Consider the following 144,179-nt stretch of genomic DNA (forward strand, 5'->3'; position numbering starts at 1 on the left):
AACAGAAGACAGGACACGGCACTTACGCCAAAATAAATAGACACACAAAATGGACTAACACTCAAACAAACGGTGCACTAAGAGACAAACAAACACGATGAGTACAAATACTTATTATTTTCGTCTATTTTCCTTTCTCCTCTCCACACCCGTTCTCCACTCACCAAACACACATCCCGAGTGAATAAAACGTGCATCTATATATACTGTTCAATTCAATTACTAATTAATTATTCACTTGAATCCCAGCACGTGAATTAATTATGTGCAACCTCATGCTCACATATTAAATACTTTAAATGCACGTGAAGAGCAATCCTGTGCCTAAATACATTTATACATTTTAAATACTCATGCTCATTACCCACATTATATCCCATGTACCAACTACAATACACCAATATTAACACACGTAACATACAACATATAACACAAATGCACACAGGGGCGGGGCACATTGCCACATATACCCCCCCTTGTGCGCAGCACACATGGCCTCAACAGCCACCTCCCCCCTTAAAATCCCAAAAGTCTCGCTCAAAGTCCTGGGCCAAGAACAGGGACTTCAAGGGGTTCATGGGCGGCAATGTTGCCAGTAGCCAGGCTGCTACTGGCCATGCTGTCAGCAGATGTGCTGACAGCTCCCAGACTGACTCCTTCAGCCAGGGCAGTCCTGGCAGCGGAAAGGCTGCTTGGGGGGTGGTCTTCTGACCTCCCCTCTTCTTCGTAGCCGACAGCTCCCTTTTGTGGGGCTCCAGTCACAGTACTTCCTGCAGCGCACGTGCTGCAGTGGAAGTAGGTCTCCTGACCTCCCCCACGATCTCCTGCAGCGAAACTGCTGCTGGGGTTGGTGGTCTCCAGACATCCTCCCCCTTCTTCATGGCCGGCAGCTTCCCTTGGTGGGGTTCTGGCCACAGTACTTCCTGCTGCGATGCAGAGCAACAGGCAGCCCCAGGCGATGCGGAGCAACAGGCCGCCCCAGGCAATGCAGAGCAACAGGCAGCCTCAGGTGATGCGGAGCAACAGGCAACCCCAGGCGATGCGGAGCAACAGGCAGCCCCAGGCGATGCGAGACTGGCATCCTTGGGTGGTGCGAGGCAGGCATCCTTGGGCGGTGCGAAACTCAGCTGCAGCTCCTGTGGTGGTGGAAGTGGGAGCGGCAAGCAATCTTCCCACAGCGGTGAAGGTGGAACCAGCAGGTTTTCACCTGCTGCTGGTGGAGGTGGGAGGGGCAGGCAGTCCTCCCACAACAGTGAAGGCGGAACCAGCAGGTATTCACCCTCTGCTGGTGGAGGAGGCAGAGGCAGCTCCTGCTGCTCTGCTCCTTGTGTTGGAGGTGGGAGCAGCGTGTACTCTCCTGGCGACAGAGGTGGGAGCAGCGTGTAGTCTCCTGGCGATGGAGGTGGGAGCAGCGTGTAGTCTCCTGCTCTTGCAGGGGACTGGTGCGACTCTCCATCTCTTGCAAGGGACTGGTGCGGCTCTATCTCACTTGCAGGGGACTGGTGCGGCTCTCCCTCTCTTGCAGGGGACTGGTGCAGCTCTACATCACTTGCAGGGGACTGGTGCGGTTCTCCCTCTGTCTCGGAAGGGGAAACCAACAGGCATTCTTCCTCTGCTGGTTGTGATGGGGAAACCAGCAGGCATTCTTCCTCTGCTGGTTGTGATGGGGACAGCAGGCATACTCCCTCTGCTGGTGGTGATGGTGGAGGCAGAGGCAGCTCCGGCTCCTCTCCTCGTGATGGTGATGGTGGGGGAAATGGTACCAGCAGGCATTCACCCTCTGCTGGTGGAAGTGGAGACAGCAGGCATTTTCCCTCTGCTGGTGGAGATGGGGACAGCAAGTATTTTAACTCTGCTGGTGGAGATGGCAACAGCTGCCTCTCGGGCGCTGGACGTTCGCGGTCCCCCCAGTCCGGGCGCCTGACGCTCGCGGCCCCCCCGTCCGGGCGCTGGACGCTCGCGGCCCCCCCGTCCGGGCACTGGACGCTCGCGGCCCCCCCGTCCGGGCGCTGGACGCTCGCGGTCCCCCTATCCCCTATCCATGATTTTATCAGAAGGATACTGCATCTCCCCCTCCCCCATCATTTGTACCCCTGTTTAATCTCATCACTCAGAGCCCTTGCTTGCTTCCTTCAATATTCTTCATGTTCCATGAATGCAGAACTAGGGGTGGGGCAGTGGTGACTGGACTGACAACCAAGACTGATTATTATTATTATTTGTTTATTTAGCAGATGCCTTTATCCAAGGCAACTTACAGAGACTAGGGTGTGTGAACTATGCATCAGCTGCAGAGTCACTTACAATTACGTCTCACCCAAAAGACGGAGCACAAGGAGGTTAAGTGACTTGCTCAGGGTCACACAATGAGTCAGTGGCTGAGGTGGGATTTGAACCGGGGACCTCCTGGTTACAAGCCCTTTTCTTTAACTACTGGACCACACAGCCTCCTCTCTAATTATCCAGGAGCTGTCGTGCTAGGCCAGCATCAAACCCAGACTACACTGCACTACTGTCACCGATTCTTGTATTAAATCACCACTTGCACTAACAGCACTCACTATTGGACTTGTGATCGTGTGTGTATAAAGTGTGTGTCATTATTAGTATTATTATTTCGGGACTGAACCCCGTGGTTTAACTGTGTGTGGCAAAGTGGTTTGCAGTGCGCAGGTGTAGAGGTGATGCAGTGCTCAATACAATGACAAACAACACAGTACTGGTGAAATGGAGGTGTATTTATAATCCAAAGTCTGATGACAACAGTAAAGAAATGGAGGGCTGGCAATACACAGCGATGTGTATTGCACAGTTCAATAAACAACAGGCTGCAGTCCCGAAATAATAGACACAGTTAAACACACACACAAAACACAGACACAGTCAAAAGATATCAGTCCTGGTCCTAGGACCCCCTGTGTCTGCTGTTACTTTTTTCCCAACTCAATTTCTTTATTGAACACTCAATTAAATCTAACAATTGGCCTAATCAAAGCTGTTGAATGATTTGAAAGAGATGGAGATTTCAAGTTCTGTATGAAATTGAATAGAACTTGAAATCTCCAACGTCTTATAAGCTGAAGAATAGTTTAAAAATGTGATTAACCAAATTGTTAGTTCAATTAAGTCTTCATTTAAGTAACTGAGAGCTCAGTTGGAAGAAAGCCCAGCAGCCACAAGGGGTCCCCATGAGCAGGGTTGTGAACCACTGCTTTAGAAGTTAAGAAAGATCACTGCTGTTTGACTAAAACCATTGACCTGTGAATTGTAAAAGATCATCAGAACAATTCGAATATGAACACATGTGAAGTGAAACAATGTACTTCTTCTGTACTTTTCTTTTTCAAGCATACAAACATTAACCTTTGTTTTAAACCCTTTGAGCTATTATTTATTTATTTTGTTGACAAAAGCCATACTTGTGTTTAATATGCTGGAAAATAAACGTGATGCATGTGTGGCATAGTAATTAGATCATTGAAATCACGTAACATAGTGTCAGTCATGGGGTTTGTTTTGTTGATTTTTAGCAGAAGAGATTCATGTTTACAGCAGTTTTTTTGTTGGTTTAGCAGAAATGGACACGCCTTGAACATGTATGTAGGTTGCCACAGGTTTTATCTAACAATTTCCAGTGTTTTTCAGCTTTGTCAGCTCTTACTGTCACTAAAAACATAGTTTTTTGTTTTTAGTTTCCATTGTTATTTTCCTGGAATGCTGAGTTAAAATATCTGTATACATATGCAATGGAAAGTACATCATTTTTTCCATTGTCGGTTTCTTTGTGTAAGTTTTAGGTTTGCAAACCATCTTAGTATTTGCAACATGCTCTATTATTAAAGCAAACATTTCCAAGTATGATCACATTTTAAATATATTTTACACTTATACATAGACTTCTCATTAATAGACAGTGTATTTGAATTTTCTGTTTACTTATGTGGAGTCTGTGCAACGATGTGGAGTAATAATAATAAAACAAAGTTTGTGAAGTTGAAGGGAACAATACTTTACAAAAGCATCAAAGAACTGCTGTAAAAACTGATTTGCAATATTAGTATAAAAACATATAATTGACTGGTATATTCCAATGGTCATGTTAAGCTTTGTATGTAAACCACACATACCAGGAAGTAAAGTTAACATGCAAAGCAGAGCACAGTGTAAATAATGGTAGAAGACAAGCTTACCATGAACGTTTTCTTTTCACATTTAATAATGCACTTACTTTACAGCCGCGTGTACTCAGCAGGCTTTTTGCATACTACTGTATAATTGCAATAAGTTGCATTCGCATGTGGCTCTGTGCTGTCAGTTTAAGTCTCAACAGTTGTACTGCTACCTGGCACTACATTATTTGCATCGTCAGCATCTGACTACATCAAGTTTGATTAAACATTTTTTTTTTAATTTGCTCATGATTGCTGTTTAACTGTAAACAGCAGTTAATGCGCTTGTGACCTTAACGTGACCAGCGCAGTGCCATATGGGATATGGAGTTTTCTTGAACGAATTTGGGTAGCTGGTGATAAAAAGGGGGTCGCTAGTCTTGTACATCTGAGTTTTAGAAACACACTGAAGCTATTTTTTTTTTTTTTTTTTTTTTTTTTAATAATCTCCAAATGCAGAATTCTGTGTAATGGTGATTTATGTAAAAGCTTTTCACTGGGATTACTGCAGACACACCCACACATAATATTATTACTGGAGAGTGCACACCTGCATAGCAAATAACTCTATTTGTAACAGAAACAGGAACATTTAAAAATGTTGTTACTTATTATCAAGCTGCACGACAAGGTCCCCCGAGGTGAAGTGGTAAGTCACAGCCTATAAGATGAAGATGATGATGACGAATGGGATGTCTCGTATATTTCCTCCCTATAGAGCTAAGACACTAAATTGTTCCTGTTTTTCCAAATCTCATTAAAATCAGAATGTCAGTGTTCTATCAGTTTGCTGTTTATTTTTGTTGCCGTTTGCTTTTTTTATTAATCTGTGCAGTACTTGATCTGTAAAGGTTTCTCATATCTCTTTTGTAAGGTTACTCACTATTTATTTATTTATTTATTTAATTTTTTTTTTTAAAATACAGCTCTTAGAATATTTAGCCCAATCATTTCCAATGTAAAGTTACACAAATGTTGAGGCTGTGATATCCCAGGTGGGGGAAACTGCTGCTGTACCCTGAGCAAGGTACTTTACCCAGGGTACACCAGTAAAAACACAATTGTATAAATGGGTACCAGCATTTGTATGTAAAAATAATTAATTGTACCCTGTCAGTCACTTTGGAGAAAAGCATCAGCTAAATAAATACATTATTATTATTATTATTATTATTATTATTATTATTATTATTATTATAAGGTAATATAACTTATGACTTTTTGTAAAAATGCTATGTTAGTAGTTATCATAGATATAGAACCTTTTCATAGCTATGGTAGTTATACTTCATTACAAATCATTATTGATATTCATGCCTATAAAAAAAGGCGTTGAGATAATCGGGTGTATTTATGTATGTATGTAACGTAGGTATTTATTTATTTTATTGGTATGACAAAATCAAAAAGCCTGCAGGGAAAGAAAGTCAGTCTCCTAAGCTGTTCATTAGCTGTGTGACCTTCTCTATCATAATATATAAAGAAGAAAGTTTGTCTGTCTGTCTGTTCCTTTCTGCATCCGGACCCCGCAGGAGCCAGTGTAACCAAACTTTGCACGGCCTCCTCTTTCATCCAGGGGAAGGTCCAGGGCTATGTTTGGATCCAAAATTTTGACTTTATTTAGTAACCCCATTGCTGGATCACTACAGTAGCCATGTACATTGGTAACTTATAGGAAACCATAAGGCTACCATTCCCCCATTTGTCATGCATGAAATATTGAAAATCAGAAGCCCTATTTACTTCAGCTAGTATATATATACACACCTCCCTTCATTCTGCCTCCTAGCTGTTCATTAGCTGTCTGACCTTCTCTATTACCACCCTTCATTCTGTCTCTCTTTATTTTTCATCTGACCTTCATTTTTTTTGTATCAGGGGTGTTTTATTGGGTTTTATCGGTTAAAACCGAAAATCAGAAGCCCTATTTATAATGCACACTTTGAATGACCTTTGCTGCTGCAACAGTGTTTGCCACTCCTCCTATTTTTGTGTCGTCTGCAAATTTAACAAGTTTGCTTACTATACCAGAATCTAAATCATTAATGTAGATTAGGAAAAGCAGAGGACCTAATACTGATCTCTGTGGTACACCACTGGTTACCTCTCTCCATTTTGAGGTTTCTCCTCTAATCAATACTTTCTGTTAACCACTACCTAATCCATGTGCATGCATTTCCTCGAATCCCTACTGTGTTCAGTTTGAGGATTAATCTTTTATGCGGGACTTTGTCAAAAGCTTTCTGGAAATCTAAATAAACCATGTCGTATGCTTTGCAGTTGTCCATTTTCAATGTTGCATCCTCAAAAAAGTCAAGTAGGTTAGTTAGACATGATCTCCCTTTCCTAAAACCATGCTGGCTGTCTCCCAGGATATTGTTACCATATAGGTAATTTTCCATTTTGGATCTTATTATAGTTTCCATAAGTTTACATATAATAGAAGTCAGGCTTACTGGTCTGTAGTTACGTGGTTCCGTTTTGTCTCCCTTTATGTGGATCGGTATTACGTTTGCTATTTTCCAGTCTGTCGGTACAACCCCTGTGTCAAGAGACTGTTGCATGATCTTGGTTAGCGGCTTGTAAATAACTTCTTTCATTTCTTTGAGTACTATTGGGAGGATCTCATCCGGCCCAGGGGATTTGTTTATTTTAAGAGCTCCTAGTCCCTTTAACACTTCTGCCTCTGTTATGCTAAAGTTATTTAAAACTGGATAGGAACAGGTCGACATGTGGGGCATGTTGTCCGTGTCCTCCTTTGTAAAAACCTGTGAAAAGTAATCATTTAATATATATGCTATTTTTTTTTCTTGATCTATGATTTTGCCATTTGTGTCTCTTAGACATTTAACCTCCTCTTTGAATGTTCTCTTGCTGTTATAATATTGGAAAAACATTTTGGAATTGGTTTTAGCCCCCTTAGCAATATTGATTTCTATCTCTCTCTTGGCCTTTCTAACTTCCTTTTTGACTTGTGTTTGCAGTTCCAAGTACTCTTTCTGTGTGCTTTGTTTTTGGTCCCTTTTAAACGCTCTGTAAAGTGCCTTTTTTCGCTGAATATTTTTTTTAATTGATCTATTAAACCATTTTGGCCATTTTGTTTTAGATTTAGATTTGTCTACTTTTGGGATGTAATTGTTTTGTGCCTCTAGTACTACATTTTTAAAAGACAGCCACCCTTTTTCTGTGGATGTTTTCTCTATTTTACTCCAATCTACTTCTATTAGTCTCTGTTTCATACCTTCATAGTTTGCTTTTCTAAAATTGTAAACCTTAGCTTTAGTCATTACTTTTGGGGTTTTAAAAAATATTTCAAATGAGACCATGTTGTGGTCTGAGTTTGCCAATGGCTTTCTGACCTCTGTTTTAGTTATTCTGTCTTCATTATTTGAAAAGACTAAATCAAGGCATGCCTCCCCTCTAGTCGGTGCCTTGACAAATTGCGTTAGGAAGCAGTCATTTGTCATTTCCACCATTTCAATTTCGTCCGTCGTGCCCCCCATTGGGTTTTCCCATTTTATATGGGGGAAGTTGAAATCCCCCATTAGTATGGCTTCTCCTTTTCTACACGCATTTCTAATGTCATTGTACAACAGATTATTTTGCTCAGCATCTGAATTTGGCGGTCTATAGCATGCTCCTATTATTATGCCCTTTGAATTTGTGTCCATTATTCTGACCCATATTGATTCTGCATTGTTTTCTTTGTCCTGATTTAACACCTGGGCTTCAAGGCTATTTCTTATGTATAGCGCTACCCCTCCGCCTCTTCTGTCCTGCCTGTCTTTCCTATACAGTGTGTACCCACTAATATTATATTCGTCTCCATCACTCTCAGACAACCAAGTTTCTGTAACACCTATCACATCGTAGTTGCTTGTTAGTGCAGTAGCTTCAAGTTCTAACATTTTGTTTCTGAGACTTCTAGCATTAAGATAAATACATTTAATAGTGGTCTTACCTGAGTTGTTGCCCTTGTTTTGATGTAGTCTCCCTTCTGTTTTTTTGTTTTCTCCCCCCTTCCTTTCTAGTTTAAATGCTTCTGTACCGCCTGAAGGATCCTTTCTCCGAGTAGATTGGTTCCCTTTCTGTTTAAGTGCAGTCCGTCCCACCTGTATAGATAGTCCTTGTTGTAGAAAGTGCTCCAATGTTCAAGAAAGGTGAAGCCTTCCTGTGTGCACCATGATTTCAGCCATGCATTTTGATTTTGTATTTCCAGCTGTCCATATGGTCCTTTGCAAGGCGCCGGCAGTATCCCAGAAAATACCACAGTTTTGGTCTTGTCTTTTAATTTCCTTCCTAGCTCTCTGAATTTGTTTTGCAGGGATCTTGGCCTGTCTCTTCCAATGTTGTTTGTACCAATGTGGACGACTACTACCGGGTCATCTCCTGTTCGTTCTAGGAGCCTGTCCACGTTCTCAGTGATGTGCTTGACAGAGGCTCCTGGAAGGCAGCACACTGTTGTAGTAAGGGGGTCCAAACTGCGAACTGAACTTGCTGTGTTTCTCAGTATGGAGTCCCCAACAATCATGACCTCCCTTCTTTTTGCTGGCTGGTCAGCACTGTTTATAGGGTCCTGGGTGTTGTTTCTTTCATTCTCTTGATGTTGGTTTTGGTCATCTAAATGTTGAAGTGGCTCAAATGTGTTGGCTGTCTGGATTTCTGGTGGTTGTGTTTGACGAAGTTTCTTATTTTCCCTGCTTCTGCCTATCTGAACCCAGCTGTTCAACTTGTATTCATGGGGATATGAAACACTACCCAACTGCTGTAGTCTCCATTGATGTTGGTTCCCAGGTTGTAGACTTAAGGGTTGGAGTAGTTCCCCACCTTCCCCACCAAGTAATCCTTGGCAGAAACATACCAGGGTTTGACACCCTGGTGAAATTCAATAGGCAATTGGCTAAGCCGAAGGTAACTATTGAGGACGGAAGTATGCCTCCTGAGAGCCCCCATGACATTTTCCCGTTTACGGACCCAGATTTATTTTTTGAGAATTATTGTGTGAAAGAAAGAAAATCCCGCAGACAGCGGCGACAAGAACGAGATTCGAGAGCACAAAGCCTAATGGGGTTATCGACAAAACGTAATAGCAAGGGGGTATACACTCAGTGCAGCGAGACAGACATTTTAGCAGAGACAGGGGAAGTGATAATGGGAAATTCCAGGGAGGGGCCCTGGGAAGAGTGTCTTCAACTTCCCAGTGAAGACTTTGCTAGAGAACAGGAGCAGGACCCCACACTGGTGAATCTGCGGGAGAAGGTGGTATCCGTAAACGGTACTAGGGTAGAAAACGCTGTGATTAACCCACTTGAGCACTTTATCATAAAAAATGATCTACTGTATCGCTGCACCCAATTTAATCAAGAACCCATAGAACAGTTGCTGGTTCCACCTGCTTTTCAACCTCAGGTGTTGTATTTGGCACATTCACACTTGTTCGGGGGACATCTGGGGTCCGAAAAGACATTGCAACGGATATTAAGGAGGTTCTATTGGTTGGGTATTAGAAAGGCAGTGGACCGATATTGTAGGTCATGTCCAGAGTGTCAGTTGGCCAGCCCTAATCCAGGTTTACGAGCACCTTTGCAGCCTCTACCTATTATCGAGGTGCCGTTTGAAAGGATAGCAATGGATTTAGTGGGGCCTTTAAATAAGTCAGCTCGAGGGCATGAATACATCTTGGTCGTTTTAGACTATGCAACTAGGTATCCTGAAGCCATTCCTTTACGGAATACGGCGTCTAAAACAATTAGAAAGGAATTAATACACTTGTTCTCTCGAGTAGGTATCCCGAAGGAAGTTTTGACGGACCAAGGCACCCCTTTTGTGAGTCAGTTGATGAAGGATTTCTGTACTACCTTGAAGGTTACCCCCATTAGAACGTCTGTGTACCATCCTCAAACGGATGGGCTGGTGGAGAGGTTTAATAAGACCCTGAAATCAATGCTAAAGAAAGTAGCTTCCAAGGACGGGAGGGACTGGGACCTCCTGTTACCTTATTTAATGTTTGCGATTAGAGAAGTACCACAGTCCTCAACAGGGTTTTCACCCTTTGAATTACTGTATGGGAGACAGCCAAGGGGAATATTGGATATGGCAAAGGAAACATGGGAAGCCCAAAGGTCCACAGGACGTAATGTGGTCGATTATATTTTACAGGTCCGTGATCGAATTGCAAAAATAACTCCCATAGTAAAAGCCCATATGGAGGAAGCACAGGCACGCCAAGTGGGACAGTATAACAGGAGGGAGGTGCACCGTAAGTTTAGCCCAGGGGATAGGGTTATGGTGTTGGTGCCAACCCCCGAAAGTAAATTGTTTACTAAATGGCAGGGCCCATATGAGATAATAGCTCCAGTAGGAGAAGTTAATTATAAAGTAAGACAACCGCATAAGCGAAAGAAAGAACAAGTGTACCATATTAATCTCCTCAAACCGTGGATAGAACGGGAGGAGCTGGTAGCACTAGTGGCTTTGGGGAAAGACAGCGGGAATAGACTGGAAGGGAGGTCAGTTAACATAGGACCCTTACTTACACCCCAACAAATCCAGGAAGTGCAGCAATGCGTAGAGGCTAACCAAGATGTGTTCTCCCTGGTACCAGGAAGGACGACAGTTCTCCAACATGAGGTCCACACACCTCCTGGGGTGTGTGTCCGGGTTAGGTCCTATAGGATCCCGGAGGCCCAACGAGACGAAGTCGTCCGAGAGGTCGAAGCGATGAGACGGATGGACGTGATCGAGGAGTCCTCGAGTCCGTGGAACAGCCCAATTGTGATGGTCGCCAAACCCAACGGAACTTGGCGTTTCTGTAATGATTTTCGTCAGCTCAACCAGGTATCGAAATTTGATTCTTATCCTATGCCTAGGGTGGATGAGCTAATTGAAAGACTGGGTACGGCGAAATACTTAACCACTTTAGACCTCACAAAGGGGTATTGGCAAATCCCCCTGAGCCCTAAGTCGAGGGAAAAGACAGCTTTTGCCACACCCCTGGGCTTGTTCCAATACAAAGTAATGCCGTTTGGATTGCATGGCGCACCCGCCACCTTCCAACGGCTTATGGATATTATATTAAGACCTCATGCGCAGTATGCCTCGGCTTACATTGATGACATAGTGATATTCACAGAGTCATGGGAGACACATCTAGAGAAAGTTAATGCAGTGTTACAATCCCTAAGAGAAGCATCGCTGACTGCAAACCCAGAGAAATGTTTTGTGGGTTTGCAGGAAGCTCAATACTTAGGGTTTGTAGTAGGGGGCGGTAAAGTCAAGCCCCAGTTGAGTAAAGTAGAGGCCATCACTAAGTGGCCTATACCAAAGGATAAGAAACAAGTGAGGGCCTTCTTAGGTTTAGCCGGCTACTATCGGCGATTTGTGCCGGAATTCTCGTCTATTGCTTCACCCCTTACTGATCTAATAAAAAAATCGGCCCCGATTCGTGTTAAGTGGAACCCCGAGACAGATAAAGCCTTTAGGGCTATTAAGGAAATACTGTGTAACAGTCCAGTGTTAAAAGTACCCGATTTTTCCCAGCCCTTTGTATTACAAACGGATGCATCCGAGGTAGGCTTAGGGGCAGTGTTGTCACAGGTCGTTGGTGGGGAGGAACATCCCATAGGATACCTTAGCCGAAAGCTTCTACCCCGAGAAAGAAAGTATGCCGTGGTGGAGAAAGAATGTTTGGCAGTGAAGTGGGCAGTAGAGGCTTTAAAATATTATCTATTAGGCAGGGAGTTCACTCTAGTTACAGATCACGCACCCCTAAAGTTTATGAAAGAAAACAAAGAGAAGAATGCTCGGGTAACTCGCTGGTTTTTAGCTCTACAGCCGTACAAGTTCAAAATTGAACACAGACGGGGGTCTCAGAACGTGAATGCAGACGGGCTATCAAGAGTACATGGGGTTAGTTAGGTCGCTCAACCTTATAGGTTAGAGCTGGGGAAGAGGATATGTAGAAAGAGCGGCGTCGCTTTTAAGAAATGGCGACGCCAGTTGAAAAACTATACAATCCAGGAACCCTAGCATTAATAGGGAAGGCGGGGTTTCTGGGTATAAAGGGAAGTGGAGCGGGACAACGGGGGGGATCGTGGGGAGCACCACCGGTGTGTACTGCTGAACAGGGCTCAGAGAACTGAAAGTGCATTACATGTTATTGGAAGGTAAAGTGAACGTTTGATTTCGTTTTGAGCAAAAGCTGTATTTTGTTTTACCGTGGGCGTTTATCCTCTTGGTGAGGTAGTCTTTTGTTTTGTTAAGGTTTAAGTTATTTTTATGAAATACTGGACAAGAGACGCTGTCAATCGGTAACGACTTTAAAACAATCCCGCAGTTTCCGTGACGATTGGGAACCGTCACAACTGCCGTTTGTGTGTGGATGTATATTTATTTCGGGACTCAGAGGGAAGCGCGCATGCAGGCGCAGCAAAACTAGCGAGCTGTAACAGCAGGAACTGAGGCAACAGTCTGGGGTTTTGGACGTGGTTTTCTGGTACAGACAGGAACAACAGTTTCCACAGGTGGCGTGGACAAATAAAGATATTGTGCTTGAACTCTGAGACACCCCGTGTTTCTGTGAAGCACTGGGACATTGGTTGCAGGGGTTCACCCCACAACCAGGATACAATTCCATTCCATACTTGTGGATCCTTCCCAGTGTTGCAGCGATACTCCAGCAGAGGGTGTCCACGTTGTCCTTACAAATCACCTGTGTTCAGGGATACTCCAACAGTGGGGGGAGGTCTCTCTGTTCTTATCTGTGTTACAGCCAGTTCCAGCAGAGGGAGTCTGCGTTATCCTGACCTGTGTTGCAGAGAGATTCCAGCAGGGGGAGTCTTCCGTACACTCATCTGTGTTACAGAGACATTCCAGCAGAGGGCGTTCCTTTCTTCTTACCTGTGTTGCAGCCAGACTCCAGCAGAGGGAGGCTGCGTGATTCTTACCTGTGTGGCCGAGAGACTCCAGCAGAGGGCGTTGGTTCCATACTTACCTGTGTGGTAGGAATACTCCACAGGGAAAGGACTTGCAAAGGCCTCGGCCTGCTGGACTCGGCATTTCTGAAACAGTTAGTGAGGGACGAAGAAGTGAGCCAGTTAGTGACCCGTACAGGGCTTTACGCAACATAAAGGAAGTGATAATTTGTGTGTAAATATTGTAAATAAAAATTACTTACCTGAACGTTCCTTGTGTCTGTGCCAGTCGGTGGAAGCAAGAGTAGAGGCTTACACGGGAGTACTCTACTGGTTTGTTACAATATATATATATCAAAATGACATTTGAATCAACAAACTCTTTCTAAAAGCTATGGTTTAATTTTTTTATGTGTATTTTTTATATATTTTATACAAATACTTGGATACCATAGTTTATAAAGTGAAATGTAAGTAACTTGTGGCATTCATTTTGTAGCCTGTTTGCTTTCTAAATAAAAAGAAAAAGTGAAACAGACCCACATTGGTTTTATATATTGATTATCACTGCCATGGTTTCACAAATCCTTCTCATTTTTAGCTGTGTGCACGATTGATCAGACCAGACTTCGAGGGTATCTGACATGTACATAAGGTCTGCACAATCCTGCCCGGACGAGTCCACACCTTCCTTCCAGTCATCAGGCTCCTTACCGTACCAGTACCTGAAAGAGATGAGGAGCAGTACCAGTCAGTATCACAGCACTAAACTGGACATGCTCACTGTTTCACTGCAACACTTAATCAGCACTTAGTGAAAGAGATGAGCAGCAATGCCAGTCAGTATCACACAATGTCAGTAGAAAATGACTAGGTTGTTTGCTGCTGTATCCTTTTAATCCTCAGCAGTGATTTCAGAATGAGATTGAAGCTCTTACTTTGCCTTGTCATTGAGAGGAGTGTCGTCCACCCAGAGCCAGGCTCCTTCAGTAACAGCATCAGTCAGGCCGATCCAGTAGCGATTCCCTGCATGGGCTTTAGCTTCATTCAATAAGAATCTCTAAACAGAAAATACTCCTATCAGTTGTAGTGGAGATCTACCAGTCAGCTGCCCCCTAGTGGAAATATAAGAGCACTCCCCCTTTTTGAAGAAAGAGCAAACCTTCCTTTAAATGACAGCAAGAGGGGTGAGTAGCTTTCAGCTGATTATACGAGAGCCTGTCTGTGGCAGTGGGGGTTTCATAAAGTTCACATTGTCTTGTGTTCATGATGTCAGTGTGTGAACTCAGTGTTCTCTGCAGGAGTGAAGGAGGGCAGGGTTTGGGTGGGGCACTATTGTGTACCAGAGGGGCAACACCCTGGGGTTATTTATTACACTCAAAACACAAACAACTGTATGAACAGGGATTTCATTTACACACATCAAAATGTTCTGCAGTAAATTGCTGTCAAATGGTTTCCTGCAAGTCAGGTGTGATCTGATTCAGTTGAAATGTTTGCTGATACACCAGTGACAATCACAGACTCTAAATGCACACCCCGGGATTGAAGGGGCAGGGCGCCAGTGCTTCTCAAACTGGGGTACGGGGACCCCGGGAGGTCTGCAGAGGTGACCCAGGGGCTCCCCAGAAAATTCACTTTCACTGTTGAGGTGACAGACAGGCCTTGTGACACTGATATACAGAACAATATCATGTAACAGGGTTATTTTTTTTTTTTTTTTTTTTTTCACTAGTTTGTTTTTCTGATTAGGCCACATATCATGGTTTATTTCTATTTTATTAGATGTTTGTGTTTCACTTTGTTTGATTTGTAATATTTTATAATTGAGCCCTGTTTTGTTTCTTTATTGTACACGTGTGGAGTGAATATGAATGCCTAAGACATTAGTGACAAACAGTCCGATTGGGAGAGGATTGTCAAGTGAGAGCAATCAGGAAACTCCCAATCAAAATGCCCCCTCGAAACTGAAATGATCTCCGGGAGATTTAAAAACTGCAGAATAGGGTTAGAGAATAGGCTGCTGTGACCTGCGCTTCGTCTCCCTGTGTATTTCAAGATCAAGCCTCTATGATCCCCTGAAGTGAGCAGAACACTTGAGCTGTCTGGGGTTGTGGAGATGAAAGGCTGAGGTGCTGTGTCTGGACAAATTGTAGAGTGCAAACTGAGATTATTTCTGCCTACAGTGCTGCTTCATGGGGTGGATCAGGTTAGGGCGAGGCTGGCTTAAAGAAAGTAGTGTTGGTTGAAATTAAATAGCTATTAATTTAATAGCAGGGAGTTTGCACAGGTTAATGATATATGTTTTAATTATTTTTTTAATCATCATGTTTGGTGCTTATTTTAATAGTTTTAATATATTTATAGTTGGCCTGTTAATAGTGTTAATGTATTTATGGAGTTTTATTAATTAGCCATAACTTTGTAAGTTAGATACCTTGGGGTCGTGCTGGTGCTGACACTAATGGGGGGGGGGGGGGGTCAGGTTGCTGGCCTGTCTTGTAGCCATAGTCAGGTAAAATTGGTTAATTCAATACAGACCAGGTAAAAGCATAGTGATCTTAAGGGGCCCCGAGTGGGAGTTAGTGGTGCTTCAGCGGCTCACTAGGATTCGTTGTATTATTAGTCCCAGATTTCCCCCTGAACTACCTCATGTGTAAATCACAAATCATTGTATTAATAAACAGCCATTGGACAAACATTATCTGACTTGTCTTGATGTATTTGTAAGCGTTGCTGGAGATTGCTGTACTGCCAATTAAAAAGTACTTGTGTGCAGGAACCTCTAATATTTCTATTATTATTTTTCTGGGAATAAGGAAACAAAAATGAATTCTATTTTCAAGTTGTGCCACTATGCGCTGCCTTGTTACAATCCATTCAGTATTTACTATACTGCTGTGCAGTTTGAGAATCTCTAGTCTAGAGGCTATGGAGGCTGAATGGCCAGCAGGACCCTAGAAGCCCAGGGGGTAGAAGACTTAAACCCAGGAAACAAAAGGCAACTTCCAGCCAATTTTCCAGAAACTACTTGGAGGAGTGGAGACATTTTCAAGCAATTTGATTTGAGCAGCTTGGTTTGAAAATGTCACAGTCAGCTATTGGCTTCAACAGCTGCCAGAAAATCAGTTTCCTGGAAGCTGCCTGGTGTTTCAAGAGCTTTACAAACAGAGCTCTGTAAAGATGATGGTTAAACTGTACCTGCTCTGCCTAGCCCTCTATAATCACCAGGTCTGCTCCCATTGACACACAGCTAGTCTGGCTGGAGTGCCAGTTCATTGTATCAGGTGAGAAGATGTAGCACTTTCCATTGAACTGCACCCACTTCTCTGGACAACAACCCCGCTCTGCACAATGAGAGAAAGAAGCAGTGCATGTTAAACAGAAATGCCTGGAGATCTGAAGAAGAGGGCTGCACCTACAACACAGGACTAGATTCTTAACATTAGCATTAGCATGATTTTATCAGAAGGATGCTGCATCTCCCCTCCCCTCCAACTAGTACTGGGACAGATCAGTAAATGGGGAGGGTTGCCTTATTTGTCCCCCTGTTTAATCTCATCACTCAGAGCACTTGCTTGCTTCCTTGCATATTCTCCATGTTCGATGAATGCAGAACTAGGGGTGGGGCAGTGGTGACTTGACTGACAGCCAAGACTGATACCCCATTGAGTACCCCAGCCCCAGTCGATGCTGTGCTCTTCAAACCAGTCAAACCTGACCCATCTGGATCCATGGAGAGAGAGAGAGACAGACAGACAGACAGACACAGTAGATAGGTGAATGTTGCCTCTCTCCCTCTATCTCTTCTTTCCCTTATAGTCCAGTCTGTTAATGATAATAATAATGATGGGATTGTATAGAATTCACAACTCACCCTTTGAAGAGCCTTCTTTGAGAGGACAGTATTTATCCCAGATTGATGATTTGACAGAAAGCTCAGTATTGCTCTTTTTCAATTCAGAATGATTCTTGTTGAGGTTGCTGTAGTCACTGCTCAAGTCCTGGAGCTGATTCAGTAATGTAGTGTATTTCTCAGGATCTTCTTTAGTTTTGAAATCTGAAAAAAGCAAATAGACAAGCGTGAATTACAGTTTTGTTCAGTCGAATGCACTCAACCAGCTTGTTCTATACATGTTTAAAGCTGATTAATCAGTTCAGTAAATCTGACTCTGAAATGCAGTGATATCACCGTGTAACAATTTTTTTTTTTTTTTTTTGTTCCTGGGTAGTAAATGTTATTTCCTAATTGCTTATGCCTCAAAAGTATAAAAAATGGCTATTATTCCCCACAAACTTTGCTTTTGTGACCAGGACAGTGATATTTTGAAATTTACCTATTTTCCAGAACATTCCAGATTGATTCAGTGCTGAGTAAACTTGGAGTAACTTCTAGAAATTTCTAGAACTTTCCAGTAATATAAATAGTAGTATAAATACAGGGGCCTTAAGCCCACCAGTTCAGTTTAGTTCCAGCTGCCTAAGTGGATACATATCTGCATTTTTCTGAGATGGCATCAAGGTCATAGGAGACTTCAAAATGGTGGCATTCCTGATGGGTCTCCAAGGCGGTTTTACCAAGTTTCCCTGCTATCTTTGCCTTTGGGACAGCAGGGACACCAAGGCGCACTACCACAGGCAGGACTGGCCACAGCGGACCGAGTTCTCTGTGGGGAGGAACAACGTCAAGTGGGAGCCCGGAAGGTGCTGATGCCACCACTGCACATCAAACTGGGCCTTATGAAACAATTTGTCAGAGCTCTAGATAAGGAGTCGGCAGCCTTCAAGTACCTTCAAGACTTCTTCCCTAAGCTGTCTGAGGCAAAGGTCAAAGCCGGTGTCTTCGTTGGACCACAGATAAAGAAGATCCTGGAGTGCAATGAATTCCCCAAGAAGCTCACTAGTAAGGAGAAAGCGGCTTGGAACAGCTTTGTCGCAGTGGTTCGGGGCTTCCTGGGCAATCACAAGGCCGAAAACTATGTGGAGCTGGTCGAGACTCTGGTGAAGAACTACGGCACAATGGGCTGTAGGATGTCCCTCAAAGTCCATATTCTTGATGCTCATCTTGATAAATTCAAGGAGAACATGGGAGCGTACTCGGAGGAGCAAGGCAAGCGCTTCCACCAGAATATACTGGACTTTGAACGCCGCTACCAAGGACAGTATAACGAGAACATGATGGGAGACTACATTTGGGGGCTGATTCGTGAAAGTGATTTACAGTATAATCGTAAATCTCGAAAAACTACTCACTTCTAAATCTTTTGTAGTCATTTTTGTATTACTTTAGTATAAATACATGTTCATTTGGATTCATATGTTGTTTTTTTCTGACTTTATGTGAACGAAAAGACACAAATTCGCCCGTTTTCTCATTGGAAATAGGTAAATTTCAAAATATCACTGTCCTGGTCACAAAAGCAAATTTCGTGGGGAATAATAGCCATTTCTATACTTTTGAGGCATAAGCAATTAGAAAATAACACTTACTACCCAGGAACAAAAATTGTGTTACATAGTGTATTTGCAACCCATGCTTCACATACTGGGCATGGGAAACTGGTATCTGAATGCTCCTTTCACAAGTCCATTTATGTGAATACAAGTTTGATAGCGATTTGAAACCCTGTAAGAAACAGCAGTGTGTGAATACTCACGAGGGAGATGATGGCAGCCAGTAAGAGACAGCACAGGATGAGGAGGACCAGTGCAGGCTGTCTGTATGAAGAGGCTTTGCCAGCAGCACTCACAGGCGGGGTGGGGTCTGAGGAGAGAGAACAGAGCTCAGGATACAGTACACAGTATACTAAAGAAACTTTCTGGAGTTATAACTTCAACTTTCATCTGACCATTTTACTAGCGGAGCATCAGATAGTAGGCTCTTTTTAACAGTGCTTTAAAACCCTTAATATAAATAAAATTAATAATTAGTTGTGCTGTAACAACTTCATCTCAGCCCCATTACCCAAACAGTCCATAATCCCTGGTAATGCCCGCTGTGGAGGGTCTTATTGCTGACATAGAATATTGTAACGGAGTGGCTGCGGGACAGAGCTGAGCAGAGACAGAGCTGCAGCAAGCAGCAGGGGGCGTGGCTCCTGGACTGTGTGTGTGTGTGTGTGTGTGTGTGTGTGTGTGTGCGTGCATATGATGCGTGTGTGTGTGTGTGTGTGTTTGTGCATATGATGTGTGTGCATGTGTTGTGCGTGCGTGTTGTATGTGGTTATTCGGTGGTTTCTGTCTGTGTTCCTCTTGGTTTCATTTCAATGCACAGTGGCTATATAGTCTTCCTGCAAACTTAACAACTCAACGTTTTTTAGAGATTATTTCTGAAAAGAGGAAGCTACAAAAAACAAATTCAGCCCTTCTTTTTTACAAGAAGATTTTTTATTTTTTAGGGTCTGGGATTCAGTTTTATAAGCTGTACCCCCCTGTGATTCTGTTGCTTTTGAAGCATCCCTGTAAGGGGAGCCTGTATAATGAGTTTCAATTCACCTACTTTCTTTGTTTGAAGAGAGCTGTTTAATGGAAAACCCTCAGTAACAGGGTCAAGAATGCCTGTTCACATTTATTTTACACTTGTCTTATTATTTTTTAGATTTTATTGATTTGATAAGTGCACGCTTTATGTTGTCTGACACTTTATCATTGATTTGTATCACGTTATGTTGGCTTCTCCATCCATTTCCCTTTATCTGCCTTATTGGGCATTGACTAATTGAATTATTGATCAATTTACGCACCTGAATATAAATAGCACATGTTTTTACAAACGGGATGGCCATCCTGGGGTTTGTGTTTGTCTGTGCAGGAGTGGGAATGCAGCGTTTGGAGTGTGCAACGGCGAGTAAGAGAGAGTGAAACGGACCAGTAAATGGAGCATCCCGACAGTACTGGGCTGATATGCCGGTGATGAATAATGAACGGGAGCGACTGGAGTGTTTTTAGCCTGGCCGTAGCCGAGAGGAATTTAGGAAGTGAAACAGAATAGGCTATACTGTGATGCTGGTTCTATCTCTGTGTTCCCTCCCCTGCACTGACATTGTGTGTCTGTGTGGACTTTTTATAGACCACGGTATTCATTTTTTTTGTATTATGACAGTTTTACTATGTACTTAAAATGCATATTCCCTCTATTCGCTGGGTAGCAGCGTTGTTACACTTTAATACATGACCTCATTAACATGAACCTTGTTTAACCCTTTGAAATCTCATGACCTACATGTGGATAGAATGATTGTCTCTTAAACAAGTACCTTGTAAACAATGTGTGGCTACTTTAGGATTTTACAATAAATAAATGTCTTTTAAAATGGATTTGAGTGATTTTCTTGGCACCCATGTTCCTGCTGTTTTATCTGTTTCTGAATAAAAGACCCTAAAGGTATCCTCTAATTTGTTTTGTGCTCCTCGCTCTGAACTGGCGTAGTCGCTCTGCAGGTGTGTGCTGTTTCTGTACGCGAGACCGGGGAGGTGTTACATTTTCCTGTGCATTGTAGTGTAGGGGGTGGGACCGAAGATGCCATATGGAATCAAGTAGTAACTGCACCTAATTAACTGGTGATTGTTGACCTAATAAAAGCCGATTCCCTGCAGTTGTGTGGGATAAGTTTTTCTTTCTGGGTCCGTGTGGTTTTCGTTGAATGAAGCTGTGACCGGACGTGTGTGTTTCCCCCATTATCAGTGCCTCTACCAGGAGCCCGATATACGCTCCTTGCAAAGGAGCCGCCTCTTTTGTAGAGCGGTATCGGCGCTATGCTTCAGTGCGAGAGGACCCGGGTTCGCGCCCGCCCTCCGCCTGTGTGTGGATTTCCTCGCCTTGTGTGATGCGCCTGCCTGCGGGAACCGAGAACGCTACAATACGTTTTGTTTGCATGGTTTTGTGATGTTCTTTTGTATTTCTTTTTGTTTAGGGTTTTCTTTATCATTTGTATTTTCGTTATTGTAGATTGGGCATTGTTTCACGTTGGCAAACCCATTATCGGGTTCTGGTTTAAAACTAAATACTAATGGTAGTATTTGCTCATGTTTTTGACTTAAAGTTGTGTTAATAATAGACTTCGGCCACTATAGTGGAGTGGCGTGTATGGACTGCATCCGGGAAGCAGTGTCCTTTCATTTCTTTTTGTATGGTTGTCTATCTTTGTATCGAACTAGTAATTATTAGAATCTTGATTCTTTTTGCTGTGCAGTGCTTAGAAGACCGCAGTGATTATCTAGACCTTGCACCATTAATACTAGTTCTATTCCGTTTTTTTTACCCGGCGGTCTGTGACGGTAACTTGTGTTCCAGGGATCACTAGAGTGGTTTTATTTTATTAATTTTTAGGTGCACGATTAGTATTGATGAGTTGTTTGTGCTTTTATGATTTGATGCACTGTGTATTTGATTTTGTTTATGATTTTTTTTTTTTTAGTTCTTTGTTTCTGTTTTTGTGTATTTTTATATTTAGAATTCCTGGGCGCTGCTGCTGCTACAGACGCCGGGACTATTGGATGTATAATGTAATATGTATTATTATTATTATTATTATTATTATTATTATCTATTTCTTAGCAGACGCCCTTATCCAGGGCGACTTACAATCGTAAGCAAATACATTTCAGTTTCTACTAGGGTGCAACAACACTTTTTCATCTAGTGGATACTAGCGGTACTGCTATTGTCTGGTTATATGTAAACTATTATTCGTTTTATTTTGTAAGCAATAAAACCATTCTTTGTATTTTTTTTTTTTTTTTTTTAATATACTAAATACCTGCCTCCTTGTTCTTTTATTTGAATAGACTTGAGTGGGGAACCTAATTCTATACTTTTCTGGGAGCTAGTTCTCTCTAATAAAGATTCTGACATTGTTATCGGGGCTCCTCTTGCTCCTGGCAAATCAAAGAGGTGGCGTAGTCAAGTTTTATTCTTTACTTGTGTAAACCCGCCCGTGCGCCTACCACAGTAGTGTGATGTCTTTCCAAATGACCCCTTTCACTTGTTGATATATTTGCATGGCATATAAGACATACACACACATCTTTCACTGTAGTGAACACAAATTCACTTTCCCATTCTGAATGTAAATAATGTGTCTTTTGTTTCTTTTTAGATGGCCCAGCTGCATCGCTCATTTTTAATGATGTCTATGAACAAAAATCAGTCAAAGCTACTCACTTTCCAACAGAAATCAAACACAACTCTTCAAGCCTGGAATCTTACTGCAGAAACTAAAGACTAAACACTGGTGTCCCTCTCACACATGACCAATAAAGACAAGAGGATGCAGTGATAGAATTGCAGAGTTATTTAGTGCAATTGAAAACGAAGCCAGATGCACAAAGTATTTCATGCATCTTGAAATAAAAATATAAACATGATTCTTTAAACTGCGGTGAATACAAAACAATCAGTAAACCTGTGAGATTGACTTTCAAAGGCTCAGAGATCGACTGGGTGGAGACCCCTGTTCTAAACAGAAACAATAGACAATGATGGAGAACACACATAATAGGATATTTAGAGTAATGAAACAATTACAATCCAAAATACAGTAACTGTTCAGCCCAGCACAGGAGCATGCAGAACCCAGGCATGTCTGCCACTTCTCACAGGGTGGACCACTTTATTTATTTATTTATTTATTTTGCCTGATGTGCTGTTAAAGTTACGTGCAGCATATTTTGTTTTAAGGATTACTGTTACGTAACAATTGCCATGGGATTTTACTTGATGCAGGATGTGGTCAAAGCAGCAGGGCTTGTATAACATCCAATCAAAATATAAAATTTGAAAATGTAGCAGCCCTTTGAACAAGCCTAAAAAGGGACAAATTAAAGAATACAGCCGTATCAAATGGTTTAGTTAAACATGAGACAACTGAGGCTTATCTTTCCCTGCCACCATTCTTAAGCACAGAGTGTTGTAGTAACTGATAAAAAATCTACTATTTTTTCCAGGGTGTTCCTTAGTAGAATGTTAAATGAGATGGTATGGGTGTGTCACGGAGAGCTTCATGGTGACGTCAGACCTGGAAGAGAATGGACACAGACACCCAGTACTAGAGTTGAGATCAGTATTAGATCCTCCGCTATTCCTAATCTATATTAATGACTTAGATTCTGGTATAGGAAGCAAACACTGTAGCAAACTAAATTTGCAGATGACACAAAAATAGGAGGAGTGGTAAACAACGTTGCAGCAACAAAGGTCATTCAAAATGATCTAGACAGCATTCAAAACTGGGCAGACACATGGCAAATTACATTTAATAGAGGAAAGTGTAAGGTACTGCAAGCAGGCAATAAAAATGTGCATTATAAATATCATATGGGAGATACTGAAATTGAAGAAAGAATCTATGAAAAAGACCTAGGAGTTTATGTTGACTCAGAAATGTCTTCATCTAGACAATGCCGGGAAGCTATAAAAAAGGCCAACAAGATGCTCGGATATATTGTGAGAAGTGTTGAATTAAAATCAAGGGAAGTAATGTTAAAACTTTACAATGCATTAGTAAGACCTCATCTAGAATTTTGTGTTCAGTTCTGGTCACCTCACTACAAAAAAGATATTGCTGCTCTAGAAAGAGTGCAAAGAAGAGCAACCAGAATTATCCCGGATTTAAAAGGCATGTCATATGCTGACCGGCTAAAATAATTGAATCTGTTCAGTCTTGAACAAAGAAGAAAGACTATGTGGTGACCTGATTCAAGCTTTCAAAATCCTAAAAGGTGTAGACAATGTCGACCCAGGGGACTTTTTCGACCTGAAAAAAGAAACAAGGACCAGCAGTCACAAATGAAGATTAGATAAATGGGCATTCAGAACATAAAATAGGAGGCACTTTTTTACACAGAGAATTGTGGGGGTCTGGAGCCAACTCCCCAGTAATGTTGTTGAAGCTGACACCCTGGGAAGCTGACACCCTGGGATCCTTCAAGAAGCTGCTTGATGAGATTCTGGGATCAATAAACTACTAACAAGCAGGGGGCAGTAGTGGTTAGGGCTCTGGACTCTTGACCGGCGGGTTGTGGGTTCAGTCCCAGGTGGGCGACACTGCTGCTGTACCCTTGAGCAAGGTACTTTACCTAGATTGCTCCAGTAAAAACCCAACTGTATAAATGGGTAATTGTATGTAAAATAATGTGATATCTTGTAACAATTGTAAGTCACCCTGGATAAGGGCATCTGCTAAGAAATAAATATATAAATAAATAATAATAATAATAATAATAATAATAATAATAATAATAATAATAACAACAACCAAATGAGCAAGATGGGCCGAATGGCCTCCTCTCGTTTGTAAACTTCCTTATCTACTTATCTGTCTGTCTATAAATACATTCATTTAGCTTTATATGGCATACTAATCATGTTGCATGATTAGTATTATTGCATTATTTTTTTCATGCATGTTCCTATTTTGCTTTTATTTAAAAACATATTAAGAATACATGTACATCAATATATGGATATGTGATGCATATATGTAACATATAAAACAATTACATTGCATATATTTATTATATATTGAAAATATGTGTTCTTTCTATATGGGTTTACTATGCATTTACCATAGTTTACCCTGGTTTGCCATGTTTTGAACAGATAAGAAATACAACATTTTTAAAAATGTATATGATATAAAGTTGAAAAAAGTAATGGAACAAAAGCACATGTGAAGCAATATGTTTTTCATTAGCTTCTAATACTTGTACAAAGTTGCAGTGAATAGCTAAACTTTTAGCAGTAGTAAAGTGAAGCAGGACATGTGTAAATGTGACCCCTAGGTACTTACAATCCTGTTCTGCTCCTGCTCTCTTGCCCTGGGGTGTGTTTACTGTGGAGTAGACATCCTCCGAGGGATTCTGCAGCCCAGTATAAATGCTGTCCATCTCCATTGCTAGTGCTGTAGAGAAGTGAGCTAGAGAGGAAGTTCTGACTCCTTTATTAACAGTGCAGACTCTGCAGGGCTGGGCAGGGGCTAGAGAAAGTGGGGTTTCACACTTCAGTCTGTGGTACAGTGTAAATGCTGCCGATCTCTGTAGATATTGTTGCAGAGAAGTGAGCTAGAGAGGAAGTTGTGACTCTTTGTGAGACAGATAAAGAATTTGAACTGTAAATCTCTCTCCCGACCAAAAAAGGCGCTGGGTAAGGTTGATCGTATTCTTTCTCCTAGATGGACTGCCTTGACGGTAGGCAGAAGCCGGAAAGTGACCATATTAGGGGGAGCGCGTAGTTGCTTGCAAGGAGCAGGTTCTGGGTACAAAGGGGAAGCAACTACGTCAGTACGGCCCCTTGAGCTGATGTCGGTATCCAGCCGGAGCCTGTGTGTTTGTTAGTTTGTGTTTTTGTCGTTATCAGAGGAGGAGTAAGAGTCGGGAGCTGCAGCCGCGGAGCCAGCACTAGACCCGGAGCACGTCCCTCACAGCACAACACAGCACAGCACAGCACTCACCATGACCCCGGAGAAAGAGCACAGTTTCGTGCATGGAGGATTGTGGTTTAGGAGTGTTATTTATTTTGTTGTTCAGGACTGTAAAACCTGTCGTGTTCCCCCCGATACCATCGCTGGTAAAGGGGTGGTTTATTGTTATTATTTTTGGCTTTTGTTGGAATAAAAACACAGTCCTTTTGGTTACTTATTCCCTGTTCCTTATTCGTGGTATAGTTCACAAGGCAGCGTGTCCTTTTTTCTGTGTGTTTTAACTCACTTACACATCTTTCTCAATAAATATATTGCTATCATTTAAAAGATAATTGCTCCCTCTTTCAAGAAAAATGAAAATATTAATAAAAAAATCTGCATCAGCAGCATAGCAGTGCCCCATATATATAATATATATTGTTTTTGACCCCCTTAGACGTTTTGCTCACTAAATATCGAGGTATCCCTAGATAGGTTATCACCCCTCTTTCCACAAACACTACATATTTTAATGAGGAAGCCGTACCCCGTGAGCAGTAGCACCCCAAAGCATAGCCCATTATAACCAATACAGAACGCATGGGGACACGTCTTTTGATGCCCCATTTATCTCCCTTAGACGCCTTGCTCACTACCCCACGAGCAGCAGCACCCCAAAGTGTCAAAGTGGGTGACCTCAGACCAGAAAGGAATACACAGAGACAGTAGTGGAGTGAGTTGAAACTGAGTCGCGGCAGCGCTCAGTGTTTTAATTGAACAAAATAAAAGGTTTAAACAAAACAGAAGACAGGACATGGCACTTACGCCAAAATAAATAGACACACAAAACGGACTAACACTCAAACAAACGGTGGACTAAAAGACAAACAAACACGATGAGTACAAATACTTATTTTCGTCTATTTTCCTTTATCCTCTCCACACCCGCTCTCCACTCACCGAACACACAACCCAGAGTGAATAAAACGTGCATCTATATATACTGTTGTGCCAGGATTCAATTACTAATTAATTATTCACTTGAATCCCAGCATGTGAATTAATTATGTGCAACCTCGTGCTCACATATTAAATACTTTAAATGCATGTGAAGTGCAATCCCCGTGCCTAAATACAATTATACATTTTAAATACTCGTGCTCATTACCCACATTATATACCGTGTACCAACTACAATACACCAATATTAACACACGTAACATACAACATATAACACACAAATGCACACGGGCGGGGCACATTGCCACAGACACTTCTTTCAAAGCTGATTCTCACACAGGGGGAACCCCTCTATGCCACCCATATGTATTTATCCTGGCCCAAAACGGATTTTGATACAAAAACAGCAAAAATCATACAATAATCCGGAACGTCATCACACATCATCATAAATACATTGGGTGACGTAGAGGGGTTCACCCTCTGTGTGAATCAGCTTTGAAATAAGTGGCTGTGACAGAGAGCGATTTAATCCTAATCAACAATCTCCCTCCTGACCTGTGACGGCACGGTATAAAAGGAACAGTGTGCTCCGGACTGGATGGGTTGGCAAATCATTCCAGGGTGTCGGAAGTTGGCAATCCAGGAAGGGGGCGGAGTCTCAATACCAGAAGTCATTGCCTTAATGCGGTAGGCGATGTGTCAGTCGTGGACTGGAGGATATGTGATTGCACTCGCTACTGAAGGGGGGCATGACTGAGGGTATATCAGGGGAATGTGGCAAAGCAATCTGTTCCTTTGTTACAGTTACGGAAAGACCTGTATAGGACGTACGAGTGAAAAAGTACTGTGAGTGTTTAGTGTTTTCTTGTCTGTCTGTTTAACTGTTGTTATTTGTTATTCTAGACGGCTAAATTATTTGTTTATTTAGCAGACGCCTTTATCCAAGGTGACTTACAGACTAGGGTGTGTGAACTATGCATCAGCTGTAGAGTCATTTACAATTACGTCTCACCCAAACGACGGAGCACAAGGAGGTTAAGTGACTTGCTCAGGGTCACACAGTGAGTCAGTGGCTGAGGTGGGATTTGAACCGGGGACCTCTTGGTTACAAGCCCTTTTCTTTAACCACTGGACCACACAGCCTCCTCTCTAAATATCCGGGAGCTGTCGTGCTAGGCCAGCATCAAACCCAGACTACACTGCACTACTGTCACCGATTCTTGTATTAAATCACCACTTGCACTAACAGCACTCACTATTGGACTTGTGATCGTGTGTGTATAAAGTGTGTGTCATTATTAGTATTATTATTTCGGGACTGAACCCCGTGGTTTAACTGTGTGTGGCAAAGTGGTTTGCAGTGCGCAGGTGTAGAGGTGATGCAGTGCTCAAGACAATGACAAACAACACAGTACTGGTGAAATGGAGGTGTATTTATAATCCAAAGTCTGATGACAACAGTAAAGAAATGGAGGGCTGGCAATACACAGCGATGTGTATTGCACAGTTCAATAAACAACAGGCTGCAGTCCCGAAATAATAGACACAGTTAAACACCCACACAAAACACAGACACAGTCACAAGATCTCAGTCCTGGTCCTGGGACCCCCCTGTGTCTGCTGTTACTTTATTCCCAACTCAATTTCTTTATTGAACACTCAATTAAAACTAACAATTGGCCTAATCAAAGCTGTTGAATGATTTGAAAGAGATGGAGATTTCAAGTTCTGTATGAAATTGAATAGAACTTGAAATCTCCAACGTCTTATAAGCTGAAGAATAGTTTAAAAATGTGATTCACCAAATTGTTAGTTCAATTGAGTCTTCATTTAAGTAACTGAGAGCTCAGTTGGAAGAAAACCCAGCAGACACAAGGGGTCCCCATGAGCAGGGTTGTGAACCACTGCTTTAGAAGTTAAGAAAGATCACTTCTGTTTGTCTAAAACCATTGACCTGTGAATTGTAAAAGATAATCAGAACAATTCAAATATGAACACATGTGAAGTGACACAATGTACTACTTCTGTACTTTTCTTTTTCAAGCATACAAACATTAACCTTTGTTTGAAACCCTTTGAGCTATTATTTATTTATTTTGTTGACAAAAGCCATACTCGTGTTTAATATGCTGGAAAATAAACGTGATGCATGTGTGGCATAGTAATTATGTAACATAGTGTCAGTCATGGGGTTTGTTTTGTTGATTTTTAGCTGAAGAGATTCATGTTTACAGCAGTTTTTTTTGTTGGTTTAGCAGAAATGGACACGCCTTGAACATGTATGTAGGTTGCCATAGGTTTTATCTGACAATTTCCCGTGTTTTTCAGCTTCGTCAGCTCTTACTGTCACTTAAAACATAGTTTTTTGTTTTTAGTTTTCATTGTTATTTTCCTGGAATGCTGAGTTAAAATATCTGTATACATAGCAATGGAAAGTACATCATTTTTTCCATTGTAGGTTTCTCTGTGTAAGTTTTAGGTTTGCAGACCATCTTAGTATTTGCAACATGCTCTATTATTAAAGCAAACATTTCCAAGCATGATCACATTTTAAATATAATTTGCACTTATACATAGACTTCTCATTAATAGACAGTGTATTTGAATTTTCTGTTTACTTATGTGGAGTCTGTGCAACGATGTGGAGTAATAATAATAATAAAACAAAGTTGAAGGGAACAATACTTTACAAATGCATCAAAGAACTGCTGTAAAAACTGATTTGCAATATTAGTATAAAAACATATAATTGACTGGACTATTCCAATGGTCATGTTAAGCTTTGTATGTAAGATGAACTAAAGCACACATACCAGGAAATAAAGTTAACATGCAAAGCAGAGCACAGTGTAAATAATGATAGAAGACAAGCTTACCATGAACGTTTTCTTTTCACATTTAATAATGCACTTACTTTACAGCCGCGTGTACTCAACAGGCTTTTTGCATACTAATGTATAATTGCAATAAGTTGCATTCGCATGTGCCTCCGTGCTGTCCGTTTAAGTCTCAACAGTTGTACTGCTACCTGGCACTACATTATTTGCATCGCCAGCATTTGACTACATCAAGTTTGATTACACTTTTTAAATTTTTAAAAATTTGCTCATGATCATTGTTTAACTGTAAACAGCAGCTAATGGGTTTGTGACCTTAATGTGACCAGTGCAGTGCCATATGGGATATGGAGTTTTCTTGAACTATAAAAATGGGGCAATCTAGGTAGAATACCTTGCTCAAGGGTACAGCAGCAGTGTCCCCCACCTGGGATTGAACCCACAATTCTCCGGTCAAGAGTCCAGAGCCCTAACCACTACTCCACACTGCTGCCCTATTAGTAGTTAGCATAGATATAGAACTTTTTTATAGCTATGGTAGTTATACTTAATTACAAATTATTGATATTCATGCCTATAAAAAAAGCGTTGAGATAATCGGGTGTATTTATGTATGTATGTAACGTAGGTATTTATTTATTTTATTTATTAATATGACAAAATCAAAACGCCTGCAGGGAAAGAAAGTCAGTCTCCTAAGCTGTTCATTAGCTGTGTGACCTTCTCTATCGTAATATATAAAGAAGAAAGTTTGTCTGTCTGTCTGTCTGTTCCTTTCTGCATCCGGACCCCGCAGGAGCCAGTGCAACCAAACTTTACATGGCCTCCTCTTTCATCCAGGGGAAGGTCCAGGGCTATGTTTGGATCCAAAATTTTGACTTTATTTAGTAACCCCATTTCTGGATCACTACAGTAGCCATGTAGTTTGGTAACTTATTGGAAACCATAAGGCTACCGTTCCTCCATTTGTCATGCATGAAATATTGAAATATTGAATTTCCCCGGGCAATGCCGGGTACTTCAGCTAGTATATATATACACACCACCCTTCATTCTGTCTCCTAGCTGTTCATTAGCTGTCTGACCTTCTCTATTACAACCCTTCATTCTGTCTCTCTTTATTTTTCATCTGACCGTCATTTTTTTTTGTATCGGGAGTGTTTTATTGGTTAAAACCGAAAATCAGAAGCCCTATTTATAATGCACATTTTGAATGACCTTTGCTGCTGCAACAGTGTTTGCCACTCCTCCTATTTTTGTGTCCTCTGCAAATTTAACAAGTTTGCTTACTATACCAGAATCTAAATCATTAAGGTAGATTAGGAAAAGCAGAGGACCTAATACTGATCCCTGTGGTACACCACTGGTTACCTCACTCCATTTTGAGGTTTCTCCTCTAATCAGTACTTTCTGTTAACCACTCCCTAATCCATGTGCATGCATTTCCTCGAATCCCTACTGCGTTCAGTTTGAGGATTAATCTTTTATGCGGGACTTTGTCAAAAGCTTTCTGGAAATCTAAATAAACCATGCCGTATGCTTTACAATTATCCATTTTCGATGTTGCATCCTCAAAAAAATCAAGCAGGTTAGTTTGACACGATCTCCCTTTCCTAAAACCATGCTGCCTGTCTCCCAGGATATTGTTACCATATAGGTAATTTTCCATTTTGGATCTTATTATAGTTTCCATAAGTTTACATATAATAGAAGTCAGGCTTATTGGTCTGTAGTTACCTGGTTCTGTTTTGTCTCCCTTTCTGTGGATTGGTATTACGTTTGCAATTCTTCAGTCTGTCGGTACAACCCCTGTGTCAAGAGATTGTTGCATGATCTTGGTTACCGTTTTTTAAATAACTTCTTCAATTTCTTTGAGTACTATTGGGAGGATCTCATCCGGCCCAGGGGATTTGTTTATTTTAATAGCTCCTAGTCCCTTTAACACTTCTGCCTCTGTTATGCTAAAGTTATTTAAATTTGGATATGAACAGGTCGACATGTGGGGCATGTTGTCCGTATGAGTCGACCACGAAGGCAAAACACCGTCCGCAGACCACAGTGCTATCGTAAGGAGTGGGAGATGCAACCTTTGCATTACATTGTTTTATTTGATTTAGGCGATAGTAATATTATTATGTAGACACCCAGACTGACTGGTGAATGCAACAGAAATAAAGAGTTTACAGAGAGATACTCTGCCTGGGAGCATGAAAGTGGCTCAAATCTTTCTTGTATGGTTTCCCAATTGTATACTATTGGTGCAAACATGTTGAAGCCCGTTTAGTATAATTTTCTTTCCTATTATGTATAGCCTTGTAACAGTGCGAGGTGCCCTGTACATTGTTTTGTTTATTTATTTTTAGATCGGGGTCTCCCCCTCCGCCCCTGTGCAGTGTATTTTGTATTTGTTTTGTATTATGATTTATTTATTGTAATTTGTGACGGCATACTGCCATGTTATTGTTTTGTTTATTTTTAAAACGTGTCCTGGCAGAGGCGAGATTGGTGCTCGTTGTTATGTATGTGATCTGTGCAATTGATTAAGAGCACTACTTTTTGGGTGTAAGTTTACCACAGTTCCGGTTAGAGGTTCGATAGTGTAATGATACTAAATGTAGGAGTGTGTTTGTGGCGCGCTATGTTCTGAAGTAAAACATGGTTCCAGAAGTCAGAGTGTATGCCTCTTTACTTAAGAATAATTGTGTTAATAGAGTAAGATATACAACACTCGTCCTCTGCTAGGAGTAATGGAAAAACTCGTGCAGAAGGTGGCCATCTCCCGAATTAATTAAGTGATTAATTTTGTTGCTAATCGGGAGATGGTCACCTGAATATAAAAAGCCTGCAGCTCTCCAGCTTGAGGTGGGTGTTGTAGGAGCGGAGAGAGCGAGAGTGGAGAGAACTGAAACAAGAGAGAAACTTAAAAATTAAACATAGGAACAGTGAAGGCAATCTGCCCAGCCTGACCTGTGTTTTATATATTTTGTGTTCGAGATTTGTTTCTGTTTACACCTTTTATTTTCGCTCTGTGAGCAAAGTGTTTTTTGTTCAAACTTTTGATTTATTTTTGTATTTGTTAATAAAAACGGCAGCCAGCCGATTCCGCCTTTAACTGCAGTACTTGCCTGGTGTCAGTTTTCGTTCCTGCTTCTGCCTGACGTCAGACCACCAGTCACCCTGTCACAAGCCTATATTTATATCATATAGATCTTAAAATACTACATTTAGACCACTCCACAATAATTCTAGCTAACTACGTTTGGCATTATACAAATATGCGTAATACATGCTTCACTTTGCACATATTCATTTTTCATACATAATCTCAAGGTTAACAGCTATTTACAAGAATATGATCCTATTAAGGAAGAAAAAAGAAAACGTTTACATTTGCGTGTTCTTAAATTTTGGGCATGTACGATAATTTTTCACAAAATAATATAATTTTGAGGCTCCAATATGATATTTTCATTTTTCAGATCCTGCAACACTGACCCTAACTCTGCATTCCCATCCACCCCCCCCCCCCCCCCCCCCCCCCCGCGAAGTGTTCCCTAGCAGTGTTGCCAGACCTAAAAAATGAAAATATCATATTGCAGCCTCAAAATTATTGTATTTCATTAAAAATTATCGTACATTCCCAAAATTCTGTTCTCTATATCTGTTTTTATAAATGATTGCAAACTCAGAGGAGATTATATATCAAAATGGCATTTGAATCAACAAACTCTTTCTAAAAGCTATGGTTTAATTTTTTTATGTGTATTTTTTATATATTTCATACAAATATTTGGATACCATAGTTTATAAACTGAAATGTACTTTGTGGGATTCAGATTTTTAGCCTGTTTGCTATCTAAATAGAGACAAAGTGAAACAGACCCACTTTTGTTTTATATATTGATTATCACTGCCATGGTTTCACAAATCCTTCTCATTTTTAGCTGTGTGCACGATTGATCAGACCAGACATTGAGGGTATCTGACATGTACATAAGGTCTGCACAATCCTGCCCGGACGAGTCCCAACCTTCCTTATCGTCACTAGGCTCCTTACCGTACCAGAATCTGAAAGAGATGAGGAGCAATGCCAGTCAGTATCACACAATGTCAGTAGAAAATGACCAGGTTGTTTGCTGCTGTATCCTTTTAATCCTCAGCAGTGATTTCAGAATGAGATTGAAGCTCTTACTTTGCCTTGTCATTGAGAGGAGTGCCGTCCACCCAGAGCCAGACTCCTTCAGTAACAGCATCCGTCAGGCCGATCCAGTAGCGATTCCATGGATGGGCTTTAGCTTCATTCAATAAGAATCTCTAAACAGAAAATACTCCTATCAGTTGTAGTGGAGATCTACCAGTCAGCTGCCCCCTAGTGGAAATATAAGAGCACTCCCCCTTTTAAAAATAGAGCAAACCTTCCTTTAAATGACAGCAAGAGGGGTGAGTAGCTTTCAGCTGATTATACGAGAGCCTGTCTGTGGCAGTGGGGGTTTCATAAAGCTCACATTGTCTTGTTCATGATGTCAGTGTGTGAACTCAGTGTTTTCTGCAGGATTGAAGGAGGGCAGGGTTTGGGTGGGAGGGCACTATTGTGTACCGGAGGGGCAACACCCCGGGGTTATTTATTACACTCAAAACACAAACAACTGTATGAACAGGGATTTCTTTTATACACATCAACATGTTCTGCAGTAAATTGCTGTCAAATGGTTTCCTGCAGGTCAGGTGTGATCTGATTCAGTTGAAATGTTTGCTGATAGACCAGTTACAATCACAGACTCTAAATGCACACCCCGGGATTGAAGGGGCAGGGCGCCAGTGCTTCTCAAACTGGGGTACAGGGACCCCGGGAGGTCCGCGGAGGTGACCCAGGGGCTCCCCAGAAAATTCACTTTCACTGTTGAGGTGACAGACAGGCCTTGTGACACTGAGATACAGAACAATATCATGTAACAGGGTTATTTTGCTTTCTATTCTTTTTTTCACTAAATAGTTTGTTTTTTTGATTAAGCCACATATTACGGTTTATTTCAATTTTATTAGATGATTGTGTTTCACTTTGTTTGATTTGTAATATTTTATAATTGAGCACCGTTTTGTTTCTTTATTGTACACGTGTGGAGTGAATATGAATGCCTAAGACATTAGTGAGAAACAGTCCGATTGGGAGAGGATTGCCAAGTGAGAGCAATCAGGAAACTCCCAATCAAAATGCCCCCTCGAAACTGAAATGATCTCCGGGAGATTTAAAAACTGCAGAATAGGGTTAGAGAACAGGCTGCTGTGACCTGCGCTTCGTCTCTCCCTGTGTATTTCAAGATCAAGCCTCTGTGATCCCCTGAAGTGAGCAGAACACTTGAGCTGTCTGGGGTTGTGGAGATGAAAGGCTGAGGTGCTGTGTCCGGACAGACTGTAGAGGGCAAACTGAGATTATTTCTGCCTACAGTGCTGCTTCAGGGGGTGGATCAGGTTAGGGCGAGGCTGACTTAAAGAAAGTAGTGTTGGTTGTTATTAAATAGCTATTAATTTAATAACGGGGAGTTTGCACAAGTTAATGATATAGGTTTTAATTATTTTTGGCTATTATTTTTATAGTTTTAATATATTTATAGTTGGCCTGTTAATTGTGTTAATGTATTTATGGAGTGTTATTAATTAGCCATAACTTTGTAAGTTAGATACCTTGGGGTCGTGCTGGTGCTGACACTAACTGGGGGGGGGGGGGGGGTCAGGTTGCTGGCCTGTCTTTGTAGCCATAGTCAGGTCAAATTGCTTAATTCAATACAGACCAGGTAAAAGCATAGTGATCTTAAGGGGCCCCGACTTACAAGTAAGTGGGAGTTAGTGGTGCTGCAGTGGCTCACTAGGATTCGTTGTATTATTAGTCCCAGATTTCCCCCTGAACTACCTAATGTGTAAATCACAAATCATTGTATTAATAAACGGCCATTGGACAAACATTATCTGACTTGTCTTGATGTATTTGTAAGCGTTGCTGGAGATTGCTGTACTGCCAATTAAAAAGTACTTGTGTGCAGGAACCTCTACTATTTCTATTATTATTTTTCAATTTTCAAGTTGTGCCACTATGCGCTGCCTTCTTACAATCCATTCAGTATTTACTATACTGCTGTGCAGTTTGAGAATCTCTCGTGTAGAGGCTATGGAGGCTGAATGGCCAGCAGAACCGTAGAAGCCCAGGGGGTAGAAGACTTAAACCCAGGAAACACAAGGCAACTTCCAGCCAATCTTCCAGAAACTACTTGGAGGAGTGGAGACATTTTCAAGCAATTTGATTTGAGCAGCTTGGTTTGAAATTGTTTGAAAATGTCACAGTCAACTAGAGGCTTCAACAACTGCCAGAAAAGCAGTTTCCTGAAAGCTGTCTGGTGTTTCATGAGCTTTAGAAACAGAGCTCTGTAAAGATGATGGTCAAACTGTACCTGCTCTGCCTCGCTCTCTATAATCACCAGGTGCCCCCCCATTGATGTGCAGTTATCACGGCTGGAGTTCCAGTCCATTGTATCATTTGAGAAGTAGTAGCACTTTCCATTGAACTGCAACCACTTCTCTGGACAACAAATCCGCTCTGCACAATGAGAGAAAGAAGCAGTGCATGTTAAACAGAAACGCCTGGAGATCTGAAGAAGGGGGCTGCACCTACAACACAGGGCTAGATTCTCAGCATTAGCATTAGCATGATTTTATCAGAAGGATACTGCATCTCCTCTCCCCTCCAACTAGTACTGGGACAGATCAGTAAATGGGGAGGGTTGCTTTATTTGTCCCCCTGTTTAACCTCATCAGTCAGAGCCCTTGCTTGCTTCCTTGCATATTCTCCATGTTCCATGAATGCAGAACTAGGGGAGGGGCAGTGGTGATTGGACTGACAACCAAGACTGATTATTATTATTATTATTATTATTATTATTTGTTTATTTAGCAGACGCCTTTATCCAAGGCGACTTACAGAGACTAGGGTGTGTGAACTATGCATCAGCTGCAAAGTCACTTACAACTACATCTCACCCGAAAGACGGAGCACAAGGAGGTTAAGTGACTTGCTCAGGGTCACACAGTGAGTCAGTGGCTGAGGGGGGATTTGAACCAGGGACCTCCTGGTTGCAAGCCCTTTGTACCACACAGCCTTCTATATACCCCATTCAGCACCCCACTCCCAGTCGATGCTGACCCGTCTGGATCCATAGAGAGAGAGAGAGAGAGAGAGAGAGAGAGAGAGAGAGAGAGAGAGAGAGAGAGAGAGAGAGAAAGAGAAAGAGAGAGAGAGAGAAATGCAGGAGATAGGTGAATGCTGTCTCTCTCTCTCCCTTCCCTGCCGGTCCAGTCTGTTAATGATAATAATGATGGGATTGTATAGAATTCACAACTCACCCTTTGAAGAGCCTTCTTTGAGAGGACAGTATTTATCCACGATTGATGATCTGATAGAAAGCTCAGTATTGTTCTTTTTCAATTCTGAATTTACTTTTTGGAGTGTGTTTTTCTCATCTAGTAGCTGCCTCTGATTTTGTAAGACCTTGCTATAGTTACTCTGCAGCTCAGAATGAGTTTCATTGAGCCTGCTATAGTTACTCTGCAGCTCAGAATGAGATCCAGAGAGCTTGCTACAGTTACTCTGCAGCTCAGAATGAGTTTCATTGAGCCTGTTATTGTGCTGCAGCTGATTCAGTAATGATGAATAATTTGTGGTCAGGCTGGTGTATTTCTCAGGGTCTTCTTTAGTTCTGGAATCTGAGAAAAGCAAATAAACAAGCGTGAATTACAGTTTTGTTCAGTCCAATGCACTCAACCAGCTTGTTCTGTACATGTTTAAAGCTGATTAATCAGTTCAGTAAATCTGACTCTGAAATGCAGTGATATTCGCTGCCCATGCTTCACATACTGGTCATGGGAAACTGGTATCTGAATGCTCTTTTCACAAGTCCATTTATGTGAATACAAGTTTGATATTCATGACACTTTCCTTGAGTTTCATTGAAGAAGCCAACATCAGTTTAAAGCAGTTTCATGGACTTGAAAATGTATTGAATCAACCAAACTTTATTTAATTCATCAACTTGGACTTTTAAAAAACAAAACTTTTGATCAGTTGTTTGTGAAATGGTCCCATTGTGAGGTGATGAGTAAGTTAGAGAATACCACACAAGTGATTTGAAACCCTGCTAACAAACAGCAGTGTTTGAATACTCACGATGGACAGCGAGGGATATGATGGCAGCCAGTAAGAGACAGCACAGGATGAGGAGGACCAGTGCAGGCTGTCTGTATGAAGAGGCTTTGCCAGCAGCACTCACGGGCAGGGTGGGGTCTGTGGAGAGAGAACACAGCTCAGGATACAGTACACAGGATACTAAAGAAACTTTCTGGAGTTATAACTTTAAACACTCAGTCACAAGATACACTGCGGTATAGAAAAGACTTCATGAAATCCTTGCCAGTCTCACAGCAGAAATCCATGTTTGTTTCTGTAGGACAAAGATATTTTTCAGATAGTGATGTGCCCATGCAGTTGTCACTAAAGAAGTGAGATGACATGGGCATGTGACAGGATAGCAGCGAGACAGAGACTCAGAAGCTGCAGTTTGAGCGCCAAAGCGCACATTTAATAAACAAAATAAAACCAAAATATAAACAGGAACAAATACAGGCACACGGTTTTAACAAAACACAAAAACTGTTCAGGCTGGGCAGAGCCTTCACTGAAATGATAAATAAAAAACTCACCAACCTCCCTCCTCCTCAAATGGGGTCCTGGGCTGTCCTTTTATGTGTTGTGGCTGCTCCCAATTAACACCAATCATCCTATTTGGGAACAGGAATTAACCCCATCCCTGCAACCACCACCAAAGCACCACACTATTTATAGGCAGAGCTCTTGCTCTGCCACAGGGCAGCATTGCTATTTAAATAACATTGTCCCAGCAACTGTGCTGTTAGATGCTGAGAGCTGCTGCTGGGAGCTCAGAGCTTCTGCAAAAGCAATGTCAAACTTGAGGAGCTCTTTAAAACAGTCCAGCACTGCGAGCCCTGTGCACAAAGCTGCAGCTCAGGAGCTAGTTAACAGGTGTTTCAACAGGGTGTGTGGATAAATACAGCAAGGCTGTTCTGCTGTTGTTTTAAAAGGAAACTGGATTCACAGTATGTGTTCACTAGATTGCACTCTCTACAATACAGACACTCTGCTGATCCAGTCTGTGTGGGTAAAGGGAACCTGGCAGCTAGAACTGAAGAGCTGGCCCTGAATTCAGGTCAAAGCACCTTAACACCCAGACTAAAGGGAATAAACCATGGCTGAGTATTGACAATAAGAAGCACTCTGAATGATTCCAGACATCATGAAAAGGTAAGGGAGAATGTAATGTAACATGATGACACTGACAGCAGTGCTATTCATAGGCTCACCCGCTGTGCGGCTGGGGTAGGTCTGCTGCTGCTGCTGGGAGCTTGGAGCTTCTGCAAACTTCACTGTAGCATAGGTGACATCGTCTTCCCTTCCTGGGAGTGAAGACAAACAAAACACAGGAGAAGTGAACATCTGATCTGACCATTTTACTAGCGGAGCATCAGATTGTAGGCGCTTATTAACAATGCTTTAAAATCAAGTTCAACTTAAAGCAATGCTAAACAAGGCTTTATCAAATCCATTCCCTTGCCTCTTACTGGCTTTAAATTATTACTGCCCAGCCTTAAAGGAGAGCTAACCAAGGATCCATTGTCTTACCCAGGGGTGAAATTCTCAACAGAAAAGTGCAGGTACTCATAAGCACAGCAGGTACACAATGCATTTATGAATACAAAATAAGCTTAAAAAATAACTTATAAAATATAACTAATGTTCTGCGTTTCCGCTTTATTCCGAGTTTTACCAGAAAATTACAGTTTTTTTTTTTAACAGGACGTCAGTTTGTTCTGATTTATACCCGATTTTTGTCTATTATTCAATATTATCCAGATACTATTTGATAGGAAATACACAATAATTTGATTAAAATGCTGTTTTATTTTGACTCTGACATTGTAATAAGCAGCACTACACTGTATCCTAGGATACAACACACGTTTAGACATCAGAGGATCAAATAACATTCAAACGTGGTTCTATGTCACTTCACAAACACACTCTCACCTGATTATGTTGGCCAATCAAAGTCTGATTATTGTGGCAATTGCTGGGCGTGGTAACTACTGACTTGATCAAAAACGAAATTGGAATACATGAAAATATCATATTTTGAGTGGATGAGGAATGAGGAGAAAATGTAAATCAGTTTATGAATATTCAAAAGAAAACAAATATTTCGAAGTATGCAAAAAGCAAAAATATCAAAAGTGGGTCAGATGAGGCATTGAGGTACATGTTCACGATGACAATAAAAGAACATACTGAAAAATAAATGACACATTAAAATAAAACAAAAAAGTTAACTGAGAGACAAGCAGTCAGTTTATGAAGCTTTTACACGCTCTTTAATAGAAAGAGAGCTCAGAATGACTGTTAATGAGTTTGTCAGAGCCCTGTGCTTTGCTGGACAGCCACTGTTTGTTGCAGACTGCAGAGAGGTGTGTATCGGTGACTTCGTGCGACTGTACTGAACACTGCCAATCTTAATCGTAAACATTTGACAGTAAATGATGATGCTTTGGTAAACTTATGGAACGCATTGATGGACATGTCCAGTTTAGTTTTTGACGCGTCTCCCGGTGGCTTGCACCGCCCAGTTCTGTCAATTTCCTTTTATTTTTCAACGTGAATAAACCTGACTTGTTTTGTGCTCATGTCATGTTCATACCTTCTGTAGATACTATTTCTGTCAGCACAGCGATTGCCCAAATGTTCGCAAAGTACCAACAACATGGAAAAATGTGGCCTCGACTTGCACAGGTTCTGCTTCATCATACATGCCAGCGACATTAAAACCTAATCACAAACCAGAACTGCTACGTATCATATTGTACTTGTAAAGTGGGTATACTGAGACCGCCCCCCCCCCACCCGATTTTTACCGATGTTTCAATTTAAAACTATTTATTACCAATTTTTATCCCTAGTTTAATATATGTAAAATAACCTCCCAGATTTTGTTTTAAAAGATAAGTACCGAAAATGCGGAACACTAAATATAACCAATTCATAATAAACAAAGAAGCTGAAAATACTGAAAGCTTTGCACCCTCTGCTTGTATCACTCAGTCATGTACTGTAATACAACACTTAAGTTAACCCTGAAATGATAAGTATTGAGTAAGCAATAAGACACTCCAGGGTGTTGGTTGTGCTAGAATAACGTTAAGTTACTTACCGTAACCCTGGTTCCCTGAAAGAGAAGACGACCACCAACATTATGTATGGGATATTCCTGCCCTTGAGGTAGGTAATGCCGAGCTCTCTATACCAGAGCTGCCGAAGGCCCCTTCCTGGGATGACGCACTCGGTCCCGCCCACGTCCCGCCCAAAGTATGCAACATAGCCCAGCTAGCCGCAGTACAGATGTCAGACATTGAGGCACCTTTAAAAGGGCCAAATATGTAGCCAACCCTCTAGTTGAATGTGCAGCTACCCTACCAGGTGGGGGTAAGCCAACACCATTATATACAGTCGACACTGTATCCAGTGTGACAGACGCTGCTTAGAGAGGGGCTGTCCTAGAGTCTGTGTTCCGTGACAGACAAAGAGCTCGTCAGATTGACGGAAAGCTCTTGTCCTACATACGTAACATTTCAATGCCCGCACTGGGCAGAGGAAATTCAATCTCTCATCCTCCATTGAAAGGAACGGAAGTGGATGAAAATACTCCAGTTCCACAGACTGGTTAATGTGGAATGCTGTAATCACCTTGGGGAGGAAAGCGGGGTTTGTGCGCAGCGACACTCTGCTTCCATCCTCCCAAACGCGCATGCAGAAGCTGTGCACAGACAGCGCCTGCAGCTCACTGATCCGCTTAGCGGAGGTGATCGATAAGAGGAAGGCTGCCTTCATAGACAGGTACTTCAACTCTATGGAGTGTAAGGGCTCAAATGGGGCCTCTAGTACAATATTAAGGCTCCATTCCCTTGCTTTTGATCCCAGCTATGTCCAAAGACAACGTGTGTCCGCCCTCCACTCAAAATCACTGGAGCGAGGAGGAAATCCGGGCATTAATAAGTATAGTTAGTGACTTGGATGTGGTGAGCCAGCTCGATTACCCGAAACAGCGCAACAAGCTTGTGTACTAACAAGTGGGTGATGCCCTCTCAGAAAGAGGAGTAGAGCGCACAGTCCCACAAGCTAGGGACACATTTAAAAAAAATGAAACAGTCCTACCTGCAGGAACGAGAAAGGAGGGGCCGTTTGGGAGAAGCAGGACGGTCCCGCAGAGCAATGCATTTTGCTTCAGTTACATCTGGCATAACTATGTACATGTTGCAGTGCCTCTGAACAAGGGAGTTGATAAACTTATAAATACAGCAATGAACTGTGGTTTTATGCACCCCAAACACATTGCTAACTACCCTGTACTCAGCTGAGGATACCAGCCTATACAGAGCAATCGCCAAGCTTTTTTTCCAGTGGCACAGGAGGCTGTACGTAATTCCTTTTTGGCTGCATATTTTCCTTTACCAGTTCCACTATAATGCTGAATGTTGCCTTGGTGACGTGAAAGGACTCTATCCATTGCAGATCTGTGAAAGAGTGATGCAGCACAATCTCTTCCCACCAGCAAGATGGACAAGTATGTGTCCAAACCGTCCTTTCGCTAGCCATTGGCATTAGATAACAAGGCATAAGGATTTGCTGGTAGAGGATGTTGGTGGTTCAAGCTTCCAAAACAAAGGCAAAACATCCACTGTTCCCAGTTCAGACAGCCTTGGGAGCATGCATGGAAGATGTGCGGCACAGAGCTTTAGAATCCTACGTCTCCGCCAGCTTTCAGCCATGGGGATCTGCAATACCTGTGATGGTCAGTTTCATTTTATACCTCTCAGTTAATTTTTAATTAATGAGTAATAAGATAAATTAGTTGAAAACGGATTCGATACTAACGACATGCCAACCCACCTGACATTTGAAAAACAGATTGGGCTAGAGCAGTAAAACACATTATTAACCAACCAGGCACGAGGTATTTTGCTTTATTACAGCAGTTTAAATTCACTCGGGTACCAGTTCTCTGCGCATGGAAACCACATTTTCACAAAATTTCAAGAGTAATCTTCAAAAACAGCACAAGTACTTTATGCATAGCTAATTTACATATCATCCCCCACCTTTCCCTTTCATTTGCATGACGTCGGGTGGAAAGCCTGGTTTACTCAAGTGAATGGAAACCCAAAAAAGCATTTTACACAAGACATTTTTCTCAAGCAAATGTCTCAAGCTAAAATAAATGGTGGACACTAAATGCCTTCAAATTAATGTGCAGCAATGGTCGTTCGAATATTCAGATAGTTTCTCCAAACTTAAGAAAATAACAATTACTCCATGCGACTGTTATCTCGTCTCCCTGCTAAAGTCTTTTCTCGTTGATCAACCAATGAACACTGACACAAAGCGATATGGGCAGAGATTTGTGATGCATGCCAAAATTAAATCTAATCAGAATGAAAGCTTGGCCAATCAACATGAAGTAATTATACTGACTTTAATGGTGGCCAATAGCAGCTAAGAGACAGAGAAGCAGTATTAGGAAACAGAATGCAAGCAGCATGAACTGTGCTGAATGAAAGCACATTTGAGAAATGTTGCGCTAGTGTGAATGAACGGAATGCAAGCGTGTTGGATGAAAAGCAGATGAAATAAGTCCTGGTACTGGTGAGTACCAGCAGAATTTCACCTCTAGTCTTACCGCTTATTAACCCGAGCAACATTATCACTGCTCCCCATTAAAGGAGAGCTAACCAGGGCTTTACAAACCATTCTCTTAAAGAAAGTGAAAATAAAGAAGTCTGTAAAACTCGCTGATCTACAGAAGAATGAGAAGAAAGTTACATGAGGGGGAAGAAAATATTTAAAACCTATAATTTGTAATGAATAAAACTGAAGAGCCAGAATAGTTGTGTGATTCGTATGCTGTGTGTGACTGCTCTGCACAGTCCAGTGCACTTCCTGCAGAGCGCTCTCTCTCTCTCTCTCTCTCTGTGCAGCACTGTGGACTCAGGCTGTTGCATCCTTTACTGTGCAGCGTGTGGTTTTCGTCACACTGTAACACCCTTGTGCATCACTTACAGTAAACTGTCGCACTTCTCTCTGAGTGCAGACCACACTGTACCAGCTTGAGAGAGTGTGAGAGAGTACAGTGGTGTAGTGTATAGTATCTCACAGCACAGAAGTGGCATGTTAAACAAATACATTAATAATAATGTTAATTTTCCTGTAATAGAATGAAAGTGCCACTCCCAAGTGTAGGTTGATCTTTTGACAGTGTGTACTCTACATAACACCACAGAGAGAGGATACATGTCTAATGACTGGATTATAATAAGAGGGCTATTAGTTATCTGAAGTAATGTATTCATCTTAATGTTTAGATCCAGTTTATGTTTTAGTATAACTATGGCTTGAAGTTTTCGGTTTTAACCGATAATCACCCCCTAAGACCTATTTAGAAAATTCAGGTTTTATTTCTTTAAATCAGTGAATGCAGGTTTCGGCCTAAATAATGTCAATCATTCACTACTCTCTTTCTATATAAAGAAAACGGCTTTCAGAAGGCGGGCAGTGTGCAAAGACATTGCTACTGACCAATCAGCCATTGCTGTGGACCCACGTAATAGAATACACTCGTTAGTGACTTGGGACTGAAAAAAACAACAAAAACAACTCTATAGTGTTGTAAGATTATTTTTGTTATTCTTTAGGCCCAATAAATTCAGAGCACATAATTTTCAAAGTTAGGTTAACATTTATATTTACAAAATAAGGTATTCATGTCAAATATTCAACATTAATAAAACAACATCGGTATTACAATAATTATAATAAATAAAAAATACATACTTTTAAAAGGCTAACAAGTCAGTTGTTTAAAGTCTCCTGTTAGCATTAAGCTTGCTTTGCAGTGGTGTATTAGTGTTTGCTTTCTAATTGTCTGTATAATGTTATTGAAGGGTTTTGTATTCAATAAGCTTCATTGATAAACCAGGAGTTGAGTTGATTTGATGTTGGAAGGCAATGTGTACAGCGTGTGAGCTGCAGTAATGTAAGAGTGGAATCTGTCTGCATCCAGCTCAATTATTGATACAAGAGTTATTTCTTCACCACATCCGAACCCCGATATTACAGTGAGAGATACGCGGGTGGTAATGGGGCGTGCAATGAAATCTGCTGCTTCTCACAATTCTCAGATTCAAAATGCATCCAGAGTTAAACATTGCAATCCTAAATGTGGACATCCTCACTGCAACACAGCAAGTTAACGTTTGTATCTGCATTAGTAAAACGTACATTCAATTCATATAGAAACTGAAAATTGTGTTTGAGTGGTGTTTATTTTGAATAACCGATTTTACCAAATAATAATAAAAACCAGAAACAAACCTGAACTAAACAAACAAAAAAATATATAAATCAAGCCTTAGTCATAATAAGCACCCCTCTGTCCTCAGCAGAGCTCTCAGAATCATGTCTAATGTCAGAGTCCAGATGGTACACCAGAGTGTAACCCCCCTGCAACACTCTGCTCACAGTGGATTGTTCTGTGTGGTGATTCTTTCTGAGAGGATGCCATCTCATTAACAGAGCATCAGTTCACAGAGACATACACACTCACACACACACGTACAGTACAGCTCAATTACAGACATGTCAGGATTACAGACAGTTCAAGACCGTCTTAGAGTATTTTAAAATGAGTTTAAAAGGTAAGCTATTGCAGGATGAGGCCTGACTTCTGTTTGTTTGCTGTAGCCAGCCCTACCCATCATTTTCACCTCTAAATAAATATTTTTTATGCTCTCAATAGTATACATAATTTTTTTTCTCATATATTTTATTCAAATTAATTAAATGGATACCATTTCACCCAGTGCAGTTCAATATATAAACCAGAAACAGAACAGTTGTATCTTCATTCCAGCAAACTGTTTTAACTTTGTTGAGCAGTAAAACACTGAAGAAACTGAGATAAACTTCTAGTCAAAACGTGTGTCATTGAATTTATGAAGTTTCTTTATTTCTAAATGTAGCATTATTGAGTGTTTAATAGTTATGGATGAGCAGAAATCTCCTTCCCACCTCCCCAACATTAGAAACCCGAGTCTGGTTACAGCAAAGCAGCTCTTTACCACTGCAAACTGGCAAAGAGAGTTACACAGCGGAGTCTGAGACCCAGTCAAGCGTGTCAGCAAAGCACAGAAAAATGTACGCAACAATTTTAAAGGGAGCCCGTTCTTCATGTAATAAAGCACCAAGTTTACAGAGACAATGCTCACCTGCACATAGTTTAGCAGCTGCTTGGTCACCTGGTTTCCGAGTGAACTTGACACTGGAGTAGAGAACTTCACCAGACATCTTGTTAGATTGTTGTAGGATTGTAGCAGAATGGAGCTAACACAGGAAAAACCTACAAGAGCTAGAGCAGCTATTTAAAACTCTGTGGCTTGATAGTCTTCCTGTAAATGTAATTATAAAGACACAGTTCCCCAAAATCAACTACACAAGTGAGAGGTTATTCTGTAAAGAGGAAGCAAGAATGTTTTAAGATTTTGTTTTGAACTGACCCATCGTCGCTGCATGTACTACAGTTAATATCTCATAAACCATTGCAGCTGAAACTTCATATTTCCAGTGTTGTGGAAACTCAGCAGCAAAATCTAAAGACACCCTTCACTTTGACCTGTGACCTAATATGGTTTCCAGAAATGCTTTAAGATGTTGCCTTCATACTCTGTACACAGCTGTATTCTGTGATTCTCTGGGTCAGGTTTAATTGTGGGTGTCGTACAATAGAAATCACTGACTAGTCACAGGTTCAGCCACATGCACTAATTTTAGTAGAAAACGCCTTCCATACACTTACACTTACAAATGTACTTCAACACTGTAAAAAAGTGGTGTTATATATAAGGTGACGAGATTTTCAAGTCCCTTTTCTGCCTAAGAAACTACATCTTCTCTCTTTGATTTCCACTTTCCATCCTGTCTCTACCTTTATGCTATCATCCAGTGTCCAGTCTCCAAAACAGGCCCTTCCTGTATGACATTAAATATCTTAATATTTCTATTTATTAAATGGTTACTTCATAGAATCTATGTTGTTTTTCATTTTTTTTAATTTCTTACCATTTAATATGACATGGTATTTGTTCTGTATATATTTTTCTATTTTAAGCCACTTTCTACTATTAAACTATTACTATTAAAGGTGATGAAGTGTGTTAAGTTTCCTCTTTTTGACTGTGTGCAATAAACGAAACCCACTAAATCAACTTTTCAGAGTTTTGTTTAGAAGCTGCCCTGATTGCAGAAACAGGAATTTCCTTCTGAAGTAGTTATTAAGTCTGGTAAATCGTAATCCACAGAGGCAAACCCTTTGAGTATTTCTAAATTCCACCTTTGCCATGCTGTAAGCTGACGGGCATCGCTTAAAATGGAAAGGAACTTGTTAAAAACATATTAATTGCATGATAACATTTCCTGCCTAGTTACTTTTCAGTAACAATCAATAATCATGAGGAAGCGTCTTCTGACAATCTAAATTATGTCACAAGTGACTAATTTAGAGTGTGGGGTGGTATATAATTTACAATTGTGTGCAGGTGTGTGCCTTGTGTAAATTGTTATTATTATTTAAGATAATGTGTGTGATTTATTTTGAATAATGTGGTGTTTTTGAATATGTGTGCATATTGTTTATTCTTTACTTTGTTCACTAATTCATAATTTTGCACAATTAGTCACATACCTTTCATAGGCTCCAGACATTAATTGCCACAGGTGCGTGCCATTCTGCATCAATTGAGAGACTGCTATAAAACCGAAACCAAAAATACAGAGAGGAGTCGAGTTGGGCAGGAAGGAGAAGGAGAAGAAGAAGAAGAAGAAGAAGGAGAAGAAGAAGAAGAAGAAGGAGGAGGAGGAGGAGGAGGAGGGTGAGAACGTGCAGGAAGGCAGCCATGTTGTTTGGACTCCAGCAAGGGGATTGCAAGGGAAACAACGCGAACACTGAATAAATAAGGAAACACAGGTATCGTTCGGAACTGGATCAAGAAAAGCTGGAGAAACAAGGGAAGTACTGTTTTTGTCGTTGTTAAACACCAAAGACTAAAACTTTTGGCAACCTTTAGTAAAAGAAGGAACAGGATCAGAAACCTATCACTGCTGCAGTAAATTAAAACATTGCTTATAACATTTATTGAATACGTATTGAGTACGGCAATATCACAAAAAGGATTACAACCATTGGAGTTCAGTTTGTGTGAAATTCTGATACCTGCTTCCTTGTTTACTTTGCATAGGATTCTTGATCCCCACTAAAGGGAGGAGGAGTAGTAGCCCTATTTCCATGATTCCAGCGGGACTGCCAGTATATACATAAATCAGGATTGCAAATTGCAGCACGGGATACAAGGTTTGGACTGTGGTCATTTTCCCTGAATCAACTGGATTAACTGGACTTGGTTGTGTATTTCAAAGACTACTGGTGTTCCAGAGACTTGGGTTCAGGTCTGATGCATTGGTATGTCTGACTGTATATATTACTTCATGGGGCGAGAGGTAGTTACTTGGAGAGGTAGTTTGAGCTGTGGCCTTGGGGGATAGGCTAGGAAAGGAAAGAGGTTCCCTACCGGCGGGCGCCTTCTTTGCCACAGGAGAAAGAGTGGCTTCGAAGACAAGCAGAGCCCACGACAGGCTCTGCGGAGCAGCAGTCGTGTAGGAGGAAGGGCTCTGAAGAACCTGGAAAAGGAATGATAGAATAGAACCCAGTTTCAGTTTTGAGCAAGTTAAAGAGCAGGAGCTGCTAAAGGATAGAGTGTGTGGCCGGAGGTCCCCTCTGACTCACACGGTGAGAACCCCCCCTCACGGAGGCATGGATGGCGGCGGCCATAGAGGTCGGGGAAGTTAACCTCACTTACCCCCAAAGGTTGGACCCCCGGCTCCCCGCATAACCCCACACCCGTGGGACAAACAATGCATAACATTTATAAAAGGAGGAAAAGACTAAAATTCTAGACAAACAGGGATTTTTCTTGTGTGTGTTTTTGAAAACCTCTGGTGGACCCGACGGATCAGGTAGCCCCCACTCCAGGCATGCTAACAATTTTTTGGTGAGCTGCAGCTATATCGGAAACAGATGTGCATATGTATGATTCTACTGCTGAGGAGGACCAGTGCCCTTGGCTCTTAATAAGATGCTGATTGATGTTGGCTTTTGCTCCTGTGGTGGCAGCTCCAATTCTAAAGGACTGAGGAGTGTAGAACTGAGGAGAAAGGCCTGCTTTGGAGATGAGAGAGGCAAGGTGAGTTGAGAACCAATGTCTTGTACGTACTGCATGGGAGGAGCTGGTGAACAACGGATCTGTCATGAGGAAAGGCTTCTTGCTGTAGATGTGTCTAGACATGGCGGTGTAGGGACATAATGGAGAATTAATCTTTGACAGCTGTATAAATTGACCCTGACGAAGTTGATTTTTGTTAGAGATGCGGAGCATAATTAGGAAATGAGAATCTGGAACAAAGGAAATGTCAGTGGAACAGATGCCGAGAGAAGGAAAGCTGGACAGGGAAGGGACTGTATATTCGGAGCATCTGAGGAATCCAAAGAAAGCAGTTAAGCACATGACTTCCATGAGGAGATAGTCGAAGGGGTTGAAATAGCCTTTTCACAAGATTGATATGAGCAACTGTAGAGTATCCGAAGATATAGGAAGTAGGAGGGGAACTCTTAGATATGCCATGGAACATTAGACGGATTGCTGGAATGGCCAGAAGAATCGGAGAGGACACCGACATGAGACGGTAATGGAACTGAATTCCAGAGATGTAAGATTTGATTGTGGAAGCAGAAAGGTGTAGAATGCCTTATGCGTGGACGATAAAAGCTAGGATCCAGTCTTTATTAAATGGAACTGGCTGGATTTGTTTTTTGCGTAGAAGGAGGAGAAAGAATACCAGGCTGTAGGGTGTAGTAGGGTGATCTTGTTGACAGGGCTAGGGCAGCAGACATGTCATTTCTAGCAGATTGGAGAAGGTTGAAGACAGGAGAGCTCACGGGAATACTAGGTGCTGGTGTTGCGGAACTTGGAGAGGTGCTGGAGATGCTGTGGGAACGAAGTGCTGAAATCTGGGGGGGGGGGGGGGGGGGACAGATAGTGGACCGACCATGAAGCCTTTATCAACTTCAGTTTGAATTAGAGAGCCGACAATTGAGGGTTCGTTGATGGCACAACGAAGGTTATTAGAAATGAAAGGTAAAGAAGGGAGCGCGAAAAGACAGTTAGAAAATCCATTAGTTAAGCTATCAATCAAGTAAGAAATTAACTGTTGGTCTGGGTGATTACTGAGGGCTTGAGCCAATGCAGGTACGTTTATGGGGTGAATACAGTGAGCAATGTTGAACATGTTTTTGATAAGCAGGAACCCTTATTAAAATTGTTGCATATTTGTCTAGGTCCAGAAAAGGAGAGGGGATGCCCATATCGATCTCTGGCTGTAGAGCAATCAGGAGAAACTGAAGAATGAATTGATTAGGAGCTAGAAGAGTGCTGTTAAACTGAAAGGGGGAGGAACGAGATGGCTTAAATGATGAAGGGCTCAGAGCTGGACCAATTGACAATGTGGTTGTCAGTGGCTAAAATGAGGCTGCTTTGGCAGAAAATGCTTTGTGATATTCGTAGAATATCGTTCCTCCGTATCTGAGAGAGAGCTCAACGATGTATTGCATGTATTGGTGGAGTTCCTGACGACGTTGGGGGTAGGAGGCTGTGTGGTCCAGTGTTTAAAGAAAAGGGCTTGTAACCAGGAGGTCCCCGGTTCAAATCCCACCTCAGCCACTGACTCATTGTGTGACCCTGAGCAAGTCACTTAACCTCCTTGTCCTCCGTCTTTCGGGTGAGACATAGTTGTAAGTGACTCTGCAGCTGATGCATAGTTCACACACCCTAGTCTCTGTAAGTCGCCTTGGATAAAGACGTCTGCTAAATAAACAAATAATAATAATAATAATAATAATAATAATAATAATAATAATGATAGGTAGAGCACAATACATCTCTGTATACTGAAAATGCTGTGACAAATTCGCCCAATGAGAGTTCTTCATAAAACAAGGGTCACATGATTTTAAAGTGACAGATAAGTCTCCACAATCAACAATGCGATGATCCACGAACTCGTAAGTGGCGATGGGAATGGAGACAAGATTAAAATCTTTACCTTCAATGATATTGCGGTGAATCTGTGTGGAAAGAGAATGACAGTGGATGGAAGTAGGAGCTTGAGATCCGGATGCTAATGCAGAAGCCAGGTTGTATATCGGAAGATCTGCTGTATGGGCTGCAGCTGGGATTCTGGGGGTAGGAGCTGGGGTTAATGCTGCAGTGATAGAGGATGAAGGAATGGCAGCTGTTGTTGATAAAGCCAGAATGCGGTTATCAATATCATCAAGCCTGGTGTTAATGGAGGAGATGGCATCTGCTACTGGCTGCATCAGAGTTCTCATGTCGTCAAAAAATTCCTGGCGAATATTAGCGGCTGGTTGTGAGACGGGAACTGTCTGGTGCACGGCTGCTCTATGAGTTGAAGCAGGGACGAGAGCAGGGGAGGATTGCATACTGTGGGACTGCACGCAGGCTGAACAGTGGCTGACAGGCTGGGAGGAATGATAGGCTTAGCTGAAATTGCCTGGCAATAAAGACTGAAAAGAGCGAGCCGATCCAAACCAGACAGAATGATGATGCCTTTTTTTATAAAGGGCTTTGAGCAGTTTGGTGATGGGCCAGTCTTTATAATGAAGCTGTAAATGATTTTTGGAGCGGTGCAGCTGCCGGCTTTGTGGAGTTGCTGAGGATCATCAGAGCAGGTTAGGAAAGCAGGGACAAACTCGGAATCATCCGAGACGGAGGAAAAAACTACAGCACGAAGTTTTGACATTGCGAAGCAATGGAGTCGAAGGTTTGCAGAAAACAAACTGAAAACTCTAGACAGCGAACTCTGTGAGATTCAGACTTAAAAAGGAAATAGGAGAAGATTGACAGGGAAAGCAGGGTGGAGCGCCGGATCTCGTCCCCCAAAATACGGCTATCATTGTGGTGCTTGGGGTTAGGTAGAAATAAGTGTTTACTTAGCAAGTAAAAATATAGTAATTTGTATGTGAAATAATAAATGCTAGGATATATGTAATAGAAATAAAGATAATTATAAATTAAAGTTTTGGCAATTAATAATGTAACATTTAGTTTTGTATTTATAGTTTTAGTTTTATAGCATCTTTTAAATGTATTAAATAATTAGTTAAGAACATAAGAACATAAGAAATTTTACATACGAGAGGAGGCCATTCAGCCCATCTTGCTCGTTTGGTTGTTAGTAGCTTATTGATCCCAGAATCTCATCAAGCAGCTTCTTGAAGGATCCCAGGGTGTCAGCTTCAACAACATTACTGGGGAGTTGGTTCCAGACCCTCACAATTCTCTGTGTAAAAAAGTGCCTCCTATTTTCTGTTCTGAATGCCCCTTTATCTAATCTCCATTTGTGACCCCTGGTCCTTGTTTCTTTTTTCAGGTCAAAAAAGTCCCCTTGGTCGACATTGTCTATACCTTTTATGATTTTGAATGCTTGAATCAGATCACCGCATAGTCTTCTTTGTTCAAGACTGAATAGATTCAATTCTTTTAGCCTGTCTGCATACGACATGCCTTTTAAACCCGGGATAATTTTGGTTGCTCTTCTTTGCACTCTTTCTAGAGCAGCAATATCCTTTTTGTAACGAGGTGACCAGAACTGAACACAATATTCAAGGTGAGGTCTTACTAATGCATTGTAAAATTTTAGCATTACTTCCCTTGATTTAAATTCAACACTTCTCACAATATATCCGAGCATCTTGTTGGCCTTTTTTTATAGCTTCCCCGCATTGTCTAGATGAAGACATTTCTGAGTCAACATAAACTCCTAGGTCTTTTTCATAGTTCTCTTCTTCAATTTCATTATCTCCCATATGATATTTATAATGCACATTTGTATTGCCTTCGTGCAGTACCTTACACTTGTCATTTGCTATGTGTCTGCCCAGTTCTGAATGCTGTCTAGATCATTTTGAATGACCTTTGCTGCTGCAACAGTGTTTGCCACTCCTCCTATTTTTGTGTCATCTGCAAATTTAACAAGTTTGCTTACTATACCAGAATCTAAATCATTAATGTAGATTAGGAATAGCAGAGGACCTAATACTGATCCCTGTGGTACACCACTGGTTACCTCACTCCATTTTGAGGTTTCTCGTCTAATCACTACTTTCTGTTTTCTACATGTTAACCACCCCCTAATCCATGTGCATGCATTTCCTTGAATCCCTACTGCATTCAGTTTGAGAATTAATCTTTTATGCGGGACTTTGTCAAAAGCTTTCTGGAAATCTAAATAAACCATGCTGTATGCTCTGCAGTTATCCATTTTCAATGTTGCATCCTCAAAAAAGTCAAGCAGGTTAGTTAGACATGATCTCCCTTTCCTAAAACCATGCTGACTGTCTCCCAGGATATTGTTACCATATAGGTAATTTTCCATTTTGGATCTTATTATAGTTTCCATAAGTTTACATATAATAGAAGTCAGGCTTATTGGTCTGTAGTTACCTGGTTCGGTTTTGTCTCCCTTTTTGTGGATCGGTATTATGTTTGCTATTTTCCAGTCTGTCGGTACAACCCGTGTCAAGACTGTTGCATGATCTTGGTTAGCGGTTTGTAAATAACCTCTTTCATTTCTTTGAGTACTAGGGCAGCAATGTGGAGTAGTGGTTAGGTCTCTGGACTCTTGATCGGAGAGTTGTGGGTTCAATCCCCAGTGGGGGACACTGCTGTTGTACCCTTGAGCAAGGTACTTTACCTAGATTGCTCCAGTAAAAATCCAACTGTATAAATGGGTAATTGTATGTGAAATAATGTATAATGTGATATATTGTAACAATTGTAAGTCGCCCTGGATAAGGGCGTCTGCTAAGAAATAAATAATAATAATAATAATACTATTGGGAGGATCTCATCCGGCCCAGGGGATTTATTTATTTTAAGAGCTCCTAGTCCCTTTAACACTTATGCCTCTGTTATGCTAAAGTTATTTAAAATTGGATAGGAACAGGTCAACATGTGGGGCATGTTGTCCATGTCCTCCTTTGTAAAAAAAAAAAACCTGTGAAATGTAATCATTTAATATATTTGCTATTTTTTTTCTTCATCTATGATTTTGCCATTTGTGTCTCTTAGACATTTAAACTCATCTTTGAATGTTCTCTTGCTGTTATAATATTGAAAAACATTTTGGAATTGGTTTTAGCGCCCTTAGCAATGTTTATTTCTGTCTCTCTCTTGGCCTTTCTAACTTCCTTTTTGACTTGTGTTTGCAGTTCCAAGTACTCTTTCTGTGTACTTTGTTTTTGGTCCCTTTTAAACGCTCTGTAAAGTGCCTTTTTTCGCTGAATATTTTTTTTAATTGATCTATTAAACCATTTGGGCAATTTTGTTTTAGATTTAGATTTGTCTACTTTTGGGATGTAATTGTTTTGCGCCTCTAGTACTACATTTTTAAAAAACAGCCATCCTTTTTCTGTGGATGTTTCCACACAAGTTGATGGCTCTCAAAAAAATCTTTGAGTTGAGGGGCCAGTTGCATTATTAAAAATAACTTTTTTTTAAATTAGCATCTCTATCAAATGTTGTTGAATCATTTGGACATTGTACCACTTCAGAATCCATGGAAACACAAATCACAATAATGATACATTTTTGCAACACTTCATAGCTTAAAGTACAAAGTATCAAAAGAAATAACAAACAAACAAAAAGAATAAACTCGAGGCAGGTTTCTTTACAGAAGTAAAAATAAACAAAACACAAACTGATCTTAGTAGTCTCGCAGCAATGTCCACAGGCTCCTGTTCATTCACTGTACCTCCAGTGCTTCTCTTCCAAAGGGATACATTCAGATTTGTATTGCGTTTCACCACTTGGTTCAGACAGTCCAAGTGGTCTCTCGAACACAGAAAAATAAAGCTTTTATAAAGGATCTGTATTGCAGCCCAAATAGGCCACAGGTGCTGGCCAAACGAGGGAATTACTAATTAATAAGCAAACTCTGTTTCCTCTGCTAGCAGCACCTGTAGCCTATCATGCAGTTAACTCCTTGAACTCATGGCAAGCTGATTTCAAGACAGCCACGGATCAATCCAGCTGTGCCTTGCTGTGGTGCCCGGCTTGGTTTCAGCCTGCCACGAACGCCTCCTGCTGGTAGTTCTGTGCTCTATATATATATATATATATATATATATATATATATATATATATATATATATATATATATATATACAGTGCCTTGCGAAAGTATTCGGCCCCCTTGAACTTTGCGACCTTTTGCCACATTTCAGCCTTCAAACATAAAGATATGAAACTGTAATTTTTTGTGAAGAATCAACAACAAGTGGGACACAATCATGAAGTGGAACGAAATTTATTGGATATTTCAAACTTTTTTAACAAATAAAAAACTGAAAAATTGGGCGTGCAAAATTATTCAGCCCCTTTACTTTCAGTGCAGCAAACTCTCTCCAGAAGTTCAGTGAGGATCTCTGAATGATCCAATGTTGACCTAAATGACTAATGATGATAAATAGAATCCACCTGTGTGTAATCAAGTCTCCGTATAAATGCACCTGCACTGTGATAGTCTCAGAGGTCCGTTTAAAGCGCAGAGAGCATCATGAAGAACACGGAACACACCAGGCAGGTCCGAGATACTGTTGTGGAGAAGTTTAAAGCCGGATTTGGATACAAAAAGATTTCCCAAGCTTTAAACATCCCAAGGAGCACTGTGCAAGCGATAATATTGAAATGGAAGGAGTATCAGACCACTGCAAATCTACCAAGACCTGGCCGTCCCTCTAAACTTTCAGCTCATACAAGGAGAAGACTGATCAGAGATGCAGCCAAGAGGCCCATGATCACTCTGGATGAACTGCAGAGATCTACAGCTGAGGTGGGAGACTCTGTCCATAGGACAACAATCAGTCGTATACTGCACAAATCTGGCCTTTATGGAAGAGTGGCAAGAAGAAAGCCATTTCTTAAAGATATCCATAAAAAGTGTCGTTTACAGTTTGCCACAAGCCACCTGGGAGACACACCAAACATGTGGAAGAAGGTGCTCTGGTCAGATGAAACCAAAATCGAACTTTTTGGCAACAATGCAAAACGTTATGTTTGGCGTAAAAGCAACACAGCTCATCACCCTGAACACACCATCACCACTGTCAAACATGGTGGTGGCAGCATCATGGTTTGGGCCTGCTTTTCTTCAGCAGGGACAGGGAAGATGGTTAAAATTGATGGGAAGATGGATGGAGCCAAATACAGGACCATTCTGGAAGAAAACCTGATGGAGTCTGCAAAAGACCTGAGACTGGGACGGAGATTTGTCTTCCAACAAGACAATGATCCAAAACATAAAGCAAAATCTACAATGGAATGGTTCACAAATAAACATATCCAGGTGTTAGAATGGCCAAGTCAAAGTCCAGACCTGAATCCAATCGAGAATCTGTGGAAAGAACTGAAAACTGCTGTTCACAAATGCTCTCCATCCAACCTCACTGAGCTCGAGCTGTTTTGCAAGGAGGAATGGGCAAAAATTCCAGTCTCTCGATGTGCAAAACTGATAGAGACATACCCCAAGCGACTTACAGCTGTAATCGCAGCAAAAGGTGGCGCTACAAAGTATTAACTTAAGGGGGCTGAATAATTTTGCACGCCCAATTTTTCAGTTTTTTATTTGTTAAAAAAGTTTGAAATATCCAATAAATTTCGTTCCACTTCATGATTGTGTCCCACTTGTTGTTGATTCTTCACAAAAAATTACAGTTTCATATCTTTATGTTTGAAGCCTGAAATGTGGCAAAAGGTCGCAAAGTTCAAGGGGGCCGAATACTTTCGCAAGGCACTGTATATATACAGTACTGTGCAAAAGTTTTAGGCAGGTGTGAAAAAATGCTGTAAAGTAAGAATGCTTTCAAAAATAGACATGTTAATAGTTTATATTTATCAATTAACAAAATGCAAAGTGAGTGAACAGAAGAAAAATCTACATCAAATCAATATTTGGTGTGACCACCCTTTGCCTTCAAAACAGCATCAATTCTTCTAGGTACACTTGCACACAGTTTTTGAAGGAACTTGGCAGGTAGGTTGGCCCAAACATCTTGGAGAACTAACCACAGTTCATGCTTCACTGTTACCTGCAGACACTCATTCGTGTACCGCTCTCCAGCCCTTCGGCGAACAAACTGCCTTCTGCTACAGCCAAATATTTCAAATTTTGACTCATCAGTCCAGAGCACCTGCTGCCATTTTTCTGCACCCCAGTTCCTGTGTTTTCGTGCATAGTTGAGTCGCTTGGCCTTGTTTCCACGTCGGAGGTATGGCTTTTTGGCCGCAAGTCTTCCATGAAGGCCACTTCTGACCAGACTTCTCCGGACAGTAGATGGGTGTACCAGGGTCCCACTGTTTTCTGCAATTCTGAGCTGATGGCACTGCTGGACATCTTCCGATTGCGAAGTGAAGTAAGCATGATGTGTCTTTCATCTGCTGCAGTAAGTTTCCTTGGCCGACCACAGCGTCTACGGTCCTCAACGTTGCCCGTTTCTTTGTGCTTCTTCAAAAGAGCTTGGACAGCACATCTGGAAACTACTGTCTGCCTTGAAATTTCTGCCTGAGAGAGACCTTGCTGATGCAGTATAACTACCTTGTGTCTTGTTGCTGTGCTCAGTTTTGCCATGGTGTATGACTTTTGACAGTAAACTGTCTTCAGCAACCTGACCTTGTTAGCTGAGTTTGGCTGTTCCTCACCCAGTTTTATTCCTCCTACACAGCTGTTTCTGTTTCAGTTAATGATTGTGTTTCAACCTACATATTGAATTGATGATCATTAGCACCTGTTTGGTATAATTGTTTAATCATACACCTGACTATATGCCTACAAAATCCCTGACTTTGTGCAAGTGTACCTAGAACAATTGATGCTGTTTTGAAGGCAAAGGGTGATCACACCAAATATGGATTTGATTTAGATTTTTCTTCTGTTCACTCACTTTGCATTTAGTTAATTGATAAATATAATCTATTAACATGTCTATTTTTGAAAGCATTCTTACTTTACAGCATTTTTTCACACCTGCCTAAAACTTTTGCACAGTACTGTATATATATATATATATATATATATATATATATATATATATATATATATATATATATATATATATATATCCAGTGTAAACATAAGGGTAAATTAAGAAGAAAAAAATTAATCCCACTGTCCAAAGGAGAAAAAAATAAGGTTTGAAAACTACATTAACACTATTGCTAATTCACATGGAAATAATTATCTGTTTTTTTTTATTTGCTGTTGGGGTTACAATTTATGAATTACGTAGACCAGCTTCTAGCGAATGCAGCAGCCCCTGCCGGTGCCGCGGCTGCAGAGATGAATTTCACTTTTTGCTGTCATATTTTAATCAAAACTATACATGACTTTGCATAGCCACTTACACTTAAATGTACATTATCTTCAGTAAATACAACTATAGCGTCATTTTTCCAAACAGTACATTAGATGTAGCCTACCCTTTCCTGCATTTTCCGGTTAATCATTTTATTTGGAATCTCCATTCTTGAATATGTACGTATGTGAATTTATTATTCCTTGATTGGTAACACTATTTTAAGCATTACATATTAGGCATTTATTATATACTTATTTGTGACTAATTAGCACATAATACATCATGTATAGCCTCCTAATAAGAGTTTGTTAGGTACTTATTATGCTTATTTTCAAACATGCCTTACTAACAGGTTACTGGACATTAATAAAGGATTTGCATGCCTTATACTGAAGTGAAGACTGTTCTTGGCCATATTAAGTCCTACTAGCAGCTTGTATATGAGTAATACCTTGGTAATAAAGCAGCAAAACAGAGTGGATCATGCATGGATAGCACTCTATCCCAGAGTTAGACTTTGTTTCCAGTAAAGGGCTTATTAAGAGGATGTTGGTCACAAGTAAATAGTTTTGCAGTCCCTATTCTGAAGTTTTCATTAATTAAGAGCTTATTAGAAGCATATAGGTAATTAATAAAGGGTTTTGCAGCCCCTATTCTGAAGTAAAGGCTTCTTTTACATTACAGCATATCAGTCATCAGTACAGTTTTGATCTAGCAAATAATGCACAAAGAAGCAATTATCACCAGGGCATGTTTAATCAGTTGTGTAACCTGTATACTGAAGTGAAGACTCCAGGCACGCCATGAAGCTCTTACTCACATTAATGAACCTGGCAAAAAAAATAAATTGAAGTAAAAAAAAAACAGACACAATCCTTTAAATAAGGAATTTATTTGGGTTTTTTGAAAGAACTGTTAAAACTTGTAATAAATTGCTATATAATTACTTTCCTTGTAAAACACACAATCTTAAATTGGAAATATTTTGTCCAAAAGAGGTCAGATACATTCAGCATTCCTAAACAGATACAGCACCCACCGGTGCAATGGATAATGTATCACTTTTTTTTTCTAAGGCCATCAGCAATCTCTTGTAAAGGGATAACATATGCAATAACATTGGAAATTTAAACAAAGCACTGTTTATTTTTTTCCATATTCGGTATTATTAGCATTACAGAAATGGGGATTTTGAATGTAATTTCTAGCTTGATTTTCAGCTTTAACATCACAAATTAACATTAACAGTTAGGGCCCTATGAAAATCGTTTTATTATTTTCTGATTAGAGGTTTTAAAAATGTAATTAGGTTGATTTAATTGAATTTATATACACCGCAGGTGAAGCAAACAACACAAAACCGTAAATCTACAGGCTTATATATTTTTTCATTTGGTGTGTGCATTGGAGTAAAAGTCATGTTTTATTGAATAATATTGAAAAATAGTATTGTTAACTTTAAAAACGGGTTGCATAAGTAAAAAAAAACACTTTATTTTTTCTTTTCCTACTCCAAGCAAAAAAAAAAAAATCTGTATTAGTCATCAGTTATTATGGTCACCAATATGTAATATGCAGTTAAGAGATTCCCACATCAAGCCACTATTACAAAGATGCAATAAAAAAATGAATTAAATAAATAAACGTTGGTGATTATCGTAAAATACTGGATTATTGTATTAATGTAAAGTATGGACATTTAAACACAAACTGCAGTACGGACGTATCATCTGCCATTCACATGAACAGGGAATAAGGTCATTAAAATGTTGTTATTCTGGATATAAATAACTTAAACAAACTATCTTCCTCAGAGCAACGTAAAGGAATATCTGCTAGAAAGTGTCCTGAGGGCATCAGATGATTCTAGTGCGTTTGCCAAGCACTCCAACCTTTCACTTCCAGAGCTCGGCAACTCTACGAAATCAACCGACCCTGACCCTAACCTTAAGCAACTCCAGCCCTAAAACCTAACCCTAACCCTAAACCTAACCATTAAAAATCATCTCATGCCCTCAGGATACTTTGTAGTGGATATTCCCTTGTGCTGCTTCCTCAGATCTCCCACTCTTCTTTGCCATCAGCTGACAAGGGATCTGATGCTATCCAGCATACCTTTCTTCTTAAAGGAGACCACATCTATATCTCCCCAATATCTCATAACAAAAGGAATACGTTTTTTTCATTTTTTGGTACAATACCAGAAAATAAATCGCAATATTTTTATATAAAAGTAGCGGGTGCAAAGATTGCAATTTATCCTTACTCAATGGGCTAAGGAGGCCGCACAGTGGTTAATCCCTGGAGCCAGCATTGCAGCCGTTGTGTGTGCTGATGCACCAGGGAGTCGAAATAAGCTGATCCCTAGAGCCAGCATTACACTTCAGCCATCAACACCAGGCAGAAGGATATCTACATCATCATATGGAAGGAAACACAAATGGATGGAGACACAGATGGATCACATTAGATTACTGTAAAGCTATGTCTTAGTTGGTGCTTATCTTGGTGACAGCCGAGTTCAAATCAGCATGAAGTGTTAACGTCTACACTCAATTTACAAAACTTCCCTGTTTAAAACATGTATTTTTAAAAACGCTAAGTTGTACTGTGATCCTATTTCTGTGTGCGACGGTATATTTCATATTAAATGCAGTTTTAATGCTGAATGAATATTTTTTTTGTTTGTTTTTTAAAATCGAAATACATTATTTAACCTTTCTCCTTTTCAATTATTGGTGTTGTATGTGAAAAAATTAAAACCAGGGTTCTAATGATTGTCTCGTCTATGTATATGTATACACGATGCATGAGTTAACAAGCATTTATAAAACCCTGGTACCCCCCCAAGCCCTTTGATTACATAAATGTCTTCTTATTAAAAATGATTTGTGATCATATCGTAAATATAAGCAATAAGTTTATAAACATTTGGTCAAACATTTGTCTGTTGGCCGAAAAGACTTTTTGGAGATGAACTCTAGCCCTGATATTAACCCTCATTCGATGTGGGAAGTGACTAAGGGTTTTAGAAGCAGCTGCACTCCGTGTGCGTCCAGTCTAACTCTAGCCCTGATATTAACCCTCATTCGATGTGGGAAGTGACTAAGGGTTTTAGAAGCAGCTGCACTCCGTGTGCGTCCAGTCTAACTCTAGCCCTGATATTAACCCTCATTCGATGTGGGAGGTGACCAAGGGTTTTAGAAGCAGCTGCACTCCGTGTGCGTCCAGTCTAACTCTAGCCCTGATATTAACCCTCATTCGATGTGGGAGGTGACTAAGGGTTTTAGAAGCAGCTGCACTCCGTGTGCGTCCAGTCTAACTCTAGCCCTGATATTAAGCCTCATTCGATGTGGGAGGTGACTAAGGGTTTTAGACGCAGCTGCACTCCGTGTGCGTCCAGTCTAACTCTAGCCCTGATATTAAGCCTCATTCGATGTGGGAGGTGACTAAGGGTTTTAGAAGCAGCTGCACTCCGTGTGCGTCCAGTCTAACTCTAGCCCTGATATTAACCCTCATTCGATGTGGGAGGTGACTAAGGGTTTTAGAAGCAGCTGCACTCCGTGTGCGTCCAGTCTAACTCTAGCCCTGATATTAACCCTCATTCGATGTGGGAGGTGACTAAGGGTTTTAGACGCAGCTGCACTCTATGTGCGTCCAGTCTAACTCTAGCCCTGATATTAACCCTCATTCGATGTGGGAGGTGACTAAGGGTTTTAGACGCAGCTGCACTCTGTGTGCGTCCAGTCTAACTCTAGCCCTGATATTAACCCTCATTCGATGTGGGAGGTGACTAAGGGTTTTAGAAGCAGCTGCACTCCGTGTGCGTCCAGTCTAACTCTAGCCCTGATATTAACCCTCATTCGATGTGGGAGGTGACTAAGGGTTTTAGACGCAGCTGCACTCCGTGTGCGTCCAGTCTAACTCTAGCCCTGATATTAACCCTCATTCGATGTGGGAGGTGACTAAGGGTTTTAGAAGCAGCTGCACTCCGTGTGCGTCCAGTCTAACTCTAGCCCTGATATTAACCCTCATTCGATGTGGGAGGTGACTAAGGGTTTTAGAAGCAGCTGCACTCCGTGTGCGTCCAGTCTAACTCTAGCCCTGATATTAACCCTCATTCGATGTGGGAGGTGACTAAGGGTTTTAGAAGCAGCTGCACTTCGTGTGCGTCCAGTCTTAGCAGATCAAGAAAGAAGCACATTTCTCATTTAGAAACAGAACTAAAATATGTTTTTTACTGAAAACAAAGTGAAAAACCTTGCTGGATTGAAGGTGAAATTTAAAAGTTTGACTAGAACTAAAGCAGAATTTCTAATGCAGAAGTCCAGACAGTTATATTATGAGCATGCAGAAAGGCCTGGCGTTGAGATTAAAACAATCTGAACATCTGGCCTCCATTGATATGATTAAAGATTCTAATAGTACTATTATTTCACAGCCAAAGCAGATCAATGAAGTCCTGAAAACATTCTATTCTAGTCTGTATAAATTGGAGGTTACTGGCAAATAATAGTTCGGCAGTTTTAGATAAATTGGAGCAGCTCCCTCATGCAAGAGATTACAAATGAAGAGAAGGAGACCCTTTTTAACAGCTGCACCCTGACACTTACTGATGAGCCCTTATGAATACTGTGTCAAATCAATTTCTTTATCAATCACTAGTTAGTTCAACTTTCAAATGTTCAATTTATTTATTTATTATGATGGGTAGAATCAATTTTCTGGTATTCAATTTTTAATTGCCTTTTTTGTTTATAACTTGATAAAATGAAAGTTTTCAAAACTATGAGAATATTCAACAGGTATGAAGTTATTTATTTTTATATAAACAAGAATAAATGTATAAGGGGATTTCTATATCTGAATATCCTTAAACTATCACACACACACACACACACACACACACACACACACACACACACACACATAGGCATCACAGGATACTTGAATACAGGAAATAGCAAATTATCAAGGAACAAATAATAATGTATTGGACAAGAACAAAGCTTAAAGTTGTCTTAGAATAAAAGTAAAACTTTCAACATTTATTTTATTTGACATTATGCTGGTAGAAGACATTTTCTGGTATTCAGTTCTTAAAATGCTTTTTATTTTGCTTAGAACTTAAAATGAAAGTTGTCAAATCTATGGGAATGTTCACCAGGAATTAAGTTTATATATATAAAAAATACATGTAGAAGGGGAGTTATATATCTGAATATCCTTAAACTGCATTACACACACAGGCATCAAAGAATACTTTAGTACAGGAAATAGCAAATTATCAAGGAACTACTAATTAACAGGTATTGGAAAATAATAAACCTTAAAGTTGTCTCAGAATAAAATAAAAAACATCTAGCATGATAAATAAACAATATATAACTTAAAACACTTTAATTCAAACTGATTAATAATCAGATATCCTCGGTCCCTCCTACCGAGGGGTTAAAACCATCAGCCCACAGAAGCCATTTCTCTTTTTGCCTCTCAAGATGATAAGTTAAGACCTCTGTATTTAGCAACTGAGCATAAAATTAAGAGCTTTCCTGAGGCGACTGCAGTTCCCCTGCATTTGTGCTGAAAGCTGGCTTGCCGCTTTAGTGGAATCAGTGGCTCTCAAATTAAGCCTCTTATTCTCCTTTCTTCAGCAGCCTGCCTCGCTTGCGTTTTCTTTGCTGTCTGTCGTATGTGTGCCACTGCGTGTGCAGTATTGATTTAAAGGAGTGCGTGTGTGTGTCTTTTCAAGTCTAAACACTCTTGGGGAGAACGCAGTTCCTCCGCCGGGGTTAGGCTCTGCTGTAACCCCGCCGTTGAGCGATTTCGCTAGCTGCCGTGCGTGCAGTTGGGCAAAATATAAATAAATAAATATTTTATAGTAACTGTTGCCCGTCCACCTGTATGCTGACCCTGCCGCACAACCTGTGTTTGCCTGTGTTGTGCTGCGATAATTAGCTGCAGTGCAGTTTTAAAAAAAAAAAAAAGACTTCAGGGTGAGCGGCAGAGGAGGATGCTATATCAATAGCGGTCTCCTGGGGTGAGGGCTCCTTCCTCACTGAGATGGAGGAAGGAGAGGAGCCTGCATTCTCTATTGAGGTGGAGCCTAGTTCCAAGGTTGCCTCGGAAACTAGTGTGCCCCCACTTCCGAGCTCCGTGTCGGCACTGATGGGACAGACTGCAACCTTTTTGCAGGTCCCCTGGACGACACCGGTCCGTGTTCCGACAGGCCGTAGCTCCCCGCCCACAGCCTTTCCCAGCTTTTTTTTTATACGCCTACAAGTGGAGGTACTTTCAGAACTGGTGTCTAACTAAGGGTTATGACCCAGTCTCTTGCCCTATGCCAGTTATCTTGCAGTTTCTGCAAGAACTGCTCAATGCTGGTAGGTCACCTTCTACATTGAAGGTGTATTTAGTGGCCATTTCTGTGTGCCATGCCCCCGTAGGCAGCAGGGTGTCACTACGTACAAACCCTGTTTTCCTCCCTAAGGTGATCACATGAACCAATCTGTGGAACTGGAGTTTTTCCATCCACCTCCGTTTTCTTTGGAGGAGGATAGGAGATTCTTCCTCTGCCCGGTGCAGGCATTGAGGTGTTACGTGGATAGGACAAAAGCTCTGCGTCATTCTGACCAGCCCTTTGTCTGTCACGGGATACGGACCCTAGGACAGCCCATCTCGAAGCTGCGACTGTCGCACTGGATTGCGTACACAGACTCGACTGCGTATGATCCCCACCTGGGAGGATAGCCGCGCATTCTAACAGAAGGTTGGCTACATCTTGGGTTCTCTTCAGAGGGGCCTCGCTGTCTGATATCTGTACTGCGGCTAGCTGGGCTATGCCGCATACTTTCTCCAGGTTCTACCGCTTTAACGTGATAGATCCTTCCTTGCCTTCATTAGGCACGGGGGTCCTTGAGGTTGCACGCTCGCACCGCTAATCTTGGGTTATGTGGTTCTGTTGCGTCGCTCATATGCTGCCGTTCCTTCTCCCTCACGACTGCTCTGGTATGCTGTCCCATACTTAATTTCTGGTGGTTGTCTTCGAATTGAAAGGGAACGTTAGGTTACTTACCGTAACCCTGGTTCCCTGAAAGAGAAGACGACGACCACTAGCCAGCGAGGTCGCATCGGTCGCCCTCACTGGTTCAATGCAAAAAGAGAAATGGCTTCTATGGGCTGACGGTTTTAACCCCTGAGTAGGAGGGACCGAGGATGTCACCCCAGGAAGGGGCCTATCGGCAGCTCTAATATAAAGAGCTCAGTAAATACCTGCCAATAGGCAGGCATATCCCATACTTAATGTCTGGTGGTCATCTTCTCTTTTAAGGAACCAGAGTTAGTAAGTAACAGTAATGGTAAGTAACCTAATGTTTTGACCTCGGATATAATTTCCTGGTGCATCTGTGTCTGGCTGTCTGGGCAACAAAATAATAACCCCCACATGCTTTTTTGAGCATGTACATGTCTGATTTAAGATAAACAAATCTTGCAGTAAGAATACTGGTATTCTTACTGCAATCTTGTGGTAAGAATACTGGTATACGGCAGCAGTGTTGGGTAGTGGTTAGGGCTCTGGACTCTTGACCGGAGGGTCGTGGGTTCAATCCCCAGTGGGGGACACTGCCGCTGTACCCCTGAGCAAGGTACTTTACCTAGATTGCTCCAGTAAAAACCCAACTGTATAAATGGGTAATTGTATGTAAAAATAATGTGATATCTTGGATAAGGGCGTCTGCTAAGAAATAAATAATAATAATAATAATATTGTTGGATGCTTGGGAGTTATATAATTATTTTAATGTTCAAACAGCTAAAAAGAAACTAACAAATACATCTGAGAAAAGCTGAAACAAAGGCAAGCAAAGCATTATTACACTTTCATACCTATCAATATTCACTTTAAGGGTCCCTGAGTGGCTCACCTGGTAAAGGCTGGACCGCGTGCTATGCAGGGTGAGTCATACGGTGTGTGTTTCACTTCCCTTACTATTATATGGTATTATTGCACTTTTCCCATGGTTATATTATGCATTTACCAGAGCTTACCCTGGCTTGCCATGTTTAATATGCTTTAGCATACCTCTCTGTGCTTTACAATGCTTGCCTATGCTTTCCCATGCTTTCACTGTGCTTCATTACACTTTGCTGTGCTTTTACTATGGGAAGCTTTTCTAAGGGATGTTTGTAATTGTTCTGTTCCTCCAATACTGAGTTATTATCATTATTCTCTAGATCTGTTTTTATAAATGATTGCAAACGTCAGGGGAAATACAAAAACAATAATCACAATGGCATTTGAATCTACAAACTCTATAATAGCTCTGGTTTGGTTTCATGTGTATTTTTTAAAATATATTTCATAAAAATACTTAGATACTATAGTTTAATAAACTGAAATGTAAGTAACTTGTGGGATTCATTTTTTTGGCTTGTTTGCTTTCTAAATAGAGAGAGAAAGTGAAACAGACTCCCATTGGTTTTATATATTGATTATCACTGCCATGGTTTCACAAATCCTGTATCGTTCTAGTGTGCACAATACATCAAACCAGACTTTGTGGTGATCTGGCTGGTACACAAGACATGCACAATCCTCCCCGGACGAGTCCTCACCTCCCTTCCGGTCATTAGGCTCCTTATCGTACCAGTATCTGAAAGAGATGAGGAGCGATGCCAGTCAGTATCACAGCACTAAACTGGACATGTTCACTGTTTCACTGCAACACTTAATCAGCACTTAGTGAAAGAGATGATCAGCAATGCCAGTCAGTATCACACAATGTCAGTAGAAAATAACTAGGTTGCTTGCTGCTGTGTCCTTTTAATCCTCAGCAGTGATTTCAGAATGAGATTGAAGCTCTTACTGTGCCTTGTCATTGAGAGGAGTGCCGTCCACCCAGAGCCAGACTCCTTCAGTAACGGAGTCAGTCAAGCCCATCCAGTAGCGATTCTCTGCAGTCTGGGCTTTAGTTGCATTCAATAAGAATCTCTAAACAGAAAATACTCCTATCAGTTCTAGTGGAGATCAAGCAGTTTGATTTGAGCAGCTTGGTTTGAAAATGTCGCAATCAACAAGTGTCTTCAACAGCTGCCAGAAAAGCAGTTTCCTGAAAGCTGCCTGGTGTTTCATGAGCTTTAGAAACAAAGCTCTGTAAAGATGATGGTCAAACTGTACCTGCTCTGCCTCACTCTCTATAATCACCAGGTCTGCTCCCATTGACACACAGCTAGCCCGGCTGGAGTGCCAGTTCATTGTATCAGTTGAGAAGTAGTAGCACTTTCCATTGGACTGCACCCACTTCTCTGGACAACAAACCCGCTCTGCACAATGAGAGAAAGAAGCAGTGCATGTTAAACAGAAACATCTGCAGATCTGAAGAAGGGGGCTGAACCTACAACACAAGGCTAGATTCTCAACATTAACATGGGACAGATCAATATATGGGGGGTGCTTTATTTGTCCTGTGGCAGGACGAGAGCCGTGCTTGTAAATAAAGTGCAGTGTTTTGTGTGTTTTGGTGGTGGTAGGCAGGGATGGGGTTAATTCATGTCCCTGCCAAAAACATGTGAGAATGTGGCTGCTCCTAAATGGAATAATTGGTGTTAATTGGGAGCAGCCACATGCTATAAAAGGAGAGCCCAGAGCTCCATTAGGTAGATGACCATGGAGCTGGAAACAAGGAGTTTTTGCTGCCAAAGAGACACAAATACTCCTGTATTTTTATTTAAAACTTCGCTGTGATAGTGAGGGATTTTCTGTTTCATTTTGTTTGCACGACTTGTTTTGGTTTTTGCTGTTAATTTTGTTTTATGAAAATAAACCTGCAGTTCTTAAGTTCTGAGTCTCTTTTCTGCCTCCTGACTACCTTAGACACACGGCCACTCTACCACACGTGGTGTCAAAAGTGGGACTCAAGCGCAGAAAAAGGATTGGGCTTTTTTGTGTGTCAAAATGGAAAGGAAGAGGTGGTGGACCCGAGACCTCAGAACAGGGCCACCCCAGGATTGGCAAGTGGAGCAGGAACAGTGGATGGCTGAAGGGACTTTGTGGTGTGGCTGAGGATTGTCCATATGAAGACACAGGCATCCATGCAGCCTATGCAAAGGGGGAGGTGGCAGATGGAGGCGATTGGTTTTGGCTTCAGAACCAACAACCACTGTCACCTCCCAAACCAAAGAAGTCCCAGCTGCCATCGCAAAAGCCAGAGTCGGTCCCCTCTGCCTCCCAAGCCACCTGGAGCAGTGGTTTGGACTACCCTACCGTGGTGCCTCGCCTGTGCAGAACTTGGGCACTATACAGTGTGCCCCCTCCGGGGTGAAAAGGAGGAGTCGCCACCTGCCTGGAAGAGCAAGAAGGAGAAGAGCAGCCATTCCCAGAGACAAGCCAGGAAGGCAGTGCTAGAGAGGGAGCCGCTGCCATCCCAAGAGCCCGAGAAGGAGGAGCTGCCATTCCCAGCACCCAGAATGGGGGAGTGTGGCAGAAATACAGTGATTCTTGTTGGTAAATCTTCCTCCCGACCTGTGAGGGCACTGTGTAAAGGGAACAGAGTGCCCTGGACTCAGATGGCCAGACAATTCATTCCAGGGTTGGAAGTCGGCCATCTTAGAAAGGGGGCCCGAGGGTCAGCTTCTGTCCTGCACTGCCTGGGGACGCTAGTTCACCAATCGCCTGGGGATGCCAGCTCGGCACCACCCGGGGATGCCAGCTCACCATTGCCGGGGGATGCCAACTTGCCATCGCCTGGGGATACCTGCAGAACTAGGGGTGAGGCAGTGGTGACTGGACTGTCAGCCAGGACTGATACCCTATTTAGTACCCCACCCCCAGTCAATGCTGTGTTTTCAAACCTGACCCGTCTGGATCGAGAGAGAGAGAGGTGAATACTATCGCTCTCTTTCAGTCCACTGTTAATACTAATAATACTCACCCTTTGAAGAGCCTTCTTTGAGAGGACAGTATTTATCTAGTAGCTGGCTCTGATTTTGTGGTAGCCTATTAATGTGCAGGCTGGTGTATTTCTCAAGGTCTTCTTTAGTTCTGAAATCTACGAAAAACAAACACAGGCAAGCAGAGAAGCGTGAATTACAGTTTTGTTCAGTCAAATGCACTCAACCAGCTTGTTCTACACATTCTTAGAGCTGATTAATCAGTTCAGTAAATCTGACTCTGGAATGCAGTGATATTCGCTGTCCATGCTTCACATACTGGTCATGGGAAACTGGTAAAAGTGTCTGCTAAGAAATAAATAATAATGCTCTTTTTACAAGCCCATTTATGTGAATACAAGTTTGATATTCATGACATTTTCCTTGACTTTCATTGAAGAAACCAAAATCAGTTTAGAGCAGTTTCATGGACTTGAAAATCTAAAGGAGAATAAAACTGAATGTGAAACATTATTTAATTAATCAACTTATGCTTTTAATCAACAAAACTTTTAATCAGTTGTTTGTGAAATTGTCACATTTTGAGGTTATGATTAAGTTAGAGAATACCACACAAGCGATTTGAAACCCTGCTAACAAACAGCAGTGTGTGAATACTCACGATAGACAGCGAGGGCGATGATGGCAACCAGTAAGAGACAGCACAGGATGAAGAGGACCAGTGCAGGCTGTCTGTATGAAGAGGCTTTGCCAGCAGCACTCACAGGCAGGGTGGGGCCTGAGGAGAGAGAACACAGCTCAGGCTACAGTACACTAAAGAAACTTTTGAGTTCTAACTTAAATTTTGACCTGACCATTTTACTAGCGGGGCACCAGATAGTAGGCTCTTATTAACAGTGCTTTAAAATCAAGTTAAACTTAAAGCAGCGCTAAACAAGGCTTTATCAAATCCATTCCCTTACCTCTTACTGGCTTTAAATTATTACTGCCCAGCCTTTAAAGGAGAGCTAACCAAGGACTGAAAATCCATTGTCTTACTGCTTATTAGCCCAAGCAACATTATCACTGCTCCCCATTAAAGGAGTGCTAACCAGGGCTTTACAATCCATTCTCTTAGAGAAAGTGAAAATAAAGAAGTCTGTAAAACTAACTGATCTACAGAAGAATGAGAAGAAAGTTACATGAGGGGGAAGAAAATATTGAAAGCCTATAATTTGTAATGAATAAAACTGAAGAGCCAGAATAGTTGTGTGATTTGTATGTTGTGTATGACAACTCTGCATTAGTGCTGGGAGTCGATTCCCAGAAGATTCAATTCCCGATTCTGACGTTCGAAATTTTGAGAGTTGATTCCAAGGATGAGGAGTCGATTCTTTACTTGGGGGGGTGGCAGAGGTGGCATGTTTTGCATAGAGCCGACCTGCAGTCACAAACAATATTACTAAAATTCGCTTTTTGCATCATGAATACATGTCTAAACCAATGTAATGTATGTTTTAAAGTTAACATTTCCTTATATAGAATGATCACTGTATTCTAGACAAGCCAATTTTAGGCAGAGTTTTGCTCACGTGTTTTTTTTTCTACTCTTGGGCAAAGCCATAGGAAAAACATGGCAGAAAGTAGAGGAGGAAAAGCAAAATCTCTTTGGAAATATTCTGTATTTGAGGGCGAGGAAAGGAAAAAGGTGAAATGCCAAATGTGCAAGAAAATTCTTGGATATAATCAAACGATGTCTCTGATGGTGAAACATCTGAAAATTTACCACAAGGAAAACATTGGGCAGGATCCACAGGTACCGGTTTATTTTTGTTTACATTTAAATGTGTAACATTGCTTCCCTTATTACTGCTACTACGTTGTATTAATAATGATACCTTTATATTTGCAAATTATATATATATTCAATCATTCAACATTTGCTCACTTTTGAGGGTAATTTAGTTTATTTACATACATATATTCATACTTTTTCTTTGTTTAGAGTGTTGAAAATGATGATTAATAACGACTATTATTATTATTATTATTATTATTATTATTATTATTATTAATAATAATAATAATAATAATAATAATAATAATAATAATAATAATAAATATGCAGTAGCAGTGTCCTGACCTAACATACTATTTGGGTATGAAATGTCTGCCTTTAAATCTCAATCAAATGTCTTTGAGCATCTTTCTGCATTGATTACGATATAATGATTTCATTCACAGTCGGAAATATACATATTTGATGCGCATACGCAAGAATACAAAATTGCATCAGCTACTCAAGAGCCGCTAATTCTTTTCTTCTGTGTCATACATGCGTAGAGAGTTAATAATTGACCAGTTTAAAAAAAAACACTCCAGTCTTGGAGAAAAGCAGGTGAAAATGGCTATGTTCCTGCACTATAATCTGCCATAAGGGACACAGTGATAGCTACTTTTGTTTTGTTTTATTTATTTATTTTTCAATTATGTTTTTACACCATAACCTGCCAAAGGTGACAAAGTGACAGCTTTTCTGGTTGTTTGGGTTTATTTTTTTTATTTTTTTTTAATTTTGTTTTTTTCCTTTTTTAATTAAAAATCATGCAGCTACCCTGCAGCTACCCTTTTTGTCAACTGGTAGAGCTGTCATGGTTTCTGCTTTTCAAGGCTCTAATGCTGCTGCTTTTATTTTTAAACCTGTTTCTCTCACTCTTGGTACACACACACACACTCTTTCTCTTATGCTCATGTGCTTACTGGACTATTTGTATAATTGGTCTTGACTTCTTGAGCCAATACGGCACTTGTTTGCCTGGTGGGGACTGCCTGAGCGTATTGGCAGTGATCAGGGAACTATGTTCACAGCCAATGTCATGGATCAGGTACAGGCTATGCTAGGAATTAAACAAAAACTACACATTTCTTACCACCCACAGATTGAGAGAGGGAAACGCACACGCAGAATGGTTCTACATTTTGACACATTGCCATCACCATGTGTCAAAATGGGCTGAAATTTTGCCCGTGTTTAATGTCTATCCATGCAACACCCAACACCACCACTCGCTCAACACCTTTTTGCTGGGTTACCAGACAATGGCCCAAATCCATAAAACTTACCGTCTCCTTTATCATGCCAGTAATAGTGTTTAACATGACAGTATTTTATCAGATGATGTATAAACGCCATTTACCGTCAAAAAGCATCACTCATCATGACATTATAACAACATCCCCTTAGAGACCAATTTTCTCATTAGCATAGTATTCGTTTGATTCATAAATCTGTATTGTGCCGTTAATTGACCCTTACCGGCATCCTAATTAACATGTGCCTCAGACCAGGCAGACAATGAGATGTGTCTTAACAGTATCATTTCCTAGCATAATTTCTGCATTTAGGAACGTATTTAAGCCAGTAGTAATAATAAAACATTTGATTACGTAATTTAAGTATTTTGTTATTTGCAATGCATACATTAAATTGCATTGTTAACTCGTCTGAACAGGATAGGCTGCTTACTGGTTGGAAAACATAAATCACGTTTGTAGTCTACTTGCTCTAAGAAAATGCCAGGCTTCCGTGTGCTTGTGTGGACTGCACACCAGAGGAGGGAGATATCTTGGAACATGATCTTCCCAGAAGAGTAAGTAGACACTGCAGATTTGAGCTGCGACTTGCTCTGTATTACTGTGATGATGTGATTCGTAGCAGGTATCAGTTTAACAGGAGCACAATCATTCACCTTTTAGAGAACTAACATGTACTGAAGAGTCAAACTGCTAGAAACAAGGCTGTCCCCGTATTAATGAGTATAACTCAGTGCATGATTAGGATTCTGATGTTGGTGAATTTTGCAGGTAAAAAAAAACCACTAACTGTTTTTCGTTCCTACAGTATATTCATCACTGCCATGCGCAGAAAGCTAGTAGGCTACTTAGCTTTACATATTTTTCATAGCATTCCATCTGCCGATAGAGACAACTCAAGTCATTTAAAAGTAAATTGTATTTTATTACACCCCCCAACACGTACATGTGTTTACTGCTGAGCAGAACAGAGTTGGAGTCCAGAACAGGCGGAGGTCACTCTTAACCTGTGATTTACTGAAGCTTTCCATTGAGGCTTTATTGTGATTGGTAAGTTCATTTTACCTAGCTTGTTATTATTGACTAAATATTGAAATGTTGCTGGTTATCTGTATTTGTCCTAGCTAGCCTGTGCGAGGTTGTTGCTGGTTATCTGTATTTGTCCTAGCTAGCCTGTGCGAGGTTGCTGCTGGTTATCTGTATTTGTCCTAGCTAGCCTGTGCGAGGTTGTTGCTGGTTATCTGTATTTGTCCTAGCTAGCCTGTGCGAGGTTGTTGCTGGTTATCTGTATTTGTCCTTGCTAGCCTGTGCGAGGTTGTTGCTGGTTATCTGTATTTGTCCTTGCTAGCCTGTGCGAAATAAATAAACTTCTCAAACACAAAATAAAAGGCACACGGGCCAAAGTAAAGGTCTCCACAAAATAGAAATAAAAAATAAACACAATGAGCATTCGTTTTCCATGCCGATTCTTCTCTCTCCAACATACTCCACCCAGACAAAGTATCTCTCCTGTCTGTGGCTGGAGCCCCATTAACCAATAATTAACAATTACCTAATTAAGGTTCCAGCCACATTCTCACATATATTTCTGGCAGGGAGGAATTTAACACTAGACGGACCGAAGATATACTCATACCTAGAAACCCCGCAGCAGGTCTTTCTGACGTCTGTATTCAAAACCCTGTAAATAGTATAACGAAAGAAGAAACAGTCGGATGTAATTAATTTTTTTTTTTTTTATTGAGTACGTTACATAAACATCTGAACAATCGAAGCATATTATATACATGTGAACATTTATTTTACAAATCAAAACAAGAAAATGTAAATAAATAAACATCTGAACAGACATTGGTTTACAACATACATATTTATAAAACTGAAACGATAGCAATACATTTTTAACTTTTCAACAGCAATCGTTTATCATCAGATGCACAAAAGCAACTGAACAACGTAGATAAATAAACTTAGAAAAAACATTTTACAGAAGCGCACAGCACAAGAAGTAAAAAAAAATGTTTTCTTTTTTGACAAAATGGTATTCATTTACCTTGAATCTAACCATCAACACAGATAATGCACTTCTCCACGTCGCCTTTCTGCACAGCTGCCTGAAGTTTTATTTTTATTGCACTTGCCAACCTGGCATTGGCGTCTCTTGCGGCTCTCAGTGGGGTTGCCAGCTTCAGCTGTGGGTACATGCTTAGCCATCTCTCTCTGTTCCAAATGCTTCTTGCACAGTTCCTGTGCTAACTGTAAAATATATTCTCTCCTTGGTAAATTCTTTTCCACGCATTCTTTGTAAAGTACCCAGGAGTTGATGGCTGCTAGGTCCAATACACTGTAAAACACCTGTACAGACCACCGTCGGGAGCCAGCTTTCACAGAATACTTCCGTGCCATCTGATCCAAAACATCAACTCCATATTTTGTTGCGCTATAAAACTCCACGGTCTCTGGTATTTATTTTTACTAGTCCCGATGCTAATTGACTGACAAACAGTACAGCTGGCAAGCAAGCGCCAGCTTTTGAAAAGGCTGATTGAAAAACAATAGACTGTCAGTCATTCACTCAGGCAGAGAGTAGAGACTAATCTAATTACAGCTAAACACATTGCGGACTGGTAAATAAAAATAATAAAATGACTGCCACGGGGCTTCTAGTGTTAACAGCTAAACCACGAGAAATGACCAGATGTAAAGTATGGCCACGGTTATGCGTAGGACCTTTGACATGCAGGATATAATCTAAGGAATCCAGTAGCCTCAAAAATTTCAAGCAGTTAGAATCAGAATCAATGTCAACATGAAGGTTAAAATCACCCAATAAAAGAATCCTATCATATTTGACTGTCAATATAGATAGCAGATCCCCAAATTAAGTCAGAAATAGCAGGTTTGACTTAGGTGGTCGATAATAATTACAATATGAACAGGTAATGGACTGTTTAATATCAAGGTTAAAACTTCAAAAGATGAATAACCTTCAACAATTTCCTGTTTGATTCTAAGTTCCCTACAGAAAACAGTAGTGAGCCCACCTCCCTGCCTAGTAGAGCGAGCTTTCTGGAAAAAAGAATTGTTAGGTGGAGAAGCCTCAATCAGGGAAACATTGTCATTCGGTCCAAGCCATGTTTCAGCTAAAGAGAGAATCCTGAATAAAATCACTGATTAACAGAACCTTATTAGACAGAGACCTGACATTGAATAAACCTAGGTGTAAATTGGTCCAATCAAGAGCATGTGATTGAGCAGTGTAGCGTCAGATTGAGTCATAATATTATTCTGTGTATGAAATGAACAGAAATGGAATATACAAAGGGGGTTCCTAAGCTATTCTCTGTGTCTACTTGGTTTCCTGTTACTTATTCCCCCACTAACAGAGAATGCTTTTAAAAAGAGTCATAAACTAAATACTGGGCAAGTGGTTTATCTTCACCAGCGCTGAATAAATCCCGTGGCACCGGCGGCATCTTTCAAAAGGTGAAGCCAGATGGTTTTGAATGCCTTGACACTACTGAGAGAGAACAGGACACCTTATAAATCCAGCCGACAGGGGGTGAAACAGCGAACCAATTGAGAACACTGGGACATCTCGGAACGAGAACAACCAATGGGAAAACACTCCACGTGGACTCGGGCACCGCCCCAAATAAACAAACTATCCAATCACAGGGGTGAAGAGAGGATTACAAAAGCACAAGCACAACTTTCAAACAGGGGTCCCCATCCAGGAAACAAGGCTCCCAACACAAAACCCAAGGCTCTTGACACACAAACAAGTCTCTGAACTTTGACAATCTGGAAGACCCAGCCTGCGACCGGCTTGAATGGAATGGTTTAATGATACAACTCGTAAGCTGAAATATGAGGGTCGTAAACTGCACGTTCATTACATCGCATGGAAGGGCCACCTGGTTAAATATAGGAAGGTTTAGGTGATGGCTAGATCATCATATTATTCTAATTTAATTGAAACAAATAAAAATAATCCTAGATTTCTTTTTGCTACCCTAGATACTTTAATTAAGATTGATAACATCTCTCAGTTTGCCTGGCTTTGTTGGGTCCACTCTCTCTTGCTTTGCACCTCTTACAGATCTTGTCCTTCGAATGAAATTGACCTCCTGTTTGTTGGATCCTATTCCCTCTGCTCTTTTTCAGTGATGCTTTTCCCCTTGGTGTTAAATATGATAAATGATTCCCTGAGTTCTGGTGTGGTACCAGTAGCTTTTAAAACTGCACCAGTCATGCCAGCGCCTAAAAACCACATATGGCCTTGGATCATTTGAATAATTTTCAGCCTATTTCAAATCTGCCTTTTTTTGCTAAACTACTAGAACGAGCTGTCACTCTGCAGTTAAATTGTCACCTCACTGCTAACAAACTTTATGAACCTTTTCAATCTGGTTTTCGACATCTTCACAGCACTGAGACTGCCCTTGTCAAAGTTACTAATGCTCTATTAATGGTAGTTGATTCAGGTGCTTTATCAATATTAATTCTTTTGGATCTTAGTGCTGCATTTGACACTGTAAATCATGAGATTCTTCTTAGATTAGAGTGTTTATTTGGTATCTCTGGCACTACTCTTAAGTGGTTTAACTCTTCTCTAACAGGGTGCCAGCAATTCATCTCCCTGGGCGGGTTTAGTCCTGAGGTTGGGTCAGTAACATCTGGTGTCCCACAAGGCTCTATCCTGGGCCCCTGTTATTTAATATTTATATGTTTCCCCGCAGGCACATATTAAGATCACATGGCCTGATTATTTTTACACAGATGAAACTCAAATTCTAAACCTGATATTGATGTTGCTGCCTCTGTTCTTACTGCCTGTATCTCTGATATAAAAAGTTGGATGTCGCAAAATGTTTTACACTCTAAATTGTAATAAGACTGAGATTATGCTGTTAGGTACTTCCCATCAGCTACGTAAAACCAGTGCCAGGGCTTGAATTTCATTTGTGTGTGCGGGGGGGGGGATTTCCACCCTATGCTGCAGCCAATGGGGGGGATTCCCAAATTTTAGGGGGAATGGCAAAAGAAAAGGCACTTTTGCATATAAAAAACTGTGAAAAATAGGTGCTTTTCTTTTTAACCAGCGCTCCATTTATTTATTTAACTCTTTACACTCACCCCTACTTCCGCCTGTTTTTCACTGTTTTCATTTATGTATGTTTAACTACTGGATAGTTTGTACTGCATGCATGTAACATATCAAATGAAAGGCCACAAAATGTCCTTTTGTATTATGTAAGTTGCAACAGGAGCAGGCATACTATATGTGGTAGAGATGAGAATATATGTAAAAAAAACCTAATGTTTTTCCATTTCATGTTTAGTCACTGCTATATACAGTGTCTATAGAAAGTCTACACCCCCTTTCAAAATGTTCACCTTTTATTGCCTTATAGCCTGGAATTAAAATGCATTAAAAAAAAAAAAAAAATCATTTATCTACACATCCTACCCCACAACTTCCAAGTGAAAAAAATATTCTAGAAATTTGCAGAAAATTAATTAAAAATAAAAACTTGGTTGGATATGTGTGCACCCCCCTTGTAATAGCAATCCTAAATTAGCTCAGGTGTAACCAATCACCTTCAAAATCACACACCAAGTTAAGTGGCCTCCACCTAAGTTAAATTGTAGTGATTCACATGATTTCAGGATAAATTCAGCAGTTCCTGTAGGTTCCCTGTGCTGGGTAGTGCATTTCAAAGCAAAGACTCAACCATGAGCACCAAGGTGCTTTCAAAAGAACTCTGGGACAAAGTTGTTGAAAGGCACAGATCAGGGGATAGGTATAACAAATATCAAAGGCCTTGAATATCCCTTGGAGCACAGTTAAGATGATTATTAAGAAGTGGAAGGTGTATGACACCGCCAAGACCCTGCCTAGATCAGACCGTCCCTCCAAACTGGATGCCCAAGCAAGAAGGAGACTGATCAGAGAGGCTACCAAGAGGCCAATGGCAACTTTGCAAGAGCTACAGGCTTTTATGGCCAAGTCTGGTCAAAGTGTGCATGTGACAACAATATCCCAAGCACTCCACAAACCTGGCCTGTATGGTAGGGTGGCAAGAAGGAAGCCATTACACTCAGGAGATTCTGTAGCCATGTGGCAAAAAGTTTTGTGGTCTGACGAAACTAAAATGGAACTTTTTGGCCTAAATGCAAAGCATTATGTTTGGCGCAAACCCAACACAGCGCATCACCCAAAGAACACCATCCCTACTGTGAAGCATGGTGGTGGCAACATCATGTTATGGGGATGTTTCTAATCGGCAGGGACTGGGGCACTTGTCAGGATAGAAGGGAAAATGAATGGAGCAAAGTACAGAGTAGTCCTTGAGGAAAACCTGCTGCCCTCTGCAAGAAAGCTGAAACTGGGACGGAAGTTCACCTTTCAGCATGACAATGACCCAAAGCACACAGCCAAAGTTACACTGGAGTGGCTAAGAAACAAAAAGGTAAATGTCCTTGAGTGGCCCAGTCAGAGCCCCAACCTAAATCCAATCAAAAATTTGTGGCATGACTTGAAGATTGCTGTCCATCAACGCTCCCCAAGGAACTTGACAGAGCTTGAACAGTTTTGTAAAGAAGAATGGTCAAATATTGCCAAATCTAGGTGTGCAAATTTGGTAAAGACCTATCCCAACAGACTCACAACTGTAATTGGTGCCAAAGGTGCTTCCACCAGGTATTAACTCAGGGGGGTGGAGACTTATCCAATTATGATCTTTCAGTTTTGTATTTTTAATATATAATTTTTTTCAATTTTTTTTTTTTTTTCCCCCTTAACAGTGTGGAGTATGGTGTGTAGATAAGTGGAAAAAAATCCTCATTTAAATGCATGAAACTCTGAGGCACTGACACAACAAAATGTGAAAAAAGTTCAAGGGGGTGTAGACTTTCTATAAGCACTGTATATTGTAATCATAGATGGCTCAAAAAAAAAAAACCCAAAAAAACACTGCACCATTGAACCTCAATATGAAATTAACACGGGGGAAGCTGAGCTTCTAAGCTTTCCAACGATACCGCGCCTTCAGTCTAGCCGCTACAATGACAGAGCTGTGAACTCTGTCATATGATGAGAGGCTTAACTTCAGACAGTTGTAGTTCCGGCCAGGAGTACCGCATACACACACTGGAAAGCCCCGAGTCTGTACGTTTAAACCAGGTATGTGGCTTTTACAGTGCCTGAGTAATAGGTGCGTAACCTTCGGTGCGCTGAGGCCCAAAAAAAGAATGGGGCTGAGTTTTAAGAGTTAAAGCCAAAGTCACCGCTTGCAAATCAACACCTAGACTTAATATTGTCTTTTTTTTTCAAAACTGTTTACTTACTGCAGTGTTCTCAGTTTCTAATCCTTAGAGATAGTGTCCAAGAATCACGTACGAGAGAATAAAGTCTCGCGGCACTTAAAATATCCAGGACTACTTTTATTTATTTATTTATTTATTTATTTATTTTAACCAGAACTATACTGTCAAGGTTATTTCACCGTAGTAATATAGCTAGGCTTCGACCTATGCTCTCTGAATCTGTGGCTGAAAACCTGGTTCATGAATTTGTTTTCTCTAGGATTGATTATTGTAACACCCTGCTCACCGGTGTCTCTAATAACATTCTCAACAAATTGCAATATGTTCAAATTTCTGCGGCTAGAATTTTGTCTAGGTCACGCTCTAGGGATCACCTTACACCTGTGTTGGAGGCCTTGCATTGGCTGCCTGTTAGGTTTTGAGTGGATTTTAAAATTCTTCTCCTGACCTACAAGGCTCTCCATGGTCTGTCTTTGCTTTATTTGTCAGATCTTTTACCCTTTTACACACCCACTCGAAACCGCCGCTCCATCGATCTTAGACTGCTGTGTGTCCCTTCTGCTCGCCTGCGCTCTATGGGCAACAGGGCCTTCTGTTGCTATGCCCCAAAACTGTGAACTCTATTCCGTTACAGAGCAGGGATTCAGCAACTTTGAGTGTTTTTAAATCTAGCTTAAAAACTTACTTTTTTAGAAAGGCATTTTTATGATTCATATTCCTTGTTTCTGTTTTTGTTTCTAAGTGTTATTGTTTTTGTTGAATTTATCTTTGTTCTGTGAAGCGCTCCGAGACAAACTGCTTTCTTTATTATTATTATTATTATTATTATTATTATTATTATTATTAAAGATTACGGACCCAGAGCACCCTCTTTCAGTCCTTCCTGGCTATGACCGTTTTACATAGTGGACAAGGCAAGTCCCTCTTATTACTTGGTAATCAGGTGACTAGAAAATAGATGGTACCATATTAATCATCTCAGACTCATGATGTCAGGTTAGCTCTTTTTCTCTCTTTCAGAACCTTTTTATTATTATTATTAATTTCTTAGCCAACGCCTTTATCCAGGGCGACTTACAATTGTTACAAGATATCACATTATTTTTACATCCAATTACCCATTTATACAGTTGGGTTTTTACTGGAGAAATCTAGGTAAAGTACCTTGCTCAAGGGTACAGCAGCAGTGTCCCCCACCTGGGACTGAACCCACGACCCTCTGTTCAAGAGTCCAGAGCCCTAACCACTACTCCACACTCTGTGTGTCTGGGCAGAGGGATGTGTTTATTTTAATTGTATTTTTTGTTTCATTTAACTGATTGTTTTGTTACTAATAATATGGAGAGAGAAGAAGTCAGCAATTAGGGGACAGCCTGGTGAAAAGGGATAGGTAACACTTGGCATATGGACCGACCTGCTGGACAGGACGGACTCGGGCAATTTGTGCCAGAATGAACAGGCACTCCATAGTTAAATGAGAGTAGGATAATGTTTGCTACAGAAAGAAAGATTGTTGTAGATTTGTATTTCTCATGTACACTCTTCAGAGAGAGAGAGAGAGAGAGAGAGAGACTGGCGGTTCCTCTTTAAGTCTGGGCGCTGCGCCAAGAACAACAGATGTGTTCGGTCTGTGGTAAGATGAAAGAAAACCTGCCTTCATTTCTCTCAGTAGAGATTCTGAGAGTGAATAGCCTGTAAAGCAGTGTTAAATCAACTGGCGGTCTGCAGGCCTTCCATTTGGCCCGTCGCGCGTCAGCTATCCTTCATTACAAAATCTGAAACTGAAAGGTTGCCACTGTCTACAGGCCATTTGTGTCCCCTAACAACCGTATTATATTTTGGTAACACGCATAATACAGGAGTAAGTGATCACTGCATTTTATCTGTTAACTTTGCGGTCCATTTATTAATTGCGCGTCAGGCACGCCAGGTCTAATTAATTTTCACACGCGCAGTTAATTTTAGACGCGCTGTTTAAAAGTATTTTTTTTCACAGTCAAACGGGTTTAAATGGCCCTGCACATCAACAAAGCACTCACTAGGCATCTCCAGCCCCGCCCCACCCTTTCGTTTGCTATAGCGTTCACCTATGTAAGAAATAAATAATAATAATAATAGTCGTACATACCGATCGATCATCTCCGGATCACTCGTTTTATCACCAAACTCATCAATAATGCGATCCAAGTCATTATTTTATTACTATAACATCTCAAAAAGCTCTGCAAATATCCGTGTTTTCTGTGCGCTGATTCAGTCAGCCAACTTGTTTACTTAAGACCGCCCCCGTTATCTGATACCTGATACCATGTATAACTATTCATGAATACGCCTTTTTTTTTTTGTTTGGTTTTTTTTTTTTTTTTTTTTCGACTTGTCTCGTCTCCTGTCGCTCCCACTCGGCAACTGAATGGTTTTCTCGGTTTTTTCCTGCGAAAAAACGACTAGACACCCGTTTATTGCGTTGCTACAATGATGTCGGACCCAGTCCGACAAAGGACCTGTGAGGAATAATTGCAATGTCGGACCCAGTCCGACAATGGACCGCAAAGGGTTAATAAGTGTTCTCCTTCCTTGTTTACAACTTACTCTCACTATGCAAGCTACCCTCAAATCAATACTTTAGTCTATATTCACACTGTATGCATATTTATTCCTATTCATATCAGTACATTCTATAACCCAACACGGAATATTATTTTACAGTTTAGTGTTATTTAAATATAAATAATGACTCTCTCTCCTGTGACTTCTACTCTGTCTCCACTGACTGCCTTGGCTAACACAGTTTGTGTGGCTCCCTTTTCAACCTGTGGCACGGTACCAGTGCTGAACCACAATACTCCCTCAATCACACCATCGCAGTGTATCAGTCTCTTTGTACCGCTGAATCACAGAGAAATGAGAAATTACGATGCAGGGCTCCAGACTGCCACTAAAATGGTTGCAAATGCGACAGCAAAAACACTTTGACTGTTTGTTAGGGGTTAGGCACAAAAATGTTGCCTCTCCCTTTAGAAACACGTGTCAATATTTATGAATGAAGTGCGAGAAGGAGGTAACCAGTGGTCCAGATAAGCTGTGTAATCGGCCGTTTTTATGCATTTAAAAATCCGAAATACGCACCAAATTAAAATTGAATGTGTAAAAATACGCAGAGCAATTTTGCTTTACAGCATGTCTGCTTCCCCTAAAACATCCACTAACAACTACATCTCCCAGAATACAATGTCTTCAGTTACTAGGAAACTGTACACAAGAAAAACACACCCAACAAATATTATCCAATCTCTTTGCAGCCAATCACAGTAAGAATAAGAAAAATTTAACGCTACACAGGTTGAAGCACAATATTACACCAGTCAAATCAGAGTGCCTAAATGAAGTCAACGCAAACTGATTTTTGTACTAAAGGGAAAACAAAGTTTATTTCTCAATCAAAAATATGGAAGCAGAACGCACAGAAATACTCTGGACTGTAATTAGGAAATGTACTGTGTACAGCTTACTTGATTGCAGTAAAAAAAAAAAAAAACTCTGAGATTGTGCTAATGAAAATATCTAAAATATATCATAATGTGCTTGCTGTAGTGTATTTAATATCGTAAATATAGCAGAACAAACTCACGTAATTTAAACTTGCTTTTACTGAAAAATAAATGGTATGTAACCATAAAAGCTGTCTGTGTTACATGCAGATCAGGACTTCACTAACACTGGGCATGGGAGCTGCAGCATGCTGTTCCCCATATTAGAACTGTACACAATTAGAGGTGCCGTCACCAATTCCATACACAGCACAGCAAAACATTTAAAATATTGTGATGAACCATGGATCCTGCAGACAGGGGCTTCTCACAAGCGGAGGTCGGATGAGAACCCGGGACCTCCTGCTGTGAAGCATAGAGCTGATACCGCTGTACAAGAGAGCCGGGCTCCCTTGCAGGAGCGGATATTGGGTTTATGTCTTCATGCTTAGATTGCATCACCTACCAGCCCTGACCCCTACCCCTGTGCACGCTACAATATAAACATGCTGAGTTCATTGCAGTCATCAGCTGCATAGATTAACCAATTCAGCAGAATGAGGCAACAAACAAGTAAGTGCAAACACAACAGACCTGGTTGTAATAGGGTAGGTCTCAGTCAGCCATTTAAGATTGCACATAGTTACTGGTACACCTGGTGGTCCCTGCTGGAAACACTTCTACTTGAGATGAAAAGGTTGAAAACCACTGATCTAGAGAACCACGATTAAGCTTTTTTTTAAAAACATGCAAATTTGTGAGGGAAAGAGTGATTCAGCGTCAATAGGCCCAGATGGTGAGAGACACACAGACAAAACAAACTGCCAGCGAAAATAAGACAAACTATTCAAGTAAACCGAGCCTGTCAAAGATATTTTTAAAAAAACTGTTTGGCAACAGAAAGAGATGCACTTACGGCATGGTTAACTATGCACTTAAGTTTATTGTAAATATCTGTGCATTGTGTTTTTGTACTGTAGTTCCTGTGCTGTATTTCCCGTCGCTGCTTTGTCTGTGTCCTTTGGTCCTAGTGTGCAGTTGAGGACCAATGGGATGTGCGTGAGCTCTGGTAACCGGATTTGATAGCATCCAGATAAATAAAAGGAAGGATTGAAAAGGAACCAAGCGTCTCCTCGTTTTCTGCCCTCTTACGTGAAACGCTACATTATATTCCCTCTGTTTACTGCCGTGCCATGTATTTAAGTTAGAAATGTTTGATTTACATTTAAATACATTGGAGATTGAACATGTTGATACATATTTAAAATCAGGCCCTGAATGTGCTTGTGCAACATAAATAAAGCGATTTAATAATTGGCATGCTTTCATTAGTTAGCTTGAATGCTTGCTGCGCAGTATTTTTCAGAAAAAAAGAAGACAGTGCGAGGGAATGTCAATGTCAGGCAGTAAGAAAGGTAAATTAATAACATGCTGTTTTAACAGCATTAGTGGGCTTTGTATAATTATTTGTTTGGCAATCAGTAAGACTATGATTTTGGCACAGTAATTTGTAGTACATTTCATGGGCAAGTTGCTGAAAAATAAAACAAGCATTCACAGAAAGGTCACCAAATAATGTAATTTTAGCTACATCAGCATACACAAGAGCTTTTAAATAGTACACCAAACCAAGAATATAAAGACAAATGTTTTTGACGACTGACAAGTTTAAATGTTACTTTATACTATAAGACCTAGTTAATACTCTACATTGCAGGCTTTCACACCAGCCGCGTAGCGAAACAGACGACTTCTGAAATAAACTGTGTTCCTATTTCTATATACTATATTCTTTGCATTGGTTAGGGTTGATATTAAAACTACAAAATTAGGGATATACCTAACCCTAACCCTAACTCTGCATTCCCTCCCACCCCCTTACAAGGAGTGGAAGTGGCAAGGCAAGCAACCACAGAGCGCCATCATCAGTTAAGATGAATAACATACAGCTCTCTGCAGACAAGGCATGTGTGTGCTGTCTGCCAACATAATCCTAAAACACTGGAGAATACAGAACATCCTGGTATTACAGCCCAACTGTGATGGTCAGGCCACCCCTCCCCTTAAACTGTATTTTGTTGCTCATCCAGTATGACACTGAAAAACTTTATTTTTATTATTAATAATAATAATAATAATAATAATAATAATAATAATAATAATAATAATAATAATAAGCAGACAGTACTATGCCTATTATAAAAATAAATCAGTCTAATTCACTGCAAACCAACAAGCTTACTCGTAATAAATAACACCACAGCATTATCTATCAAATTACGGCAGAGAACCAGGTGTTGAACATTTGAAATAAAGCACTTTACGCATCTGTATGTTTGCTTATGGTTTTTGTTTTTTTAACTTATTACAAAAATACTAAAATAAGAGTTAGTGGTATCATCGTTCACTTCTTTCCCTTTCAATCTCGAAAAGTCAACCATTACGAGGTGGGAAATGACCCTCGTGTCGCATGACCTGAGCACATATTTAAAAAGCTGCCTGATAGGCCCGGTGTGACCACGTGTCTGTTGCATTCTGCAACAAGACGCTACGTCACACAGCAGCCTTTGCCATTTGATTCCTCACTCCAACCTGAGCAGACGTGTCTTCACTTGCTCCATTTTCATGAGAGTCTCTTTCTCTTGGGAGACTGTTTTGGTATAAAAGTACCTCGCTATTCCTCCTTGGAAGCCAGCTTGCCCCACAAGACCAAGAAAGCAAAGAAGTGCAGGACCTCACCCAATGCAGATGTGTCAGCCTTACGGGCACAAATGACGCAGCTAGCAAGCACGGTTGCAAATCAGCAGTCGTTGCTGGAGTGTCTTGTCAATTTGACAGCTCCCCCTGCACCCACTCTGGCTTTTGGGGTATTGGAGACCCCCTCAGCTTCAGCACTGGTCCCTGCTCTCCTACAGCCAACCCAGTTATTGGTGCATTATGGGTCGCGCACTCAAGGTCAGGCACTTTCCAAGCAGCGCTTGTCGCATTGGATAATGGATATGATCCGGCTGGCTTATGAGGTGGCTAACCTACCCTCTCCAAGTGATGTTACAGCTCACTCCACTAGAGGGACTATGACATCTTGGGCAGTGTTTCATGGGACATCCCTGTCTGACATATGTAACGCTGTGGCCTGGACCACACCGCACATGTTTATAAGGTTCTACCGACTGAATGTGGCTACTTCAGCAGCACCTTCTGTGGGGTCCAGAGTCCTTGATGCAGCTTGCCCTCTTGCGCAGCAGCTTTCCAGTTAGGCTCGCACCAGGGAAAGGCTTGTGGCTGCTTTGGCTCACTGCGACAGCTTGGGTATACATTTCCCAACTCGTAATGGTTGACATTTCGAGATTGAAAGGAAACGTTAGGTTACTTTCCGTAACCCTGGTTCCCTGAAAAAGAAATGTCAACCATTAAATTCACGAGGTCGCTAGCTCGCCTTCATTGCCATACGGAATCAAATGGCAAAGGCTGCTGTGTGATGTAGCGTCTTGTTCCAGAATGCAACAGACATGTGGTCACACCGGGCCTATCAGGCAGCTTTTTAAATATGTGCAAAGGTCATGTGACACGAGGGTCATTTCCCAACTCGTAAAGGTTGACATTTCTTTTTCAGGGAGCCAGGGTTACGGTAAATAACCTAACGTTCTCTCTACTGCCGCCTTCCACACAAATCCACGCACGCTGGAGTTCAGGCAGAGTGAGAACAATGATTGGCAGACACAGCGGAAGGAGACCCGCCTCCTGCCTCCTCTGCTGTGTTTTTTTAAATGTGTGTGACGTTGTGAGATGAAAGTAGGAGGAATATGATTGGCTAATGTGGCAATGTGCCCCGCCCCTGTGTGCAATTGTGTGTTATGTGTTGTATGTTGCGTGCGTGTGTTAATGTTGGTGTATAGATTGGTACACGGGATATAAACGGGTCTGTGTTTCACGTGTGATTTAATAAGTGTAGATTTGTATTTAGGCACGAGGAGGGCACAAATCACTTCACGTGCTGGTTAAATGTAATATGTGAGCACGGGGTTGCACAGAATTAATTCACGTGCTGGGATTCAAGTGAATAATTAATTAGTAATTGAATCCCAGCACAACAGTATATATAGACACATTTTCTTTCACTCAGGGTTGGGTGTTCGAGAGTGGAGAACGGGTGAGAGAGAGAAGGAGAAATAACTTTAAAATATCAATTGCTATTACGTGCTGGTAGGACCAGCACAATACTTGTTTATTTAAAACTCACCGTGTTTGTTTGTGTGTCTGTCCGTGCACTGTATAGTCCGTTTTGTTTGTCGCTTTATTTTGGCGTGAAGTGCCGTGTCCTGTTTTGTGTTCAAACCTTTTATTTTCTGTTCTGTTTATTAAATGCTGAGCGCGATCACGCTCAAAACCCCAAGTCTCTGTTGTTTATTTCCTGGCTCTGGTCTGACGCCACCCACTCCGGCCGTCTTTGTGACAGCTAATCACTCTTCAGGAGTAGGCAGAATCTCCCTTGTCCTCCGCTCCTCCAGCGACTGTCTGGGAAGCAGTACAGCACAGAGGTGAGATTTTCCATCAACTGATATTGCTCTCAACTGCATTCGTGGAGCATCTTGCATGCAAAATAAGTAGTATATATGCAAATAAAAATAAATGTATGTGATCACTCAGTGTGATTTTTTAATTTATTTTTTGCTTGTTTGAGACGGCAGTACCTTGCCTATCACAAAGAGCCGCCACTGGTTACTATGAATGCTAATGCCGGCCCATCACCCCTTTCTCCCTTGCAAAAGACTGTATTATGCCATTGAACTTATGCAATTCAAGGTAGGATATTTAGAGCAATCTGTCGCGAACGTTTAACTATTTGAAGATGGTCCTCATGTTAGTTTTGTTTTTCATTCTGAGGGCTATTTCATTGATTCTTCATTGGAATTTGTTAGCGCACGGGTTTAGGGAATAAAACAGCAGTAAAACACAAACGCTTGTCCGATTTTTCAGACAACACAAAAAAGATACAATGTCAAAAATACATAGCTGAAAAGACTGTTTTAAAATAAGTAGGCTTCCATTTAGATGTACTGTAGTTGGTTTTGTTGGTACAGTACTATATTTTAAACAGAAGTAGTATTTTAATTCAGAAGGATATGATTCTGAAAATGTCACTTGCCAAAAGAGTCACTTGCCAAAAACTGACTGGACACGTGGACTGCCATACAGTAGATACTTTTAAATCTGGTGCATATTGGAACATTAAGTAAAATTCCCGATTAATGACCCAACAGCAAAATTAAATCAAAATGTTACCCATGCGCAGAACTGTGTACAACGTAAAAGGTAATGCAATTTAGCAAAAGATAAAAAAAAAAAAAAAAAACACACAACACAGTTTGCAGAATAAAACAGTATCCAAAGTCAGTCTTCAAAATTGCAGAATATAGTGCTCGATAAGGCCCAAATGTCACAGTTCACTTGCAAATGAAAATGCACAAAAACAACTAAAGATCACAGATTTAAAAGTTGCATCACAGTATCAAAAAGTATTTAGTGATTAACTTTACATTATCCTAGCTTGTCTTGTTCGCTTTGTTTTGGCTGCATTTTCATCAGGTGATAACTGGAGGAAGCACTTTAGTTGTTAAATGCACAGTACCAACAGAGTGGTTTGCACAGGCACGAAAAAACGTTTTATTCTTAATACAAGGCCGGTAACGGATATCAAAGTGCTGACTGTGTGTATTATATATATAAAATATAAAAATGAATGAACCAATAGTACAGCACTTCACCAGTCAGGGACATGACATAAATGATGTAAAGTTTGTAGTATTAGAACAGCTCAAATTAGACAATGCGACATATCGAAGAATAAAAGAAAGTAAATGGATAAATAGACTGAACACGATTATGCCAGCGGGACTCAACAGAAAAGAATGAACTAATTAACTTCAATAAATATAACATTTAAATAAATAAACAAAATTCATTCAAAAGTTGTGCATGCTGATGCGCTGGGGAGGCCAAATCTAGACTGATCCTCAAAGCCAGCATTGCATGATATAATAAAAATATAAGTTTATATAAAGTAGTGTTAATTAGAATTAATACAGATTCAAAGATAGAAGTAAAAATGATGTCACAGTATACAGACAATATATTACATGTAAGAATAAATCATGAATTTGAATGTAAACTATAACAAGTAGTTGTCATGCCGTCAAAAACCTATAAATACCTCCAATGTTTGGATTCAAACACAGGCTCCCTTGAGAAAGATATGTACAACATATCGAAACGTTGGGCAGCTGGCTCTTTGAGCTAAAATTATATATATATATATATATATATATATATATATATATATATATATTGTAACAGAACAGCACCACTCTGTGGTTTGTTGTCCCTTTAAAACAGACCCAGGACACAGGAAATTGAGGTTTTTAGCACTTACGTGCTATTTTTTTTAGTAAACCAAATGAACAAAAACAAAATAAACAGAACAAACACCCAGCTCTTGAGCACTAAACTAAAACACAAAACAGGAACCTAAACTATATAACAGGACAGCTAAGCTGTTTACCTGCAAAAACCAAAAATCAAACAAAAACAAAACATACAGTTTTTAAAAAACCAAACCTTCACTCTCTTGGTACGCCCGCACACACTCGCAACCAGGCTCTACACACAGCAGCCCTGTGCAGCCTGACTGCACATCTTATATACCCTGCACCTGGTCCTAATTTACAATTACTACCCAGGTGCAGGGGATAATTAACAATAAAACAATTAAACAAAACAATTAAACTTAACAAAAATGTGCCTGCACACATGTTTTATGCAGGGAGGATTTTAACCCCGTCCCTGCTGTGTTACTATATATATATATATATATATACACACACACACACACACACACAGTTAGAGTCAAAAGTTTACATACCCCAATGGCAATTTATAATTTCTATAAATTTCTCGAAAACAAAGAATTTTAAGAAAAATCTTTTTGTAGCAAAAGTTTTACTTTTGTTTTACTTTTGTTTTACTTTTGTAGATGAGTTACAAGAAATAGATGATTCTTTGGCATGATTCTTTCGTTTTTTTTACCATTCTTCAACGCAAAATTGTTCCAGTTCATTCAAATTCAATTCTTTTGTGCACAGCCTTCTCATTCTCATACCAAGGATTCTCAATCGGATTTAGATCGGGACTTTGACTGGGCCATTCCAGAACCTTGATTTCATTCTTCTTTAACCATTCTGAAGTAGATTTTGGTGTGTGCTTTGGATCGTTGTTGTGTTGGAACATCCAGTTGTGCTTTAAACCAGGTTTTGTAGCGGAGGGTTTCAGATGCCAATATCTTTTGGTATGCTATGGAATCCATTTTACTATGTATTTGAACTAAACTTCCTGTGCCATTAGAGGAAAAACAGCCGCATAGAAGGATATTACCACCTCCATGCTTGACAGTAGGTATGGTGTTTTCTTTGTACGCCTCACCAGACTTTCTGCAAATGTAATGACTATCAGCGTGACCATCACTCCACAAAACCTTTAACCAGAACTCATAGCCATCATTTAAATGCCATTTTGCAAACTCTAAGCGAGTGTCCTTGTGACGCTGTCCTAAGAGTGGCTTTGTCCTTGGCCTGCGACCATTGAGACCTTCACCATACAATACTCAACCTATGGTTGAAATGGAAACCCCAGTCCCACTTGCAGCCAGTTCACTTTGAATATCTTTGGCAGTCAATCTCGGATTGTTATTAACCTTCCTCACAATTCTTCTACTTTTTCTTGGTAAAAGAACCTTCTTTCTTCCAGACCGAGGGAGCGTTGTGACAGTACCATGAGTCTTGTACTTCTTTATAATAGAAACAATAGTTGAAATTGGGATACTCAAATGCTTGGAAATCTTCTTTTATCCTTGTCCAGCTTTATGACAATAAATAATTTATTAAAATAAAAGCTAAAAATCGAGTCCCCCATCACATTATAAGATACACAAACAGTACTATTGAATAACAGTTAACACAGGAAGTATTTATTGGTACACTTTTAAATTCTGAAGAAGTTCACCTGCTCACCAGTGTCAATCACAATCAATAATATAAACTAACTCACAATTTCACTTTAAATATTACAAATACTTCTGTGTAGTAATAAGAAAAAACTAAAAATAGTATTCATATTAGTTTACCTCAAAGTTAGTCTTTGTCACCTGGATGGCTATTGCCAAACCCATTGACCTGATCTTTAGGGGTGATTTTTATAGTTTTCGGCATCTCTAAACAGCTTGTTCAGTACAGTAGTAACAACGCACTGGATGCTGAAGTAAACTGCAGCTGTGTTTCAACATGAATGTGACCGCGCGCCTCGTTCAACGACTCTGTACACCAGAAGCAGTTTTATTGAACAAGTATGTTTCCGTACATTTTAAGTAACATTGCCTGTATTGGTGATTATATATGATAAGTGTATTGATTTTGTTATCAAACAAAAAAGGCCTTGCACGTTTTTTGCCCTTCCCGAAGTGTAAACTATAAATTCTCCAACACCATAGAAAGTCTGTGTTTTTCTACGTTATTCCGCAGCAAATGGATTCCTAGTGTTGTGATTCAGACACACTTTCGTTGTTGTGCTTTCCTCCTTCTCCTACACCTTCGGCACCTATTCTGACATCATTAACAGGTACAGGCACCCTTGCGTTACCACTAAAACTTACATTAGTTATGTGAAGAAACATATTCATGTTTAGATTCAGTTTATGTTTTAGTCATAACATTAAAGCACCCCTCTGTCCCCAGTAGAGCTCTCAGAATCATGTCTAATCACAGAGCCCAGATTGTACACCAGAGTGTAACCCCCCTGCAACACTCTGCTCACAGTAGATTGTTCTGTGTGGTGTTTCTTTCTGAGAGGATGCCATCTCATTAACACAGCAGCAGTTCACACACAAGGACACACACACACAAAAACACACACACACACACACACACGGCTCAATTACAAACACGTGAGGATTACAGACAGTTCAGCAAGATAAGTTCAAAAGGTAAGCCTACTCATCATTTTCACCCCTAAACAAATATTATTTATTCTCTCAATAGTATACACATATTTTCTTATATCTTTTATTAAAATCAATTAAACAGAGACCATTTCTCCAGTGCAGTTCAATACATAAACCAGAAACAGAAAACTTGTATCTTCATTCCAGCAAACTGTTTAACTTTGTTCAGCAGAAAAACACTGAAGAAATTGAGAAAAACTTCTAGTCAAAACTTGTGTCATTAAATTTATTAATATATTTTTTTTAGATATTTCTAAATGTAGCACTATTTAATAGTTATGGATGAGCAGAAATCTCCTTCCCACCTCCCCAACATTAGAGACCCGAGTCTGGTCACAGCAAAGCAGCTCTTTACCACTGCAAACTGGCAAAGAGAGTTACACAGCAGAGTCTGAGACCCAGTCAAGTGTATCAGCAAAGCACAGAAAAATGTACACAACAATTTTAAAGGGAGCCCGTTCTTCATGTAATAAAGCACCAGGTTTACAGAGACAATGCTCACCTGCACACAGTTTAGCAGCTGCTTGGACGCCTGGTTTTCGAGTGAATTTGACATTGGCGTAGAGAGCTTCACCAGACATCTTTTTAGATTGTCGTGAGATTGTAACAGAATGGAGGGAGACCAGCATGAAGCGAACACAGGAAGAACCTACGAGATCTAGAGCAGCTATTTGAAACTCAGTGGCTATGTAGTCTTCCTGTATACTTAATTATAATAATGACATGGTTCACCAAAATCAACAACACATGTGAGAGGTTATTTCTGTAAAGAGGAAGCTACAAAACAAAACAAAAAAATAATTTGTAATGAAGAATGAAATGTTTTTAGTGTTATTTTTTCAGGGTCTGGGATTCATTTTTATCATCTGTACCCTTCTGTGATTTTGTATCTTCTGAAGCATCCCTGTAAGGGGAGCCTGTATTATAGTATGAGCTAGTGAACCTGTCGTCGCTGCACCTACTACAGCTAATATCTCATAAACCATTGCAGCTGCAACTTCATATTTCCAGTGTTGTGGAAACTCTGCAGCAAAATCTAAACACACCCTTCATTTTGACCTGTGACCTAATGGCTGTCACATTGGGGTCATGTGACTTTTTGGTTTCCGGATGATAAAAATCTAATGCTTTGAGATATTGTCTTCATATATGGTACAAAGCTGGTGATCAGAGAGGGACAACACATGTTAGTGGTAACATCAACAAACACTACACAATAATATGTTTTTTTTTTTTTTAACACACAACTTGAGCGATGTATTTCAAGGCTATCTGCGCTGCAGTGATGACTCACATTTAATTGTTTTTTGCTTGAATATGAGTATTCAGATCACATGCCTGACGACAGGGTCTATTACTCATTTTTTATTTACTGATCAGAAATACAATTTTCCACACCTGGATTCCCAGTTCACCACATGTGGCCGTATTGGTAGCAAGCTACTAGAGATGCTTTATTTTTGTTCACTCTCATTTCTATTTTTTCTTTTTTTTCTTCCTCACAGTCACTTTATGTAGTTTTGCAAGGCTAGTGTCTTCATCAGTGTGATTGAGGTAAAACTAGAAGAGACTAAGTCAAGCAGACAAGTGTTTGGGCTAATGCCGTCATCAGTTTTATTGGAACCAGAAGAGACTGAGTCAATCAGAGAAGTGTTTTTGCTAGTGCCTTCATCAGTGTTATTGAAACTAGAAGAGACTGAGTCAATCAGACAAGTGTTTGGCTGGTGCACCAGTGTGATTGTTCATGTCACACAGTATTCTGTAGACATCCTTGCAGCTGTAATTCAGAAACTGAAGCATTTCACTAAAGGTTTCACTTCCGCAAGGAACATTTCTGTTTATTCTGTTTAGCAATAATTATGTTGATTGTGCCACACCATGAGCTTTGGTCACCCAGGTCGACCCCTCTTCTTCAAAAAGCAGTGTGAAATCTCATAGCTGACCCGCATGACACTGGGTAGTGCATGCCAGTGTGAAAGGGGCTATAATGATAGCAGACTTCTCATTCACTAGATCCCTGGCAATATGTATCCCTAGATTTGGTTCCTTTGCACACATTAAATACCCTACATTCATATTTCCAAGCAGTAGTATTTTGGGAGCCTATTGAATCTCTGCAGAAATGATCAAACCCCTGTGCACTGCATATATCCTAAAGTGAAGGTAATTGTGCAGAATGACTAGATTAGTGGTTCCTGCACATTGCAGGTTTTCCCGTTTGCAGTCCTACCCACTGCACTGTGTTATCAAGTCCAAACTGTATGAGCACAGCACTCATAAAACAGCTCTGCGTTTGATACAGGGCTGTGAAGTGGGTTTGAACATGGCAGCAGTGCCCAGTATAGACAATGAAGAGGGGCTGCAAGTTTCATATTTACTGAACTTGACATCACACTTCCTCCTTCTCAGTGGCTGCAGTGACCCTTTCTATGACATCAGAGAGGGAACATTTATTCTGAGGCAGAAGCATTACTAATGTGTTCAGTTTTAACTCTTTTACAGGAACTGATTTTTTTTAGTCAAACCCTTGCAGAACTGCAGAGCTCTCTAGTAGTAACTAAACCAAAATACTAATATTTTATATATACCAATCCAACATTTTTTTAATGCAACCACCAGCAGGATTTTGTGCGGCCACCAGCAGCCAGCAACTCCTCATTTGATGAATCTTTATCTTAGTCGGCACCGCTATCCAGCTTTCATTCAAGCAATTTGTAAGAAATGAAGGTTTGTTTATTTTTCAAAAATAATAATTCCAGTCCTCTTGATGTGATTTTCAATAAAAAACAGTTTAGCGATTCACAGTACAGAACGTAACCACATACGAACTGCACAGACAAATCTTCAAACAAAACAATACTATAGGTTTGACCCTACAGGACCCTTCAGCGTCATCGGGTGAGCTTGATGAAAGAGGTCCAGAGTACAGAAATGCAGACCCCCTCCTTCCCCATGCCGAAGCCTGACACCTTGTCTGTGGGAACTTCTCTGTCGGGTAACACCTGTTTAACAACACTTAGTAAACAAAAGGGTTCTTTGAACTACATATCAGAAAGATTTTCTTCAAAATCAGACTCGCGTTTAGAGTTTCGCCTAATTCTGCAGAACTGACTATAAGGCAGACTGTTCTTTAGGTGTAGTGGGTGAAAGCTATCTGCTTGTAACAATGTTTTACAATCAGTAGGTTTTCTGTACAAGTTGGTATACAGATAGTCCCCATCTTTAATGATCCAGAGATCCAAGAAATGAATCCGCTCATAATCATGTTGCATGGTAAATGTGAGGTGTTCATTGCAATAATTTTAAAAAAGATGAAATTGCTGAAGCTGATGGATATTTCCTTTCCATAGAACAAAAATATAATCAGTGTATCTCTTCCACACTGCAATATGTTGAATAAACTGATTTCTGGATTCAGAATAAATAATTCCTCCAGATATCCAACATATAAATTAGCGTAATTTGGGGCTAAAGAGGCACCCATGGCTGTGCCTTTAATTTGGAGGAAAAAATCAGATTGAAAAGCAAAATAATTTTTTGATAATACCAACGCAGTCAGCACTATGATACATGAATTAGAAGGTAAAATATCCAAATCTCTCCCTTTGAGGAAATGCTCAAGAGCCTGCAAGCTACCATCATGTGGAATATTCGTGTACAGAGACTCCACATCAAAAGTAGCTAAAATAATCTCATCAAAATGAACCCTTAAAGAATCAACTATATTAATCATATCTCCAGTATCTTGAACATATGAAGGGAGCCCACAGACAATAGATCAAACAAAGAAATCAACAAAACTCGAAAGTGTAGAAGTCAGTGAGTCTATACCCGCAACGAGTCTGTGTGTATGTGTAACATTTGTTCAAGTTTATCTTTGTTAGAAAAGTTATTTTATTGAGGTACATGTTTTTTTAAAAATATTTGGTACGTTATACACACAAACATAAATGCATTCATTTTTAAGTATATTTAAAAATCTTGACAAAAACGGTGCACATGTCATGAAAAAATAACTTACTTGTGTCATGCATGGCCGTAACAAGCTATGAGGACACAAGGTCGTGTCCTCGGTTGTTTTTTTTTATTTATTTATTTATTTATTTTAAACCCCAAATAAATTCCTAATTTAAAGGACTGCGTCTATTTCTTTTTTACTTCAACATATATATATATATATATTTTTGTCAGATTCATTAATGTGAGTAAGAGCTTCATGGGGTGCCTGGAGTCTTCACTTCAGTATACAGGTTACACAACTGATTAAACATGCCCTGGTGATAATTGCTTCTTTGTGCATTATTTGCTAGATCAAAACTGTATTAATGACATATACTGCTAATAAGTTCTTAAGTACCGGTAATGTAAAATAAGCCTTTACTTCAGGATAGGGGCTGCAAAACCCTTTATTAATGACCTATACTGGAAACAAAGTCCAACTGTGGGATAGAGTGCTATCCATGCATGGTCCACTTTGTTTTGCTGCTTTATTACCAGGGTATTAATCATATACCAGCAGCTAGTAGGACCTAATATGGCCAAGAACAGTCTTCACTTCAGTATAAGGCATGCAAATCCTTTATTAATGTCCAGTAACCTGTTAGTAAGGCATGTTTGAGAATAAGCATAATACGTAGATAACAAACCCTTATTAGGATGTATTATGTTCTAATTAGCCACAAATAAGTACAAAATTGCCTAATAGATATATATGCCTAATATATATTGTAAGATAGCGGGTTGTGAGAGACAGCAGGGAGGGGGTTAAAACCTCCCTGCAAAAGAAACATGTGAGAATGCACTTTTTGGTTTATTGTTTAAATTTAATTGTTTAATTGTTTTATTAATGATCATCCGCACCTGGGCGTTATTGGGGAATTAGACCCAGGTGTGGGGTTTAAAAGGAGAGCAGGCAGTCTGCTCGAAGCTGCTGAGTAGAAGGAGGCAGGAGAGGTGCTCTGTCTCCGAGTAGCCAGAGAAGAAGTAAGTGCGGTGTGACACCAGTGTGTTTTTGTAAGGACGGGAAAACAGCTTAGCTGTCCCGTGTTAGGAAGGGTGTTCCTGAGAGTTGAGTTAGTGCTCCAAGAGGAGTTAGGTGTTTATTTTGTGTATTTTGTTTGATTTTTTGTGTTTATTAAAAATAGCGCACCAGCGCTTAAACCTCCATTTCATTGTTCTGGGTCGTATTTTTAAAGGGGCACGAACCCGAGTGAGTTGTGCTTTGTCACAATATTGTGAGATAGCGGGTTGTGAGAGACAGCAGGGAGGGGGTTAAAACCGCCCTGCGAGAGAAACATGTGCGGAATGCACCTTTTTGTTTGATTGTTTCTGCTTTTTCAGTTAATCAGTTTTGTTAATTGTCTTATTGTTTAGTTTAACTGTTTTATTATTTAATTATCCCCTGCACCTGGGCAGTAATTGAGAATTGGGACCAGGTGCAGGGTATTTAAGAGGAGCAGTTAGACTGCTAATGGCTGCTGAGTAGAAGGAGGCAGAAGAGGTGCTCTGTCTCCGAGTAGCCAGCGTTAAAAAAAAGTAAGTGCTGTGTTAAACCTGTGTTTTTGTAAGGACGGGAAAACAGCTTAGCTGTCCCGTGTTAGACAGTGTGCTCCTGAAAGTTGAGTTAGTGCTCCAAGAGGAGTTAGGTGTTTATTTTGATTTTGTATTTGTTTAATTTTGTGTTTATTAAAAATTAGCGCAAACGCGCTTAAAAATCCACTTCTGTTGTGCTGGGTCGTGTTTTCAAAGGGGCAACGAACCCGAGTGAGTGCTGCTCGTTTACATTTGGTGTCAGAGAGTGTGGGCGCCCCTAAGACCCAGAAGATGGATTTGTTGTACTTGATCGAGCACATCACGAAGAATGCAGTTGCTCAGGGAGAGCAACTGGAGAGTTGGGGGAGAGAGATGGGGTTGGCTCCATTGAAGAGATGGGAGCCAACAGAATTGGAGCTGCTGCTCCAAGAATGGGAGCAGGCTAGCGGAGCTCCGCAGCCTCCCGAGCCAGAGGGGGAGGAGCCGCCGCTGCCAGAGCCCAGAGGGGAGGAGCCGCCGCTGCCAGAGCCCAGAGGGGAGGAGCCGCCGCTGCCAGAGCCCAGAGGGGAGGAGCTGCCGCTGCCAGAGCCCAGAGGGGAAGAGCCGCTGCTTCCGGAGCCCAGGGAGGAGGTGAAAAGCATACCTCCACCACAGCCCCGACCACCACCCCTACGGTCCAATTAGGCACCGCTGCATCCAGTCCCTCACCCCTTACTCCTGGACACCCTGCCGGTCTTCCTGGACCTCCCTGTGCTGGACCTAGGGCCCAAGAGTCTGCAACACTGGCCACAGCTCTGCCCCTGGTTCCCTGCTCCGCTCTCCCCGAGCACCCAGACGTCGCTGGGCTGCTGCCAGACGTCGCTGTCGCTCCCCCTGTTCGCTGCTTCGCTTCCCCTGGGTGATCGGACATCGCTGCGCCGGTTCCCAGGGGAAGATCTCTGTCCACTGCTGCATCCTCCAGTGCCCCGGCCTACGCTCCGGTCGCCCCTGTCGAACCGTTGGGTCCCCTCGTCGCCAGTGCGCGGTCCTTACTTGGCTGGGCCGAGACTTGGACCGATTCACCCTCAAGTCCGCCCGTGGAAAAGGGCGAAAAAGGACATTTATGGACTCGAGGGTGGGTGGTTGTGTTTTAGGGAAGGAGGTGGCCGTCTCGTGGCCTGTGTCTTGTATAGACAAGGGGGGGGGGATGTGTGAGATACCGGGTTGTGAGAGACAGCAGGGAGGGGGTTAAAACCTCCCTGCGAGAGAAACATGTGCGGAATGAACCTTTTTGTTTGATTGTTTCTGCTTTTTCAGTTAATCCGTTTTGTTAATTGTCTTATTGTTTAGTTTAACTGTTTTATTATTTAATTATCCCCTGCACCTGGGCAGTAATTGAGAATTGGGACCAGGTGCAGGGTATTTAAGAGGAGCAGTTAGACTGCTAATGGCTGCTGAGTAGAAGGAGGCAGAAGAGGTGCTCTGTCTCCGAGGAGCCAGAGTTAAAAAAAAAGTAAGTGCGGTGTTAAACCTGTGTTTTTGTAAGGACGGGAAAACAGCTTAGCTGTCCCGTGTTAGACAGTGTGTTCCTGAAAGTTGAGTTAGTGCTCCAAGAGGAGTTAGGTGTTTATTTTGATTTTGTATTTGTTTAATTTTGTGTTTATTAAAAAGTAGCGCAAACGCGCTTTAAAAACCCACTTCTGTTGTGCTGGGTCGTGTTTTTAAAGGGGCAACGAACCAGAGTGAGTGCCGCTCGTTTACAATATATATATATATATATATATATATATATATATATATATATATATATATATATATATATATATTGGCATATATATATATATATATATATATATATGCCAATATATATATATATATATATATATATTGTAACATAGCAGGGAGGGGGTTAAAATCCCCCCTGCGTAAGACGTGCGCAGGCACATTTTTCTTAGTTTGTTTAATTAATTTGTTAATTGTTTTATTGTTTAATTATCCCCTGCACCTGGGTAGTAATTGTAAATGAGGACCAGGTGCAGGGTATAAAAGAGAAGTAGTCAGTCTGTTCCGGGCTGCAGTGTGAAAAGCCCACTTGTGAGTTTGTACAAAGGAAGGTATAGTGAGAGTTATGAGAAACCCGTGGTCATTTTGTTTTGTTTTATGACAGTGAAACAGCCTAGCTGTCCTGTTTTAGTTAGGTTCCTGTCGCTGTATTAGTTAGTGCTCGAACAAGAGCTAGGTGTTTATTTTGTGTTTTGTTTGGTTTTGTTTATTAAAAAAATAGCGCATCCGCGCTTTAAAGAACTCCATTCCTGTGTCCTGGGTCAATTTATAAAGGGGCAACGAACCGTGAGTGGTGCGAGTTCATTTACATATGGTGGCAGAAGTTGCTCCAAAAGTGGGAGCAGATGGGAGAAGCACCGCTGACTCCAGCCTCAGAGCCCAGAGGGGAGGAGCTGCCACTCCCAGAGCCCAGAGGGGAGGAGCCGCCGCTCCCAGAGCCCAGAGGGGAGGAGCTGTCGCTCCCAGAGCCCAGAGGGGAGGAGCCGCCGCTCCCAGAGCCCAGAGGGGAGGAGCCGCCGCTCCCAGAGCCCAGAGGGGAGGAGCCGCCGCTCCCTGAGCCCAGAGGGGAGGAGCCGCCGCTCCCAGAGCCCAGAGGTGAGGAGCCGCCGCTCCCAGAGCCCAGAGGGGAGGAGCCGCCGCTGCCAGAGCCCAGAGGGGAGGAGCCGCCGCTGCCAGAGCCCAGAGGGGAGGAGCCGCCGCTGCCAGAGCCCAGAGGGGAGGAGCCGCCGCTCCCAGAGCCCAGAGGGGAGGAGCCGCCGCTCCCAGAGCCCAGAGGGGAGGAGCCGCCGCTCCCAGAGCCCAGAGGGGAGGAGCCGCCGCTCTCAGAGCCCAGAGGGGAGGAGCCACCGCTCTCAGAGCCCAGAGGGGAGGAGCCAACGCTGCCAGAGCCACCGATGGAAGTCAAGGGGGAGGAAGTGCCGCCATCCCTGCAAGCCAGTCCGGCGTTGCCGTGGGAGGTCCCTTTTTCCGGCAGTGTGAAACTCCACCGCAAGTGCTTTTTCAAATTCACCGCATGAAGTCATTTTTTGCTCTCAAACATTATCCCAATTAAAATTGCTACCTATCTGATAAGGACTGATGCTGTAGACAACTTTTCTAATTTAAATGAAATGCTCACTTCGGCAGCCAAGTTTTCATCAATTTCTATGATACAATGACTTATTCAAAATACAGGATCCTACAACATTACTATTAGCAATGTATTTCATTCTATAGCATCCAATCCATAGCTAATAACTCAGCTTGTTCCCAGCAAAATTCAAATTCTCCTCCTGGCTCGGCTCAAAGTGGCTCTACGAACAACACAACAGGGCTGTGCATCCAGCATTTTGCATCACAGGTGTGAGCAACTTGATACCTGCAAAAACTTAAATCTTGTTAGCTGGGCTCCCATCTCTACCTTCTCATTCCCATCGTCAGTGGGCAAACACATTTTAACTGAATCTGGGTCCATCAAAGAACCGCACATCCTTGCAACCAAGGCCCTCCATGCAAAAGGATCTAATGACTTATATAAAAGCGCTATATAAAAATAAATATATATATTATTTTGCTTCAGGTTACAATACAGGGACACACCTGTATTGCACTTCATACACCCGGCAGGCATTGTTGTCAACTACTGTAGCTGCGCCGCAAAGGTACTCTTGTGGTATCATCAGTGAGGCTGATTAAGGTATCCTGTAATTAACATGTGCAGCTGCTGTCCTCAGTGAATCATATTTGTGGGTCACTGCTGCTTGTAACCAGTGCTCATAATAGCAAAGGGAAGAACTTGAAAGAGTGAATTTACAAGTTATGAGTTTATAGAAGTGTATAATACAAGCGTGGTGAAGACCGGTGTAAAATCAAGCCAGTTATCATGATCAGCATGCACAGTGTGACAGAGAGACTGGTGTAAAATCAAGCCAGTTATCATGATCAGCATGCACAGTGTGACAGAGACTGGTGTAAAATCAAGTCAGTTATCATGATCAGCATGCACAGTGTGACAGAGAGACTGGAGCAAAATCAAGCCAGTTATCATGATCAGCATGCACAGTGTGACAGAGAGACTGGTGTAAAATCAAGCCAGTTATCATGATCAGCATGCACAGTGTGACAGAGAGACTGGTGCAAAATCAAGCCAGTTATCATGATCAGCATGCACAGTGTGACAGAGAGACTGGTGTAAAATCAAGCCAGTTATCATGATCAGCATGCACAGTGTGACAGAGAGACTGGTGCAAAATCAAGCCAGTTATCATGATCAGCATGCACAGTGTGACAGAGAGACTGGTGCAAAATCAAGCCAGTTATCATGATCAGCATGCACAGTGTGACAGAGAGACTGGTGCAAAATCAAGCTAGTTATCATGATCAGCATGCACAGTGTGACAGAGAGACTGGTGCAAAATCAAGCTAGTTATCATGATCAGCATGCATAGTGTGACAGAGAGACTGGTGCAAAATCAAGCCAGTTATCATGATCAGCATGCACAGTGTGACAGAGAGACTGGTGTAAAATCAAGCCAGTTATCATGATCAGCATGCACAGTGTGACAGACAGCCAGACACAGATGCACCAGGAAAATACATCAGAGGTCAAAACCACAGTTTTTAAAAGATAAACAAAGCCTGCAGTAAGAATACTGGTATGGTTGGATGCTCGGGAGTTATATAATTATTTTACTGATCAAACAATTTAAAAAAAAAACTTAACAATACACCTGAGAAGAGTTGAAATGTGCTCAAAACAAAGGCAAGCAAAACATTAGTAAACATTCATACCTATCAATATTCACTTTAACTTCTGCATCTGTCTTAATGTAGACCTTAGGCACTAAACATACAAATAATAAATCAGGCATGAACAGACTCAGAAAAGCAGGTTGTGGGGGGGGGGGGGGTTATTTTGTTTCCACTGTTCCATCCCATTACTCAGACCCCTTGCTTGTATCCTTGCTTTCTCACTAAATCTATTGCTATCCCTGATTAGATAATTGCTACAGCATGTTTAATCTTAATCTGATATTCAAGAGGGACTGCACACTGACTGGACTGGGAATTATCTAGTGGTGACTGGCTCCCTCTTGTGGCTGGTAGTGGCATGGCTATAGTAACAGCTATGTTTATTAGTTGTTCCTTGATAATTTGCTATTTCCTGTATTAAAGTACTCTGTGATGCCTGGTGATTCTGTGTACTGGTCTGCTGAGGTCCGCTGCCATGCCAGTGTGTTGGGGGGATGCCCACATGCTGAGGGAAAGTGCACTGCATAAGGGTGGCTATTTACAGAAAGCATGTGTGTGCTATCTGCCAACATAGTCCTAGACACTGGAGAAATGGTGAACACACAACATACTGTTATGACAGCACAAGGTATACACCACAACAGCGACAGTGAGGCCACCCCTCCCATTAAACATCTCTGTCTGTATTCTGTTGCTCATCCAGTATGACACTGGGAAAGATCTTGGTTGATCTGTGTTATTGGTGCTGCCCTCTCAAGCTGACACAGCACATTCCACTCACCCATGTAAACACAGTTTCATAACAGTGGATTTCATACACCTCTGTTTTGCTGGTGGTAATATAAGAACATAAGAAAGTTTACAAACGAGAGGAACGAGATTACTTCCCTTGATTTAAATTCAACACTTCTCACAATATATCCGAGCATCTTGTTGGCCTTTTTTATAGCTTCCCCACATTGCCTAGATGAAGACATTTCGAGTCAACATAAACTCCTAGGTCTTTTTCATAGTTCCCTTCTTCAATTTCAGTATCTCCCATATGATATTTATAATGCACATTTTTATTGCCTGCATGCAATACTTTACACTTTTCTCTATTAAATATCATTTGCCGTGTGTCTGCCCAGTTCTGAATGCTGTCTAGATCATTTTGAATGACCTTTGCTGCTGCAACAGTGTTTGCCACTCCTCCTATTTTTGTGTCGTCTGCAAATTTAACAAGTTTGCTTACTATATCATAATCTAAGTCATTAATGTAGATTAGGAATAGCAGAGGACCTAATACTGATCTCTGTGGTACACCACTGGTTACCTCGCTCTATTTTGAGGTTTCTCCTTTAATCAGTACTTTCTGTTTTCTACATGTTAACCACTCCCTAATCCATGTGCATGCATTTCCTTGAATCCCTACTGCGTTCAGTTTGAGAATTAATCTGTTATGCGGGACTTTGTCAAAAGCTTTCTGGAAATCTAAATAAACCATGTCGTATGCTTTGCAGTTATCCATTGTCAATGTTGCATCCTCAAAAAAGTCAAGCAGGTTAGTTAGACACGATCTCCCTTTCCTAAAACCATGCTGACTGTCTCCCAGGATATTGTTACCATATAGGTAATTTTCCATTTTGGATCTTATTATAGTTTCCATAAATTTACATATAATAGAAGTCAGGCTTATAGGCCTGTAGTTACCTGGTTCGGTTTTGTCTCCCTTTTTGTGGATCGGTATTACGTTTGCTATTTTCCAGTCTGTCGGTACAACCCCTGTGTCAAGAGACTGTTGCATGATCTTGGTTAGTGGTTTGTAAATAACTTCTTTCATTTCTTTGAGTACTATTGGGAGGATCTCATCCGGCCCAGGGGATTTGTTTATTTTAAGAGCTCCCAGTCCCTTTAACACTTCTGTCTCTGTTATGCCAAAGTTATTTAAGGGTGCTGTTCTGCCTCACAACAGGAAGCCCCGTCTGGTTAGTGCCAGGTGGGACTATATAAGGCAGGGAGTTGAGATAGGAAGGAAGAGACGTGGAGGCAGGAAACAGAAGACAGGACAGGACAGGACTGGGCAGGGCAGGGCAGGGCAGGGCAGGGCAGGGCAGGGCAACAGGTGTGCGTGCAGGCAGAAGCGCGTAGCCTTGGAGGAATCATCTTGGGAAGTCGACTGTTTGCTGGATTATTTTTCTTCTGGCTGGAACGCTGCTGAGGGAACTGGCCACAGTTTCAATCATTGGATCCAACGGGTTTGGAAAAACTTTTTTTTTCATTCTTATCTTTTTGTGCGGGACAGTATAGGACGAAAGGCTGTATTTTGTGGCTGTTACTATATGTGATAACCAACATAGCTATCTTATCTAAACAAAAAAAAACAAAGGGATTCACATTCGTGTTTTTTTTTTTTGTTACTTTTATTGTTGATTTAATTTGGACACTTTAATTTTTTCTGTTTTCTTTTGTTCACTCGCTGCTGTTATTGCACTGTTTCTGGAACAAGATACAGGTTATTGGTTGGTGTCCCAGCTCTTGCACACCTGGGCTTTTCTCCCCACAGATCTGGGAGAGGGGTTATATTCTGAATTCTACCCGCGCTGAAAGAAATAAGAAGAAAGGATTACTTGTGTTATTGTTTACACAGATGGACAAATTCCTAGTTTTATTTTTTATTGCAAAAAAAAGGAAACTTCTTACCTACGCTGGTTGGCCCCATACCACACTTCTGGGTGTATTCGAGGCCTACGGTGTGTTACTTACCTTACCTCCAGGTTTTCCAGTCTAGCTTCCAGGTCGGGCGTGGTGGCAGTACAGAGGATCGGGTGAGGTCCGAGGGTGTGGTAGGAACGTGGGAGAGAGGAGAGAAACGCGAAGTGAAAGACTGGCTGAAGGGAAGTGACCAGAGTTTCTGGGTGGAAATAGTGATTTACTTACCTGTGGTACAGTTCCTGACAGCCCCTTTTTCTTTAGCCCCGTTTCCTGGTCTCAGGTTCTTCTGGGTGGTGGTTGATCGGTGGCGAGAGGTCCAACAGAGAGCGGCTGTCCTACCAGTGACAAGGAGTCCGATTTACAGACCAAGCGAGTTGGAGGGAGAGACCACGGGAGCGTGGGATTTACCCCCGGACTATTTCTTTCTGTTTCGTCCCATCTTTGTGTTACATCCGTGACTTTTATGTGGACCTTGTTTTTATTTTTTTTTCTCGGAGCCAGTGACGACAGGAGGGGATTGCCTTGGTGTGCTGTGGATTTTTGCTTTTTTTCTGTTCTGTTTTTGGCATTCCCCAGTGTGGTCCTTTTTTTGATTTTAGTCTAGTGATATCTTTTTATATCATGTTTTTAGTACCCTGTCGAACAATAAAATTTGTTTTACCCGATATGGTTTCATTGTGTGTGTGGGAACCTGGGGATCAAAGAACCTGAACGGGAGAGTATAATTATCATTCGGTTACTAAGGCCTTATTAAAAACAAGGTGGCGTAGTTGTCAACTACATAGGTATTATCGTCAAGGTTCTCAGGTCACCCCACCCGTGACATTTTCTCCATTTTACTCCAATCTACTTCTGTTAGTCTCTGTTTCATACCTTTAGTTTGCTTTTCTAAAACTGTAAACCTTAGCTTTAGTCATTACTTTTGGGTAAAGCATTGTGTCATGTATCTGTTCTGCTTTTGAAGTGCTCCTCTCCATGTCACAATGAATGTGTTTTTTCTTTTTGAAATCCCTGCCATTGTAGTTTTTGTCGCATGGGCATTCTGCTTTTGATGTGCTCCCTTCCCCCTGCCAGGACGGTAAGCAGTGACAATAATTAAGGATACGATTTTGTCACAGTAAAATTTTATGTAAAAACCATGGCACTCTCACTGCTAAAAATAGATAATTTCACATAATAGTTATGGCTTCAGAGATTTGAACTTATTTGTGCTAAATAAGCATCTATATAAGGAAACATAATAGGATCGAACTATGGCTTCTGCAGACTCCGACACATTAAGAAACATGGAAAGAAATAACTAACAAAATGAATTCACTGAGACACTGTAAGCAACAGACACTTGACATTAAGTGTCTTGGACCTTACAAAAAAGAAAGCAGCAGAAAATAAAACAACAAACTGAATGTGATGTGTTAAACAGTGTGCATCCCTGCTACAATCTGGCTCATGGTGTAGCTGAATCAACAGAAATAATAGAATAAAAGAAAATAAACAGAAATGTTCCTTGTGGAAGTGAAGCCTTCACGCAGGCGTGGCTGTTTGTTACTTCATCCACGTATGAACGGCCAGCATGCATGACCTGTGAACTTTGTGTTTGTCCTTTGTCTGGAGCACCTTGAATCACCTGTACACCAGAGCACTACAAACCACTTTGCCACAAGTGGTGTCAGAATCGGGATCATGGACATAGCTGCACTAACCACGCTGCTACAGGCACTGGAGCACAGACGGGAGACGGAGGATAGACAGAGGGAGGAGAGATACACGGCGCTGATCGAGAGGGTCGGTCTCGGAAACGCACCCCAAACACCAGCAATACCCGTGATGGCGCCTCCTAAAGCGCGGGCGCAAAAGATGACTGCGGAGGATGACCCGGAGGCGTACTTGGTTGCCTTCGAGCGGTTGGCCACCACCGCGTTATGGCCGAAGGAATACTGGGCCAGCCAACTGGGTCCCTGTCTGATCGGGGAAGCCCAGGCAGCGTACCAGGCTATGACCAACGAGGAGGCTAGCCAGTACGACCTGGTCAAACAGGCCATCCTCCGACGCCTGAATATCACAGAGGAAACCGGGTGCGGTTCCGGGAGTATCGGAGGCCATGGGAGACCCGCCCCAGGGTGGTCGCGCAAAAACTTTGTGACCACATGGTGCACTGGCTCAACCCTGCAGAAAAGACGGGTCAGCAAATGGGAGAAGCCATCGTCCTGGAGCAGTTCTGCCATGTGGTCGGCGCCGAGACCCAGTGATGGATATGGCGCCACAATCCGACCACCTTGGAGGCCGCTGTCAGACTTGCGGAGGATTATGAGTCCGTAAAGACAGGACTACTGACCCCTCTCGTCGCACCAATCACCCGCGGATCAGTGCCCACGTCTCTCCAGTTGGGAACCAGACCTCCCAGATCACCAACCTCAATGGGCCGGCCCACCTCCTTATCATGGAGACAGCGGTTGGCCCCCAGCTGGGGTAGATTTACTGCCCCCGACCCGCTGCAGTATCAGCAGCGTGACAGACAGCTAACCCCAGTGCCTTCTGCCCCGATTGTCTGTTTTAGGTGCCGTGAGCCTGGACACATCGCCCGCTTGTGCCCCGCGGCAATGGAGTGCAACGTGGCGACATGTTATCTGGCATCTGAAGCAGGTAAGGAACGGGGAAATGGTCGGGAGGGGCCTTGTATTATTGATGTGGTGGTTGGTAATGTGAGTACCCATGCTTTAGTGGACTCAGGGTGTGCACAGACCTTAATTCAAACGTCTCTCTTAGGCGGTATGTCGTGGCAGCCACAAGGCAAGGTGGCGATCTCCTGTATCCATGGAGACACGGCGACATATCCCACCCTAAAAGCATACATGTCGATAGGTCCGACACAACGCCACCTCACAGTGGGGATGGTGGAAAGGCTGCCGCACCCCGTAATTCTGGGCCGGGACTGGCCACAGTATCGGCAATTGCTCCAAAAGGCAGTCCCGACCACACACGTAAACGTGGCAGACAGGGCAGGGGAAACGATTGGTGAGATTTTTACCCTGCAAGCCGACCTGTTTAATTCTCTTTTTCGTCCTAGGAAAACAAAGAAAGAGAGACGGATCGAAAAATGGGAAGGTGCATCTTTGAAACGAGGCTGGGGACTGGTGGGAGAGAGCGCGGATGGTATCAAACGCCACTCAAGGGGAGTCGGTACGCAGTGTGACCGAGAGGGCGAGATTACTGGGCCATCCAGGGCCGATGTTACTCTGGCCCCTCTCAATGTACCAGACATGTGGGGCTCAAGCGCAGACCTAGTGTGGTACCAGAAAAACGACCCAACACTGGTGCACGCTTGGGGACAGGTCCGGTCTATTGAAGGTAAGGATGTTGAAGGCGCTGGGGCGCTGGTATATCCGCACTTCATTATCCAGGGGCAATTACTGTATAGGGTAAACCCTGCCACAGGCACAGGACAGCCTGTAACACAATTGATGGTTCCCCCGTCGTGTTGGCCCGAGGTCATGAGGCTGGCGCATGACATCCCCTTTGCAGGACACTTGGGAGCCGTCAAGACGAAGGAACGCATATTGGCTCGATTTTATTGGGTAGGGCTTCATAATGAAGTGTCGAAATATGTAGCCACATGCCCAGACTGCCAGCGAGTAGCGCCGGGTCAAGTGCGCCCCGCTCCTTTGGTCCCACTGCCAATTATTTCCACTCCCTTTGAGCACATTGCAATGGACATAGTCGTCCCTTTGCTACCTTCTGACTCCAGGTATACACATATATTAGTAGTGGTAGATTATGCAACGCGATACCCGGAGGCAGTTCCATTGAGGTCCACTAGTGCCGCTGCAATAGCCAAAGAACTAGTACAGATTATGTTGAGGGTAGGGATCCCCAAAGAAATACTGACTGACCATGGAACTAACTTTCTGTCCGAACGCTACAGCAGGTGTATAAAATGTTAAAAATATGTCCCATCCGGACATCTGTTTATCATCCACAGTCGGACGGTTTGGTGGAATGTTTTAATCAAACATTAAAGCAGATGCTGAGACGATTTGTGAATCAAGAGCAAAAACATTGGGCATCGCTTCTCCCCTACCTCCTTTTTGCAGTGAGAGAGGTGCTGCAGAGTTCAACAGGGTTCTCCCCCTTTGAGCTCTTGTACGGCCGACAATCTCGCGGTATCCTGATCTGTTGAGAGAGGGGCGGGAAGAGCATAAAGGCTCGTCCAAAAACGTAGTGCAGCATGTGCTCCTACTCTGTGATCGCCTGGATTTGGTCGGTCATTTGGCCCAGGACAATCTAAAATCGGCTCAGCACCGACAACAGCAGCATTACAACAAAAATGCACGAATTCGGACCTTTCGACCAGGAGACGAGGTAAAGCTGCTTCTTCCCACGTCGGAATCCAAGCTATATGCTAAATGGCAGGGGCCATATGAGGTGATTCGGGCTATAGGGAAAGTAAATTATGAAATTCGGCAGCCCGATCGCCGTAATGAACGGGAAATTTACCATGTCAATTTATTAAAGCCCTGGCAGGCAAAGGAGGCCTCAGGCGAGGATGATTTTGGACCCTGTATAGAGGCCCCTAGCATACAGAACATTCTGAACATTCCGATGGGGGAACAGTTACTCCCAGATCAGCAGAGAGATCTGCGCAGGTTAATTGAGTAGTTCAGGGATGTTTTTTCTGATGTGCCTGGCAGAACTAATTTCATTGAATATGACATTATCTCTCCACCAGGTGTCACGGTTCGGGAGAGACCTTACCAGATCCCGGAAAGTCGACGAAGTGGTGTTCGCAAAGAGGTGTGGGCGATGCTCGAGCTTGGGGTGATTGAGCCTTCCAGGAGCGAGTGGTGCAGTCCGATTGTGATAGTCGCCAAAAAGGACGGCACCAACCGCTTCTGCGTTGATTTCCGCAAGGTGAACGCTATTGCCAAGTTCCATGCATATCCCATGCCTCGGGTCGACGAGCTTCTAGACAGACTGGGAATGGCGAGGTTCATTTCGACTTTGGACCTGATGAAGGGATACTGGCAGATCCCATTAACCCGCAGATCACGTGAGAAAACTACATTTTCTACCCCTGATGGTCTGTTTCATTTCACAACTATGCCGTTTGGGCTACATGGTGTGCCCGCTGCCTTTCAGAGACTAATGGACCAGGTTTTACGCCCACATCATGAATATGCAGCAACGTATATTGATGATGTGGTGATTTATAGCTCCACCTGGCGGGAGCATTTGCTAGGGTCACAGCCGTCTTGCAGTCTCTGAGGGTAGCCCAGCTGACAGCTAACTTGGGTAAATGTGCATTTGCCAAAGAAGAAACACAATATTTGGGATTTATTATGGGACATGGGCAGGTGAAACCCGTTGCCACCAAAGTCCAGACTTTGATGGACGTGGCAATCCCGATAACCAAGTCCCAGGTGAGGTCTCTCTTGGGGTTGGCCGGTTATTACCGTCGATTCATCCCCAAGTACGCCACAGTGGTAAACCTTCTAGTGAACCTCACTAAAAAGAGTGCACCAAATTTAATTAAATGGACAAGGGAATGTCAGGGGGCCTTTGATACCATTAAGCAACGACTCTGCCGAGCCCCCGCCCTGATCACACCAGATTTTGATAAGGAATTCCTCCTCCACACCGACGCTTCGGATGTTGGTCTGGGGGCGGTCTTGTCCCAGCAGGTCGATGGAGTAGAACACCCCATCCTTTACATAAGCAAGAAAATGCTCCCTCGGGAGCGCAACTACTCCGTCATAGAAAAGGAATGTCTGGCCATTAAATGGGCCACTCAGACCTTACGCTACTACCTCTTGGGTCATTCATTCAATCTCGTCACTGACCACGCCCCGATGGTTAAGCCTGATGAAGGATAGCAACGCCCGGATAACTCGATGGTATCTGGCGCTGCAACCCTTCATGTATTTCATGACACACCGTGCAGGGAAAGATCATCAAAATGCGGATTACTTTTCCCGGGAGGGGGGTGTAATGGGTAAGGTAGATTCAGCCGAGTGTTCCTTCGGCTCCACTCTGAGCGGTGGGATATGTGACGAAGAGCGAATGAATCCGAATCAACAATCTCCCTCTCGACCGGTGAGGGCACTGTACAACAGGAACTGCTGGCTTTGTACTGAATGGTTGGGCAGTTCATTCCGGGGACAGTCGGAAGCCAGCCATTCAGGAAGAGGGCGGCGTTACGGTACCTGGAGTCATCGCCCTAGTACGGTGAACGAAGTTTCAGTCATGAATTGGAGGAGACGTGATTGAACTAGCTATCGGAGGGGGCAGGGTTTAGGGTACTTTAGGGGGACGTGACGCCGTAATCGGTTCCTTTGTTGTGGTTAATGGGAGGAGACAAGGATGGAACCTTGAATGAAGTGTGGTTCCATTGATAAAATGGTTGTGTTTGTTTTGCCAGACGGCTGATACGAAGCCGGGAGCTGCAGCGAGAAGCCAGCCTGGACCTGAACGCACAAGAGCACCAGCACTCAGAGCACCGCACCTGCACCAGAGCACACAGTCTGGAGACGTGTTGTTTGTGACTGTATTACGTGTTTTGTGTTGGAATTATTATTTCGGGACTGCAACCCCTTTGTTTTGTCGCTGACAATACCCATTGCTGGGTAGAGCCAGCTTTATTATTTAAAAACCTCGTCAAGGAAATTAAAGAACCTGACCTGTGAACTTTGTGTTTGTCCTTTGTCTGGAGCACCTTGAATCACCTGTACACCAGAGCACTACAAACCACTTTGCCACACACCCGTGTGACTTTTAAAATAATTGAATAACTATGGAATTGAATGGGGTGGGTAATTGTTTTATTGATGTGTCAGTGGGAGAGAGATTCTCTCCAATTGGCGTGCTGAATTAGAACCGCGCTTGGCTATTGTGTCCAGGTGCATTATTACGTGTTAAGCATTATCTGTATTTCCCCTTTTATCTTTCTATGACCCATGTTAAAAGCCTGTTTGAGCGCTAATTATGTAGAATGGGAATAGGTGTTGCAGTGATTTTTCGGGGATTAATGGTGAGAATAAAAAGGACAGGTGACGGAGAATGAGAGTGGTAGAATGGAAATTAAATTGGTGCGTAGGTGAAGAAGGGATTGGACGGAACAGAAAATAAAAATTGAAACAGCAAAAGAACAACGAACAGCGGACAAGCAAAACAGAGAGCGGGCAAGATGTAGGTGCAGTGTCTGAGAGTTAATGCATGAGGGAGGAGTGCTATTGTTTGTATTTTGTGATTGTCTTTTGTTTTGTAAGCAACGCTGACAGTTTGGGCCGTGTGTGTGGATAGAGAAGGAGCAGGATGGGACAGATTGAGCCGTGGGGGTAAAATACACATGGCTACACGGAACAAGCTGGGTACTGCTAAAAGATTAACAGCATATAAAGAAGCAGGTTTGGGGATGTAAACACAATACAGCCTGATTGCGCTGCAGGTAGAATTGAGCTGGGAAGTGCTCACTAAGGCAGCGAGGCTGGGGCACTGTTTTTATTGCACCTGAACTGGTTTTCCTCGAGTATCGAAATTGTTAAACTCTGTATATTTTGGATTATTCGTTTTTTGTTTTGTGTGTTTGTTTGGATTGAGAATTTTTAGTTTGTTTTATTTGCTGAGACGCATTACCGTCAGGGAAGCACTGGAGATCGTTTGAGTATGTATCATTTTGTTGTCTGGGGCGCCCTCTGGTGTTCTCTGCGTCTCAGCAAATAAAACAAAGTAGAGGATGATGAAGACGCTAGCCTTGCAACACTACATAATGTGACTGTGAGGAAGAAAAAATAGAAATGACTGAACAAAAACAAAGCATCCCTGGTAGCTTATTACCAATACGGCCACATGTGGAGAACTGGGAATCCAGGTGTGGAGAATTGTATTTTTGATTAGTAAATAAAAAATGAGTAATCGACCCTGTCGTCAGGCATGTGATCTGACTACTCATATTTAATCAAAAAACAATCCAATGTGAGTCATCACTGCAGTGCACAAATACATCACTCAAGTTGTGTGTTGTCCCTCTTTGAACACCAGCTTTGTACCGTGTATGAAGACAATATCTCAAATCGTTAGATTTTTATCATCCGGAAACCAAAAAGTCACATGACCCCAATGTGGCAGTCATTAGGTCACAGGTCAAAGTGAAGAGTGTGTTTGGATTTTGCTGCAGTTTCCACAACACTAAAAATATGAAGTTGCAGCTGCAATGGTTTATGAGATATTAGCTGTAGTAGGTGCAGAGATGACAGGTTCACTAACTCGTACTATAATACAGGCTCCCCTTACAGGGATGCTTCAAAAGATATTGAATCACAGATGGATACAGCTCATAAAATTGAATCTCATATCCTGAAAAAAAAAAATGTTACTCTTCATGAGAGTCATGTTTTTTGTAGCTTCCTCTTTACAGAAATATGTTGTCGATTTTGGGGAACCGTGTTATTATTATAATTAAGTTTACAAGAAGACTATCTAGCCACTGAGTTTTTAAATAGCCGCTCTAGATCTTGTAGGTTATTCCTGTGTTAGCTTCATGCTGGTCACCCTCCAATCTAACAAGATGTCTGGTGAAGTTCTCTACTCCAGTGTCAAGTTCACTCGGAAACCAGGCGGCCAAGCAGCTGCTAAACTGTGTGCAGGTGAGCATTGTCTCTGTAAACTTGGTGCTTTATTATATGAAGAACAGGCTCCCTTTAAAATTGTTGCGTACATTTTTCTGTGCTTTGCTGACACACTTGACTGGGTCTCAGACTCCGCTGTGTCACTCTCTTTGCCAGTTTGCAGTGGTAAAGAGCTGCTTTGCTGTGACCAGACTCGGGTTTCTAATGTTGGGGAGGTGGGAAGGAGATTTCTGCTCATCCATAACTATTAAACAATCAATAGTGCTACATTTAGAAATAAGGAAACTTCATAAATTCAATGACACACCTTTTGACTAGAAGTTTTTCTCAGTTTCTTCAATGTTTTTCTGCTCAAACAGTTTGCTGGAATGAAAATACAAGTTCTGTTTCTGGTTTATGTATTGAATCGCACTGGGAGAAATGGTCTCAGTTTAATTGATTTTAATAAATATGCACATAAATATTTGTTTAGGGGGTGTTAATGATGGATAGGGCTGACTACAGCAAACAAACATAAATCAGGCCTCCGGCAATAGCTTACCTTTTGAACTACTTTTAAAATACTAAGAACTGTCTATAATTCTGATGTGTTTGAAATTGAGCTGTACTATGCGTGTGTGTGTGTGTCTCTGTGCTTGTGCCAATGTCAAATTCACTCGGAAACCAGGCGTCCAAGCAGCTGCTAAACTGTGTGCAGGTGAGCATTGTCTCTGTAAACCTGGTGCTTTATTACATGAAGAACGGGCTCCCTTTAAAATTGTTGCGTACATTTTTCTGTGCTTTGCAGACACACTTGACTGGGTCTCAGACTCTGCTGTGTAACTCTCTGTGGCAATGTGCCCCGCCCCTGTGTGCAATTGTGTGTTATGTGTTGTATGTATGGTGCGTATGTTAATGTTGGTGTATAGATTGGTACACGGGATATAAACGGGTCTGTGTTTCACGTGTGATTTAAAAAGTGTAGATTTGTATTTAGGCACGAGGAGAGCACAAATCACTTCACGTGCTGGTTAAATGTAATATGTGAGCACGGGGTTGCACAGAATTAATTCACGTGCTGGGATTCAAGTGAATAATTAATTAGTAATTGAATCCCAGCACAACAGTATAAATAGGCACATTTTTAGTCACTCGGGGTTAGGTGTTCAGGGCGAAAGAACGGGAGAGAGAGGAGGTAAAAATAATAACAACAACGAGAAGAATAATAATAAGTGTTTCTCACCGTGTTTGTTCGTCTGTCTGTTGTGCACTGTTTAGTTCGTTTTGTTTGTCCTTTTTATTTTGGCGATAGTGCCGTGTCCCGTGTTTTTGTGTTTAATACCTTTTATTTTCTGTTCTGTTTATAAAATGCTGAGCGCGATCACGCGCTCAGCCTCACCAAAACCCCAAGTCTCTGTCTGTATTCCTTCCTGCTTCTGGTCTGACGCCACCCCCTCTGGCCGTCTTTGTGACACGTGGTGTCATCGTGGGATAGCCGCGCCTCCAAGCGTCAGACCAGGAGGGGTCTGGATTAAAAAAAAAAAAAAAAAATTATATTATGGCAGAAGACGCCATCAAACTGCGGGGCTGGTTCCTGGAGAATGCTGGGCTGGAGGCCCAGGCTCTACCCATAGTCGTCCGGGCCCTGTGGATGATGGACAGTGAGAGATGGGAGGCATATCAGGAGGAACACACCCCAAACACCTTGGAGGAAGGTGTGGAGTTTCTCCTCAGCTACCTGGAGGCAACGATAAAAGGAACAGCAGCCCAGGTAGCAGGCCCACCAGCAGAGGGTGAATGCCTGCTGTCCCCATCTCCACCAGCAGAGGGTGAGTACCTGCTGTCCCCATCTCCACCAGCAGAGGGTGAATGCCTGCTGGTTTTGCCTCCACAGCCTGAGTGGGAGGAGCCCGAACGTCCTACGCCTGAGTGGGAGGAGCCCGAACGTCCTACGCCTGAGTGGGAGGAGCCCGAACGTCCTACGCCTGAGTGGGAGGAGCCCGAACGTCCTACGCCCGAGTGGGAGGAGCCCGAACGTCCTACGCCCGAGTGGGAGGAGTCGGTGCGTCCACAGCCCAAGAGGGAGGAGTCGGTGCGTCCACAGCCCAAGAGGGAGGAGTCGGTGCGTCCACAGCCCAAGAGGGAGGAGTCGGTGCGTCCACAGCCCAAAAGGGAGGAGTCGGTGCGTCCACAGCCCAAAAGGGAGGAGTCGGTGCGTCCACAGCCCAAAAGGGAGGAGTCGGTGCGTCCACAGCCCAAAGGGAGGCAAGTCGGGGCTTCCACAGCCCTGGGACCCAAGCCACCAGCAGAGGGAAAATGCCTGCTGGTTCAGCCCCAAGAGCCGGAAGGGGAGGAGTTACAGGCTCAACCCCCTGAAAATTTTTGGGGGGGAGAGGGGCAGGAGGCTGGTGTCCCCCAGCAGCCTCTATTCATGCTGCTGAAGGCAGCACGGGGCGCACCAGCCCAGCCGCCACAGCGGAGGGAGCCAGCGCCGCCAGGAGCAGAGGAGCTGCCTCTGCCTCCGCCACCTCCACCGGCAGGAACAGAGGAGCAGGAGCTGCCTCTGCCTCCGCCACCTCCACCGCTTCCTCCACTAGGAGCAGAGGAGCAGGAGCTGCCTCTGCCTCCACCACCGCCAGGAGCAGAGGAGCTGGAGCTGCCTCTGCCTCCACCACCGCCAGGAGCAGAGGAGCTGGAGCTGCCTCTGCCTCCACCACCGCCAGGAGCAGAGGAGCAGGAGCTGCCTCTGCCTCCACCACCGCCAGGAGCAGAGGAGCAGGAGCTGCCTCTGCCTCCACCACCGCCAGGAGCAGAGGAGCAGGAGCTGCCTCTGCCTCCACCACCGCCAGGAGCAGAGGAGCTGGAGCTGCCTCTGCTTCCGCCACCGCCCGGAGCAGAGGAGCAGGAGCTGCCTCTGCTGCCCGTACCTCCACAGGGAGTACGGTGGCCGGAGCCCCAGAAAGGGGAGCTGCCGGCCACGAAGAGGGGGGACGAGGTCTGGAGACCACTTTCCCCAGCAGCAGTTTCGCTGCAGGAGTTCTTTTGGCCGGAGCCCCACAGGAGGGAGCTGCCGGCTACGAAGAAGGGGGAGGTCGGGGGACCACCTGCCCCCGCAGCTTTTTCGCTGCAGGACGGGACCAGCATGCTGTCAGCCGTGCCACTACCGGCAGGGGAGCTGACAGCATTTCCAGCCATGGGCCCACTGAAGCCTCCCTTCCCAGCCCGAGACTTTGTCCTGGACTGCTGGGTTTTTAAGGGGGGAGGTGGCCGTTGAGGCCATGTGTGCTTTGCACAGGGGGGGGTATATGTGGCAATGTGCCCCGCCCCTGTGTGCAATTGTGTGTTATGTGTTGTATGTATGGTGCGTATGTTAATGTTGGTGTATAGATTGGTACACGGGATATAAACGGGTCTGTGTTTCACGTGTGATTTAAAAAGTGTAGATTTGTATTTAGGCACGAGGAGAGCACAAATCACTTCACGTGCTGGTTAAATGTAATATGTGAGCACGGGGTTGCACAGAATTAATTCACGTGCTGGGATTCAAGTGAATAATTAATTAGTAATTGAATCCCAGCACAACAGTATAAATAGGCACATTTTTAGTCACTCGGGGTTAGGTGTTCAGGGCGAAAGAACGGGAGAGAGAGGAGGTAAAAATAATAACAACAACGAGAAGAATAATAATAAGTGTTTCTCACCGTGTTTGTTCGTCTGTCTGTTGTGCACTGTTTAGTTCGTTTTGTTTGTCCTTTTTATTTTGGCGATAGTGCCGTGTCCCGTGTTTTTGTGTTTAATACCTTTTATTTTCTGTTCTGTTTATTAAATGCTGAGCGCGATCACGCGCTCAGCCTCACCAAAACCCCAAGTCTCTGTCTGTATTCCTTCCTGCTTCTGGTCTGACGCCACCCCCTCTGGCCGTCTTTGTGACACTCTCTTTGCCAGTTTGCAGTGGTAAAGAGCTGCTTTGCTGTAACCAGACTCGGGTTTCTAATGTTGGGGAGGTGGGAAGGAGATTTCTGCTCATCCATAACTATTAAAATAGTGCTACATTTAGAAATATCTAAAAAAATATATTAATAAATTTAATGACAAGTTTTGACTAGTAGTTTCTCAGTTTCTTTAATGTTTTTCTTCTCAACAAAGTTAAACAGTTTGCTTGGATGAGGAAGTTTTTCTGTTTCTGGTTTATGTATTGAATTGCACTGGGAGAAATGGTCTCAGTTTAATTGATTTTAATAAGATAAGAAAATATGTGTATACTATTGAGAGAATAAATATTTGTTTAGGGGTGAAAATGATGAGTAGGCTTACCTTTTGAACTTATCTTGCTGAACTGTCTGTAATCCTCACGTGTTTGTAATTGAGCCGTGTGTGTGTGTGTGTGTGTGTGTCCTTGTGTGTGAACTACTGCTAATGAGATGGCATCCTATCAGAAAGAAACACCACACAGAACAATCCACTATGAGCAGAGTGTTGCAGGGGGGTTACACCCTGGTGTACCATCTGGACTCTGATTAGACATGATTCCGAGAGCTCTACTGAGGACAGAGGGGTGCTTTAATGTTATGATTAAGGCTACAATTTTGTCATAACACGGAATTTGAACAAAGTCTGTAAAATCTTCGAAATGGATGTAAAAACACATTTGATTAGGCGCTGCCTTTATTTCCTTTAAAAATGCAGTATGTCAAACACTGAAAATACAAAGCTGCTGTAAATTGTTTGGTTGCATATGGACACAGCGATTCCATGTAGTTGTGTAGGTCAGCGAATGAGATAGCTGAGTGAGCAAGCACAAAAAAGAAAATGTGAGTGAGCTGTTTTCTGTAAAGACCCTGCAATAACTTTATACAAACAATTAGAAAGCAAACACTAATACACCACTGCAAAGCAAGCTTAATGCTAACAGGAGCCTTTAACCAATTGACTTATTAGCCTTTTAACAGTACGTATTTTTTCATTTATTATAACTATTTTATTAATTGTAATACTGATGTTTTATTAATATCGAATATTTTACATGAATAACTCATTTTGTAAACACAAATGTTAACCTAACTTTGAAAATTATGGGTCCAGAATTTATTGGTTCTAAACAATCTTACAACACTAGAGTTGTTGTTTTTTTTTTTTTCAGACCATCCCAGTCCCAAATCACTAACAAGTGTATTCTATTACGTAGGTCCACAGCAATGGCTGATTGGTCAGTAGCAATGTCTTTGCACACTGCCCGCCTTCTGAAAGCCACATAGTGAATGATTGACATCCAGAGAAACGGGACAATGAGGCTCTATGAGATTAAATCACAAATAGCCCTCTTATTACAATCCACTCATTAGACATGTATCCTCTCTCTGTGGTGTTGTGTCAAGAGTACACACTGTCAAAAGATCTGCTCTTCCACTGATAAATAACTCAACCTACACTTGGGAGTGGCACTTTCATTCTATTACAGGAAAATTAACATTATTATTAATGTATTTGTTTAACATGCCACTTCCGTGCTGTGAGATACTGTACACTACGCCACTGTACTCTCTCACACTCCCTCAAGCTGGTACAGTGTGGTCTGCACTCAGAGAGAAGTGTGACAGTTTACTGTAAACGATGCACAAGGCATTACAGTGTCGAGAGCCACACAGCAGTGTGAACAAAACTACATGCTGCATAGTAAAGGATGCAACAGCCTGAGTCCACAGTGCTGCACAGAGAAAGAGAGAGCTCTGCAGGAAGTGCACTGGACTGTACGGCGCTGTCATACACAGCATACGAATCACACAACTATTGTGGCTCTTCAGTTTTATTGATTACAAATTATAGGCTTTCAATATTTTCTTCCCCCTCATGTAACTTTCTTCTCATTCTTCTGTAGATCAAATAGTTTTACAGACTTCTTTATTTTCACTTTCTCTAAGAGAATGGATTGTAAAGCCCTGGTTAGCTCTCCTTTAATGGGGAGCAGTGATAATGTTGCTTGGGCTAATAAGCAGTAAGACAAGGGATTTTCAGTCCTTGGTTAGCTCTCCTTTAAAGGCTGGGCAGCAATAATTTAAAGACAGTAAGAGGTAAGGGAATGGATTTGATAAAGCCTTGTTTAGCGCTGCTTTAAGTTGAACTTGATTTTAAAGCATTGTTAATAAGAGCCTACTATCTGATGCTCCGCTAGTAAAATGGTCAGATCAGATGTTCACTTCTCCTGTGTTTTGTTTGTCTTCACTCCCAGGAAGGGAAGATGATGTCACCTATGCTACAGTGAAGTTTGCAGAAGCTCCAAGCTCCCAGCAGCAGCAGCAGACAGACCCCAGCCACACAGCGGGTGAGCCCATGAATAGCACTGCTGTCGGTGTCATCATGTTACATTATATTCTCCCTTACCTTTTCAGAGTGCTTCTTATTGTCAATACTCAGCCATTGTTTATTCCCTTTAGTCTGGGTGTTAAGGTGCTTTGACCTGAATTCAGGGCCAGCTCTTCAGTTCTAGCTGCCAGGTTCCCTTTACCCACACAGACTGGATCAGCAGAGTGTCTGTATTGTAGAGAGTGCAATCTAGTGAACACACACTGTGAATCAAGTTTCCTTTTTATTGCTGTCAATACACAGTAGCTGTGCAGTAGACAGTGCTGCTTCTACTACTATAAAGACACTGGCACCCTGTTCCACTGGCACATCCCGGCCCTCACAGTGCGGGTGATTTTTCCACTGGCTGTTTGTCGAGTTGAGTGAGAACCAAACCGTGAAACTCTGGCCTCTGAATGTGTCTGGGAGCCGAGCGGGGGGATCGGGGTTCATGATTTTTGTCAGTATGTTGCGTCGATCAGTACACTCGAGGCACTCATGGCGTGTAGGTGAGAAGTACAAATTGCTGCTCTCTCTCCGAGAAGCATTCTTCTCCTCTTTGCGTAATCAGCCCATCATTGCATTTCAGTTGTATTCAGTAAAGTGGTCGTCCCAAATGATAATCAGTTACAGCAAGTGTACACAACGTGCCCAATGTGACAGAGAAAAAAATGAATCTTGGTTATAAATCTCCCTCCCGACCTGTGAGGGCGCTGTGTATAGGGAACAGAGTGCATCTAGAAAGAGGGAGGAGCTACGGTACACCAAGTCATCGACCCGGAAGCGATGTGGTAACCGCAGATTGGAGGAGAAACGGTTGCACTCACTAACCAAGGGGGTGTGACTGACGGTACATAAGGGGACGTAGTGAGGTGATCTGTTCCTTTGTTATGGTTGTGAAAGAACCGCTGAAGGACCGTGTTTGTACCGTGAGTGTTTTGTGTTTGTTTTGTTTGCCGTATTAACTGTACCGTTTGTCTCTTATAGACGGCTATCAGCTGGGAGCTGTTGCTTAAGGCCAGCACCCAACCCAGACTTCACTGCACTTGTACTCAGTGAATAAATTGTATTTCACCACTTGCACTGCAGCACTCGCTCGGGACTTGTGATCGTGTTTGTGTTCTGTGTGTGTTTACATACAATGTCTATTATTTCGGGACTGAACCCTGTGTTTATTTAACTGTGCAATACACATCGTTGTATATTGCCAGTCCTCCATTGTTTTACTGTTGTCACGTGACCTTGGAATTACAAATAAACCACCATTTCACCAGTACTTTGTTTGTCATTGTCTTAAGCACTGCATCACCTCTACATCTACACCTGCACACTGCAAACCACCTTGCCACAGACAACCATCTTAGGTCATAAGTCAAAGGGTGTGTTTAGATTTTGCCTGCAGTTTCCACAACACTGGAAATATGAAGTTGCAGCTGCAGTGGTTTATGAGATATTAGCTGTAGTAGGTGCAGCGACAACAGGTTCACTAACTCATACTATAATACAGGCTCCCCTTACAGGGATGCTTCAAAAGATACTAAATCACAGAGGGGTGCTGCTCATAAAATTGAATAACACACCCTGAAAAACATTTAATTCTTCTTTAAAAAATATTGTTTTTTTTATAGAAATAACTTCTTTAAAAAAAAGTGTTGACTGAGTTGTTAAGTACACAGGATTATCTAACCCCTGAGTTTCAAATAGCTGATCTAGATCTTGTAGGTTCTTCCTGTGTTAGCTTTATGCTGGTCACCCTCCATTCTGCTACAATCTAACAAGATGTCTGGTGAAGTTCTCTACTCCAGTGTCAAGTTCACTCGGAAACCAGGCGACCAAGCAGCTGCTAAACTGTGTGCAGGTGAGCATTGTCTGTAAACTTGGTGCTTTATTACATGAAGAATGGGCTCCCTTTAAAATTATTGCGTACATTTTTCTGTGCTTTGACACACTTGACTGGGTCTCAGACTCCGCTGTGTAACTCTCTTTGCCAGTTTGCAGTGGTAATGAGCTGTTTTGCTGTAACCAGACTCTGGTTTCTAATGTTGGGGAGGTGGGAAGATTTTTACTCATCCATACAGTGTCTCTCAAAAGTATTCACCCCCTTGGACTTTTCCACATTTTATTGTGTTACAACATGGAATCAAATTGGATTGAATTTGGAGTTTTTGCCACTAATCAACACAAAAAAAGTCCATAATGTCAAAGTGAAAAATAAAATCTACAAATTGTTCTAAATTAATTACAAATATAAAACAGAACATAATTGATTGCAAAAGTATTCACCCCCTTTGCTATGACACACCTAAATAAGCTTTGGTGCAACCAATTGTCTTTAGAAGTCACATAATATAATTAGTTGAATGGAGTCCACCTGTGTGCAATTAAGGTGTTTCACGTGATTTCAGGTTAAATACACCTGTCTGGGAGGTCCTACATTTGGTTAGTACATTTCCTAACAAAAACTACATCATGAAGACGAAGGAACATTCAAAGCAAATCCGGAATTAGGTTCTTCAAAAGCACCAATCAGGGGTAGGATATAAGAACATTTCCAAGGCACTGAATATCCCCCGGAGCACAGTAAAGTCCATTATTAAGAAATGGAGAGAATATGGCACAACTGTGAATCTGTCTAGAACAGGCCGTCCTCAAAAACTGAGTATCCGGGCGAGACGGGCACTAGTCAGGGAGGCCACCAAAAGCCCTATGGCAACTCTAAAGGAGTTACAATCTTCTACGACTGAGCTGGGAAACACTGTGCATACGGCAACAATAGCCTGGGTGCTTCACAAAACTGGCCTTTATGGGACAGTGGCAAAAAGAAAGCCATTGTTGAAAAAAACTCTCATCATATCTTGGCTAGAGTTTGCCAGAAGGCATGTGGGAGATTCTGAGACCAAGTGGAAGAAGATTCTATGGTGTGATGAGACCAAAATAGAGCTTTTTGGCCTCAACGCTAAGCACTATGTTTGGCTCAAGCCTAACACCGCACATCATCCTGAGAACACCATCCCTACCGTGAAGCATGGTGGTGGCAGCATCATACTATGGGGATGCTTCTCTGTGTCATGGCCTGGAAAGCTTGTGAAGATAGAGGGCAAAATGGATGCAGCAAAGTACAGAGAAATCCTGGAGGAAAACCTGCTGAAGTCTGCAAGAGACCTCGGACTTGGGAGAAGATTCATCTTCCAGCAGGACAAAGACCCCAAACATACAGCCAAAGCCACACTGAAGTGGCTTAAAAACAAAAAGGTCAATGTCCTGGAGTGGCCCAGTCAAAGCCCGGAGCTCAAACCAATTGAGAATATGTGGAAAGAGTTGAAAATTGCTGTTCACCAAATTTCCCCATCCAATTTGGAGCTTGAGCAATTTTGCAAAGAAGAAAGGGCAAAAATTGCAGTGTCCAGATGTGCAAAGCTGGTAGAGATTTATCCAAACAGACTCATGGCTGTAATTGGTGCCAAAGCTGCCTCTACCAAATATTGACTCAAGGGGGTGAATACTTATGCAATCAATTATTTTCTGTTTTGTATTTGTAATTAATTTAGAACAATTTGTAGATTTTATTTTTCATTTTGACATTATGGACTTTTTTCGTGTTGATCAGTGGCAAAAACTCCTAATTAAATCAATTTTGATTCCATGTTGTAACACAATAAAATGTGGAAAAGTCCAGGGGAGTGAATACTTTTGAGAGCAACTGTAACTACTAAACACTCAACAGTTCTATATTTAGAAATTCAATGACACTCTGTGACAGGCTGACCGAGGTAAGGAGACTCAGAGTCAGGATGTGCAGGGAAAATAAAAGACTTTTAATTAAACAAAATACACAAAACAAAAGGCACAATGGCCAACCAAAAAGACAAACACAAAAACAGGCTTTAAACCTGAACTATACAAAAAGACCCACTCACTCTCTTACACACGTCTTCTCACTGTCACAAACACTCACCCCCTAACATACCCAACCACTCCCTTTTATACAGGTGCCTGGGCTAATTGGGCAATTGGCACCTCATTAGCCCAGGCACATTCCACACATTCCTCACACAAACTCACTCACTGAACCACACCCCAAACTCACTCATATCCACTCTAAACAATACAAAAAACACAAAACCACCACAAAATAGGCTGCACCCCATCACACACAAGTTTTGACTAGATTTTTTTCTCATTTTCTTTAATGTTTTTTTTTTTGCTAGAATGAAGATACGAGTTTTCTGTTTCTGGTTTATGTATTGAACTGCACTGGAGAAGTGGTCTCAGTTTAATTGATTTTAATAAAAGATATGAGAAATATATATATATGCTATAGAGAGCATAACAAATATTTGTTTAGGGGTGTGGGTCGTCACTGAATAATCATGAGGCAGACTCAGAGCATTGGTGTTGACACGCTGCACAGGCGCACAAATTGTAGACTCTTAGATGCTTCAGTGTTGCTTTTCCAAGAGTAGTATTGTCTTTTGAGTTGTCCTTGGAGAGAGTACTTGGAGAGTTGTTGTTTTTCATTGAGATTCCTTGAGAGAGATCGATTTTTCATGCTGCAAGCATTTTTATGACATTTGAGAACAGGAGTATCTCTCAGATTATTGTCATTCAATTGAACGACTCCTAGTCATTTCATTGGTAAATCTTCCACCAGGTTATTTTATTGGCCATCAGTCTGGAAAGGGTTACAAAGCCATTTCTAAGGCTCTGGGGCTCCACCAAACCATAGTCAGTGCCATATTATCCAAACAGAGAAAGTTTGGGACAGTAGTGAATCTTCCCAGGAGTGGTTGTGCTGCCAAAATCTCTCCAAGAGCAAGGCATAAAATCGTCCAGGAAGTCACAAGAACCCTAGAACAACATCCAGGGATCTGCAGGCCTCTCTCGCCTTAGCTAAGGTCAGTGTTCATGACTCCACCACCAGAAAGACACTTGGCAAAAATGGGATTCATGGCAGAGTAGCAAGACGGAAACCCATTGCTCACTAAGAAGAACATGAATGCTTGTCTCAAGTTTGCCAAAAAGCACCTGGATGATCCTCAAGCGCTCTGGAACAATGTTCTATAGACAGATGAGTCAAAAGTGGAACTTTTTAGCCGACATGGGCCCTGTTATGTCTGGCGAAAACCAACACTGCATTCCACAGTAAAGAACCTCATACCAACGGTCAAGCATGGTGGTGGTAGTGTCATGGTTTGGGGATGCTTTGCTGCATCAGGACCTGGACGCCTTGCCATCATTGAAGGAACCATGAATTCTGCTCTGTATCAGAGAATTCTACAGGAGAATGTCAGGCCATCCGTCCGTGAGCTGAAGCTGAAGCGCAGCTGGGTTATGCAGCAAGACAAATATTCCGAAACACACAAGCAAGTCTGCATCAGAATGGGTGAACAAGAAATTTAAAGTTTTGGAATGGCCTAGTCAAAGTCCAGACCTAAACCCCTTTGAGATGTTGTGGCAGGACCTGAAACGAGCAGTTCATGCTCGAAAATCCACAAATGTCATTGAGTTGAAGCAGTTCTGCATGGAGGAGTGGGCCAAAATTCCTCCATGGCGCTGTGAGAGACTAATCAATAACTACAGGAAGCGTTTGGTTGCAATTATTGCTGCTAAAGGTGGCGTAACCAGTTATTGAGTCTAAGGGGGCGATTACTTTTTCACACTGGGGCATTGGGTGTTGCATAACTTTCTTTAATAAATAAATGAATTTTGTATCAAATTTTTGTGTTATTTGTTCACTCAGGTTCCCTTTTTTCTAATATTAGGTTTTGGTTGAAGATCTAATAACATACAGTCTCAAAAATATGCAAAAATGCAGAAAATCAGACAGAGGCCACATACAAAGAAGAAGAATCATCATCTTCCAGCTAGATGACAGTATTAACTGCTTTAATAAAAGAAAGCAGCCTATGAAACAATCCTCTGAACTTGACTTTCTATTTTTTATTTTTTAGTTTTTTTTGTTGCTTTTTTGACAAATTAAAAAGAAAACGTGTTGAAGGGGCTAATAGTATTATTAAGGAGTTAATGATAAAATTAGAAATACTAAATTATAAAACTAAAGTAAGGTTAACCTCAACCACTGAACCACCTGGAAGTTGGTTACTTATTCCCGGTTCCTTATTCGTGGTATAGTTCACAAAGCAATTTGATGTAGCCCTGTTAAAAAAAAATTCTAAAACAAAAAAGCTGGGTCTACACCAGCACGATACTTGCTTTGTTCCGTTTGAGTATTTTGGTCTGTGTTTGTTCAACTGTTTATTTTGTTTGTTTAATAAAGAGCTTTTTATAAAATGTGTACTTGAAATACTCTATCCTGATTGGTCAAAACAGGTCACATGGAGGTATTGATGTTACAGCATATCAACACCGGTTTAAAACTGTAAATCAAGACTCCAGCCTGATCATTTACACTGTCCTCGGACAATCTGTCGCATTACAATTAGCAAAAGCGTACCATCAGCAGTTTAAATGCACTATACAGATGTCAATGCTGCTCAAACACTGAGGACAATACATCAAAACTAAAGTATGGTTAACCTCAACCACCGAACCACCTGGAAGTTGGTTACTTATTCCCGGTTCCTTATTCGTGGTATAGTTCACAAAGCAGCGTGTCCTTTTTCTGTGTGTTTTAACTCACTTCCACATCTTGCTTAATAAATATATTGCTACCATTTAAAAGATAATCAGTCCTTCTTTCAAGAAAAATGAAAATATTAATAAAAAATCTGTATCAGCAGAATAGTGGTACCCCATACATTACCAGCTTGTGTTGCTTCATTTACCCCCTTAGACACTTTGCTCACTAAATATCGAGGTATCCCTAGATAGGTTATCACCCCCTTTGTAAAAATACTAAAGATTTTAATGAGTAATCCGTACCCCACGAGCAGCAGCACCCCAAATGTAGACCATTATAACGAGGGGTCTACTTAAATTGCGGTAAATTTACATATTTTTCGCGGGTAGGTTATGGAATAAAATTAGGATTTTGCAAACATTTCGCAGACCTGTTTAAACATTCAATAAACCTAAGTAGAGAATATTTCAGAGCACTATAAAAGCCTAAAAATAGTGGTACTTGCTTCCTTACTAAAAACTGTCATTTGTTAAAGGCAAGCATGCAACCTCCCCCAGCAGTTGCTGCCGACATTCTCTGTCTGGTGTGGACTTGCCCATACATTGAAACTGCACGTTCTGCATCCACTGAATTGGTTGGAAGTGTAAGGCAAAGCTTTGCCAAGTTATACAGATGTGGAAATCAATTAGAAAGTCCCAAAACTCAGTTACCCAAGGGCTTCTGGCATACTTTAATAAATCAATCAATCAATCTTTATTTTGTAAAGCGCCTTTCAAAGTGGACCACCATCACAAAGTACTTTACAAGATAGTGAGGAACAATGCATAATACATTAAATACAGTGAAATACAGGGCATAGCACATTAAATACAAACAGTAAAATACAATGCAAATATATTAACTACAGGCATATTACATTAAATACAGGGCTAGGGTGTGAATTCTAAACATTATGGATGAATGTGTCATACAGAATCATATGAATAAGATGGAGTGAAAAACCTGAAATAGCAGTTTAGACAACAGCTAATAACAGATATCAGGCTTAAAGAGCATTGAAAGCACGAGAGAACAAGTAGGTCTTGAGAGTTTGTGGCTGTGGGAGCTACAAGCACTAAAGCTGGGAGAGAGTTCCAGAGAGTCGGGGCCATAAAGCTAAAAGAGCGCTCTCCGAGTGTGGTACACTTTTGCTTGGGTATAACAAGCAAGCCAGAGTCAGAGGACCTCAGCTTGCATGCAGGGACATAGCAGGTCAGCAGGTTGGAGAAATATTCTGGACCTGTCTGATGAAGGGTCTTGTAGGCAAGCTGGAGAATTTTGAAAGTAATCCTGAATTTTACAGATAGCCAATGCAGTTGGGCAAGACAGGGGGTGATGTGATCATGTTTTTTACATCTGGTAAGGATCCCAGCAGTGGTATTTTGAACCAGCTGCAATCGGTTTATGGCGCGTAACGGACGACCACCATAAAGAGAGTTGCAGTAGTCAAGTAGAGAGGAGATGAAAGTATCTCTGCATCTGGGAGGGAAAGGTAGGGACAGACCTTTGAGATGTTTCGGAGGTGGTAGAAGGAGGATTTGACTACAGAGGAGATTTGGGCATCAAAGGAGAGGTTACTATCCAGAAATACACCAAGGCTACGTACAGTGGGGGAAGGCAGCAGCAGACAGTTTCCGAGGTTCAAGGCAGCAATATTGAAATTCTTGTGCTGAGTTTTCGATCCTACTAGAAGTTCAGATTTGTTAGTGTTGAGCTGAAGAAAACTGGCAGACATCCAGGCCTCAACATCTTGGATGCAAGCTGAGAGCTGGAGCATGGCAGAGAGACGTCTAGTAGTTTTAGGTAGAGCTGGGTGTCATCTGCATAGGAATGAAACATGAGGCTATGTTGGCAGATGAGATGACCCAAGGGAAGCATGTAGATGTTGAAGAGAAGAGGCCCAAGAACAGACCCTTGAGGGACACCGCAAGTGACCGGGTTTGCGTCAGCACTGCTTCCATCATAGAAAGACTGCATGCATCCAGATAGGTAAAAGGACAGCCAGGAGAGACAGGTTCCAGAGATCCCAGCATACTTCTAACCCTTTGCAGTCCATTTATTATTTATTTTCACACGCGCAGTTAATTTTAGACGCGCTGTTTAAAAGTATTTTTTTTCACAGTCAAACGGGTTTAAAAAACCCTGCATATCAACAAAGCACTCACTAGGCATCTCCAGCCCCGCCCCACCCTTTCGTTCGCAATCGCTTTCACTTTTATTATTTATTTCTTAGCAGACGCCCTTATCCAGGGCGACTTACAATCACACTTCTGCTAAGAAATAAATAATAATAATAATAATAGTCGTACATACCGATCAATCATCTCCTGATCACTCGTTTTATCACCAAACTCCTCAATAATGCAATCCAAGTCATTATTTTATTACTATAACATCTCAAAAAAGCTCTGAAAATGTCCGTGATAGTCTCTGTGCGCTGATACAGTAACAGCCAGCTTGTTTCCTTATGACCGCCCATATGGGATGCCAGGGGCAAGTATGACTAATCATAAGATACGCCAATATTTTTTTTTATTTTTTTTTTCGACTTGTCTAGGCTCCTGTCGCTCCCACTCGGCCATTGAATGGTTTTCTCGGCTTTTTCCGGAGAGAAAAAACGACTAGAAAACCGTTTTTTACGTTTTTTTGATGATGTCGGATAGGGTCCGACAATGGACCGGATAGGAATAATTGCAATGTCGGACCAGGTCCGACAATGGACCGCGAAGGGCTAAAGACGATCAAGTATCAAAAGCAGCAGTTAGGTCCAGGAGGACAAGAACAGAGGGAGCAGCAGCATCAGCATTAAGCAGAAGATCATTTACAATCCGGAGCAGAGCAGTTTCAGAACTATGATGCAGCCGGAAGCCAGAATGCAGAGATTCAAGCAGATTGTTATCTTTGTTTCATCAGCTGGCTGGCTACAGCCCTTTCTAGAGTTTTGGAGAGAAAAGGAAGATTGGATATAGGATGGAAATTAGATAAGACAGCCCGATTGAGGGAGTGTTTTTTTTAGCACTGGCGTTACTTGGGCAGTCTGGAACCAGGGACAGGTTGAGATTGTGCGTAATGCAAGGAGCAAGGTCAGAAACACTGAGACGGACGGGGCACGTGGCAGTAATTGATTTCAACAATAGGCTGGAGACATCAGTAATGGAGGGAGGAGAGAAGGAAGAGAGAGCAGGAGGGGCAATCGGAGGGGAGTCAAGGTGGTCAAAGACTATACTGGGTTTGTGGCAGGAGAGCGTAGAATAGATGGTGTTGATTTTGTTTAGAAAGAAAGAGGAGAAATCATGGAAGGTAAGAGAGGAGGATGAATGGGAGATGGATTTATCGATGGCTGGATTCAGGATTTGATCAATGGTTTTGAAGAGAATATTTGGTACTTCACCCTGGCAGTAGCGAGCACGCTCCTGTAGCTACTGAGGTGATCGGTCCAAATAAAGGCAATAGATGTAGCATTCGTTTTCATGTTATTTGTCCCATCCAATAATTTATTTTATTAGTACCTAGTAAAAACAAAGAAAACGTGCCTATTCGGGTCTAAAATTCTAACTGCATTTAAAAAGTAAGCAGCAGGTTGTTTGAAGGGAGGAGGCTGTGATCGTACCTGTAGTGCTGATTTAACTTGGCTACAACCGACAGGAATACTTTTTGTCAGCACTGACTTTCCAGTTTGTTTTCTGAAAGCTGTTTATTTTACGTTCTGTTCAGCAAGCCTCTGTAGTACACTGTAAAAAAACTGTAGTTTTACAGGAGAAAATACTGCATTTTTTAACAGAAAAAATACTGTAATTCAAAATCAAACAGAATGTATTGTTTTATTACAGAGTAGTTCTTGTACATATTGCATTGTGGGATAGAATTCACAATTTCCTTTTCCGGACATCCATATTTCTACTCATATTTCTTTTGCTTTGTCGTCCATTTCTGGTATTTTACCTCCAGTGCTGAAAACTAGAGTTTAGCAACCTAAATCAAAACAATGCAGCACTGACTTTGTCCCACCTGCTACTGTACAGTACAGGTCACAGAAAAGCTGATAGGCTGATTAAAACATTGTTGTCATTTGAACAGTAAACAAGAACGTTAACCGCTTTGGAGTATTTTTTTGTAAATGCGGCGAAGGAATAAAAAAGAGCTACAGAATGAAGATACATAGTTTGCGTCGCTTGCAGTAGTTCATTAAACAATGTTTCTTTTTTTCTCTCTGTACTTGTCCGATATGCATTGGCCACCAAAAGAGGTAAATTTCGCAGTGACCCCTCAATTTCCCTATTTCCGCGAAATCGCGATTTTGGTAGACCCCTAATTAAAACACTAAAGAGTTTAGTGAGCAAGCCGTACCCCACGAGCAGCAACACCCCAAAATGTAACCATAAAAATGCATAGCAATCCCTTTGCTCTTGTTGATAAACGGGGTCCAAAATATGATGCTGAAGTCGGCTTCTCATTCTCATTCCAGCTTCTTATTCGCATTCCAGCTTCTTAATCGCATTCCAGCTTCTTATTCGCATTCCAGCTTCTTATTCACATTTCAGGGGTTAATTTGATGGGGGGGGGGGGGGGTGGATATTTCCCTGGCTCTGCACTTTCAGTTGTCATCCACCCCACCCCGATAAAAGATTTTGAATTAACAATTATTTCTTCAGGAATTTTAAAAACATATTCAAAATGATAAATGTATGCTGCACAATATTTACGCAAACTGACTTAAAAATAAAAAAAATCTAGGTCTTAGATCAGTAGCACATTTTATTTACACGATTTAAAAAAAAAACAGTTTCCCTGGAGCTGGATCATAAAGTTCGGCTGTATAAAGTGGATCAGGCTCAGAGCAAAGCAAATTGAGCAATGAAAATGTCAACGTCATTCAGTTGCTGTATTTCAAAGTGTTATTTTTATTATCATCGGAAGTTCATACTATACTAAAGAAAAAATAAATGAAGACAGGACACTTAAAATCCATGGTAGCTTTTTTTAAACAGCCCCAGAGCCAAAGACTGGAACTTTTACCCGTCGAGTCACCCGCTGAGCAGAGTGGAAAAAAGGCCAAGCTTAACAGCAATTAACTCCTGCAGATTAAGCTGTTAAAATACAGATGTTGTATTATGTTCCATTTATTGTTGTTACATGAGGTTATGTGCAACAATGCAAGTACTTGTCACGAGTGTGTTTTAACAATATTGTAACATAGGTAGTTTTTGTTATTGTCTTTTGATACCATACATTCATGCCAACAGTCCCTATATGGTCTGGACAGTCCTGATTTCCTAGCAAATGTCCCACGTCCCGATGCATAGGAAGAAAGTAAACAATAGAAACGATTGCAAAGAAACACAGGATAATTTTTATCATTTTTTCTGTAAGAAATGAAAGAATGCACGCGAAATGCATTTCGGTAGTTCAGGACAAACACCGATCACAAAATGTTTTAGTACAAATATTTATTGAGGAGAATGCGGAGTATGCTGTATATACACATTCATTTGGCATCAAACCTAACTTGGTTTGAGGGTTCGCTGCCTGTCCGACTGGACGAGGCTGAGACCCCCAAAAAGAACAAGCCGGTCTCAATGCCGTGAGTAGTACTGGATATCGCCCACCTGAAGGTTTAGCCAACCTTTAACAAATGATCGTCAGTGCACAGGAGAGGAAAACAAAACCCATGTTTGGAAATAAACCTCTGAGAATCCATGGCTGATCCGATTGCCGTTCCTCGGGGCACGCTACTAACGCTTAAGAGCACATTGTAGTAAAAGCATTTTTAGGATCTGTAATATTTGTTCTAATGTAAACTTGGTAAGCACTGGAGGACAAACGTCCGTTTGATAAGGGAGTCTGGAACTCCATGGCGAGACGCTGAAGAAGCTACGACACCAAAATATTTAGTGAGCAAGGTGTCTGGGGGGGGGGGGGGGTGTACATGGGGCATCAAAAGACATGTCCCCATGCGTTCTGTATTGGTTATAATGGGCTATGCTTTGGGGTGCTGCTGCTCGTGGGGTACGGCTTCCTCATTCAAATATTTAGTGTTTTTGAAAAGAGGGGGTGATAACCTATCTAGGTATACCTCAATATTCAGTAAAGTGCAAAGTGTCTAAAGGGGTAAATGAGGCAACACAAGCGGGTAATATATGAGCCACTGCTAAGCTGCTGATGCAGATTTTTTATTAATATTTTCATTTTTCTTGAAAGAGGGAGCAATTATCTTTTAAATGGTAGCAATATATTTATTAAGCAAGATGTGTAAGCGAGTTAAAACACACAGAAAAAGGACACACTGCTTTGTGAACTATACCACGAATAAGGAACCGGGAATAAGTAACCAACTTCCAGGTGGTTCGGTGGTTGAGGTGAAACCATACTTTAGTTTTATAATTTAGTATTTCTACTTTTATCATTAACTCCTTAATAATACTATTAGCCCCTTCAACACGTTTTTCTTTTAATTTGTCTAAAAAAAAAATAGAAAGTCTTTGCATCTCCGCTGATGTCATTTTAATTCAAAGGCCATTACATGTAACACCGCACGCAGCTAAACTAGGCACCCTCACGAGACGATCGCTTCTCAAGTATACTGTAGTGAAATAGGATTCTGCAGCCTTGAGTAAACATAATCGTGATCATATAACAAGCTGCTTACCCACGAGGTCTTGTTTTGATGTATTGTCCTCAGTGTTTGAGCAGCATTGACATCTGTATAGTGTATTTAAACTGCTGATGGTACGCTTTTGCTAATTGTAATGCGACAGAGTGTCCGAGGACAGTGTAAATGATCAGGCTGGAGTCTTGATTTACAGTTTTAAACCGGTGTTGATATGCTGTAATATCAATACCTCCATGTGACCTGTTTTGACCAATCAGAATAGGGTATTTCAAATACAGATTTTATAAAACAAACAAAATAAAAACAGTTGAACAAACACAGACCAAAATACTCAAACGGAACAAAGCAAGTATCGTGCTGGTGTAGACCCAGCTTTTTTGTTGTAGATTTTTTTTTAACAGGGCTACATCAAATTAGTTTTTAGCAGATATTTTCGCTGACTGAAAAAGTGAAAGTCTCACACGAGCACAAATATAACGGTGAAGGGTCTTAGACACTCTTTGGTTATGTTATTAAGGTTTGAAAGTTTGAAATAAACTGTGCACTTACATATTCTCTACCCACTTATAAAAAACATAAAAATATGTATTTTTATTTTTAAATAATAAACCCTGGCAGCAGTGGCGTAGCCATGATTTTTTTTCGGGAGGGGGTGGAAATGGTAACTTTTTTAAGGTGAGTAATCACAGTGGTGCAATTGGCAACCTGATTTCTTATTCGTGCATTGACGTTTTATTTTCGAAAAATAAAGAACAATTTTTTTTTTTTTTTTAACATTAGAATAACCAATAACCAAATACAATGTTGTACAAAATAGTTAAAAAAAAAAAAAAAAAGATTCAGTTTAGAACACTTCTGATTAAAAACCAAAAAGGAAATACAAAGGACTTGAACTTTTAACATGTGCATCAGATTTCAATTCCACATTATGATAGTAAATAAAAATAAATATATATAATTTCATTCGTAATTATGGTTGTTCATTTTTGTTAACTAACATTTTGTGTTCAAAGCAAAGCAAAACCATTTTATTTAATCTCACAAATCCTGACTAATTTAATTACCGTTTGACTGGTGCAGGATTGCCAGTGGTAGCTGCTAGCTTGTTGTCTTCAGACGGTTCATAAACAGTTTTTTGCCGTTTAGACAAATTAGGGCGACCAAAACAAATAGCTAAATATTTTTAAATAATTTTTTCCTTTCCCCTACCGCTGTCAGGCCATACTTCACGTCTCTCACTCAATCAGTGTTGTGTCACGTTGCGTGTCCGTTTGGACTGTAAAGTGTAAAAGCTGTGTGCATTGTCCAGTCAGAAGAGTTCAAAGTTGAACCTCTCACGAATGACAGTAAACAGCCTAATCACAAACAGAAATTTGAAATGCGCACTTTGGCAGACAGCAAGCATGTCATTCATCAGTTGTGAGTGGTGGTTCATGTGTATACTAATTGAGAATATATATATATTTTCAGCACTTTTTTTCCTGTGATGCTGTGGCTAAGCCACTGCCTGGCAGAAATCTGGGGGGCCACGTGACCAGGCGTGCCCCCCCCCTTCGCGTCGCCACTGGGCAGACATACTGGAATTTATCACAATAAAAAAAAGATTTATATAAATGTTGACCTTTTGGGAAACCGAAGTGTGCATGAGATATTGAACGAGTCTGAATCGGACACCATTGATTTATTAATGTAGTGAAAAAATGCAAAAGAAAAAAAAAAGCAATTCGCCATTCTGATCGCTAGCCTAGAGCAATCCCCTATCCCATTCTGAAATTAAATAGTTTAAACAAAATATCTTAAACTTTAAAGTTTTTTACAAAAGATTTGGCTCTTATGTCTCTATGTCCGTTCATCTCCTTTGGTGGTTAAATTGATGTGTTGTTGCCGCTGCCCCTGTCTCTGTCCGTTCTTCTCTGGTTGGTTGCATCTCCTGCCCTGCCTGCTGTCACCAGGTACGATGGTATCATCGCCTCGTGATTTGCAACGCACCCGGGGCGTGGTGATATTGGCGTATGTCACACACCCTGTCGTGCCTTATTGCTTACAAATAAGACATGAGAAAAGAATATCTGTATACAGGGTTCACACAGCTCCTCGAAAACCTTGAAAGTGCTTGAATTTGAAAGTGGCAAATTCAAGGCCTTAAATGTACTAGTTTGTGTAGGTGCTTGAAAGTGCTTGAATGTTGGAGTCGGATATATTTATTGTGAAAAACTATAACCCTCTCTGTTGTGTAGCCCTGGTCAGCACCAAAAGACGACTCTGGACGCCAGAAGAGCTGCTAATGCTTACTTGGTTTTATTCTTATTTGGAGCATCTGACAAAATATACCAAATAAAACATGAGATTAGGCAACTTCCAGTCTGAGCATGTTTCTCCTATACAAGAAAATGAAACATACCGATGTTATTATTAGAAATCAATACTGTCTCTAGCAGTAGTAAGCAGTGTAAAATGGCGGTCACGCGGCTATCTGGTGTAATACTACAACGTGGTACCTACAATAAAACCGCATAACATTAAAATCGTTACAACAACAACCGGTAAAAAGTTCTGTTTTACATGCGGAAACGCCTTATGCTCGCTTTTCAGTTGTATGTACTAAGTAATTAATTATATTTTGTGTAGAAAGATACCTTGTTTACAGAGACAAGACTGAAACACCTACCTCCAGCAATAACAAAAATGCTTCTGCTAAAATAAACACAAAATTACATCATGGAGCCATGCCCGAACTATCAGTCGCCCAAAAAAAAATTTTTTACAGCAAATTATTTACTAAAATAATAAAATACTGGACTAATTTTGGTGAAACTCTTTTTTTAAAAATTTTATTTATTTATTTATTTATTTATTTATTTATTTATTTATTTATTTAACGTAATTTTAACGTTACAAAACTGCAAAATGTTTCAGCAGGTATGTGATTCTTGTGAAATTTTAGAGTTGTTTTTCTCCTGTTGTACTCTTAACTTGATTGAGACCATAGACGTTATTCTATATTTTGTTATGGTTTTGCCTTTAAATGAGATAAAATGTATTTTTAAAAATTTAACACACACAAATACACACACACACACAGCACATGCATGCACACACGCACAATAAAATTCACCCTACACGGACATTGATTTGACCCATAGTCGCAACAGCTAACGTTAGCAGTGGTATTCCTGCAACAGAAAATTCTGGGCAGTTTGTGGAGATTACAAAAAAGAATTAATAAAAAATAATCTAGGTAGTTCTCTATTAATTAAATTATATTCGTTATTAATTTAATTATATTAATTGAAAATAAAATACAAGAGAGAACCAGGTGGTTATTTATTATTATTATTTTTTAAATAAGGAAGTTAGTATTTTCACGTGCTTTTGTCATTTGTACCTGAAATCGTAAGGTAATTGAAATACTGTGCTTATGTTATTACTCTCCCCGTTGCTCTGTACACAGTCAGCCCTTATTAAACATATAAAATAATGTACCCAATCCGAAGCAAGTGCGAAACTTGCCCCAATATGTAAAGTAAAAAATATAAATATTTTAAAACTAGCAAGAGATGACTAGCAGCAGTGACAATATTGTTTTAAGTTATTTTATTATGGGTAAACTTTGCCCTCTAACTCAATGGACTAGAAGCAAGCACAAAGGCAACGATACTACATGTATGTCTTAGACAGTGGTGGCTGGTGGGTTTTTTGTAAGGTGGGGCACAAACCTGACAAATCGTTTTTATGCTTTTTATTTTTTTCTTGTGTTCTGCTATGGTGGGGTGGCGCCCTAGCGCCCCTAGTGGACGATCCGCCCCTGGTCATAGAGGAATAAGACCATTTTAATGGCATAAAACAAGAAACAACTCTTGAGCGGTCCATCCTGCAACTAAGTTTATACAGTTAAATATATATGGCTGAAATTATTTTATTCAGCAAAAATGTGTTTTTTGTTTTTTTTTTGCATTTGCTTGCTTCAATATTTTTTTTTATATAGTAAAGCAGCGCTTCTGACATGGCAAGTATTTTGAGAATACTTACCTTCAAAAGACAGACTTTGTTTGTTTAACACTTTCCTTTAATAAACTGCATGTGGAATTCTAGGTGCAGCTCTGTGCAGAGATGCCATTGGTACTGGTTGTGCCATGTGGTCAGGGGCGGATCGTCCACTAGGGGCGCTAGGGTGCCACCCCACCATAGCAGAACACGAAAAAAAATAAAAAACATAAAAACGACTGTGAACATTTAAGTGCTTAATTCTGACATTTACTCGAATTCTTAGTTTTTATCATCCACAGCAAATGTGCATTTTATAGAAAAAAAGTATTTATGCCAAATCGCTGGTTATGCTTATCGTATGCCTCTTCTCCTGGTTCCGGGGGGTCGCACCCGGAGGATGACCGTTTATGAGCGTGCGTAGTTATGATTTTCAGCCGAAATTGTGCCTAGCTTTTCACTGCTCCTATTAATCCCATTTGGGGCGGCGAATTTAACGCCCAATGGGGAGTCTATGCAGTTACCACCTAGACACACTAGATGGCGGTTTATAAAATATTGCTATATTTATCAAGATGATTAATGTTGTAGCCAAATTGCAGCCTCAGAATAAGAACATTAAACAAGAAGAAGTAGTTTGAGGCTCGCCGCCATGTTTGTTAGAAAGTGAACAATGACAGAACAAGAAAGGCCAATGAACGCCGTGCTGTCTTTACAGCAAAGTCCGTTTGAGTGGAGAACTCTGCCAGAAAAATTACAGATCAAGGAGTTGGGCCTGGATCAGCCAGATATTACAGTAAATCAGCAAATCAGCGACAGGGGGAAATTGTACAACCGGACGTCATGAAGCACATCTCGGAAAAGACGAAAAAGCACGAACACGGTAAAACCCACATGCAGAATGTGGTAAAGCTAGCGATGTTGGGCAAAGTTAACATAGCTACCCAACTGAAGAGAGTTCAATAAAAAAGGTCATTGAGAGGTTTGCCTCCCAGAAAGAGAGACGGGCAAAGTTTCTTTATAGGTAAATGCCTGACTGTTTCTGATCCTCACCTGTGTGACTCTGTGTCAACTGAGCAAAATAATTAATTTACACACACCATCACTCTCACACACTCACTCTCAACCACTCACACACACATACAGAACGCGTACTGAACTATACAGTAAAAATGTTGGTGATGTTTAAATGTTTGAGTTATTTGAGTTTATGCACATGTTTCAGTTGGATTTATTTATTTGAGTTCATGTAAATGTTATTTATTTGAGTTTATGTAATTTAGTTATTTATTTCAGTTTTTTCATACTGTCAAGTTGAAATTTTGATGATGTTGATATAGCCAATGTTGAATGGCTGTGGCCTATGTTTAATGTAATGTGAATGTTGATAAGTTAAATGGAAACAATGTAAATAGTTTTAATGTAATAATATATTTGTTTTTTTGACCCCTGGGAGAGTGTGTGTGTGTGTTTGGGTAGGGGGGTTATCAGGTTTCTGCCCCACCTTACAAAAATCCCACCAGCCACCACTGCATGTGGTGCTACTTGCATGTATTTCTAATTAATGCATGAAATTTATGCTGAAACACAATGACTAAACCTGTAACTTCACAACAACAAGGTTTGCTTGGTTTCTTAGAGCTTCTTAATTGTTATAAATACATTTGCCTCTCTACACGCAGGAGTTAGTCCTTCAGTTTGCCCCCTACTTTTTAACAATGAAACACTCACCTATAGGTACCAAACTGAGTGTTACTAAATAAGAACGTGTGCTGATCGAGAGCTTATCTATACGCTCAAAATATGTATAATTTAGATTTTTACTATTCTGTTATTATACAGTTAAATAAACTGTTAATCTAAAAGCTTGTTTTTGTTTTTACAGTTGATTATTAGTTATCAACATTAAAAATGATGTCAAACTCTTAAAGGTTAGGTTTTTTTTCTGACAAGATGTTGATAAAGACTAACTGGAAACCTTTGAAAGAATCTGCTCTCCCACTGGTAAATAACTCAACCTACACTTGGGAGTGGCACTTTCATTCTATTACAGGAAAATTAACGTTATTATTAATGTATTTAATATGCCACTTCTGTGCTGTGAGATACTGTACACTACGCCACTGTACTCTCACACTCCCTCAAGCTGGTACGGTGTGGTCTGCACTCAGAGAGAAGTGTGACAGTTTACTGTAAATGATGCACAAGGTGTTACAGTGTGAAGAAAACCACACGCTGCACAGTAAAGGATGGAGAGAGAGAGAGAGAGCTCTGCAGGAAGTGCACTGCAATGTGCAGAGTTGTCATACACAGCATACGAATCACACAACTATTCTGGCTCTTCAGTTTTATTCATTACAAATTATAGGCTTTCAATATTTTCTTCCCCCTCATGTAACTTTCTTCTCATTCTTCTGTAGATCAGCTAGTTTTACAGACTTCTTTATTTTCACTTTCTCTAAGAGAATGGATTGTAAAGCCCTGGTTAGCTCTCCTTTAATGGGGAGCAGTGATAATGTTGCTTGGGCTAATAAGCAGTAAGACAATGGATTTTCAGTCCTTGGTTAGCTATCCTTTAAAGGCTGGGCAGTAATAATTTAAAGCCAGTAAGAGGTAAGGGAATGGATTTGATAAAGCCTTGTTTAGCGCTGCTTTAAGTTTAACTTGATTTTAAAGCATTGTTAATAAGAGCCTACTATCTGATGCTCCGCTAGTAAAATGACAGAAAGTTTCTTTAGTATACTGTGTACTGTATCCTGAGCTGTGTTCTCTCTCCTCAGACCCCACCCTGCCTGTGAGTGCTGCTGGCAAAGCTTCTTCATACAGACAGTCTGCACTGGTCCTCCTCATCCTGTGCTGTCTCTTACTGGCTGCCATCATCTCCCTCGCTGTCTATTGTGAGTATTCACACACTGCTGTTTGTTAGCTGGGTTTCAAATCACTTGTGTGGTATTCAGTTTTATTCTCCTTTTGGACTTCCATGTTCAAGTCCATGAAACTCTTCTAAATTGATGTTGGCTTCTTCAATGAAATTCAAGGAAAGTGTCATGAATATCAAACTTGTATTCACATAAATGGACTTGTGAAAAGTGCATTCAGATACCAGTTTCCCATGACCAGTATGTGAAGCATTGGTTGTTTGTTTTTCTCAGATTTCAGAACTAAAGAAGACAATGAGAAATGCACCAGCCTGTCCACAAATGGTTCATCATCACTGAATCAGCTACAGCAAAATAGCCACCATCTAGATAAATACTGTCCTCTCAAAGAAGGCTCTTCAAAGGGTCAGTATTATTAGCATTAACAGACTGGACTGACAGACAGAGAAAGAAACAGAGAGAGAGAGAGAGAGAGAGAGAGGCAGCATTCACCTGTCTACTGTATCTGTGTCTCTCTCTCCATCAATCCAGAGAGAGAGAGACTTAAGGTCCTTTATGATTCATTCCAATTGAAACCTATTAAAATACAATAAGGTAAAACACAACAAAATCAGAACCTCCTCACACATGGCGTCTCCCACACACCACCTCTCGTAAAAGCTCTCCAGGTTACTGACCAGTTTAAAATACTCAAACTCTGCTTTGATCTGGCTGACCACAAGCACCCTGAAATGAACCACCACACTGGTCAGTCCAGATCCAGACAGCTGATTTTTCAATGGCCAATTTTGCCTGTCCAATTAAAAAATGTGTTAAACCACACCTGGTTTTCATTTTAAACCTATGCGGAACCCGGAGAATAAAAAACTCCTTACTAAAAACAACCCCTCAGTTATTCAGGATTCTCTGCAGTAAATTAAAGTGGCCACAGCCTCTCGCACTCACTGTAGGCATGAAAAATAGTTTCCTCGGAGCAGAAAGCACACTACACACTAATGCTGGGGTCCACTATGCGGAGAAACCTGCCCGTGGACACAACGCAGTGCAGAATCCTCCACTGCAGGTCCTCCACTCTCTTGGTGAGGGGCGGCTTGTAGAGCACGCTCCACACTGCCCTCCGCCACTCCTCCACAGACAGGTGAGCTCTCCACTTGGAGTCTACCAGACCTCTTAGCCTACTATACTCCATGGCTTTAACACACAATTTGTATACATTTGATCTATTCATTGTGTGAAAGATAATTTCCTTCACACTGTGCAAATTAAGTAAGTTTCCTCCATTCCCTCCACCCCCCTCTCCCTCTCCCACTGGTGCAGGGTAGGGTGAGGAGGGCGAGGAGAGCGCTGCCCAGCCAGCCAACCTGACCCTCAGCAGGTTCAGCAGGGGCTCTATGACCAGCGAGTACAGCATACCAGCCAGGGCACAGACTGTGCACAATGGGAAGGGCTGACTCAGCCCATTGTTGATCTTTAAAATACTAAACGTTTTGGTATAGAAAAGCCGAATCTAGGAGGTAAAACCAGGGTTGAACCCGAAGGCCTCCAGGATTTTAAAAAGGTAGGTGTGGACTATCGAATGCCTTCTCTTGGTCCAGGGAGACCAGCCCTACATTAAAATCACAAATATCATTTACAGATGAAAAGTCTCTAATTAAAACAAGTTATCAATCTCCCTTCTTGGGCAGCAGTGTAACCGCTGCCCTATGGCAGCTGAGAGGCAGTTCCTTGTGGTTGAGGCTCTCTCTCAGAATTACCAGGAGCAAATATTAAAAATACTTGAGCGTTTTTTTAAATTTTTTTAAAAGGTGCTTTAAAGTACTTGAATTTGTGATGTATAATATATTTTGTAACATTCTGTGAAATGGTACTGTATATTTTAAAAAAAATCCTCAATATGTAGAAGCTTAAACCAACTGTAGCTGTGCGTAGCAAGATTTTCGTGGGCTTAGGCAGTGTTGCAAGCTGCAAGGTCAGTATCAATAGATTGGTATAGATGCAACTCTTTTGACCTCTGCTGCGTGGGAAAGTCCGACAGACTCAAGGGGGCTGGGAACCCGGTAAGAGGGAGCAGGGTGGTACAGTTCGCTGAACGCTACAGTACTGTTCTTGTAGATGAAATTATTAAAATACATTTGAATTAAAATGCCGGGGAAATGTGTATTTAATAACAGATGGCTGGAAACATAAAAGTACAAATCTTGGATAAAAAAGATGTGAAGTACCCAAGCAAATCTGACTGTATTGCTTGCAAAAAATCAGTCAACTTATCTGCAATGTGTGAATCTGCATTGTCAAACCACACTAAAGGTAAGTTCAAACATTCATATTGATAGTCAAATAACATGTCTTCATCTCATTTTCAGACTAGCTTTTTGTAAGATTTGTTTCAGAGAGACTTTCTCAGGAACCCAACAAGCTTTCTTTCTGTAACTTGACAAACACTTAAACACCGTGTCTACAGAGAATAACACAAACAAAAATCTAAATTAAAAAATAACGATTTCCTCTGGGGAAATATTGGGTAGCTGATGTGAAAATGGGCTTGTTGAGTGTTTCCTGATTGCCTGTGCACAATCTGATCCCTAGAGAGTAGCGTTTTTTTAAGTTTAATATAATTATTTTTTGTTAATGTGTTAAATAAGTTGTATTGTGGTTTGCGTTTATGATTAACAATTAAGGTTTTGATTTTTAACAAGGCCACTACAGATTTATGAATTCACTAAATATGCTGTGTCTACAAAAGAAGAGATAATATTGCTAGGTAGGACTAATATATATATATATATATATATATATATATATATATATATATATATATATATATATATATATACACACAGACGTGCTCAAATTTGTTGGTACCCTTACAGCTCATTGAAATAATGCTTCATTCCTCCTGAAAAGTGATGAAATTAAAAGCTATTTTATCATGAATACTTGCATGCCTTTGGTATGTCATAGAATAAAGCAAAGAAGCTGTGAAAAGAGATGAATTATTGCTTATTCTACAAAGATATTCTAAAATGGCCTGGACACATTTGTTGGTACCCCTTAGAAAAGATAATAAATAATTGGATTATAGTGATATTTCAAACTAATTAGTTTCTTTAATTAGTATCACACATGTCTCCAATCTTGTAATCAGTCATTCAGCCTATTTAAATGGAGAAAAGTAGTCACTGTGCTGTTTGGTATCATTGTGTGCACCACACTGAACATGGACCAGAGAAAACAAAGGAGAGAGTTGTCTGAGGAGATCAGAAAGAAAATAGACAAGCATGGTAAAGGTAAAGGCTACAAGACCATCTCCAAGCAGCTTGATGTTCCTGTGACAACAGTTGCAAATATTATTAAGAAGTTTAAGGTCCATGGAACTGTAGCCAACCTCCCTGGGCGCGGCCGCAAGATGAAAATCGACCCCAGAGTGAACAGAAGGATAGTGCGAATGGTAGAAAAAGAACCAAGGATAATTGCCAAAGAGATACAAGCTGAACTCCAAGGTGAAGGTACGTCAGTTTCTGATCACACCATCCGTTGCTTTTTGAGCGAAAGTGGGCTCCATGGAAGAAGACCCAGGAGGACTCCACTTTTGACAGAAAAACATAAAAAAAGCCAGACTGGAATTTGCTAAAATGCATATTGACAAGCCACAATCCTTCTGGGAGAATGTCCTTTGGATAGATGAGTCAAAACTGGAGCTTTTTGGCAAGTCACATCAGCTCTATGTTCACAGACGAAAAAATGAAGCTTTCAAAGAAAAGAACACCATTCCTACAGTGAAACATGGAGGAGGCTCGGTTATGTTTTGGGGCTGCTTTGCTGCGCCTGCCACAGGGTGCCTTGAATCTGTGCAAGGCACAATGAAATCTCAAGACTATCAAGGCATTCTGGAGCGAAACGTACTGCCCAGTGTCAGAAAGCTCTGTCTCAGTCGCAGGTCATGGGTCCTCCTACAGGATAATGACCCAAAACACACAGCTAAAAGCACCCAAGAATGGATAAGAACAAAACATTGGACTATTCTGAAGTGGCCTTCTATAAGTCCTGATCTGAATCCTATCGAACATCTATGGAAAGAGCTGAAACTTGCAGTCTGGAGAAGGCACCCATCAAACCTGAGACAGCTGGAGCAGTTTGCTAAGGAAGAGTGGGCCAAACTACCTGTTAACAGGTGCAGAAGTCTCATTGAGAGCTACAGAAAACGTTTGATTGCAGTGATTGCCTCTAAAGGTTGTGCAACAAAATATTAGGTTAGCGGTCCCATCATTTTTGTCCATGCCATTTTCATTTGTTTTCT

General features: G+C 41.4%; 2 protein-coding genes across 3 annotated transcripts in view; one reads left to right on the forward strand and one right to left on the reverse strand.

Annotated features, from left to right (window-relative positions):
- Nucleotides 1-32,860: 32,860 nt before the first annotated feature.
- On the reverse strand, nt 32,861-92,484 carry LOC117970350 (C-type lectin domain family 4 member E-like). 2 transcript variants are annotated; one of them, XM_058993532.1, is made up of 6 exons: nt 92,355-92,484; nt 69,534-69,650; nt 68,914-69,030; nt 67,161-67,306; nt 33,472-33,593; nt 32,861-33,347 (listed from the first exon to the last, which is right to left on the reverse strand). In XM_058993532.1, exons 1-6 carry the CDS (start codon nt 92,479-92,481, stop codon nt 33,173-33,175), a joined length of 804 nt encoding a protein of 267 aa, XP_058849515.1. In that variant the 5' UTR covers nt 92,482-92,484; the 3' UTR covers nt 32,861-33,172. The 2 variants fall into 2 exon arrangements, with proteins under 2 accessions (XP_058849515.1, XP_034774056.2); XM_034918165.2 differs by lacking the exons at nt 32,861-33,347; nt 33,472-33,593 and adding exons at nt 62,999-66,636; nt 66,850-66,974.
- Nucleotides 92,485-140,892: 48,408 nt separating this feature from the next.
- Nucleotides 140,893-144,179, forward strand: part of LOC117969360 (asialoglycoprotein receptor 2-like) — an 11,970-nt gene continuing 8,683 nt past the window's right edge. The window contains exon 1 of the mRNA XM_058994080.1: nt 140,893-140,961. Coding sequence (XP_058850063.1) covers nt 140,893-140,961 — 69 coding nt within the window. The remainder of the gene's footprint in view (nt 140,962-144,179) is intronic.

The sequence above is a fragment of the Acipenser ruthenus genome, chromosome 20, assembly GCF_902713425.1.
Source record: "Acipenser ruthenus chromosome 20, fAciRut3.2 maternal haplotype, whole genome shotgun sequence".
NCBI lineage: Eukaryota > Metazoa > Chordata > Actinopteri > Acipenseriformes > Acipenseridae > Acipenser > Acipenser ruthenus.

What these genes read in the sequence shown, in the direction of transcription:
- LOC117970350 (XM_058993532.1), bottom strand. Translation starts at nt 92,481, where the DNA reads ATGCTGGTCTCCCTCCATTCTGTTACAATCTCACGACAATCTAAAAAG. An exon ending in CAAAGAAGGCTCTTCAAAGG is followed by an intron (nt 67,307 to 68,913) that starts GTGAGTATTATT and finishes CTCATTGTGCAG; the next exon opens with AGCGGGTTTGTTGTCCAGAG. An exon ending in CCTCTCAATGACAAGGCAAA is followed by an intron (nt 33,348 to 33,471) that starts GTAAGAGCTTCA and finishes CATCTCTTTCAG; the next exon opens with ATTCTGGTACGGTAAGGAGC.